This window comes from Telopea speciosissima, chromosome 4 (genome assembly GCF_018873765.1).
Source record: "Telopea speciosissima isolate NSW1024214 ecotype Mountain lineage chromosome 4, Tspe_v1, whole genome shotgun sequence".
Lineage (NCBI taxonomy): Eukaryota > Viridiplantae > Streptophyta > Magnoliopsida > Proteales > Proteaceae > Telopea > Telopea speciosissima.
In genome coordinates this window covers 56,720,319-56,850,563 of record NC_057919.1, presented here as the reverse complement: position 1 = coordinate 56,850,563, position 130,245 = coordinate 56,720,319, and the positions used below count along the sequence as shown (strand labels likewise).

Sequence of the window (130,245 nt, the reverse complement as noted above, 5' to 3'; positions counted from 1 at the left end):
ATTTCTGTAACCTGACATTTACCTGACCTCTAACCAGACCATGAGTATAGAGTCCATTGCTCTTCTTAAATGGAAACGAGCTATCTATAGGTCCTAGGTCTTTATTCTAGGTAACAAGTCCCATTTCCCATCCTCAATCGAGAAAGGCAAATTGTATAACCAACATACCACAGTCAGTTGGGACCTATGATCGCACGCTTGGTCAATGTGTGCTAGGTCATTACACTACATCGTGCCTTATATGACCTTAAAAAAGCTCCTCATGCTTGGTTTGTCAATTTAAGTTCTACTATCTCTGAGTTTGGCTTCTTGTCGAGTTCGCATGACAATGCCCTATTTACTTGATACACTACTTCCGGGACTGCATTTTTACTGTTTTATGCGAATGATATTACATGAATCCAATCATAAAAGCTCTTCCTTAGTTAGCGTTTTGAGATGAGGATCTTAGGCCATTATAATATTTCTCAGCCTTGTAATCTCCTCTGCCATTGTTGGATATTTTTGTCTCAAGCTAAGTATGTGTTTAATCTATGTCTTATGCAGGGATCACATATAAAAAAAAAAAAAATTTGAAACTCCTCTTAAATTCAATGCTAAGCTATAAACGACTAATAGAGAACCTCTAGTTGAAGCTACCCTCTACTGTTACACAATTGGTATTGTGTAGTTGACAGCCACTCATTTCAACCTCGATTATGTTGTTCAACTTGTCAGCCAGTTCATGACTACCTCCCCTCTCCAATCCACTCATTTTGCAGTTGTTCTTCAAATTCTTCAATAATTCAAGGGCATATCCTCCATGGCTTGCTATACTCCTACCATTCTTCTCTTTAGTTAAGGTCCTATTCTGATGTCAATTGGATAGGTGATGACACTAATCGACATGCCAACGAGCTACTGCTTCTTTCTTGGTGATTCTTTTCTCTCTTAGCACAATAAGAAATAAAGTGTAGTTGCTCGTTCTAGTACCGAAGCCAAATATCATGCTTTGCTGATACAACTTTTGAATTTATCTGGTTGTATTGGCTTCTTAAGGATATAAGCATCATCTTCTCAACACTGACCCCTATATAATTTGATAATAAGAGTACTGCTCAGATTGCTCACAGTGATGTGTTTCACAAATGCACCAAGCATATTGAGATAGCTTGTCATTTTGTTCGTCATCATTTGCTTCGTGGTATCCTCACTCTTCCTTTTGTTCCATTAGTACATCAATCTGTAGATTTGTTTATCGAAACACATCCTCTTGGTCATTTTTCGTTCGTTGATGTCCAAACTCAAGTTGATTTACTCCTATCTACCAATAATTCGAGGAGGTTTTAGCTGTAATATTGTATAAATATTCCATGTATCTTTCTTTCCTTGTGTTATGTTTTTTTGTTTGGATATTTCCATATTAGATGGAATTCCTGTATATTTAATCTCATCTCTGTAATGAAATACATATATATTTTTTATCAATACTATCAAGTCTGTTGTTTAGCCATATCTTTGATATTCTAACTTTTTTTTTTTTAACTTTTTTTTTTGTTCATTCTTAAAACTCTAATTATTTAAGAATGTTGACTGTTGGAACCGGAAGGTTTCATTTATTTAATAAGTGTTTTGGATATGAAAACCATTGTGTGATGTGTGTTTTGAGTATAATAATATATGTGTTAAATGTGCTAGGAGATAGATGATACTCAAGCTACTAAAGAGGTATAATTGAAGAACAAAGTATGTTGATTGGAATAAGAACTATTGAAGATGGTCATCCATGGAGTAAGGACAGTCTTCCATGTGCTTGAAGAATCAAAGAGCTAAATGCTAGTTCAAGTGGAAGATTCCTTCAAGTCAAGCATTAGGATTTAATTTAAATTGGAATATCTTTGTAATCCTAATGTAGATGACCAACAAGATCTAAAAAAAACCCACATAATGACATCAAAAAGGACTTAAATGAAAAAACCAAGAAACTAGGTGGTTTGACTTAGAAAAGTGTCCAAGTCTATTGTCCACGGTCTTCCATGAACATGGACGGACGATTGCGTCTTTGAAAAGTCTAAGTCTAAATTCATAGACAACCAATGTTTTATTTATTAAGCATCTGCAGATGACCACTGCAGTTTTCTGAGCAATCTTCTATGAATGTCCTAGAGTTTAAGACATTAAATAATCTCAGACTAACAATGCCGTGGTCTTCCATGAACATCTTCCATGCATGTCGAGAGTGACCATCTCAAGTCCCTACAATCGCGGCCTTCCTTGCGATAGTAAATTAATATTGTGTGATCAAGAAATTAGAAAGAAATTGAATATATATTAATAACCACTTAAGTGGAACTCTTAAATATCTTCATTGATGTTGAGAAGCTCCAACAACTAGTTTTTCTTGGAAATCATTAGTTGAATATTGGAGACCAAAAGGGACTTAATGTTTCTAACCAGTTTTATGTTTTAATAGTTCTCCAACAGTTAGTTTCTCTTTGGAATGAAAGATGAATTCACATGTTCAAGGGAGAAGCTAAGTTTCACTCTAACGTGTAGCTTAACAACTAGTCTGTGTTGCCTATAAAAGGATGAAGTCACTTGATGCCATGTATCAATCAAGAATACAATCTCTAGCAAGATATAAGTGCTCAAATCGTTCAATCATCTTGAGAAGAGTTGTGTGCTTTAGTGTCTACATCATCTTGAGGAAAAAACTGTTGTGTCTGAGCTAAAGAGAAAGATCATCTTAAGAAGGGCTGAATATGTGCTACAACATGTACAGTTCAAAGAAGAGTAGCATCTTGTATTGATCAAAAGTTTGCTTAAAAGGTATAGTGATCAGGCTTGAAAGAAGAAGTCATATTGTACTGTAAAAAGAGAAGCCTGTGTGGCTAGTGAAATCCTTGGTCTATGTGACTTAGGTAGAAAATCTTTTGAGTCTGTGTGGCTTGGATACTCAACCCGTGGTTGAGTGTGTAAGATCTTTATTCTTGCTTGGGAAAAGAATCGGATAGTGGAGAGATTTTTGGTTTGTGATCAAGGTAGTGGACATAGGACAAGTTGGTTTGATCTACTTTCTCTCTCTCTCTCTCTCTCTCTCTCTCTCTCTCTCTCTCTCGCAAACTTGTTGAGTTTGGGTTTAAAGTGAAAGAAAAGGTCTTTACCCAATTCACCCCCTCTTGGGTAGTCATTCGATCTTACAATAACTAAGGTTGATTACAACAAGATTGTAACCTTACTTATTTTGCCCATTGTCTTATTCTCAAAAGTTATATAGTCATGGATAAGAAAGGGTTTTTAAAATAAGTTGAAAATGTTTTATCACTATGTCATTTTCAAATGTTGTCATCGTTCATGTGAAGTGATAAGATAAATTATTACCTAGGGGTGTCAAACGGTCGTTTCGGTCAGGTTTTGATTGGGTTGAATCGATTTCGGTTTGGAAATTAGTAAGACCGAAATCAAACCGTTAAGGAGATTCGGTTTCGGTTTATTTCGATTGTTTAGTATCGGGTTAATAACGGTTTAGATTGGGTTTGTTTTTCGAGCTTAAACCATAATGAAATTTTACATTCATAACTTATAGTGAGGAAAGATTCGATAAAAACACTTTAAATCATCTTCCCTAGTCAAACAAATAAACAATCAAGAATAGAGAAATCAATTTAATGTGTTCGTGTTGTAATCGGAACAAGAGGAATGAATTGCAAGGGGAAGATAACTAATATTTAAGTCAATGAATAAATATAGCTTGCAGTGAAATCATTGTTTATCATCATAAGGGGAAGATAACTAATATTGAAATCAATGAATGAGAAGATAACTAATATTGAAATCACAAAATGAGCCATGCTATCAAATCATTCTTTTAAATGTCCAATTAATTTTGTATAGTGAACAAGGAGATCAATGGAAGCATTGTTACATATCAATTTTCCGATTCATAACTTAATGCTCATTGATTTAGATCAACTCCCCTTACAACCAGAAATTTTCTCACTAATATTAATAATTCATCTATTCATAACCTCATATTCAATTTTTTATCAGTTTCATTCGATTCGATTTTCGGTTTGGATAACAGTCAGTTCGGTGTCGTTTGGTTTCCAGCCGGTCCCATCATAGTCCCATCCAAAACCAATCTGATAAGGATCGATTCAATTCAATTCGAACTGGATTTTTTCAGTCGATTTTATGGGTTGCTACTAGATTTTGACACCTCTAAATTATCCATGCACTAAATAACTTTTATAAATAAAACAAAGAAAAAATTAAAGTTACAACTTCTTAGTTCACCTACTTGTCACAACAAGCCTCATATACTTTACTTGTCCTAAAGAAAGATCCTTATCCAACTCAAAAAATGACGCAAGCTATTACAATTTTGTTGATGCTAATGTAGGTCAGCACCCCCACAAAAGGTTTGAAAAGGAAAAAAGCACACCTAGAGAAAGAAAATGAAAGGTTCCTAATGGGTAGGAAAACAGATGCGGTTCCATACTCAAGAGCGGAAGACCATTGCTGAAATCTGTTTTTTCTTTACGATCCTAATAGACTAATATGCTGTGGTCCTGTGACCACATTATTCTCATTCCCATTGAAAGGTAAGGCAATTAGATCTTTAATATTCTTAACAGATGTTTCACACCCAGGATTTTCAGTATAATTCATTGTAGCTGAAACCTTCTCCAATGGATATCTAGAATCCCAATCTCAAAACATAGTATGGATCAAAAAAGCACACTAGATTATTTTCTAGTAAAGGGAAGAGAATTTTTCTAGTAAAGGTAAGAGAATTGAATTCAAATCAAAGCCAAAATGGGAATTTTTGTAGTCACTAAATAATATGATTTTGTAACTGACTCCAAAACATTCCAAATCGATTTATTAAATTTTGGGCTGATGTTCTCTGTGTTGCAGCGCAGCTTACGCCCAGACACATGGGCCTGCCATTCAGGGGGATAAGGTGGTCATTTCACCAACCCCATGTGTCTGGGCGTAGTCTGCACCCCCGGCACAGAGAACATTTGGCCTTAAATATTATTACGTTTGTCAACCAAATTGCTTAGTTTTAAGAAAGAAAATAAAGATTTCGTTCGAAAAGTATAATTACCATATTTAATATGAGTTTAAGATAATTGCACAATCATAATTATAAACAAAAGTTTCTATTTGTATTTCAAAATTGATTTCACTTCTCTCCCTTCTCTTTATTTGCAACCAGATGAAGTCATAGTTAAGAATTTTTTTTTTTTTTTTTAATAAGAAGTCATAGTTAAGAATTGTGATGTGTAGATTGGAGTTGCTTTTCTCTTCCTCTATGTGGGAAGAAAGTGAGCATTGCCTCAAGAGTTAGACATTAAATTTGACATCAAATATGGGCATTATTAATGGGTCCGGACAATTGAGTTATGGGTTTAGTTATATTTTACTAACCCAAACTTAAAGCAATAGGTCAAACTTGACATGTCTAAAGCCTATGATAAGCTTGAGTGGGGTTTCATCCGAATTTTTTTTTTAATTTCTTAAATTTAGTAATCTCTTATGCAAATATTATTTGCAAACTCTTTGTCTACTCCTCCATTAAAGTCGATGAAAGCAGCTTCAACTCTATGAGCATTTTAGAGGCATCTGTCAAGGTTGTCCTTTCAGCCCGTACATTTTCATTGCGATAATGGTTCTAAGTTTATAGTTATCTGAATCTTTTTAACGCCAAAAATGCACCAGAAATCAATCATTTTGTTCTTCATCGATGACACCCTCCTCTTCTGTCTTGCTACTATTGAGGATGTCACTACTCTCAAATCTATTTTATCATTATTTAAGGACCTCCGAGGACAGTAAATTAACCTGGGAAAGAGTGGTATCTTCTTTAGTAGTAATACATTTTAGAGTACAAAAAATTCTATCAGGTGTGTTCTTGGGATTAACGGTATGGGTTCCAAGTTCCAACTCCAAATACCTTGGTACCCACTTTAATAAAATATGTTCTAAGCTGGGAGAACCATTTTAACAAAATGTGTCTTAAGCTGAATCCCTTCCTATCTCATGTCCTACTTTCTCTTCCCAAAATCAGTGTGTAAACAATTGGATTCAATTAACTGTAAAACAAAACCTACCACGATGTTGAGAAGAATGGAAATCGCAAACACAATCACACAATACGTGCAAGAATTTACGTGGTTCAGCAAGGTTCCCTACGTCCACGGTGAGATGAGATCTGTTTCACTATCAATGGATAATAGGGTTACATTCGCTCGTTCCTCACACCTCTCTCAGATTTTTCAATACAGAGAAAGAACTCTCGCTATAGATTTATAGCAAAAACCCCCATACAAAAAATTTACTGAAATACCCATATAATCCTTAAAAAATCAAGACACCAAAACCTCATCATTAACATCAACTTTCAGAAAAGGGAACCAAAAGTCCGGAAGAGGCCTTCACCTAATCTTATCGTCTCTTATTTGTAACCCGAAATCCATAACAAGGCCCTTATTCTTAAGCTTGGGTGGTGTTTAACCTAATAGCTTTGTGGGAAAGGATTCTTAAATCAAAATATTTCCGTTCCTCATTCAATCCTTAACAGGAATTTTGTTTGGCCCAAAGGTTCTTGGATTTGGAGTGGTTTGCGGACTGTTTTACCTGATCTTCATAACATTATCTATTAGAGAGTAAGAGATAACGGAAAAATATCATCTCAATTTGCCTACCAGTCAATTTCCTCAATTCCCTCTAGTAGAGGGAGGTGGACCCCACCCCGGGCATTGTGTTTGGGTAGAGGGTTGGGTGGTCATTTTTGTCACCCTATTAGATGGAATTGAGGAAATGGAGGGGCAGACAAATTGAGGGGATAAAGACGACCGCTCCATTGATATTTGGAATTCTGCTTAGCTGCCAAAACTTGAGGGATTTAGGATACCTACTTCAGTGGCTACTCATCCCAACTTGTCAAAATTGAAGAACTTCTTGAGCATTAATGATAGATAAAGGCTTTTTAATTCTGTTGCAGAATGGGATTGGCACTTATTCCTTTTATGTAGCTTTTTCAAAAGAATTTAGGCTCCTGTACTCTTGGTCTCCGTACTGAAAACTTGTTAGGTACTGATGTAATAAGTTTACTTATAAAATCTAATCACCAACCAAAGTATCACTGAAAATGAGAAATCTAATATTCTTTTTTTTTTTGGTAGAAAGAAATCTTATATTCTTCAGCCTATATAAACTCTGGAATTGAAGGACAGCTCAAGAATCGAAGGCAAGAGGGATCCCACAAGGAATCTTCGGAGCATTATCATTGGGATGCAAAAGCTAAGAGATTTGGACAGATTCAATGGAGATGTTGAATTGGCTTTCATAACCGGACATACACCCACAGCCATGAGAGATCTTTACTTTCCTTTTTTATATCAAATCTGCACTGAATATGGTTTCTTCAGTTTGTATTAAAAAAAAATTTTGAAGAGACATGTAATTCTTTTTTTTTTTTGGGGGGCCGGGGGGGGGGGGGGGTTGTGTGCAAAAACAGACATGTAATTCATGTAGCTCATATCTTAGCAGTTATGGCTAGGTGTAGGCATATGCAGGGTTTAAGGATAATATTGTAGACTTTATTTTTTCGTAGTTTTAATGTATTACTCTTTTCACCCAAAAAAAATCCAATCTGGATATCGATTCCATTCTTTGAAGGACAGTTTTCCTTGAGCCACGGTGAATGAAAATCCATTAAAAGGAAGGGGTGGGGGGTTCAAATGTGCGTGGGAGGGTATTTTGGGAAACATACTATAATCCTATAGGTGTTTGTGAACCCTGGGATGGTGCGGTGAACTGTGAAGGAAACCTTTCTCCTCCTTTTAAACCCTGATTCCAGGCCATGATCAAATTTGGGCACTCCCCACATGCTGTCTCAGAACCTCAATGTTCGTTTGAATCTAGAGGAATCCAAAGCACATTTAGCCTAAATCTAACAGATGAACTCCAATATATTAATCTATTTTAGCTTATCTGTGCTTAGTAGCAGTGTCTCAATGAATCTGTTTTACTTCCAAATGTATCATCTTGGGGACTATTTTAACCACCTGACCCAAATACACAGGTCCTCCCTGGCACCTAACTGGCCAGCACTGCCTGTATTTGTAGCTAGCACAAACAACAAAAGCAGTTGTATCACAGGCTTTTTCATCAATGAGCAATATAAGATCGAATACTAATGCTACAAGAAGGTTCTGATCTACTTAAAAGGCTAGAATTACCTGGAGAAGGGGAATTCATTTCCTACAATAATAGTTCATCACTTTAAGAGAAAACTGAGCTGTAAACAATCCCCTTCACATCAGCTTGATGACCTATCTTCACCCTTGTCCCTGCCATCCATTCACTGACATGCAAGATCTACCTGGTTACTTACTTGGGCTGTCGCACAAGCATTGCCACAGAGAGACTTCAAGTTGGCTCCCCAGGCCATCAAGATAGAGTATACAAAAAGAGAAGAAAATGAGAAAGTACAGATAAGAAAAAGGAGAGGACACTGACATTTTCTTTCATATCTAATACAAGTTAATCATAAAATCAACGGAGTCATCCTTTGTACCGCTGTCATTGGGTCAAACAATGTTTCTGGCAGGAAGAAAACGGACTTGCTACATCTTAACCCCAAAACTTTTCCAAAGAAAAAGGACATACTAAATATTAAACCCAAAATTTTTCTGAACATTTTTATAATACATAAAATTCTATATCTCAATAGACCTAGAAAGAAACTTAAGAAGTTGTTGTGACCCACTTGGAGAGTATTAAGAAAAAACAGTAGACAAACCACTGAACCTCAAAAAATGACACTTGAGAACTCTCACTGGGAATCCTTGATGCAGAACTGTCGCTAGAAACCTTTATGCAGCTGCATTATTCTTGAAACCCAACACCTTATTAAGTGCACTGACATAGGCTCGAACACTGGACACAACAATGTCCATTTCTGCCCCAGTTCCACTGGCAGAAGACAAAAAAGCATGTTGGTACAGATACGAAGGCAATGGTCATCAAAGGGAAATCATAAGCATGCCCTACCTGAAAGTACGTTGAACAGTGTCTCCACTAAGAGCATGAGTAGATGCATGGCCATTCTCTGGTTGTATCAGAACTCTTGTGGAAGCTATTGCATCAATGCCTTCTGTGACTGCGTTAATGTAGTATTCACGAAGTACTACTGGTATCTGTAAACCAGTTGGAGAAAAAAATTCAGACCCACCCAAGGAATAAAATAAAAAATGTACAAGTTCTCCAACTCAAACTACCCAAGTATGGTATCAGAAGTTGTTTAATAGAAGGATTCAACATGCACAAAACAAATTCCAAAAAAAGGCAAAAGAAAATTGAAAAATGAATACCAAGGTTTTAAGTTTCTTAACGTATATCCGCCGATACTAACCGATACATATTTTATTTTTAGGGTACCAATACGATACGGCACCGATACGATACCTAAAAAAAGTATCAAGTGTATAGGGTCAATACGTGACCCGATATGGTTGATACTTCTCAATACCCTTGATACATCTCTTATAAACTATATAAATCGATCAATGACTCAAAACACTTACCAAGACCTCATGTAAGGCATTGTAATGATGTAATCAATTTGTTTTGGAAAAATCAACTTGATTCCTTGTTTCTACTGGCAAAAGCGACTCTAGTAGTATTGATTTCATCATCATTTGATAATTAAACAGATTGCAATCAAGGATCGAAACCAGATTTGTGCAAGAACAGTTTTCTATCAAAACTTTGAATTTTTTGCTCAAATATTTATTTTTAGTGTTGTTTTTTGCAATGGATCACTAGGTTAATAAAAAAACAACCAGAATGATTACATCAAACTAGGTTTTTTTTTTTTTTTTTTTTTCTTTGTTTGGGTGGGTGGGTGGGTGGGGAATACGGTGCGTATCGAACCCTAAATCTTCCCAAACTGAAAATGAAATTTTTTTTTGGTATTGGTACAAATAAGAAACTTAATCCTTTATACATAATCAATTGAATGCACTTGTCTCGTCGTACTTTGTTCTCCTCTCTATACATAATAGAATTTACATATTACTTACATATAATGTTTCATTCTTCAAAACTGTATCCTAAACATTTCCATGTGTATCTTTAGAGTATCTTGTGTCTCTCGGATACAATACCCGATACCGATACTTTAAACCTTGTGAATACCTAGATAAGATTAGCCACTGAACACTCATAAGGCATGGCTGGAGAGAAATACCACAGGAAGAAAATAAGTTAGAGCCTAGAAATTCAACAGTAACCCTAAACAAAAGAACCAACTACTTGCAGTCAGCCATATGATCCTGGTCTCCATCCCATCTTATCCAACCAGCAAGGTTTAAGAACACAGAATCAGACCCGGGATAAGCCTCCATCAATATCAATCTGAATCAGTCAGGATTGGCCATAACCCTAGAAATTGGAATCAGAAAACGCAAAGATTTTCCCAAATCTTCATGTTTTGGAGTTTTTTATTCAGAAAACATGTAGATCTTGCTACAAGATGCAAGTTTCATTGATTTTCTGCTATTTTACCGATAAAGGAAGGGGCAAAGGGCCAAAATTGAGGATCCAAATGCATTGGGCAATTCAAAAGAGGCTGCGAAAATCGGCCAGATTTGAGATCAGGACCAGCCGATGTACCCAATTCGATTCTGAGTTTTGGAACCATGTATCCAAGGGCATATCTGATGTCCACTCAATAATATACTTCAACCCTGGTCAATTTTTTGACTTCCCCTTGTTTTTCCTAGTTCTCAAATTTAAACCATACCACTCACTAGTACATTTATTGGTCATCATTACTCATGGCCACACCATCTCTGTCAACTTTTTCATCTAGTCAACCTTTAGCATATGGTTTTAAGAGTTGGTATCAGATCAGTCAGGAATGACCTAAACTCCAACCGATAATTAATTCCTAAACTATTCATGCTACACCTAAGTGCCACAGTATATCCATTTCCAATTCCACCCTCCTAACCTTGTTACTTCATCTCAAAATTCGCATCCCAGCTACAGAACTTGTCTACGTACTTTTATTGCCTAGGGCACTAAGCGGATCCCTGTTTACCCACCTTACCCAACCACAGGTTTTATTCCGTTTAGCTAAACAGGTAGAGTAAGGTCGTACTAGTTTACCAGCCTGTATAAGGAAGCCTGACCCATTAGTTAACCAGGCCCAAATGATCCATTCCCTAATATCTAACCCCCCCCCCCTCAAGAGGCCCAAATCCAAAAGGAATAAAACCTAACCCCGATCAAAGTCCCAAATCCAAAATCCCCTAATTGTGTTGTGTGAGGAGTGAATGATTGGAGAAGTAAGGGAAGTGTTAAGAAGAGTAAGGGAAGTGTGAAGAAGAATAATAGAAACGTTCAATTTTCCATGCTCTTGCTATAGTTAAAAGATCCTCTTTGGATAATTCGTCCAACACGTGCTGCTAGGCGAAGCGGTGAAGTACTACACCCTAGATGGCGAGAGTCCATTAGCTGAAAGCATCACTTGCTTATGCTCTATCTAACCCGAGTAGCATGGGGCATGTGGAATCCCTTGCAGATCTAATGCCTAAGACTTTTTTAGCAGAACCAAAGGGGATCCGTTGATATTTGCTCATTGTCTTTACTCTCTTCCATTTCTCTTACCTTTCTAGTGATCCAGATAAGTCACCTAAAGGGCTTATTTTATTAGAAATAAGCCTTGGGTTGGGTTATGTAGGTGTTGGGCATTTGATGCCAAGGTTTACTATGTAATGGGCCACTTTAATGTGCCTAAAATATGAGTAGAAACTAGGAAAACGGGATTTACTCCATAAGTTTAATTAGAGTCCTGTTTTGAGTCAATTTCTTTCATTATTTTATTTTCCTAATCAGTTTATGTTACCATATTAGTTAAGGATTGAATTAGGCTTTCCCTTTTAATGTTTGAGTCTGTTTTTGAGTCTTCTATATAAGTTTGTAAGGGGCAACAGCCTTGTACACGAATTTGATTAATGGGATTTAAGGGGGGAAAAACATAACTTTGTGTTTTGCTCTGTGAGAGAGTATGGTGAGATGGTGAGACACCATTGGTGAAAAACCAAAATACAGTGAGAGGCCGAGGGTGAGAGACCTGAGTCTGAGAGAGACTACCCTAACTTCTTCTTCCCTTCTTTGGTTTCTTGTTATTTTTTTATTCTGAAATTTTCTGCAAATCTGAGAACCGATCAAAGTATTTACTGTTGCTGGACCTGAAGTTTGCAATCCTATTGTGGACTGGTTATCACTTGTGACATGTCTACATTATCTAGTCCCCTGAGTTTTTCTCCCTCTTTTCCCCTCCTTTATTTTCTTCTCTCTTCTTTTCCATGACTTTCAAACTCTTGCATCAGATCTGGCTTTCCCTACTCCTGCTCCTATTCCTGTCCCTGGTCCCTCCATGCATCTATTCAGTAATTCAAAGAGACAATTTGAAAAATGTTCTTAAATCATTATGGGCTCATGGCTAAGATGATAAGCTTGAGCAGCTGCTGGTATCCAACGAGAAGGGTGGAGAAACACATTTGAAGTCCTTCCCTCCTCTTCATAGAAAAACCTAGTCATTTGATTTTGTCTTCGCCTTACCTATTTACTTGCCAGGTAATGGGATTCATTACCCGTACCCCCGTTAAGAAAGAGTAAAAGTAAATCCTTAACTGACCCCCCCCCCCAAGTTAATGATAATGAGTCCTTACTAGATGGATAAGGCCGTCACCCAATCCTACCCAACCCTACCCGTTGGCAACCCTATCATTGCTCAACATTCAGCCAATGTTTGAGATTTCATCTGTTGAGGTGATTTCAATCCCTATGGAAATAGAAATATTTTGTCAAAACCAAGGTTTGAGAAATTGGAATGGTGAATCTCCTGATTCAAATCAGAATCAGCAGCACATGATCCGGATTCCAGCCAATTTTTAACCCCTTTTTTTAATCGGTGTGAACCATGTTTAATCTTCATTTTTTGGCCATTGTTTCCCTCCTTTAGTAAGCAAAATAGCTGAAAATCAATGAAACCTGCCTCTTGTAGCAAGATCCCTTTATTGAATTAAAAACTCCAAAAAAACTCGCAGATTTTAAGAAATTTTTGCTTTTTCCCAATTCCATTTCTAGGGTTTCAACCAATTCTGGCCGACTCCAATCCAGCTGGAAACAGAATAGAGAGGAACCGATCTCGTCCCCATCCCGTACTCATGAACGTTGGTCAATAAAATTTCAATCAAAAGTTTGGCAATTTTGTTAATATAACAAGATTTCAACCCCCTGGGAACATAAATATCTTCACCAATTTCGATAGATTTTGCTAGAAATTTCAAACATTGCATTCTGTTCTACAGTTTTATAAAAATTATACTGCAAAAAGTAACTGAATGGAACTGCACCAACCTTGCTGACAACATTCATTGGCATGGTATTTCATCAAAACAATCAAGACATAATGGAGATGGTTGAAAATAAGAGCTTAATCTCAAACCTTGACAATGAGATCAATTGCCTTATAAGCTGCATCGACTGGACCAGTCCCAATAGAACATTCAACATATTCTGCTCCATCAGCATCAATGAGTTTAACAGTTGCTGTCGAAAGACCAAGAGTCCCACAAGTAACCTGTGTCATTACGATCCATTAGGATCGAATCAACTATGTTTGACAAAGCTGATAACTAAATTTGAGAAGTGATGGCATGAAAAGCCATTAAAGATTATATTTACCTGCACCTCACCAACTGACCAAATGACTTTTGGCTGGAAAACTTCATCTGATATCAAAGCTTCTATGTCACCGTCAGAAAGATGCTGCAATACCAGCAACTGTCATAAGCAGGATGTGGGAAAGACAAATACAATATCCACATCAATATACTAGAAGTCTCTCCTGTGTGGATTTGTTCGAGTTATGCATGTGTTCATGCATAGGGGTGGGTGGGTGTGTCTCTCTGTTCATATAGCAAATGAAATATTGTTTGCCAACCATAGAAAACAAAGTGATTAGACCTCTTATTATCTCCATGCTTATCAATTTGCTATTGTCTAGGAGCCTCTACATGTTATATTTTGATTAGGACCTTTAAAAGGTATACGCATTTCTTATGTTTGTGTGAGTTGTAACACCATTTCCTGGTGACCATGCATCATGTTATGTGTTATATTTTAAGTGTTGTGATTGTTTGTTTAATGCATTAGGATGCTCCTATCGTTATGAACAAAGAGATGCACGGGTGCAACGGTAAGGTTGCTCCATTGTGACCAAGTGGTCACAGGTTTGAGTTTGGAAACAGCCTCTCTGTGAAAGCACTGGTAATAAGACTTTAAATTATGACCCTCCCCAGACCCAGCAATGGCGGAAGCCTCGTGCACTGGGTACACAGGTGATATATATATATATATATATAAGGTTGGCAGCCGGCACCTTAATATATACAGCCAATCACCTCTTGCATGGATCCTATTTTATGAGTACTTTTATTATTCTAGTATCAAGTCTTATCGATCTTCTGCTAGGGCATCCCCTGTAAGCGACGCACCGCGTCGATGCCCAGATGCAATGTCAAGTAGGCAAGGATTCTGTAGAAAACCTAGGACCTGTAACCAGTAACTTTAGAGAGAAGAGAAGAGAGAAAAGAGAGAATAATAACTTGTTGTATTCATTGATAGGTAAGCCCCTCTATTTATAATAGAGGGGAAATTACAAATAGACTAAACTAGGCGATGTGGGACTAAAACCCACATAGCCGACATAAACTTAATAATATAAGAAGAATAAAACTACCCCCAAAAAGACCAGAATACCCCCATGGTATTCTAGATCACATATTCCAACACTCCCCCTCAAGCTGGATTATACAAATAAGTAAAGAAAGAAGATCCAGCTTGAACTAAAGAAAAAAAAGAACTCCTAATAACGCTAACACTCCCCCTCAAGTTGGCGCATACAAGGTACTAATGCCCAACTTGAACAAAATGGAAAAAAACTAAGTTGCAGTAGAATCCAGCTTGACATATGAATGCAGCTCCCAAATAAACCTTCAAGAACTTGAAAAAATAGATTTTCAAAACTTGGACAAACATGATCAGCAAACCGGGACTGGAATGTCTTCCAAAAAAGGCAGCTTTCAACGATCTTCAATAGCTATCCAGTGATGAATCTCAGATTGTCATAGTGACATAGAATCTTGAAATGAAATAACTAGAGCAGCAAGCAACGAAAACAAACTAAATCAAGTAGCGGAAAAAATACTGTATCAGCCCAACTGAAAGTCCTCAAATAGGCAACAACCAAATATCTTCAATACTCTTCAATACTCTTCAATCTCCCCCTTACGGCAAACTCAACCCAATAATGAAGGATACCCAATGGCAATGGTGGAGAAAACTGATCTTCTATGTTTTGCACCAATGTTCCTGCAATTTCTACGTTCTGCAATGTCTGCAGGTGTATTGTACATAATCCCCCCCTCATGTGTAGTACACGTGGACATAATAGAGATGATGTAAGAGATAGGACAAAAACATAATATTCCAGAATTTTCCAAAGGTGCTATGGGTAAGTAAAAAGGAAGGAATGGCAAAATTGTAATTTACCAGAAGTTTCCAAAGGTGTTATGGGTAAATACCAAAGGTATGGGATATGAAGGGAATTGGAATTATTGAAAGAGAACGGTGTTGGAAAAAAGGATGGCATGGCTGTAATTTGGTGGAAATCCAATTTTAAATACAATCAAAGCCAAAGGGCAAAATGGTAATAAATCAGAATTTTTAAGGGTCAATTGAGTAGTCAAATAGGGGAATGTATAAAAAAGTAATGGCAGTTCTGTAAATAACCAGAATTGTGTAAGGGGAATGGCAGAATTGTAAATAACACAATTAAAAAAGGGATGGCATAGTTGTAATTTAGATGAAATCTAATTACAAATATCACCTAAGGCAAAAGGGTAATCTTGGAATGAGAAGTAAAATAAGGACATGAGTGACTTGGTGCTAATGAGAGGGTCATAAATGGAAAACTCAAATAAGGAAATAAAGGATAGGAATATGGAAAGCACTCATTGTATTCCAGCAATTCCAGCAATTTGTAGAGGAAGTCTTCTTCCTCACGACACCACATGAAGCAAAAACCAGGGAGTTTGAGGCCTTCACGCAACGAGGAGAAAAACACGGCTATTGCAACGGTGCAACCGAGAACCAGAGAGAGGAGGCGCTAACCAAGGACCCATTGATGAAGGATGCTATCTTCTTCCTTATAACTCAACAGAACCAGCAAATCCAGCGGAAAAGGAAACCTGAGATTCGAAAAACAAAGCATCAACTTCATGGCCATTCAAAAGAACCAAGTTGTGATTTCCAAAAGAAGAAGAGACTTGATCGATCTTCAAAAAAGGAAGAACCAGTAGAAACTCCAATCTACAATCTCCCAGTTGCTGGACAGAACTGATTCAAAAATCTGGGCAGAATCGATGCAGCCATCGACCAATCCTTCGATCCAGTTAATACCAGAACCATAGCAGCGGCAACCAGAGGCGGAATGAAGAATCGACAGCGGCAAAAGCATCGACTTGAAGTAGCAATCAGCAAATCGATTCAACCAACGAAGAGAACCTGTTGACAGTCACGCTACCAGCAGGAAACCCCTATACCCCCCCCCCATTGACTTAAGAGAAAAGGGGAAACAGAGAGGCGGAAACCAAAGGACCCCATTGATGAAGGTTGTCTTCAAACTTCGAACCAGCAGCCAACGGATTTGGTTCAGATATGGTAGATCGAGATGGATCGAGATGCAGCAGGTCTTCAAGTAACCTGAAATTTCAGCAAAGAAGGCTGTAGGTAGAACAAATCTTCAAAAAACAAGAGAAAGCCGTGTCGAGTCAAATAAATCTTCGGCAGTAGAACAGACACTGCTGCCAGAAAACCTCCGAACCTTAGGGCAGCAGCAGAAAATCGTTACAGCCAAGGATCCTCTTCAACCTTGCAATTCCAGCATACAATGACTGCAGAAAATTTTAAAAAAAATCGATAAAGATTAAATGAGCAGGAAACCCTAGTTCTTCTTTTTTTTCTATGAACTAGGGTTTCTCCATAAATTGGAGAACTTTGAAACGACTCTCAAAGCTGCAAACCAGAAGAGAATCAATCACTGGTTACAACAGCTTTGATACCATGTAGAAAACCTAGGACCTGTAACCAGTAACTTTAGAGTGAAGAGGAGAGAAAAGAGAGAATAATAACTGGTTGTATTCATTGATAGGTAAGCCCCTCTATTTATAATAGAGGAGAAATTACAAATAGACTAAACTAGGCGATGTGGGACTAAAACCCACATAGCCGACATAAACTTAATAATATAAGAAGAATAAAACTACCCCCAAAAAGACTAGAATACCCCCATGGTATTCTGGATCACATATTCCAACATTCATACAGGGAGTTAAGAAACCAGTCCAAAAGCATAGGATTAGATTAGCATCTTGGAACATTAGATCCTTAACGGGTAAGAGTCTAGAGTTGATAGTTGTTATGAGGAGAAGAAGGATTAATATTACCTGTATTCAGAAGACTATATGGAAGGGCAAAAAAATCAAGGTGTTGGACGACTGTAAACTTCGGTATATAGGAGACCAAAGTAATAGACATGGAGTGCATAGTAGTGTACGAAGATCTAAAAATGAAGTGGTGGATATTAGAAGATTTGGAGATAGGATTTTATTCATCAAGTTGGTGTTGGAGCAAGATGATGTCAATATAATTAATACTAAGTTACATGGATGAATTAGTGCAAGGTTTTAGTCAAGTAGAAAAGACTATTATAGGAGGTGATCTAAATGGACATGTTGGGAGAGAACATAGAGTCTATGAAGGCATACATAGAGGCTATGGGAATCGAAGAGGAATGAAGAAAGGATCTCAGTTTTAGACTTTGTGGGAGAGTATAATTTTTCCATTGTGAATACCTTCTTTGAGAAGAGAGGAACTTTTAGTACCTACAAAAGTTGGGATCATACCAACCAAATAGATTTTTTCCTAACAAGACGGTCGGACAGATTGTTTTGTAAGGATTGTAAGGTTATACTTGGGGAGAGCCTAACCACTCAACATAGATAGGTGATCCTAGACATGTGCCTCATTATGCAAAATCTTAAGATAGGCAAGCCTATTTGCCCAAAAATAAGGTGTTGGAATTTAAAAGGAGATTCTTTGAATTCATTTATGGATAAAGTGATCAAACAAGGAAAGTGAGACTTTGAGGGACACACTAATACAATGTCAAACAAGATGACAGCTTGTATTAAGAAGGTTGCTAAAGAGGTTCTTGGGGAATCAAAAAGGATACGTCATGCCCCTATGGAGACTTGGTGGTGGGATGATGAATTCCAAGCAGGCATTAAGGATAAGAAAGCTAGTTTTATGACATGAAAAAGGACTAAAGAGGTATAAAATCTAAAAAGGTAAAAGTTTTCCAAAAACGAAACTAAGAAGATTATGGGGTAATCAAGGGCGAAGAAATATGAAGATCTTTATAATAATCTGAACACAAAGGAAGGAGAAAAAGCTATCCATAAGATAGCTAAAATGAGAGAAAGGAAGGGTAGAAAATTTCAACCATGTTAGATGTATTAAAAGTGATGATGGTATAGTACTTGTAATGTATGAGGACATTAAGGAGAGATGAAAAGCGTATTTCTATAGCCTACTTAATGAACACTTTTCAGGTAATAGGGCTCCAAAAGGTTGCATTACTCATCTTGACACCACATAGCGTAAATATATACGCAAAATTAGGATGACTTGGGTAAAAGAAGCTATAAGAAAGATGAAAGTAGGCAAGGCTCTACGTCCAGACAGGGTCCCAATAGAAGCTTAGGAATCTATGGTTTATCTTGGCTAACCAAGCTATTTAACAAGATTATGAGCACAAAGACAATGCCAGATAAATGGAGGGGAAGCATTGTGGTCCTGATTTATAAAAATAAAGGTGATATTCAGAGCTGCAATAACTATAGAGGCATAAAGCTAATAAATCATACGATGAAGTTATGGGAGAGGGCCATTGAAGCCTACCAAAGAAAAAAAACTACTATTTCGGAGAACCAATTTGGTTTTATGCCAGGAAGATCCACGTTGGAAGCTATTTTCCTACTTAGGAGACTCGTGGAAAGATATAGAGAGGGCAGGAAGGATCACTATTTGGTCTTTATTGACCAAGAAAACGCCTACGGTAGAGTCCATTGAGAGCTAATCTGGCAAATACTAGAGAAGAGAACGGCATCATGTACATATTTGAGCGTAATTAAAGACATGTAAGATGGTGTAGTTAACATGGAAAGAGATCTCAGTCGAAACCAATTAAAACCACCAAGATATCTCGGTTTCGACGAGTTAAGGTGGGAGTTTAGAAAGTACAGGGTTTCGGTTGGTTTCAACCAGTTTCGACATGTTTCAACCATATTTCGCTAGTTTCGACCTGAATACCTATATAAGTGTCACTTATCCCCATCAAAACTTGAGGAAACCTGGCTGGAAACTAGGACAGGCACTTATTTATGCCAGAAACCAAGCCAGACACTTATTTATGCCTAATATCATTAAGTAATTGTTTTACTTAAGATATTATTCATAAATAAGCAAATACCTCCCTGTTTGGATCCAATAAAAATAGTTAAAACATCAAATTCCAAAAGGATAAAAAGTCAACTCCCCAGTTCAAGAACAGAATCTGAATTTTCGACAGTAGGTGAAATTTTAAACTTTCTAATGTTGGGGTTTTTCTCAAATCTAAAAATTTCATAAATCTTAGTATGGTAAAACATTGCTAAAAACCAAAAGTGTGGTAAAATATTCATTTATTCTGATATGAACTATGACGTGGTGGATTGAGTCCACTTATGGTCCGATGGAGACGACGTGCATTGTCCTCTGTCTGCATGACATATGAATGCCATATCATAGTGTTCGAGAAGAAACGACAGTAGTCCTCCACAACTGCACTATAAATGGTCTCATCTACATACTGCATATAACCTATCCTAGGGTATAGGTCACCATAATGTGAAGAACCCGTCATTGAGCCACTCTCATAAGATCCATATGAATGCATGTACGGCTGGTGGGTTGGGTAGGCGAAGAAACTATCGACAAAGACTGATCCAGTATGTCCCTGCGACTGTGAGGAGGCGTCATAATCATAACTCGGAACAGATGAAGAAGATCCATGATCCCCAACACCAATGGAATGCCCATATGAACTGTACTTTGAGATGGGGCTCTCTCCGGTAAAAGATGGGGCACACCAATGCCTACTTCCTCTGTTTTCCTCTATACTCATCCCGCCCATAGTGCTAGACAAACTATCAATGTCCATACAATCAGCCTGCCTCGGCCTATTTGCTCCAAACTTGTTACAATTTCCTCTCTTGTAGATCGGTCATGAGGTCGTAGATCGGCCTCCGGTGTTTAACATATATATAATTGAGCTCCATCCAATATACATTAACCTTTATTTTTTCTGATTTTTGTTGTAGGAAAATCAATTTTTTACCAGAAAAATTTTTTAAAAAATTATAAACAGAAAAAATATTTCGACACTATGAGGTCGTAGATCGGCCTCCGGTGTGTAACATATATATAATCCACAGCCATACAACAAGTATTACCAAGGTTTAAAGTATCGGTATCGGGTTGGAAGGGTGATTTTAAGAGACATATGGTATCGTATCGGAGAGACACAAGATACACTTTTGATTATATATAAAAGATGTGGTTTCTTACATGTACTAATACCAATTTTTAGCGGTATCGTATCGTATCGTATCGGTACCTTAAAAATAAGATACATACCGTTTAGTATCGACGGATACGGAAGGATACTTTAAACCATGAGTATTACTCATTTTTTTTCCAAAAAAAAACACTTTTGTGAATAGTAAATTTACCTAAAATGAAGGAATAGGCACCTCCCAAGTCTCTTTGTAGTGAATCTCAGTAGCAAATGGTGAAGATTTGGATGGCCAAAAAAATGAAGTAAGTTTTTCTCGGTTTTTCTCCTCCAACAATGCAAAAGACCTCTATTTCGACCGAGAGTTCGAAATTTCGAACCACATGTCAAGTTATGGCTTTTTTATAAAGTGGATTTCACTTAAATGCCGATATCTCGCGAGATTTTTGAAACTCACGAGTTATCGGTCGAAATCTCGACCGAGATTTTCGAGACATTACATTTTTGTATTTTGTATTACATCTCGTCTCGACCAGCTCGAGTTTTACAAGATTTTCGAGATCTCGGCAAGATTTTGAACTATGGGTGGTGGGGACATGGTGGTGGTGAGACCATCAGTAAAAGAAGGGTAGTGTTTTATTTTTAACATAAAATTACTACTTTGCCCATCAAATTAACCTTTTGCTCATTAAAGAGCAACTATGAAATCGTTTTTAATTTCAAAATTGAAACAACTCCTCAGCTATTTCAATATTTCTATTCCATTTAATTTCTTTTTCACTGAAATAAGGTGCAAAAAATAAACCAAACAATTTTCGAAATAGAAATTACCACATGAAATTGAAATAGAAATTATACCAAATCAGGCCGAAGTGGAGAGGTGTGTCCGAAGTGTTGTGTGAAAGGAGTATTCCTTTAAGGCTTAAAGGAAAATTTTATTAAACTGTCATACGACCGGCTATGATGTATGGTGCAGAATGTTGCGCAGTTACGAAGAGTCATATAGATAAACTAAGTGTAGCGGAGATGAGGATGTTGAGTTGGATGTGTGGCAAAACTATGAAGGATAAAGTAAGGAATGACCATATTAGAGCTGAGTTGGAAGTAGCCCCGATTCATGATAAGCTACAAGAGTGTTGCTTGAGGTGGCATGGTCGTGTCCAACGGAGGCCTTGGGACGCTCTAGTACGGAAGAGTGATTTAATTCAAATTGAAGGGACTAAAAGAGCCAGGGGCAGGCCTAGATTAATCGTAGAAGTGGTGAGGAAAGACATGCATAGCTTAGGCCTCATATCATGTATGACTGCAAATAGAGCTGATTGGAGAACAAGGATCCATGTAGCCAACCCCATTTAGTTGGGTTAAGGCTATCTTCTTCTTCTTGTTGTTGACTACAAACTTTGAAGGCTTAAGCTATGAATGTCTTAGGCCTCGTATCATGTATGACTTCGAATAGAGCTGATTGGAGAACAAGGATCCATGTGGCCGCCCCAATTTAGTTGGGATAAGGCTATGTTGTTGTTGCTGTTGTTCTTGTGGTTGTTGTAGAAAACGAAGACTACAAACCTTATTGCAATTTCAAAATTGCCCACAAGCTTTGTTCCATTTTCAGAGGGCCAAAGTTTGTTCTAAACAAGGTTCTAAAACTCGGATCTCGGAACCAACTCGGTTCTAGGAAAAACCGAGTCAAGTCGAGGTCTCTGTGAGATCTCGGCGAGTTGGTGCATTTTTTTTTTCCGACTCGAAGCCTCATCTCGGTGGGTTTTAGACCTAGTTTGGGTTTGAAACTTGGTATTCAGCCTATTTTAGGCCATTTAAACACAATGGCACTATCAGATTTTGCAAAAACAAAGTCCAAATATGAGTTTCACTTCGGACCATAGGTTGGTAGGCGATGATATACTAAAATACCCTACACACATAATTTAGTAATAGAAAGCAAGCAAAACATTTAATTAATAGCTAAACAACTTAAATAAGAATCAGAAATGTTAAAGTGATATATCAAACTGTTTAACAGTGCTACAACTATCATCACATAAAATGACTTTGAATCAAGTATTCAGTCCCCACTAGTGTCACATAGTTTTCCCATGACATAGTGTTGCTGTAATGTTGCATTTAGTGCTCCACAGCAAGCATATAAGAGTTCTGTCGAATTAGGTAAGTAAATACATACTAGATGATGGGTCATTTCCATGGGTCAACCCGAGATCTCGCCGATATGGACAAGATGCCTCATAAAAATGGTTCAAAACGAGATCTCGAACCGAGATCCGACGGCGAGATCTCAACGAGTTCTCACTCTTTTGGGACTCGCCTAAGGTCTCGTCTCGTTTTTTCTAAAAACCGAGAAACTTGGTGAGATCTTGCGAGTTCTCGAACTATGGTTCTAAATTTGATAGTAAAAAATTTTTGCCTAGATGTCTATTTACACTCAAGGTTGAAGGATACTTTTTCCAAATCACAAAAAAGAACAGAATTTATTTAAATAATGAGAGTATTACAACGAAAGCTGTTTTCAGTGTAGTCTCACCTTCTTTTTCTCAGCCACTGATTTGAAGCGCCAAAACACGTCATCAAGTTGCTTATCATCTAATGAATAACCAAGCTGAAAAGCAGAAAAGAGAAAGTTATATGCGACATCTAAAACAAACAAACTGAATTTATCAGCATTCAAGATGGATACCTCCCGAAGTCGAGATTTGAATGCATGGCGTCCGCTGTATTGGAGGAAAAATAAGTAGTGTTACTTTACATATTTATGGGGGGAAATAGAAAAGAAAATTCAGAAAGCAGGTGATTGTGTGTGACTCTAGAGACCACCTATCCTCTAACCAGAGATCAAAGGTTCTACCTAGGATATGGTTACAATTTATCACTTATGCCAGTGGACAATGGACCAATGGCAGATGTTCCCTGTCCATCACACCGTCATGGCTTCCTTGCCAATATATCCTGCTTGAAAGAATTGTGATTCTTGCAACTGTGGTGTCCTCCAAAAAGATAATGACCATAGTCAGCACATGTTTTCCACCAAACAAACCTAGCTGTATGAGAGTGATGACAAGACCACATCCTTGAAACCCTAACCTTGAAGGCACAAGACATAAATAAAGGAAGCAAGGGAATTTCAGCCCAACCATTCCAAAAACCACTGTTCAAAAACGGGATTGCACTATACAGTCAGACTGCTAGAACTGTGAATCCTTCAGGGTTCCTTCATATTGATACTCTGGCCCGCCCTTTGGTCCAAACCAGTTAAATCAAGACGATTCATAGTGGATGTTTAAACCATCAATCATCTGGAGTCCTAAAACATTAAGCAGAATCAAAACACCAGACAAGCTCTCGCATTTGTATATATACTAAGAAAACAAAAAGGATATATAGCGAATAAAAACACAAAACATGCTGATAACTGAACCTAACTTTGAACCTTACACAACTAATAATTTAGTAGTCACTTGATGTAGGACACAAAGTAAAGAGGTTGATGGGGTCTCTAACAACTTTAAGGTCTGAGGAAGAGTCGTGATAGAAGAACAAATTTAGGAAGATGGAGGTCCAACTAATGGAGTTACCATTGCTTGTGGCTTCTGCAACTTTGATGGAAGATTGAAGCCCAGAATTGATATGACAGATCTGATATTAAGGGAAAGAAATACATGCTTCAAGATTTCACAAAATTCCGCCAGCGAAATATTTTGGATTCGAAATCTGTCAAAACGAAATGATGTCCTACACTGAATGAATACCAGATTTTGGTCAAAATTTCAACCAAAACACTACAATGGTCAAGTAATAAAACATAAATTTCAACCCACTTCACTGGTTTCATAGGTTACGATAGGGCACCATGGAAAAACTCAGGTTTTGTGATTTTTGGCCAAATCATTGTGGAAAAACTTTGTGGGCAGTAGAGGAACACATTGGAAGCAACGATTTACTATGTATGCTTTTGGAAAATTTCTGCGAGATTCAAAGTTGGAAGTACATCACTATTCCCAAAAGTATATTTTTGCTAAAAATAGGGTAAATACTAAGTGATAGATCTCCACTTTTTATATGTTACACACTGTATCCTGCTCTATGACTTCATAGAGCCAAAATTATCTTCTATTTTAAAATATTTTTTTAAATTTTCTGAGAAAAATAATTGACTCATATACAACAAAAAATTTTTGAAAAAAAAAAATAGGTTAATACTTAGCGTTTGGAGCTCAATTGTATATATGTTAGACACTGTTGGCAATCTATAGGCTTACGGAATTTTTTTTTTTTTTTTTGGTCCAGAAATTAATATTTAATTTCTGTATTTTAAACAATATTTTAAAAATTGCAGAAAATAGAGAAAATTTTTGTTTTGGTTTGAAAATTCTTTAAATTGATGACAGTATTGTTGTTGCATTTACAACTGAAGATGATGATTAATGTCTCACTCCATGATTAATTTTCATAAATTATGGTATTATTATTTTAAAAAATTATAAATTTTTAATTAAGAACAACATATAAGAGTTACAGGAAAATTAGGAAATAGCTATATTCTTGTTTTATGAGTCTTAAATGACGTAACATATCGAATAATGTATGTAATTTTATGCAACAGTGTAAGAACTAAGAAAATTGCACAATGGCTGATAGTGGAAGTGGAGAGCGGAGAGTAGAGACATAGCATGGAGGCATGGAGTACCTATATGAAATGACAAGAAAAGGTCACAATGTAATTATTATGGCAAGATGATAAATTCATGGGGCACTACCATACTAAACTGGAGTGGCCTCTGTTTGGTGGGCTACAAGGATGTGGCAAAATGCCCTAGGGTCCCTAGTGAGGTACAGAAGGCCATGGCTGTCCTTATGCAGGGAGGAAGACAATGGATGCTGGAAAAGTAAAGGGCAAGAGAGGAGTTTGATGAGGTAGTGCTAGAGAGACCCACCAGCAGGGGCTGACTATGATGATTCTGATAGTAATATGCCGGCTGATGTGGAAACAGAAGCAGAAAGGAGACAGATACGACAGGCTAAGGCAGTGAGACAAGTGACAAATCGGATGGAGCGGAATAAGCCTGTATAGATGGGAAAGGAGCAGGTTCCTCTGGTTCTAGAGCAACTTGTCACGAGCCCCCCCCCCCCCCTCCCCCTTTTTTTTTTTGCTCTTTGCCCGTGAAGCGCCTCCACTACACTCAGTCAAAGCCAGCTTAACCCATCCGGAGCACATAAATTTTTCTCACCCAACATGCTCTTCGTAAATAAAGAAGACGGAGTATATGGTGTAACAAGAGACAGGCCATAAGAAGATGGACCATGGATGTTTTAACCCAAGACATTCAAGATGAGGTTCCTATGTGTATGCCTTTTGCTGATGATACTGTTTTGGTGGATGAAACAAAAGCAGGGATTAATGCCAAGTTGGAGTTATGGAGATCAACCTTAGATCAAAAGGTTTTAAGACAAGTAGAATGAAGATGGAGTATATGGTGTGTAACTTTAGTTACACTAAGACGGATACTGAGATGGTGAAAATTGATGAGAGGGAGATTCCACAAAGTGATTATTTTAGGTATCTAGGCTCAATCATAAATAAACAAGGTGATATAGAGGAGGATGTTTCATAGTATTAAAATAGGATGGATGACGTGGAGAGGTGCATCCGGAGTGTTGTATGATCGACATATTCCCTTAAAGATAAGTTTTATAGGATAGTCATACGACCAGCTATGATGTATGGTACCGATTGTTGGGCAGTTAAGAAACATCATATAGATAAACTCAGTGTAGCATAGATGTGATTGAGCTGGATGAGTACAAAACTAGGAAGGATAAAGAAAGGAATGATCATATTAGAGCTGATTTGGTAGTAGCCCCGATTCATGATAAGCTACAAGAAAGTCAATGAGGTGGCACAACCATGTTCAACGAAGGCATTTGGATCATAGTTCGAGAACTCACGAGATCTCGCCGAGTTTCTCGGCTTTTGGAAAAGCCGAGACGAGACTGCCTGCGAGTCTCAATAGTGCAATATCTCGGTGAGATCTCGGCGAGATCTCGGATCTCGGTTTGGATCTCGGTTTCGACCCATTATTGTAACCCACCCACAACTTAAATACCTTACCTAACTGGACAAAACTCGACATACCTCGGCGAGATCTCGGATCTCGGGTCCAGATCTCGGGTTGACCCAAAGTTGAGGCTTCGAGTTGGGAAAAAAAAAATGCACCAACTCGGCGAGATCTCGACTCGTCTCGATTTTCCAAGAGCCGAGTTGGTACCGAGACCCGAGTTTTAGTACCTTGCTTTGGATGCTTTAGTACAAAGGAGTGATTTGATTCAGATTGAAGGAGCGAAAGGAGCCAGAGGCAGACCTAAAATGACCTTAGGAGAATTGATGAGTAAAGACATGCATAGCTTAGGCATTGTATCAAGTATGACCTCGAATAGAGCTAATTGGAGGTCAAGGATCCATGTAGCCGACCCCATTTAGCTGGGATAAGGCTAAGTTGTTGTTGTTGTTGTTGAGCATGCTCTCTTCATAGTTCATACACACGCAGTGCTCATTGCGCTGAGGCTTACTTGATTCAACCCATGATTGTCTTTCAAAGCATCACACCGACCTCAGTCGCCAACCCCTAGTGCCATATGGGGTCATGTGCTAAGCACCCTAGAAAGCCAACCAGCTCTTTGCATCAAGCACAAATGTTCATCCAACAACATGAATCCCCTAGTCTAAGTCGACCACAAGCGCTATTGATCCTGGCACAAGCCATGTCGCCCCCTTGCATGCACCTTCAATTCCCTTCATCGCATACTCAAATAGGCTATGGAGCTCCCCCAGCTCCATACAACACATACTAAAGGTTGGCTAGACCAACGACACCTTTGCCCATGCAATGCCAACATTGTCGTCCTATGCCACGTCAACCAATAACAAGCACCACACAGGCAGGCCCAAGGCAAGCTGAACCCAAGCCATGCCAAGGACATGCCACACCCGCGTGCAAAATACGTGAGTGCCCACTAGCTCGTGGTCATGTGCCACTGTCGCACAGTTGCATAGTTGGTGCTAGTAGCATCCATAATCAAGAGCCTCACCTAGGGAGGTGACGCATCATGGCAGCACCTTCCGCTGGCCATGGTCCTCGTCAGTAACAAAACCTAAAGGAAAACCCACAGCCTGCTTCAGCTGATGAGTGCCAGGCCATGGTGTGTACCCATGGAATACCCATGTTGATGTGCATGCGGTCATGCACGGCCAGGCCAACCCCGCACACAATGCCTTGCCTCTGGCAGCCACCTTGCCCACCAAGCCTTGCTTGTGGCTTGCCACAAGGCCATGCCAGCGAGACATGTCACCAAGGAGGGTGAGGCACACCACCCTTCTTCAAAGCAGCTCACGTGTTTTACACTTTTCCAAAAGTAGACATGGACCCCCTCATTTTTTTCAAAGTTTATGTTCGTAACGTCACTAGGAGAATGGCTTCCCATCAATGCACCAATGTGCCATGCCTTGTGCACACACCAGCCTTGAGCATGCCTGCCACCATTGCCCACGAGCACCATGTTGTAGGCACACCAGCCACACACACGCCCATGGTCTACAAGCCATGCACATGCTGCCAGTGTGCACACTCCCCGTAGGCCATCCACTACATAGGGTTGATGAGTTCTATACCATCTCTACAGGGTTCTTTACTATCGAGTGGCATTGGTTACCCATGTTTCTCACACCCAAGACCATTTTAGGGTAACATCTTTCCCTAAAATCCCGATGCCTCTTGCGATTGGTATGGGATCTCGTCTGCACCTCAATCTTCCTCTTCCTCTTATGACTGAAATCTCTATCTCCCTCTTGCGACTAAAGGAGTTGTGGGACGCCACTCTTCCTCACCGAACTTCTCAAGCTCAAGCAGGTATATCTTCTCATTTTTTAACCCTTGACTCTCTACTTTGTCTTTTATCTTATTTTGAAGAGAAAAAAAAACCCTGAATAGCAACCAGCGGCTGCTCTGTTTTATGGGTCTTTTGAACTGAATCAAGATTCCCCATTAAAGGGGATCTAGACATCAGATCGTAGAGAGATTTCAGGCTTGCCCTAGAGTGTCCTTCGACAGGGTGTTTGAGGAGATCAGATCATCTGATCTGCCTCCATATTTGTGTTTTTCTCTAATTATCCTTTTCTTCTTTAGTCATTGCTGGTTTCATTTATTGTTTGATTTGGTTCATTTGATAGTTTTATTTCTCCCTTCTTTTGATTAACTTGCTTTTGGGTATGGAAGTAAATACCCTGAAGATGGAGTTCGGCATTTGATGGAAGTACCTTCTAATCGTTTAAAGTGCTATATACTATAGATCAGAATGCTTCTAGGTTCTTTGTACTAACTAGTGTTGCATGTGCCAGATTACTTTCTTATTAATGTAGTTAATGTGTTATTATGCTCATTTGTAGTTTTATTTTTCACTATTTTCTTTGGTTGAGCATTAGGGCAATGTGATGGCAACGGAATCAATGTCGCATTTGAATTTGGAAATTGATTAATCTACCCCACTTTTATATGCAAATTGGCTGATAATATGAACTTGATTCCTGGAATTGGTTTGAGCAAGGAATTTTAGGACCAATTGTGAGACATTTCAATTCCTAAAGGCATCAGAAGTTTTTTTTGATTTTATGTAAATTTGTACTTACTACGAATCAATTTTCATTCTGAGAAAAGACCGCCTTAAGATAACACAAAATCGACCTTTGGAGCATCCCATGTCGACCTTCCTGGGGTGGCGCCGTTGCCACCCGAGGACCCTCCCCCTCTTTCTCTCCCATCTTGTCCTACCTCCCGCCATCCCTCTGTTGGTCCCCCTACCCCCCAGCCTGTCTTGGTCCTCCCTTTTCGGCAAATCCAAGTCTTCTTCGGGAGACGGCCATCGATTACATTTTGTTCCCCCCACCTTTATCGGTTCCACCAAGATTGCCCAGTACGATTCTCTCCTCTTGGACAATGAAGCTCGCAAATGGGAAACATGCCTTGTTGGGCATTTTATTGGCAGCCGTCCTCCCTTCCCCATAGTCAGAACCTCCCTCTCCAAGCAATGGAAACTTATGGGTACTTGCATGATAACGGCTTCTTTATCTTCAAATTTTCTGAGGAGCTCGACAAATCTCGTGTTATTGAAGGTGGCCCTTGGAATGTTGGTAGGAAACCTATCTTCCTCAGGAAATGGGATCGATACCTGCAACTCAACAAACTCGACCTCAGCTCTATCCCTCTCTAGGTTTCTCTACCAGGGCTTCCGCTTTACTTCTGGTGTGGCGGGCCCTGTACTTGGGAAGCCTCTCTTCTCAGATGGAAGAACAAAGAAACAAGATAGGCTCGCTTTCGCTAGAATCTGCGTCGAAGTTGCCGTTGATGTCCCCTTACTGTCCTCTATCACCGTCACCGATAGCGAAGGATTTTCCTTCCAGCAATCTGTGATTTTCGATTGGGCTCCTCCCCATTGCGCTACCTGCAAAGTCTTTGGTCACTTGCTTGGAAAATGGCCGTCCTCCTTCCATTTCTTTAGGTTCTGAAATCAACCCCCATCCCTCTCTCGATCACTGTGACCCCATCGCTCCTCCAAATCCTCTTACCCCTGCCATCAGCCCTTCCGCCTCCCCTGGTATCCCTAGCTTGGCTTCTCATAAGGCCCTTCCATCCCTCTACCCCCCTCCCTTCGTTTCCTCCCCTCGTGGAGAAGGTGCCCCTTTTCTTCTCCTTCTCGAGGTCGTCACCGACGATGGACTCGAAACCCTACTCGTCGTCGTGGCTCAGCTTCCTTGTCTCCGCCTCCTCGTCCCCCTTCATCTCCCTCTTGTTCGTTGGTCCCTGCTGGCCCAAGGACCACTGGTCACAACCGTTTCCTTCCTCTGGTCTCTTCGCCTGATCCCTCTGTTGCTTCTGCCATCTCTGCTCTCCCTTCTGAGACGCTGGCTCTGACTCCTTCCATCACCGTCATGTCCCCTCCTAGTCCCAGCCCATTTGAACCTGGGGATCTCAAATCTCCTCAAAGCTCTTAAGAAGCCCTTTCTGACCCCTCATACCTCTTTCCCTTCTTCCCCTTGTGTGGACCCCCTATGGCCCCCACTCCTCTTCCCTTACCCTCTTTGCCTAAGCCCATCTCCGCTTTGGCTATTCCCGCTGGGCTTAATGGGCCTGTTTTTACTCCCCTTCAGGCCCACCTTAGTTTGGACCTTACCTCCAATAAGGGTTCGTTTCCCTTTGTGCCCCAGCCTATTGCCCCCTTCCAATTCGTGTCTTTCATCGGCGCAGCCCAAGCTCCCCTCCTTTCCCTAAGCTTCGCCCCTACCTTGCCTACTCCCTTTCCTGTCCGGAGAAGGTTTTGCTTTTGAGTTTGGACACCAAAGATCATGCTCTTTGCCGCGAGTCTTTGGACCGGGGTTAGTCTGAGTTTGTCGAGGCTGGTCTGGATGCCTTTTGCAGTCCGGAGTCTGCCCATCCTTTAGCTTGTTGCTTTTTGCTGGGTTTTTGCCCTCTTTTTTGCAAGTTCTTCCATTTTTTGGTAGAGCTTTGTAATTTGGTTCGTACTTGTTTGTATTCTCTCTCCCCCCCCCCCCCCTTTTTTCCTTTGGTAATGAAATTTTTATTCACCCAAAAAAATTTTCATTCTTTATAACATGGTGGAAATTGTGCTAAGATGCAGATACACAGTGCATAACTGATTGTGGATCTTGAACTCTTCATATGCTAGTTCAGCTAATGTTTTCAGTGATTCATCCCCTAGCCAACTTATTCTTTTGGCACCTTTTTTATTTTTTTTGTTTTCAATATAAGTTAACTGCTCAATCGAACTTCTTGGAAGGTGTGGAACCTTGTAAATTTGATTTTATCATGATATGTGAAAGGTAGACGTTAAACATATTCATTTGTTAATGGTTCTCATGCTTGCACCTTGTCGTAGCTACTACAATTACCACCGTATAGAAGTGGAATCATGACAGTAGTCTTCAATAATATGGTCTGTGAAATGCATAGCATGGATTGAAATCTTCTTGCATGCAACCTGGGCAATTCCATAGAACAATACATTTTCCATTGAAGATCATCATTCTTTTGTTGAAGTAGAGCCAAGTGTACAACCACTATGCATCGCAGTTTCTGTACCATTTTCAGATCCTAAAGCATTCTATGTTAAGAATAGTAGGTTCAGGGGTATATTTGTATATAACCACATCTTTTATATGTTCTTTATGTTATTTGTATAAGGCCAGGGGTCTCTGTGTAATTATCTATTCTTTCAATATAAACTAGTTTGTCGCTAGTTTGAGACACAACTCAACAACCCAAAATCGTGTTTGCTTTCTTGGAGCTTTTCTCTCTTCTTCTTCTACTCTAAAACATAACATGGTATCAGAGCATATTGTTCCTGGAGTTTGAAGGTGATAGAAGGTTGTTTGGAAGACTAAGAGTTAGTTTCTTCTCTTGGTTCTTGTTGCTGTTTGAAGAAAACCCTAGGGTATCTTCACAGATCTGTTTCTCCCTTGTTTGGAATCCAAATGGAGAGCAACCAAGTCCTCTAGTTTCGCTTGGAAGACCTCTTTCTTCCCATTGTATCATCTCAAGTCTCTTGGAAGCATCAAAGGATCAGAACTACATTTCAGCCAGGCCTGTTCTGTCTGTTTTTTACGCCAGCCAAGGTACTTGATTGAAAAAAGCTCTTCAATAGAACTTTGTTTGGGGGATTTTTTGGGCTACTCAGTGGCGTTTTTGGGTAAGGAAGGCTTCTCCTTTTTACTCTGCTTCCATTTGAAGATCGTGTGAGGGTCTACAAGCTTTTCAAGTTTTTTGTCACTGTTTGTTCCTATTTTTGGCTGCTGTTTTTTGAGAAGAAGTTGTTTTGCTTGAGGTGCAGTTGTTTGGGTCTTCCAAGTGTTTGATTTAAGGTCAAAATGGGTGAAAAAAATGTTGAAACAGCCTTGCCTCAACAAGCCTTGCCTCCATCTCTGTCATATGACACCCCAAATGTTCAACTTCCCATTGTCAAGCTTGACAATCAAATTATTTGGATTGGTCACGATCTATGAAGCTGATTCTTCGGAGACGAGGGAAGTTGGGGTACATATCTGGGAGCATTAAGACTCTCCCCTCTACTGATCCAGAGTACTCCAAATGGGAAACCGAAAACTCTCTTGTGATGACTTAGCTTATTTTTTCGATGAAGCCGGAGATTGGAAGAAGGTTTATGAGCAAGGAGACTGCCAAAGACATCTGGGATAGTGTTGCTCGTATTTTTTATAGGGTGGGAGACATTACAAAGGTTTATCAACTCCTCCAACAGATTGTTAGCTTGCAACAGGGTGATAAAAGTATCTCTGAATACTATAGTCTTGTTGTGGGAGTTTGGGAGGAGTATGATCACTACAGAGATCTCCAGTTGTGTCCTGATGATGAGCCCAAAGTGCATCATCTGTTTGAGAAGGAGAGGGTCTTGTTCCTTCTTGGAGGTCTTAACCCTGAATTTGAACCTTTAAGGGTGCAGATCCTTGGCCAACCTAGTCTTCCCTCACTGGAGGAGGTGTGTGGTTATCTACAAAGTGAGGAGACCCATAGGGGTGCTATGGAGACCACTCCCACTGTTGAGCACTCTGCTCTTGTTTCTTCCATTCCTCAGGACCGTACTCCCTCCACTAAGGGAGCTGGTAAGGGCAGATTCTCCTGTGACTATTGTGGCAAGCCTGGGCACAAAAAGGATTTTTGTTGGGATCTTCACGGGAAGCCATCCTCTGTTTCATCTGGGGGACAGAAAGGACAAAAGAAGAATGGGCCGAGGGCCCCATGTTGGAGTTCATGAATCTGATCCATTCTCTCTCTCCAAGGAGGACATAGCTGCATTTTGCCGTATTATAGCCCACATGGATGGTTCCTCCTCTGCTACTACCACTACTTCTGCTGCTCTACAGGTCTCTACCTCCTCTGGCACCACTCCCTGGGTCATTGTCTAGTAGGTCTCAGCTTTATGATTCCTATTCTGTCTGTTCTGGGAAAGATAAGGTTAAAATTGTTGATGGTTCCCTTTCTTCAATTTCTGGTAAGGGAGATGTCCAGGTTACTCCATTTATACCTTTGAAGTCTGTCATTCATATTCCAAACTTTGCTACTAATCTCCTTTCAGTTAGCCAATTGACTAAATCTTTGAACTGCTGTCACTTTCTTTCCTACCCATTGTCTCTTTCAGGATTTGGTGACGAAGAGGGTGATTGGCAGTGGACGTGAAGCAGATGGCTTATATGTTTTGGACACCTGTGCCTCCCCTGTTGCGAAAGCTCAATCTTATGTGTGTAGGCAGGATGGCGGACATACACAGGAGGATATTTTTCTTTGGCATCATCGTTTGGGACATCCTTCCTTTTTTGTTATGAGGAAACTGTTGCCACATTTATATACCCCTTTTCCTGTCAATCATATTTTTCATTGTGAACCTTGTCTTTTTACAAAAAGTTGAAAGACAGTTTATCCATCTACTGGTAATGGATCTATTTCACCTTTTTCACATTGTTCACACTGATGTTTGGGGACCTTCCCCCGTTACTTCTTTGAGTGGCTTCCGCTACTTTGTCACTTTCATTGATGACTTCTCTCGAGTTACTTAGGTTTACCTATTGAAACAAAAGAGTGATGTCTATGCTGTGTTTAAAAATTTTTATGAGTTGGTGTACACCCAGTTTCAAACTCGTATTCAAATTGTCCGTTCTGATAAAGGTGGGGAGTATATGTATGGTGATTTGGAAACCATTTTTTCTGACCATGGCATTATCCATCAGGTGGCATGTGTTGATACCCCACAACAAAACAGGGTTGCTGAAAGTAAAAACCGCCATCTTCTGGAAGTGGCTCGGTCTCTTTGGTTTACAATGCATGTTCCAAAAACTTTTTGGTCCGATGCCTTACTGCTGTATTTCTTATTAATCATATACCCTCCAGTGTCTTGAACTTCAAGGTTCCTCTTGATGTCTTACCCTCACTTTCTTCTTCTTTCTCTCTTCCACCAAGGGTTTTTGTTGCATTTGCTATGTACATATTAGCAAATCTGCCCACACTAAATTGGATCCTAAGGCCCTGAAGTGCTGCTTTCTTGGGTATTCCTCTACCTCTTAAGGATACACATGTTATCATCCTCCTACCCGTCGATGGCTTCTCTCAAAAGATGTCCATTTTTTTAAAACCATACCGTATTTTCAGTCACCTCTTCAGGGGGAGCGTTCATCCTTGGTGGTGAGATTGAAGAGGTTCCTGAGTTTGTTCCCTTTCCTTCCTCCTCTCTTGTTCCTATTCCTCCTTTCAGACTGACAAGGGAAAGAAAAGTTTTGTGGATACTGTTGTTGAGGGGGAGCCTCCTAGGTGAACGGAGAACAAGGAGCTGTTGGTGTATACAAAGAAGACCAGCCAAAATCCTTCTTCATGGCTTTCCATAAAGAAGACCTGCCAAAATCCTCCTTTGTCTCCTCATCCTGAGTCTCCATCCATTGAGACAGGTATACCTTCCTGGGCCTCCTCTACTTTCCCACCCTCAGACTTAGATCTCCCCATTGCTCTTCGCAAGGGAACACGGGCATGCACTAATCCTATTGCCAAGTTTGTGTCCTATAATTCTATCTCACCTACATGTGTTGCCTTCACTGTGGCTATCTCCTTCATATCTATTCCTAAGCATGTAGCAGAGGCTTTGGCTGATCCAAAATGGAGAGAAGCATTGAATACAGAGATGGTGGCTCTTAAGAAGAATCACACTTGGGATCTTGTTGAACTCCCAAAGGGGAGAATTCCTGTTGGATGCAGATGGGTATTCACAGTCAAGTTCAAATCTGATGGTACTGTGGAGAAGTATAAGGCAAGACTTGTTGTCAAGGGTTATACACAGGTGTATGGCATTGATTATCAGGAGACCTTTGCTCCAGCGGCCAAGCATAATTCCATTCGTGTACTTCTCTCAGTAGCTGCAAATCTTGATTAGCTATTGTACCAGCTTAATGTAAAGAATGCATTCTTACATGGGGACTTAGAAGAAGAGGTCTATATGCACTCTCCTCCTGGGTTCAAGCATCATGGTGGCAATGGAAAAGTGTGTTGTCTTAGGAAGGCTCTTTATAGACTCAAACAGTCTCCTAAGGCTTGGTTTGAGAGGTTTAGACAAGCTATCTTACAGAATGGATACACTCAAAGTCAAGCCGATCACACCTTGTTTATACAAAGGAGGGACAGCACTATTACAGCTCTCATTGTATATGTTGATGACATTATGGTCACGGGAAACAATGAGGCTGAAATCTCAAAGCTTAAACTTTACTTGGCTCGACAGTTTGAGATCAAAGATCTCGGTCCATTGAAGTATTTTCTGGGGATTGAAGTTTCAAGATCCAAGCAAGAGATCAATGTTTGCCAAAGGAAGTTTGTCCCTGATCTGCTTACAAAGATAGGCTAGTTAGGGTGCAAACTAGTCTCCTCCCCTATTGATCAGAATCACAAACTAGGGGAAGATTGTGGTGAACCTCTTGTGGATGCTGAAAAATATCAGAGATTAGTAGGCAAGCTAATCTATCTTTCCCTTACCCAACCTGACACAGCCTATATTGCTGGAGTGGTAAGTCAGTTTATACATGCACCCAAGGTGGGACATCTTGATGCAGTTTACAAGATCCTCAGATATTTGAAGTCATGCCCTGGAAAAGGTCTTCTTTTCTCTAGAAATGGTCACTTGAGGATTGAAGCATACACTGATGCTAACTGGGCTGAGATCTATTTCTGATAGAAGATCCACCTCTGGATACTGTACTTTTGTTGGTGGAAATTTGGTCACCTGGAGAAGTAAGAAGCAACCTGTGGTGGCTAGGTCGAGTGCAGAGGCAGAGTTTAGAGTCATGGCTCACGGAGTGTGTGAAATCTTGTGGTTGAAGAAACTTGTTCAATAATTGGGATTTGAGACTGTTAAACCTATGAGCTTATATTGTGATAACAAGGCAGCCATAAGTATAGCCCACAACTCAGTTCAACATGACAGGACAAAGCATGTTGAAGTTGACAAACATTTTATCAAGGAGAAGATAGAATCAAAGACCATTTGCACTCCTTTTGTGAAAACAAATGAACAAGTGGCCGACATCTTCACCAAAGGACTTAGCTCTTATCACTTTAGTTGCTTGTTGGACAAGCTGGGCATGTATGACATATACCACCTAGCTTGAGGGGGAGTAATAAGAACAGTAGGTTCAGGGGTATATTTGTATATAACCACATCTTTTATATGTTCTTTATGTTATTTGTATAAGGCCAGGGGCCCCTGTGTAATTATCTATTTTTTTCAATATAAACTAGTTTGTCTCTAGTTTGAGACACAACTCAACAACCCAAAATCGTGTTTGCTCTCTTGGAGCTTTTCTCTTCTTCTTCTACTCTAAAACATAACATTCTGAACCATTAAAAATTTCTTGCACCATACTTATATAGCCGTAGGTCTTGAAAGTCACATTGGCAATGGGTTTTCTCAGATAAAGATAGCCAATAATTAGCTCTGTGATCACATTCAGACCAGGTTGTTGTTCACATTTTTTCTATAAATATATATATAAAACCTTCACATGTGAAAAGATTGCAAAAAACCACCAATGTGGGACTGAATCATACTTCTTCGTTATCCTGTTGTAGACATCTCCAGTCCTATCTTGTATGCTTGACTTCATTTGTTACCAAATTTAATTATCTTATTCTGGATTTGACAGGTTGAATATCTTTGCATTGGATTTTAACAATCATATTTAACTGGGATGCAGGCTGAGAATATTAGTTGTGGTTTCTGTGAATAACAGCAGAAAAATAAGAGGGAGAAGAAGAAGAAGAAGAAGAGAAAATGAGAGAGAGAGAGAGAGAGAAAACCACGATCGTATTGCTTTGGGAGAGAAGAGTTAAAGCTCTCTTCCCTCAGAACTTCATTAAATAAACATAAACAAAGGGTATAACAGTAAAACACCCAAAGAAATAAATAAATAAAATAAGACTAAACTACCCCTTTCCTTTCTCCTCTCAGTATTAGTGCCTGGTGCTAACACCGAGAGTCCCAAACTCTCGATAACACTCCCCTCAAACTGGAGCATAGATGTTAATCATGTCCAGCTTGTTACAAATATAATCCACTCATGCACTCCCCATAGACTTAGTAAACACATCTGCAAGTTGCTCTCTTGTACGAACATGACAAGGAGAAATCAGCCCTTGTTGAAGCTTCTCTCGAACAAAATGACAGTCAACCTCAATGTGTTTCGTTCTTTCGTGAAACACTAGATTTGAAGCAATATGGACAGCAGCTTGATTGTCACACACCAGTCACATTGGAGAATCATCAATGAACCCAAGCTCAGCCAGTAACTGTTTCACCCACATCAGCTCACAAGTAACATGCATAGTTATCAAGGCATCGCCTTGGCGTCCAAGCGCCTTGCCCTCACCTTGAATTCTGGTGCCACCTTAGTCGCCTAGGCGACTCCTTGTCGCCTTGTTTTTCAACCCCTTTGACCACCTTGATTCGCCTAGGCACCTTAATAACTATGGTAACATGTGCCATGGCCCTATACTCTGACTTTGCACTAGAACGAGCAACTACTGTCTGTTACTCGCTATTCTAGGACACCAAGTTCCCTCCAACAAACACACAATAACCTGTAGTAGACCTTCTGTCAACTGGAGATCCTACCCAATCAGCATCCGAAAAACCATCGCCCATGTCCATGATCATGATAAAGAAGACCACGTCCAGGAGCCTTTTTTAGGTAACGCAAGATATGCACAACAGCCTCCCAATGAGATGTCCGAGGAGCAGATAAAAACTGACTCACTATACTCACAGAAAAGGCAATATTAGACCGAATCACTGTCAGATAATTTAATTTCCCAACTAGCCTCTGATACTTCTCAGGTTTAGGCAAGACTTCACCATCATGAGCAGTTAGTTTCAAATTGGGATCCATAAGAGTATCTAGATGTTTAGAACCCAACATCCTTGTCTCTGTAAGAAGATCAAAAACATATTTCGCTATGAAAGTGAAATCCCTTTCTTCGACTAAGCTACTTCCATACCAAAGAAATACTTCAATTTGCCCAGATCCTTGGTCTGAAACTTTTGCAGCAAATATATCTTCAAACTTTCAATACCAGAAATATCATCTCCTGTAATAACTATATCATCTACATAAACCCCAAGGAATATTTTCCCTGTACCAGAGCGGCGGAAAAACACAGAATGATCACTATCACACCGTGTCAGCCCTAACTCTAACACAACCTCAGTGAACCTGCTGGACCAAGCCCGAGGGGACTATCTCAAACCATATAATGACTTCTTCAGCTTGCACACCAGACCAGACTCCCCCTGAGCAACAAACCCAGGAGGTTGCTCCATATAAACCTCTTCATTAAGCTCTCCATGTAAGAAAGCATTCTTAACATCTAACTGGTACAATGGCCAGTAAGAAGTAGCAGCAAGGGAAATCAAAATACGGACAGAAGTAAGCTTCTCCACAAGAGAAAAAGTATCCAGGTAATCAACACCATATACTTGGGCATAGCCCTTTGCCACAAGACGAGCCTTTAAACGAGCCAAGGACCCATCAGGGTTCACTTTCACCACATACACCCAACAACCAATGGCAGATTTACCTGAAGGCAAGGGAACAAGATCCCAAGTCTGGTTTTCTTCCAATGCCAACAATTCCTCATTCATAACAGCCCCCCAACCAGGACAGGACAATGCCTCTACGACAGACTTAGGAACAGGATGATTTTCAACGGTATGTAAATAAGAATGAAAGGTGGAAGACAAACCAGCATAGGAAACAAAGTTAGAAATGGGGTGTTGGGTACAAGTCCGAACACCCTTACGATGAGCAATAGGAATATCAAGATCAAAAGAAGGTTCCAAAGAAGGAGTAATACATATTGCAGGGTCTGCCGGCGAAGAAGTAGATGGTGCAGAAGTCGCGGGAACGGGGGGGCATAGTTGTCAAGGCGCCACTTAGGCATCCAAGCGGTTTTGTTGGGGCCCAAGCGACCTCTGCCTTATTGCAAGGCACCTTGCACTGGTTTTTATTGGTATCGAACCGGTATTGACCCTTATTTATGCCAAATATCATTTAAGTACATGTTTTATATTTTGTATAAAACTTTACTTAAGATATTATTCATAAATAAGCAAATACCCCCATATTTGAATCCAATAAAAATAATTAAAAAACCAAATTCCAAAAAGATAAAAAGTCAACCCCCCAGCTCAAGAACAAAAACTAGATTTTCGCTGGTAGGTAAAATTTTCAACTTTCTAATGTTGGGGTTTTTCTCAAATCTAAAAATTCTATAAATCTTATATGGTAAAACATTGCTAAAAACCAAAAATGCGGTAAAATATTTATTTGTTTTGATATCTAAAAAAATATTATCATTCAGAGCGATTTTGACAGCATTCGCACATACCAAATAAGGTTTGACCGGAACATAACTTCTTCAATATAAATCAGATTTAAGCAATTTTGGATTTGTTGGAAAGCTGGTTTTATGCTCTACCCATAAATCAGATTTAAGGAATTTTGGATTTGTTGGATAGCTGGTTTTGTGCTCTACCTAATACTAAAAGTCTCATGTAAAAATAAAATCATCTGACTAGTCAAACTTCTTAGAGAACAAGAACATTTATCTAAATCGAGAACAATTTAATTACTTATAAATAAGATCATATTTTCTAAGAATAGTATAAACCAAATGTATGTTTGATTGTTTCAAACTTCCAATAGCTTGCTTCTTCAGTTCTATTGTCTTCTAGTGACTAGGTGTAGCTTAATGTTGATTTTTTATGACTTGATGCAACTTAATGTGGCTTAATGTTGACTTTTGATGACTTGAGAAGGCTTAATGTTGATTTTTTATGATATAAGGTATATATTGTAGCATACTAAATAATGTTAGAAAAGGAGGAAATAAAAAATAACACTTGGGGGCGCCTTGGTTGCCTAGGCAGGCGCCTTGTCGCCTAAGCGCTTAGACATCCCTCCAACGACTTAGGTTGCTTTACTACCATGACAACTATGATGGGGGGAGCCCATACTTTCCATTAGTGACGTTGAAACACAATAGGTGGAGGTGCCGGTAATGAGGCAGCATGTGGAACATGGTTAACAATAGATTGAACAACAGAAACAGGAAGACCATCATCCAACTCAGACACAGTAAAAGAAGAACTATCATATGGGGTGGATTCGAAGAAGGAAACATCAGCAATAACAAAGTATTTTTGCAACTCAAAAGAATAACAGTGATAACCCTTCTGAGTATGGGAATAGCCAACAAACATACACTTAAGAGCTTTGGGATCCAACTTTGAAACACCAGGACGATGATCACGAATAAAGCAAACACTGCCAAACACCCGTGGTGGTAAAACAAACACAGGCATAGAAGGAAATAATAAAGAAAAGGGAACACCACCACACAAAACACAAGATGGCATGCGGTTAATGAGGTAACACTAGGGGTGTCAATGGGCCGGTTCGGGCCGGTTTCGGTTCGGGCTTTTCGGTTTCGGTGTGACTTTTATAGAAACCGAAACCAAACCATTAAGAAATGTTCGGTTTCGGTGCGGTTTGGTTTCGTGTCATTTCGGTTTATGATAACGGGTTGATATCGGTTTGGATTCGGTTTGGTACCGGTTTTATATAACTAGTAAGGTCCGGTTAGTGCTAATTTTTCTTCTCTTTCTCTTTTAAGTACATAAAATATTTCAAATACAATGCATCTTTGTATCCTATGTCCTATGGCCTATGGACACAATTGGTTGGGTAATCACTAACAAAGGATATGAGATAAAGTGAGAAACTATCACAACACATTTAGGGGGCAATGGGGCATTAGGCATTTATTGATTTACTTATTTATCGGGTTAGGTCGGTTCGGTTTGGGTTCGGGCCTAACGGTTCGGGCTACCGGTGCACCGTCGGGCTAGCCCAAACCAAATCAAACCAAACCGTTTGCCTCTCTGGATCCACAAACCGAACCCGAATCATTAAGAGTTCGGTCCGGTGTGGTCCGGGCTCGTTCAGGCTGGTTCGGGTTGGGTATTGACACCCCTAGGTAACACGCAGTCAAAACAACATCTGCCCAAAAAAGGTTTAGCCACTTTCATATCAAATAAAAGAGATCGAGTGGCCCTAGTACCAATAATTACATATTGCCCTGGCCTCCTTCCCCCTCACCGCCACCTCTCCATGCAATTCCCTTCACCATCGTTAATCCCGCCACCCCTCCCACTGCTTCTACCTCTGGCCCCAAAAACTGGTCATCCCTGTTACAGCATTCACCTTCCTCTGAAAACCATGCCATGAACCCTCTTCCCCCACCCACCCCTGCTCCGCCTCCTTCCCCCTCACCGCCACCTCTCCCTGGAACTCCCGACGCCATTTCCGGCACTATCTCCCCTCTCCCCCCTGCTTCTCTTCCACCTCCCACCTTGTCGCCTTCCCCTCCCCCCACTGCTCCTCCATCCATCGCTAATCCCGCAACCCCTCCTACTGCTTCTACCTCTGGCCCCAAAAACTGGTCATCCCTGTTACAGCATTCACCTTCCTCTCCTTTCGATACCTCCCTCCACTACGCTAAACCCTCCTCTGATAATGGAGTGCCTTTTGCCCTCTGCCCAAACTCCATCCTCTCCCCTGAATTCTCTAAATGGTCCTCATGTCTGGTTGGACACTTCTTGGGTGGCCGACCCTCCTTCAACATCGTCCAAGCCTCTCTTACCAAGTAATGGAAAGCAGCAGGATTGCTTGAAGTCCACTTACTTGACTCAGGTGTGTTCTTCTTCAAGTTCTTCTCCGATGAAGCTGAGTCTCGTGCCCTGGACGGAGCCCCTTGGATGGTAGGCACCAAACCTATCTTCCTTCGTCAATGGCAGCCCCATCTCCACCTCCATAAGGTCAACCTCAACACCATTCCCTTGTGAATCAATCTTCCAGGACTTCCTCTACAATACTAGACCCAAGAGAGCCTCAGCCGTATAGGCTCTGTTATTGGTATTCCACTTCGCAAAGACCTGAACACCCTCAAGCTGAACCGTCTCTCATTCGCCAGGCTCTGCGTGGACATCTCTACCGATTCTCCTCGTCCATCGTCCATCTCCATCAAGGAAGAGGACGGATTCTGGTTCGAGCAGCCTGTGAGATATGAATGGATCCACCCCCCACCCACTACCAGCACTGCAAAATTTTGTCACTCAACCACTACATGCCCAGCCTCGATGTCCCTTGCCACGGCAGCTCTAGATACAGCAGCCACGCAGTCTTCTCCCCTTGCAGTTCATCTCCCTACTTCGACTTCATCGAAGATACCTCCATCAGTTCTTCACTCTGAAGACCCCGCCATCTCTGCCTTGACTACTGGTCCTTCATCTTCTGAGGATTGTGGTCGAAAACCAAACAGACTTCACCGCCGACGTCGCTGTCTCAACCATCAACACCAAGGCACCACCGTAGTCGTCGCCAACGGCGCCATTGCTTGCTCTACGGTGCCTGTCACTGATACCGAGGTCTCTCAGGCCCTTGCTACGAATCCTCTGCAGATATCAGACTCCTCGATACCTGAGCAGGTCGCATTATCCGAAGAATTGGCGAAAGAGAACTTCGTTTTTGGAGCTTCCTCTGACGTTGCTCCGTTGACATCCCTGCAACTGTCCATGGATTTCACCCCCGAGCTTGGAAGAGAAACTGGCTTCTCACCTACCCCCTCTGGGTCGCTTTGCAGTTCCCCTGACGAGCTTGATCCTTCTGCAGGTGTTCCTGTCGAGACCCTAACGAATGCCTACACTTGCCATTCTCTCACTTCCCCTTTTTCCTCTGCGACCTCATCGTCTGCAACCACCCCCTTTTTGGACCTCCCCCCCCCCCCTTTTGCCCCTTCTTTGCATACTAAACAATCTGACTTCCCCTTTTACCCCCTCTTTACCCACCTCTTCACCTACTTTACCCCTTGCTCCCTACCCCTCCCTGGCCTTTCTTGTCACCCTCCTCTAATGACCTAAGCCTTTTTCTCAAACCCATTTCCAGTCCTATCGGGCCCTCCCCCCAAGCCCATGACCCCTCTTTTATTCCTAGGCCCAGCCTGGTGGACCTTTCCTTTCCCCCCCTCCTAGCCCAGGTCCTAGCCCAATCCTCTCTCCACCTCTGGCCCAGCAGCCTGGCCCAAACCTCTGCCCCCCTCTTAACCCAGCCCACCTCTTTCCAGCCCCTCTTAACCACTACCCCCCTCTTAACCCAGCCCACCTCTACCCAGCCCCTCTTAACCCTCTCCCCCCCCCCCCAACCCAAGCCCAGTCTTTCTACACCTATAACCTGCCCATCATTCAACCCCCAGCCCATCTCTACCATAAACTATTCCCCAATCCCCCTTCCCAATCCCTTACCAGGTCCATCTCCTCCCCTTCCCTCTTGGACTTCCCCCCCTTGACCCCCCCTCTTTCTAAACTGCCCCCCCCGGTTTCACTTGCTCTCTCCTCCCCCCTTGATCCCCCCTCCCCCACCCGCAGGCCTCTTGTCCGCAACCCGGCTTTAGTCTTCTTTCGTCATCGCTACCGTAGCACCCCTCCGGTGCGCACCCTGCTATTCCCCCTCTAGTGGTCATGTCTACAGGCTTCATTTGGAATGTCAGGGGTCTCAACTCCCTGGCCCAACATCAGGACATTAGATCCCTCATCAAATCCACCCATTCTTCTTTTTGTGCCCTTCTTGAGACCCGTGTTCTGCAAGATAATGCCTCCCACATTGCTGCCTCAATTGCCCCCTCCTGGTCCCTTCTCTCTAATTACAATCACTCCCCTCTCTGTCGGATCTGGTTCCTCTGGGACATTTCAAAAATCAACATCTCTCTTTCCCATTCCTCTTCCCAATTCCTCCATCTCAGCCTTTCCATTCCCAACTCCCATTCCACTTTCTTTATGACGGTTGTCTATGCCTGCAACCATGCTGTTGACCGTTCTTCTCTTTGGCTTGATCTCACCCTCCTCAAAACCTCCATGGACTCCATTCCTTGGGGTTTAGGCGGGGACTTCAATGTGGTGCGATCCCAAGTTGAGAAACTGGGTGGCAGACCTATTGACTCATCCTCCGTCCTTGCTTTTAACGAGTGCTTAGAAGATCTAGGCATGAAGGACCTTCGCTGGACTGGTTCCCCCCTTACTTGGAACAACCGGCGCTTTGGCCCTGATCGCATCGCTTACAAGCTTGATCGTTTCCTCTCTAACGAGGTTTGGCTCTCCTCCTTCCCCCACTCTCTCGCCAACTTCCTCCTTCAGGGTCTCTCAAATCATTGCCCCTGCCACATCCTTATCCAACCCTATTCCTCCTTTGGCCCTAAGCCATTCAAATTCTTTGACATGTTGACCTCCCACCATCTTTTCCTCCCCACCGTCCTTAAGGCCTGGCGCACCCCAGTCTCCTCCCCCTCCCTCCCCCTCATTGCCCTAACCAGGAAGCTCCGCAACACCAAAGCTGCCCTAAAAAGCTGGAATCTCTCCACCTTTGGTAACATCAATTCCAGGCTCTCCTCCTGCAAATCCAACCTCTCCTCCGTTCAATCCAGACTGCAATCTGACCCTCTCAATCCTCTTCTTGCTTCGGAGGAAAAACTCCTCTCTGAGGAATTGTTTTCTCTCTCCTCCCTGGAGGAAAGCTTCCTACGCCAAAAATCCCGCATCAAGTGGTTAGAGCTGGGAGACTCAAACTCAACTTACTTTTACAGGTCTCTGAAAGCTAGACTCAACTCTAATTCCATCACCCTCCTGCACTCCTCTGATGGCTCCCCCCTTACCTCGATCCATGACATCAAATCTGTTTCCATCTCTTTCTTCTCCAACTTATTTAATCCCCCCCCCCCTTCCGCCCCCTATCCCCCCTGATCTCATCAACAAGTTCCTCTCTCCCCTTGTTGCAGAATCCCTCATTAGTATTCCCTCTGATGATGAGATCTCCAAGGCTATCCACTCCCATAAATCCAACAAAGCTCCTAGTCCTGATGGGTTCAGTATGGGATTCTTCCTAAGCTGCTGGGACTCCATCAAAGGAGACCTCTTCAAAGCCATTCGCAGCTTCTTTTACAAGCCTAGTCAGCTGGCTCAGGTAAACCAGACCTTCATCTACCTCATTCCTAAAAAAGAGGGAGCCACTTCTCTCTCGGACTTCAGGCCTATCTCCCTCTACAACCTCATCTACAAATTCATTGCCAAAATCCTTGCCAACAAAATCAAGGCTGTTATCCCCTCTCTGGTCAGTCCCAACCAATCCGCCTTCATTTCAGGGCGAAGCATTGCGGGTAACATTATCCTTTATTCTGAGATTATGCGGGGTTTTGACCGCAAATCTCACTCTCCGGCTGCCCTTATGAAAATTGACCTCCACAAAGCTTTTGACTCCCTTCGTTAGGACTTCATCTACGGAGTGCTCTCTCAAATGGGCTTCCCCCCTGCCTTTGTTCGCTAGATTCATGCTTGCGTCTCCTCCCCCTCCTTCTCTGTTCTTGTCAATGGTTCTCCGGCTGGATTCTTCCATTCTAATGTGGGCATCCGCCAAGGCTTCCCCCTCTCCCCCTTCCTTTTCTCCATCGCTTTGGAAGTTCTCTCCCGTAGCATCCCATCCAAGACTGATCTCCATCTCATCTCTCCTATTACTAAATGCAAGCATATCAACCTTACCCATCTCACTTTTGCAGACGATCTGATGATATTCTCTAAGGCCTCTCACTCCTCCATCTCTGCTATTATGGATTCCCTCCACCTCTTTGAGACCCTCTCGGGCCTTCGCATTAATCTCCTTAAATCCAAAATCTTCCTCTCTGGTATTTCAGATCTGGAGAGAGATTCCCTTCTGAACCTGACTGGTTTCTCCATTGGCTCCCTCCTAGTTAAATACCTTGGCCTCCCTCTCATTCCGGCCAGACTCTCCAATCACCATTGCGCTCCTATGTTGGATAATATCCACAAGCACCTCCAGCTCTAGAAAAGCAAACTCCTTTCCTATGTTGGCCGCCTTGTTTGCATCCGCTCTGTCCTCCAAGCTTCTTACATCTATTGGAGTGGGATCTTCGGATTACCCAAAGCCACCACCCAAGCGACGGAGCGCCGCTTCTGTGCTTTCCTCTAGAAAGGGACTGACGCTTCTAGATTCCTCCATCCTGTTAGCTGGAAGTCTATTTGCCTCCCAAAATCCGAGGGTGACCTTGGGATCCGGCGTATTAAAGACTCTAATACTGCTGGTATTCTTAAGCTAATCTAGAAAATCTCCTCCCGTCATGATTCCATCTGGGTTAACTGGGTCTATTCTCACCTTCTCAAGTCCGACTCCATCTGGACAGTCTCCACCCCCTCTGATGCCTCCTGGATTTGGAGAAAGATCCTTGAACTCCGCCCCCTTGTCCTCCGTGGTATCTCTTCCTCCATTGCTCGTGGACCCTCCACCTCCCTCTGGCTCGACCCTTGGCACCCCCTTGGTATCCTTTTCTGTGTTCTTAGCCCCAGGTCGATCTACTCTTCTGGTCTTCCAAAAAATGCTCCCTATCCTGTCTCATTTCTTCTGGATCCAGGTCCCCCCCTTATCTCAATCCCTCCATTGTCTCTCGGATTTGGCCTGCTCTCCCCTCTCCCCCCTTCCCCCCTATGACGACAGAATCCTTTGGTTGCCCTCCCCTAATGGCCTCTTCAGCACCAGCTCAGCCTGGAACTTTGTCAAATCCACCGCCTCCACTGTACCCTGGCACAACCTAGTCTGGTTTAAACGCCACATACCCCGCCATAGTATCACTACCTGGAGATCCCTTCGCCTTTGCCTTCCCACCCAAGCCTTCCTCATTCACCGTCACATCCCTGTTTCCTCTGCCTGCTCCCTTTGCTGGAATGGTCTTGAGGACATCCCTCACCTCTTCTTTGACTGCCCCTTTACCTCTACCATTTGGAAAAAAAGCCCTTTCCTCCATCTGGCACCGCAACAGGAGACTCCTTCACTTCGACAGAGAATGGCTTTGGGTGGCTAAATCCTTCTCTAGGTCCTCGATTTGTGACACCATTGGAAAGCTGGTTTTTGGAGCTGTTATTCATCACATTTGGATGGAGCGTAATCTTAAGAGATGGACTTCCAACTCTCAATCCTTCGATCTGATTTGGAAAGCCATCTCCTTTGAAGCCTCTTCCAAGCTCAGCCGTGCCCATCTTCGTGCTATCAGGGACACCCCTACGAATAGGCATATTGCTGTCTTTTGGGGCCTTGACCTGCCCTCTCTTTTTTCTTCCACCTCTGCGTAGGTTGGTTTGTTGTTTCTTCCCCCCCCCTCCCTCTCCCTTGTATATTCTTTCTTCTTTCCTGTCCCCTCCTGGGGTATGGTAATACATATTTATTCACCCAAAAAAAAAAAAAAAAGACATCGAGCGATTTTCAGTAAATGTCAATTCTTCCTCTCAGCTACACCATTTTGTTGTGGGGTGTCCACACAAAAGGACTGATGGATACTACCACGTTGCACCATAAAATCAGCAAAGGGGGCAGAAAAATACTCCTTAGCATTATCACTACGAAGCATACGCAAAGGAGTCTGAAATTGATTATTTACTTCATTCACAAAGGCACAAAGGATGGAAAATAATTCCGAACGATTTTTCATTAAATAAAGCTAGGTGACCCTGGAATAATCAACAAAAGTAACGAAATAACGATAACCCAACTTGGACACGACAGAACAAGGATCCCATACATCTGAATGAACTAAAGAAAGAGGTTTGTCAAACTGTTTATTGACTCTAGGTGGGTAACTCACACGGTGAAGTTTCCCAAACTGACAGGACTCACAATGCAAAATAGAAAGTGACCGAAAACGCGGATCGAGCAGCTTCAAACTCTCCAAAGAAGGATGACCCAAACGACAATGAATCTGGTGGGGTGACACCACACTGGAACACGCCATAGAAGAAGTATCCTCAAGTATATAAAGCCCCCCTGACTCACGATCTCTACCAATCATCTTCTTCGTGGTAAGATCCTAAAACACACAAGAGTCAGAGAAAAAGGTCACAGAACAGTTATAGGTTTTGGTAAACCGATTAACAGATAAGAGATTAAAAGGAAAGTCAGGTAAATACAAAACTAAAGATAAAAACAGAGAAAGTAGAACATGAATAGTGCCAGAACCAGTTACTTTAGCTAAGGAACCATCAGCTAAAGTAACACTAGAAGAGGACGTTTGGAAGGAGGAAATTATACCTGAAACTCCAGTCATATGATCTGAAGCCCATGAATCAATGATCCAAGGACGAGATGTAGCAGTCGAAAGACATGCAGTGGCATTACCTGCCTGAACAAAGGTGGCAGTTGGAGGTTGGGTTAACTAAGAAATATGGAATTGGGTAAATCAAGCATACTCCTCATCAGACATCTTCACGGTCTTACCCTCAGGCTGTGGAGGTGTAGAAACAACAGACTCGGTAGTAGTGGCAAAAATGGCAAATTGTCGCTGAGATGGTTTGCCATGAAGTTTCCAACAAAGCGTTGGATATGTCTTGGGCGACCACAATGGTGACAGTCTTCACCGAACTCGAACTATCAGAAGCACCCTGAGTACCCAAAGTAGGTGGTTTACTAGAACCAGCCCCACATCCACAACCACCACCACTATTGCCGCCACCACGATTACCAGCCCCACTGGGCCCACGGTTGGGTGGAAAAGAGGCCAAAGCCGCCATATCAGCAACAGTAGTATTCTCATGAGAAACACGTAGAACCCTGGAAAATGTTTCAGACAGTGTGGCTACCTTGTCGCCACCAAGAATATGGGAACGGACCAAATCAAACTCCTTCCAAGTCCTCCCAAAAATCCCATAACAGCAAGTTGCTCCCGCTGACTTTGCATTTGTTCCACATTAGAAGTAATAGGAAGTAGGGAATTAAGCTCCTCATACATCCTCTTAAAATCAGCGAAGTATTGGGTCAAAGGATGACCCCTCCAATTTCTTTTCAGTAATACAATTGGGGGAGGAAGAAAAAACCTCAGTCATCACATTCTTCGAAGTATCACCCATAATTCACAGCCAAAAGATGGAGTGAGATTGAACAAAAAGAGGCGAAAAATTCTACCAGAGAACCCTGACAAGAAAATCGAGTCCAACCAGATCTGAATTAAACTCAACAGAAAATCAAATTCTGTCCTTCAATAACTCCCGAAAAATTCCACCTAGCTTCAAAAATTGCAATAATCTCAAAAAGTGGTTCCAAAAAACCAGACCAAAAATCGATGAATCTACAAGGAGAAGAAACAATCGATCTCAAAAGAGAGAGCAAAACAGAAAAATAACTTTTGTAGTACCTTTCAAAAATCGGGGGGGAAAAATCGATCTCAAAACCCCGACAGGATGCTGCCGATTGATGCTTCTCCAATTCCAGCGCAACCTTCACTCCATAAACCACCAAAAAACATAAAGAGAGACCTAGTTCTTACTTTAGATTAAGAACTAGTCTCTACACAGTCCAGAAACACAGCATAGGGTGCTGCACCCCTTCAAACAAAAGAAATAAGAAGCCGTAAAACCTCTAATCTGAAATCACCACCTCAATGTCGATCGATTCCTTGATAGAAGAGAAGACAATAGTCGTAGAGCTGTAGCAGTGCCTATAGCTCTGATACCATGTGAAAAACAGCAGAAAAATAAGAGGGAGAAGAAGATAAAACGAGAGAGAGAGAGAGAACCACGATCGCATTGCTTTGGGAGAGGAGTTAAAGCTCTCTTCCCTCAGAACTTCATTAAATAAACATAAACAAAGGGTATAACAATAAAATACCCAAAGAAATAAATAAATAAAATAAGACTAAACTACCCCTTTCCTCTCTCCTCTCAGGCGCTAATACCGAGAGGCCCAAACTCTCGATAACAGAAAATGGGTAGATGATGCGATTTACATAGTTCTTCTACCCATCAAGGCTCAACTTCATCTAATCAGCCCCGACCCTCTACATCTACATCTCCTAATCCTTCATTAGATTTTGTAAAAGGGTTTTTGGAGGGAGCAATTATAGAGTCAGAGAAACATACAAGGAGTCTGAGAGACGTCCTAGCTGCCATTACCAAACTTAACCTGATCAAAGGTGGAGATTAATACCACCTCCTAAAGTATTGACATCTCCTTTTAATTTATGATGTAATATTTAAACTTTTAGGACACTGATGATGTAATATTATTTTTTTAACTTTTTGTTATGGGATCATGTATGTTGATGTCAATTACTCAAACCTCAATGCCACTAGTCTACATAATGGCTTTTATGTAAATATTGACAATAGTATTAAATTTCTGTTTCAGAACATGTTTTACCAAACATCATTTATTTCAGAAACGATCCCGAGAACAGTTCCAGAACAGGTTTAAAAGTGCCCAACAGTAGGTAAGGAATGATCTTTCATTGAAGAAACAGTAAAAGATCATTTTGTCCAAGAACAGCGTTCTCTAATTAATCTCCTAAACTCGTCTTTACGGGGAAGTCAATTGTAAATAGGAGGCCTTATTTCATAACCTTCACAAGCAAAGAATCGAACCAGAAACGAAGGCTCTATAGGGAATAAAGATCTTCAAAGTCCCTTTCTAACACTTTCTTTTTTTTGTTGGTAATGGTTTCAGGTTCAGAATGGATGTCCCAATTGGTCGAATTCTTAAACCGGGATGAATTATTGACCGACCAAATAAGATAAAGTATTGGAAATGGTTGATACATTCAAGATAATTACATATTCAAAAATACTGTCTCAATTCATCCTATTCATCAGATCCGGAATGTGATATGCTTCTGAAGGATGAACCAGATATGATGTTGATTACATCAAGAGATGATGGAACAGAACTTAAGAAAGAAACACTTAAAACAATGAGAACTGAGGGATCACATTTCAAACCCGACTGACGGCCAATTTCGCTGCCGAATGGGCTAAACAGTATGTTAAAACACATTCTCCAAAACAGGTATTCCTCCTAAGCACCTAAGGCCTTACCATTCAAGCAGTCAATCAATGACTAGGAATCAGAGAATACAAGACATCCACAAGGTCCATGCTCGTTGCCATAGGCAAAATGTTATTCACTGCTTCTGTTTCAGTCAAAAATACAGGGAAAACCCAAATTGTGGCTCTTGCAGTAGTGAAACACACATCAGATTATTTTAATTATAAAAAAACAAGTGAAAAGGGAGTTAATAAGTCCAAAGAAATGGGTTCTGAGAGCTTCAGGACAGGTTAGGGCAGAGGGAACAAGCTCTGTAACATCTTAGAAGTTGCAGGTTGAAGAAGGCGAGTTGGGGAAGAAGATAGTTGAGGAACAAGTTTCCAGTTGTGGGGAATGGGCCCCACCCCTCTTCCATTTTCAGATGTGTTTTTTTCTACGAGAAGTAATAATAAATTAAAAACAACGATAAAATAATTTGTCACTCTTCATTCAAGAGAAATGTGTTGACAAGAAGAATAAATGTCACTAAATGTGAAAGGACTCAGAGGTAGCGGATCCAGATCAGGGCAGATGAAACCTAATTATTCCTCCAAAGAACCAACGTATTTGATCTGATAACAACTTCCACTAGTTAATGAGAGGTACCAAGGGAATGGTGTCTTAATAGAAACAAAGATGATTGAAAAGGTGACAATAACATTTTAAGCAGATCAAAGCATGCAGGTACCCAAATCCTGAGAATAAGTCACAAGCTCCATTCAAAACCATGTCGCGGTAGAGGAAATCCAATGAAAAGTATAAATTTGTTTACTGTGATCTCTTGGATATTAATCAAACCATCTATAAAAAATAAGAGAGAAATGAAAAATACCCATGCACATATCAGATAAATATGGCCCATTACCTCGGCCCACCCCCCTTTAAACCCATCTACCCAGACCAAATCCTCTTGGCCCTTCTCAATCTCACAGCCCGTTTCCTTGGCCCACCTGAACCCTTCTACCCAGCCCAAATCCTTTTTTACCTATAACCTACCCATCTTTCAACCCCCAGCCCATCTCTACCAAAAATCCTACCCCAACCCTCTTCCCTTTCCCTTCTCTTCCCACCACACCCTCACCCGTTCCACCTCGGAACCCCTCCTTCCTCCCATTGAGCCCTCTCTCCTCCAACCCCTAGCTTCGCCACTTTTGACACCTTTGTCCCCCCCCACCCAGTTGGCCTTATCCGCTAGATTCCACCCCTTCCTTCCTGGGGTGGCGTTGCCTCTCCCCTCCCGTTGGCCTCTAGTTCGCAGCCCGGCGGTTGCCTATGCCCGTAGGCAACACAAGAGCTCCCCTCCTAGGTTTGAGCTGTCCCCTCTTACTTAGTTTCCCATGCTGTCTGGCTTTATCTGGAATGTCCATGGCCTCAATTCCTTGGCCAAACACCTCGAGCTCCGTTCTTTCATCAAATCCTCCAACTCCTCCTTCTGTGCTCACCTTGAGACTCAAGTTCTCCAGGAAAATGCATCCCGCATCGCTGCTTCTATTACTCCCTCCTGGTCCTTCCTTTCCAATTATACCCACTGGCCTTCTGGCCGGATCTGGGTTCTTTGGGATCCCTCCAAACTCCATATCTCTTCTTCTCTTTCCTCGTCCCAATTTATCCATCTGAGCATCTCTTTTCACAGCTCCCCCTCTCCCTTCTTTCTTACTGTGGTCTATGCTCTCAATCAAGCCGTCGATCGTATTCCTCTTTGGGCCAACCTCTCCCTCCTCAAACCTGGCTGGGATTCTCTTCCTTGGGGAATCAGAGGGGACTTTAATGTTGTCCGCTCTCACCTTGAGAAGTTGGGTGGCAGGCCCATCGACCTTACGGCAGTCAACTCTTTCAATGACTACATCGCTGATCTCGGCCTCGATGATCTCCGGTGATCAGGTTCCCCCTTTACCTGGCACAACTGTCGAGTGGGCTCGGATCGCATCGCCTGCAAGCTCGACCGTTTTCTTGCTAATGAAGTTTGGCTTTCCTCTCTCCCCCATTCCCATGCCTCCTTTCTTGTCCAAGGCCTTTCTGATCATTGCCCTTGTCTCATTTCCCTCCAGCCTTACTCCTCTTTTGGCCCCAAACCCTTCAAGTTCTTTGATTTGTGGACTTCCCATCCCCTCTATCAGTCCACCATCAAGAAAGCTTGGCGCATCCCGGTTTCCTCCCCCTCCCTCCCACTTGTAGCCCTAGCTCGCAAACTCCGCAATACCAAGTCTGTTCTACGAAGGTGGAACCTCTCCACCTTTGGTAATATCCCCTCCAGGCTATCTTCCTGCCGTTCTGATCTCTCTCTTGTCCAACTCAAGCTCCAGTCCGACCCTTTTAACCCAGCGTTTGCTACTGATGAGAAGCGCCTCGCTGAAGAGCTTTCCTCCCTCTCCCTCTCCGAGGAAAGCTTCCTCCGTCAAAAATCCCGATCCAAATGGTTGGAGCTGAGTGACTCAAACTCTGCCTATTTTCACCGTTCCCTTAAAGCTAGGCACAACTCGAATTCCATCACCCTCCTTCTTGTTGCTGATGGGTCCTCTCTCTCCTCTCCCTCTGAGATCAAAGAGGCTGCCTCCTCTTTCTTCTCCACCCTCTTCAATCCCTTTCTCCCCCCCCCCGTCCCCCATCCCCCCTGCTCTCATCGATAAGTTCATCCCCCCCTCCCTCTTCCAATCCCTCATCGCCATCCCCTCTGATGATGAAATTTCCCAGGCTATCTTCTCCCATAAATCTAACAAGGCACCGGGCCCTGATGGCTTCAGTATGGGCTTCTTCCTAAGTTGTTGGGACTCTGTTAGAGGAGAGACCATCAAAGCCATCCGCAGTTTCTTTTTCAAGCCTGGTCAGTTAGCTCAGATCAATCAAACCTTCATCTGCCTTATCCCTAAAAAGGATGGGGCCACTTCGTTGACTGACTTTCGGCCCATCTCCCTTTGCAATCTCATCTATAAGTTCATTGCCAAAATTCTTGCCAACCGGATCAAGGCGGTCATTCCCTTCCTTGTCAGTCCCAACCAATCGGCCTTCATCTCCGGCCGGAGCATTCCGAACAATATCATCCTCTGCTCTGAGATCGTCAGAGGCTTTGACAGCAAGTCGCATTCCCCGGCTGCCCTCTTAAAAATCGATCTCTATAAAGCTTTTGATTCCATCCGTTGGGACTTCACCTGTGATGTGCTCTCCCTCATGGGCTTCCCTCCAGTTTTCGTCCGCAGGATTTTTGCCTGTATCTCCACCCCTTCCTTCTCAGTCTTGGTCAATGGTTCCACCGCTGGCTTTTTCCGCTCCAAAGCTGGAATTCGCCAAGGCTGCCCCCTCTCCCCCTCTCTCTTCTCCCTTGCCCTGGAAGTCCTATCCAGGAGCCTCCAAACCAAAACCGACCTCCACCTCATCTCCCCTCTTCCCAAATGCAAGCAGATCAATCTATCTCATCTGGCCTTTGCTGATGACCTGATGATCTTCTCTAAGGCATCCCACTCCATCTCTACCATTATGGACTCCCTTCATCTCTTTGAGTCTCTCTCCGGCCTCCGTGTCAACCTCCTCAAATCCAAAATTTTTCTATCTGGCATTTTGGACTCCTCAAAAGAATCCCTCCGTCTCCTGACAGGTTTCTCCATTGGGTCTCTTCCTGTTACTTATCTCGGCCTCCCCCTGATCCCTGGCAGGCTCTCCAGCCACCATTGCACTCCTATGCTCGACAACATTCGGAAGCATCTCCAGCTTTGGAAAGACAAGCTCCTTTCTTATGCTGTCAGACTCGAATGTATCCGTTCGGTTCTCCAAGCAACCTACATCTATTGGACTGGTATCTTCTTCATCCCCAACTCCACCATCAAGGCCATTGAGCGCACCTGCTGCTCCTTCCTCTAGAAAGGCAGTGACACCCCCAGATTCCTCCACCTTGTTAGTTGGAAATCCATCTGTCTCCCTAAATTTGAGGGTGGCCTGGGGATCCGTCGTATCCATGACTCCAACACGGTGGGCATTCTTAAACTCATCTGGAGAATCTCTTCTCGCCAGGATTCTATCTGGGTTTCTTGGGTCCACTCTTATCTTCTTAAGTCTGACTCCTTCTGGACTGTCCCCATCCAAGCCAACTCCTCTTGGATTTGGCGCAAGATCTTCACCCTCTGCCCTTTAGCCCTTCGTGGTATCTCCTCTTCCATTTCCGACGGCTCCTCCACCTCTCTCTGGCTGGATCCTTGGCACCCCTTGGGTATCCTCTATAATTTGCTGGGCCCAAGGGCCATCTTTTATTCTGGCCTCCCAAAGGCCGCCACTGTCTCCTCCATCATCTCCTCAGGCTCCTGGATCCCCCACCCTTCCCTCAACCCTGACATCATCTCTTTGATCTGGGCTACCCTCCCCCCGTTACCTCGGAACCCCCTCCCCCATGCGGATAAGGTCACCTGGCTCCCCTCCCCCACAGGCTCCTTCTCTTCCTCCTCTGCCTGGAACCTCTCCAGAGACCCCTGTCCCCCTATCCCCTGGCACAAGTTAGTCTGGTTTAAAGGCCATATTCCTCACCATAGCCTAACTGTTTGGAGAGCCCTAAGACTTTGCCTGCCCACCCAAGCCTTCCTGATACATCGCACTATCCCAGCTCCTCCCTCTTGCAACCTTTGTTGGATTGGCCGTGAAGATATCCCCCATCTCTTTTTTTACTGCACCTTTACCTCTACCATTTGGAATAAGGCATTATCCTCCATCTGGCCGCGTAACAAAAGGATCAGAGGCTTTGATCGCGAATGGCATTGGTTGCTCAACTCCTTTTCTAGGAACTCCATCTATGACACCATTGGGAAGCTAGTCTTTAGCGCCGCTATCCACCATATTTGGATGGAGAGGAACCTCAGGAGATGGACTTCCAACTCTAGATCGTTTGATGTGATTTGGAAAGCCATCTCCTCTGAGGTGTCCACCAAGCTCAATACTATCAGATAGAGGCCCTGCCTGGACAGCCATAGAAATAGCCACATTTTGACTTTTTGGGGCCTTGATTCGGCCCTTTTGCGGTCCTCCTCCTCTGCGTAGGCTGGTCGATCCCCCCCCCCCATTCTTTTGTTTTTCTCTCCTCTCCCCCCCCCCTCTCTTCTCTCCCTCCTTCTCCTTCTTGTATATTGTTTCTTTGGTTCGCTCTCCCCTGCCCCCTCTTGGGGCTCGGTAATATATTCATTTACCAAAAAAAACATGGATATATTAATTATAAAATATTAAAACTTAAATTACCTGCCTGATCAAACATAAAATGAAACAATTTTATCATAGTTTTAGCTAAAATTTCACAAGAAGATAAGAAGTCAATTTTCAGCAACAAACAAAAGGTTGTACCGTTTTTTGTTTGTAACTTTAGACCACACTGCAATATATACAAATGCATATCACAAGGTTTGACAGGGAATTTAAGAGAATCAATATCCACTGCCTTAAGAAACTCGTCAATTGTTGGGCCTAAACCCAGGCCATAAGGTTATGAGAAACATATTTGTCACAACCGTTTTATCACGAAAGCTCGAACTGATGAGTAAGGGCTAAAACAATGTATATCAACACACAACAACAATTTTGATTTACTAGAAGGGGGTTTAATGATGTAATTTGATCTTAAATAAGGACACTCCAGCACATATTTCGAAAACTCGCCAAAATCTAGGCAAAATTTCACTAATTTTGCTAATTTTGACATGGGCAATATGAAACAGGAAGTGAAACCCAAAATCGACACTATTTCGGTCGAAATTTTGGTCATTTCGGCTGAAAATTTGGGTCATTTTGGCCGTTTGCCCTCCGAAATGGCTAACAAAAACTCTCAAGGCAAAAAATGAACTGTCTCAGCGAAATTTTGGTTATTTCGGTCAGGCCGAAACGAGACCAAAACTCGAGTTTTCAAACTATGCTCCAGCATTGAATACCTGATATAGATGATGTATCTTTACCTGATTACCAACGGCACAACAAAAGAAGGGTTTTTAATAGAAATAAATCTGAAAAAAAACCACTTCAACACAACTTAAAAGATAGCTACATAGTACATACAAATACGACAACTTTTTCTTCAACAGGAGCACCCAAGAATTAGAAAAAGATAAAACAAACAGAATTTTATCATCAACATAAGACAATTCTCATGAGTAAAAAAGTCAATACTAGAGAAAAAAGGAAATCCAAAGACACAAACCAAAGCCAACCAAAATCCATCATGGAAGCATAAAAGGGAGGTTCTTTAAAATATATACTAGTTAATGAAGTATTGCTTACCTAAGTTTTCCAAGGACAATGCCAGATTCATTAGATCGATATAACCCAATATCTTCAGGAGAAATGATCTCGTAGGTACTTCTATGTTTAAGCATTCCATCCTACAAAATGAAAAATACGATAAAATAAATTTTGCCAATAATCTTTTCTTTCTTCTAAAAAAAAAGATATACCAAATGCATGAATATGGTCTACCAGAAAACTGCAGTTTCTAACGGGACAGATGATAAAGCAACTTTGCAGCCCACTGCTACAAAATCACCGTCCCCCCCCCCCCCGGTCAAGGTGGTGCTTTTTGTTGTACCAGATGCTTAAAAATGGGTAATTTGTACATACTGAGCAAAGACAAATCAAGAAAAATGAAAACAAGACTACATTTAATAGCAGATTCGATTGATAAGAAAACCGCATAGTACGAAGAAAGGCTGCAAGAATAAAACTAATTCAAAACAACAAAACATAATTAATTACTGTCAATTTTTATTTATCTACTGCAGGGGCTTAGTTGTAATTGTGTTTATATATTATGAGCATATAGGTTATTATTATAATAAGTTGTTGGGGTTTTTTTGCAACTACACTAGAGTTTGCTTTATAAATAATCCTTGCTATCAATAGGAATAGTATTCCCTATTCGATTAACTCTTTTCTCTCCCTGACGGTTTCTCCTTTCTCCTTTCTTCTTCTTCATTCTTCTTCTTTCTTCTTGGATTTATTGATCTCTATTGATTTGATATTGTAACATCGTATCAGAGCATTACTGATCAATAAACTATGATATAAAATATATATATATATATATTTTATTTTAGGGTGTACCCAGTGCACGAGGCTCCCACCGCCGCTATATATATATATAGCAGCTGCTGCTGCATCTTTGCATGATGGGTTCCCTTGGTTAATCTTATATAAAACAACAGGGTTTTTTTATCTGACGAAGGCTTCATTGCTGTGACGCTGCTATTATTTATTGTTCCTGCAATGCCAATACCCACAGTATCTTGTTCTTCAAGTTTTCTGATCTGAAAAAAGGGTTCCCCGGGATTTGATCACCCCACTGATAGATTCGAGCAATATTTTGGGATTTTGTTCTGCTTTTTCCCAAGTACATTCGATTAAATTTTGGGTCTGATCTGCTGAATTGATTAGAAGTTCTAGACTTTCCTTTTTCTTTTTTTTTTTTTGGATCTTGAGTTTCTATTTTTCAGTCTTGGCCCATATCTCTGAACCTGGCCGTTGGAATTCTATCAAACTTGGAAGTATTGTTCTGCTATATAAACAGTACACTAAATCAGCCTTTCATGGTGATCTGAAGTCCTGATCTGGAGATATGAATTTCTTCCATCTCCACTTATCATATTCCCTACAATATCTGATGGTCTTTGCTGGTTTTGGTTATTTGTTGATGTATTCACTGTTTTAGCTGGCTCTTCTTATCAGGTGTGTTTTAGCTGCTCTTCTTATCAGGTGTGTGTGTGCCTGTTTGTGTTCTCTATATCATTCGGTGTATCACCTTTCTATTCTCTGTGTGGTTTGAAGATAACTACTTCTCTGCAATATTGGTGGTTCTTCATCCTGCAGTGATTATTTGTTGATGCATTCTCTCTGTGGTTTGAAGAAAACTACTTTTCTGCACTATATAATTCAGCATATCAGCTTTCTATTCTTTCTGTGGTTTGAACAAAACTACTTTTCTGCAATATTGGTGGTTCTTCATCCTGCGGTGGTGATTTCTTCTTGATTCTATTAATTGCTTCTGTACTATGGCTGATTGTGTTGCAGATATAGTATCTTCTCTGGTTCAATTCTACTAATTGCTTCTGTACTATGGCTGATTGTGTTGCAGATACAGTATCTTCTCTGGTTCAATCATCAATGGGTGACTCTAAACGTAATGTAGACTATTAAGCTGAGTGGAGCTTCTAATTACCTATTCTGGGCACAAGCAATAAAGGTTTACATTAATGCAAAGGATAAACTAAATCATCTGATTTCTTCCCCATCATCTACAGACAATATAGGATATAAAGAATGGATGCATGTGACTGATACTTGTATGGTTATGGAACAATATGGAACCACCTATGGCTGCTAATGTTATGTTTCACACTACCGCTAAGGGTATTTGGGATGATTTGAAGGAGAGTTCTCTCAAGACAAGAGCATGTCCCGTGCAAATGATCTAATGAAAATTTTATAGGACAGTCATATGAACCGATTATGATGTATGGTGCGGAATGTTAGGTAGTTACGATACATTATCTACATAAATTTAGTGTAGCTGAGATGAGGATATTGAGTGTGGTAAAACTAGGAAAGATAAAATAAGGAATGAACAAATTAGAGCTGATTTAGAATTAGTTCCGATACATGATAAACTTCAAGGTAGTCGTTTGAGGTGGCATGGCCATGTACAAAAGAGACCTTTAGATGCTCCAGTATAGGAGTTATTTGATTTTGTTGTAATGTGGGTATAACGTTAGATTTGTCCTTAGGGGCAGTACTGTAGTTGTAACCCATTCTATTCTATTATAAGTAAAGCATGTGATGTAGATTCTGGCCGGAGGAAGAGACAAAAGACCAAGCCCCACTTTGGGCCAGAGATGGACCAGTTCGAGCCAGCCAGGCAGCGGTCTATTTTACCCCACGATTGTGTTAAGGGTCCTTCTTGACCAATCAAAGTTGCTCCACAATTTTGAGAGAGAGATGCTCCACGATTTTGCTAGGATCCTCCTTTGACCAGTCAGCTAGATTTGGTGCACTCAAGTAGTTTCTATATTTATTAGTTTCTAATTTGTTTTTGCTTGTGGCTGAATTATAAAGCCAAGTAGTTTTAATTTAGTTAAATTCTATTTAGCTAGGATTTAGTAGTTTCTATTCTATGTAAGCTTGCCTAAGCTATTAAAAGGCATCACATCTTAATGAAAAGACAGAATTTAGAGAAAGAATCTTCAGGCTAATTTTAGCCATCGAGTATGGGAGTTTCCCCGGTGCTGCAACAGCTGAGATAGCTGTGGGTGAGAGACCCAGACTGAGAGAGCCATTCCCCCTACCCCCTACCTTCTATTTTCTATCTCCTCCACCTCCTCTGTCTCTCCATCGATCTCTGAGTGCTGCTCTGCTATTGTGACTGCTTGAACCATTGAAGAGGTTACTCGAGTGCTACTGCTGCTGTTCTTCAGAAAGGAAGATCGAACCACCATATCTTGAAGAACTGCACTCTGTTTCAGCAGGGTTTTAAGGGTTGAATCACACCTACAGGAAGCCTACTCGATCCCAGTTTGAGCCCATTCTGTGGGCTGGTCTGCTCTACAGCCTAAACCTTCTAATTTCATCACCAACTCAGATCTCTTCAACCATTCACCAGAACTGACTCCAAATTGCAGCAGAGTTTCATCTCCAAGGGACCTCCACTCGATTTACACTTCCACTCCATTCCACAGTCCAAAACTTCTATATTCCACTTACTTTCTATTTCATTCTCACCTTCCTATTTTCAATTCTAACCATCAGAATTGACCCAAAGTTGCAGACCAGGCTTCATTCACCAAGCCTGACACTTGGCTACTGCTGGAAGCCCAGAACAGCATTGTTTTGGAAGGTTTCTTGAACCTTTTATTTTGGTAATCCTTAATATCTCTACATCAGACACATCGGAATTGAACCAGCTTTGGAGACAAGCTTCCCCCTACTGTTCTCTACACTTGATCCAAGTGTGGTGACCATCACTTGGCTGGATTGATCATAAACCCTAAATTTCTAATTCTGGTTCTGTTCTTTATTTGAATTTTTGTGGGTTTTTGGGACTGGTATTCCAGTCTTACATTAGCATGGCTGCTGTCACTCTAGACACAAGCCAATATTCCCCAAAAATCATCATGGTATCAGAGCGAGGATCCACCTTGGGATCCAAACCCTAATACCACAGTGGAGCTGCCACATCCCTAGCGCCGTCATCCGCCTCCCTCACCCTCACTCTCATTTCTCTCTCTCTCGCCTCTCTCGCTCACCTTTCTCTTGGCCCCCCTTCTCATCGGGCTGCACCGTGTCTCTTGTCCTTAGTAGTGATTCTCTTCCACCGAGGATGCTCTTTGGCCTGGATCCATATGGCCTGAAAGCCCTTATTTGTGAAGATTTGATCGTTATGAAGATTGGTTACTGCCGGTATTGAAGTATGTACTAGAGATATTTTTCTCTCTTACTATAACTCATCTAGGATCAGCAGTCATGTCAGACGTTAATACTGCATCAACTGGAACCAAGGGAGTGAGCATAGTTATCAAGGCGTCGTGGCGTCCAGACTCCTTGGTCGCCTTGGATGCCTTGGGCGCCATGGCGGGCACCTTGCCGACATGTTGGTGTCGCCTTGTTTTTTTACCCTCTAAAACACCATGGTCGCCTTTCTGCCTTGATAACTATGGGAGTGAGTCATGGGACCCATAGTGATTTTCCTCCGTTCCTTGTTAGCTCGATCAAGTTGGATGGTACCAACTACTTGATGTGGTCTCATTCCTATTTCATGTCTATCGATTCCCGAGGATTTATCGGGTATGTTATAGGTGAAACTAAGAAACCTACTACTATTGGTACATCTAAAAAGAAATGGAGTTCAGATAACTCCTTGGTGATGTCAATTCTTATTAACTCCATGCATCCCAATATTGCACGGGATTACCGTTTGTTGGATACTGCTACCAAGATTTGGAAAGCTGTCAAGGATACCCATTCTTAGGTTGGGAATGATGCTCAAGTCTATGAGTTGCGGAAGAAGATCCATGAAACCAAGCAGAAGGAGATGTCGTTATCTCAATATCACTCCAAGTTATGTGAGTTGTGCTAGGAGTTAAACTTTTATGAGGATTTCCAAGCTACCTGTTCCATAGATGCCACGAACTTCAAGAAATGGAGTACGACTTCTTGGCTGGTTAGAATGTGGAGCATAGTTTAAAAGCTCGCGATATCTCGGTATCTCGGGCTAGTCGAGATGGCCAAAATATCCGAAATATACCGAAATATCGCCGAAATATAGTATTTTTTCTGCCATATTTCGGCACTCCATCTCGATGGGTTTTTGGCCATATCAAGGCCTAATACTTCATGTACACCCTTATTTAAGCTAAATAAACACATTTAAACCTTCATATTGCAAAAAAAATGAACTCAAACTGGTGTTTTGGGTTTGCACCCTTGATTGGCAGTATACAGTCGCCGACCCTGATGTATAAATAGTTAAATACACATTGATTAGGTACTAAAAGACATATAAGAAATTTAAACAAAGTAATAAAACAAAAATAACTCATAAGTCATAACTCATAACTCATAAACTCCATAATAGTCAATAGTTCAATACTCAATAGTCAATACACAAAGTCACATGTTCACAACTCACAAGAGTGCAAGACTCACAAGAAATATCACGAAATATCGCCGAAATATCATGAAATATCACCGAAATATGAACTTTTTCCATTTCGCCTTACCATTACGTCTCGGTACTGTCGAGATTTCCGAAATATCTCGATATATCGGCGATATTTTGCGAAATCTTGAACCATGATGTGGAGTTTGATCAGATTTGTACTCATTTCCTTAGCCGAGATCCCTTTCTAACCCTGGAGCAATCATATTCCATGGTTCAGATGGAGGATAGTCATCGTACTACGATGCCACAGCCCGTCACAAAGGAGAGATCAGCTCTTTACACTGGTTCTGGTTCTCAATCTCGAGGAGGTTTTACCCGCTCAGGTGATCATCCCACTACTGACAGGGAACCAATTAAGTATGACTACTGTGGGAAGGAACGCCACACTAAGGAGGACTGTTGGAAACTCCATGGCCATCCCACTACTACTTGTAGACGTGATCGTGGTCGCTCTACACCTGCCCATGCTCATCATACTGAGGCATCCGATACTGCACCCATGGGTACTTCTTTATCTCAGGATGAGTTCCTGATTCTTAGACATCTAATGACCAAGTTGGAGCCTTCGTCATCCTCCCCACCGTCCGTTGCCTCTGTTGCCACTGTTCCTTTCACCTCTAATTCAAACTTTGCTAATTCAAGTATTTCCTTTGGTGGTCATTGTGCCTCAGTTGTATCCCTCCCTTAGATAATCGACACAGGTGCCAATGACCACAAGACCGGGTCTTCTAGTCATTTTTTTCAATACTCTCCATGTTTAGGTAAAGACAGAGTTAGAGTTGCTGATGGTTCCCTCTCTACCTGGGTGTATTTGTTGCGCCATAAGAACGAAGTATTTGGCTGTTTTCAGAAGTTTCACAGCATGGTACAAACTCAATTTGATGCTAAAGTTAAAGTTCTTCGCACTAACAATGGTACTGAATACCTGGACAGCCCCTTCCAATTCTATGTTGTTGCTCAGGGTATCATACACCAAACCAGTTGTGTTGATACCCCCGCCCAGAATGGAGTTGCGGAACACAAGAATCGTCACTTGTTGAGAGTGGCTCGTTCTCTCATGTTTGAGATGCATGTTCCTGCTCATTTTGGAGTAAGCCTGTTCTCACTGTTGCCTACCTTATTAACAAGATGCCTAGTCAGGTTTTGGACTTCCGTTGTCCTCTTGTTGTGCTCCTAGGCTCCTCTTTGTTCGTGGTTCCTCCCAAGTTTTTTTGTTGCGTTTGTTTTGCTCGTAACCATCACCTCCAAAGAAAACTTGATCCCAGGAATCTCAAATGCATCTTTATTGGCTACTCTGCTACATGAAAGGGCTATAAGTGTTACCATCCACCTTCCCGTCATGTTTTGGTAACCGTGGATGTGATCGTCCATGAGTCAGAAGCCTACTACCCTTTATCGCCACCTCTTCAAGGCGAGAACACTATCCTAGGGAAGATGTGTCGATGGTTGCTCTCTTGATGGTCCCGTGTTTCAAGAGAATTAGCATCTACAAAGGGAGACAGAAGATCCTTTAATTCAAGGGGAACCTAGGCAGGCTAAGCTACTACAAGTTTATGAGCGTTTCCAGGGCAAGCAAGGTGAGCAAGTTGATACCACTACTGCTACTGTGCCTACTCTACCCAGTCAACTGCCTTCCTCTAATCCAAGATCCACAGTGTCATCCATTCCATCAGGTGATTCTTTTCCTTTTAATGATCGTGATGATTAGAGGTACAATTTTGGCCCTGTCAGCCCGAACCCGCCCTGGCCCACCCTGAGTCCGAATAGGATTGCTGAGATACCTGGCCCTGAGGACGAGCTAGGGCCGAAAATTTCTGGCCCTGAATCAAGGTCGGGTCGGGCCAAGGTTGAGGCCTCGGGCTGAGCCCAGTCCGGCCCAGCCCAACTCTGTTTTAAGTTATACAATAAAATAATATTGATATAGTATATATATTATAAACTTTAAATGTCACACATGTTTTGTTATATAATATGTTATATATGAAGATAATAAATGACAATATTTTATGTAAAATTGATAATTTTCTCCCCGACCCAACCCTACCCAGTCCAATCCATGCATCTATCCCTTCCCTCACTCTATGATCAAGGCCAATCAGGGTCAGCCTGGCCCAACCCTGAGGGCGGGTTAGGGTTGGATTTTCCAGGCCCTAAGTCAGGGTCGGGTCGGGTCGGGCCGGGCCTGGGCCCAACTAAGGGGGCTCGGGGTTGGGCTGCAGTTTTAAAAAGCCCGGCCCAACCCGACCCTGTTGCAGCCCTAATGATGATCCTTCTCTAAATTTACCCATTGCTGTTTACAAGGGAAAAAGGACTTGTACTCGCATCCTATTTCTCATGTTGTGTCATATGATTCTCTCTCTCCATTCTATCGTATTTTTGTGTCTTCTGTGTCCTTTGTTTCTATTCCTCAGAATTGGCAGGAGGCTCTAGCAGATTCACCATGCAAAGATGCCATGATTAAAGAAATGAAAGCACTTAGGAACAATGACACATGGGAATTAGTATCTCTTCCTCTAGATAAGAAAATTGTGGGCAGCAAATGGGTTTTCACAGTCAAATAGAAATGGGTGGTACAGTAGATCGTTATAAAGCCAAACTGTTTGCCAAGGGCCTCACCTAGACTTATAATGTAACACCCTGCATGCATGTCATGATTATTTTATTGATATTTAGAGGGAATTGAATATTTTTATACTTTTGGAATATTTTATTAATATTTATATTATGGTGGGAATGCCCTACTATTCTTTGGTATTATTTATATGATGTTATTATATTATTTTAAGAGTCTTAGTGTTGCTGGAGCAGTGAATTGAAAGGAAATTAAGAAGAAACAGAGAAATTGAGTCAAAGGTGAGGGATCCATGACTATGTACTATAATAAAGTGTATGTATGTTGTGTGAGGAAAGCATGGATATGAATTGTATGATGTATGTGATGTGTTTATTGAATGATGCTTGATTTATATATTGCTATATGAATGAATGCCATGGGAATGCTTAAAGTGTTTGTTTGATACTATTTGGATGTTGTATGAAGTATGAAATGATGATATGCATTTGGTTTATGAATGTGATATGAAATCTGATATATTCCATGCAATGAAATATGTATGAGAACGATTTCACATGTTATGTGAAGAGAAAGTAATGAATGATTAATGAATGATTATGAAATGAAAAGGGTAATGAAGAGATGAAGTAAATGAATGAAAGAAAAGTATGTATCTATGTATGTATGGTTAATGGTAACTTTGTAAAACATCCGTGTGGCTACTGTCCCTTTTCCAGTAGGGGGTTATGTACTGGATGAAGGCCTGATGATGAGTAGGACCACATCTGCCCCAGGGCTCCGGTAGCCTGGAACAAGGTGTAGATGTGACCTACAATGAACTAAAGCTTGTCTTTCCCTAGGGCTACGATGCTTAGACACATGGGAGTAGACATGTCTAGTATGATGCTTATAGATGAGGGTTCCTTCCCTAGGGCTCCGGTGCCTAGATACATGGGAATAGAGCCCTTCTATATTAGTATGATGCTTATTAGATGAGAATTTCTTCCCCAAGACTCCGGTGCCTAGATACATGGGAGTAGAGCTCGTCTAAATAGTATAATGTTTATGAGATGAGGGTTCCTTCCCCAGGGGCTCCGTGCATGGACACACAAATAGAGCTCGTCTATAATGCTCATCGTATCATCCTCCTCAGGGTGGCAATGCCTGGGAATACGAGTAGAATAATGATACGAAGTTGACTACTACCCCCAACAGATTGTGCACTACTGCAATTCACTAAATGGCCAAGATCTGACCTAACTAATTAAGGAATGAATTTCTATGGTTAGTAATTTATGTCTTTGTATCCATTATTGTATTTTTTAATGCTTGTGTATAGAATCTTGTGCACCTAACTAGGCGTAAGCTCACCCCATATATCTTGATATTTTTCAGATGAGGAGACTACTAAGGAGGCTTGTACAACTCTAGTGTATGTGAGTTGGGAACCCAAGGTTAGGGCCTAAGGGCCCAAAAGACATTATGTGATGTTAAAAACAGTTCACTTTTTGAATTGTAAATAACACTTTGGTATGTTTGATTCAAACTTTTGTATATGCATAAATGTAGCTATTTGCCCCTAGTGCATAAATTAACTCTTAAAATGTAACTTAACCTTTATGCTTCCGCTGTGTTGTATGCGATACTTGGACTTTTGCTACTACTTTTACATGTTTATTTGTGACCTTCTGGGTCGGCGCTTGCGAGAGCGGTGCCTAGAATCCTGTCTAGGTTCGGGATGTTACATATAGGATTGATTACCAGGAGATCTTTGCTCCAGTTGCAAAGATGAACGCTATTCAAGTCATATGTCATGTACTGTTAACTTGGGGTGGCAATTGCAACAACTTGATGTCAAGAATGCCTTTTTACATGGTGAACTTGAGGAAGTGTACATGGAAATTCCTCCTGGCTTCTCTAGCAAGGAAACTCAAGGGAAAGTGTGCAAACTGAAACGGGCAGTGTACGTCTTGAAGCAATCGCCTAGAGCTTGGTTTGGATGTTTCCATAAGGCTATGGTATCAATTGGGCATAAACAAAATAACGTTGATCACACATCATTTATGAAAAAATCAGGTGATCACATTATTGTTCTTATTGTATACATTGATGACATCGTTGTCACTGGGAGTGACCCTACAGAGATATCCCAACTAAAGGCCTATTTGGGAAAGGAATTTGAGATTAAAGACCTGGGAAATCAACGCTACTTTCTTGGTATTGAGGATGCTCACTCTACAAAAAGTATCTCTCTCTCTCAAAGAAAGTATACCCTTGACCTCTTATCTGAGACTGGGATGTTACGGTGCAAACCTACAGATACACCTCTTGAAGCTAATGCCCATCTCAAGAGTAAAGACGGTAAACCAGTTGACAAAGGCAGATATCAAAGATTGGTCGGGAGGTTGATTTATCTCTCTCATTCTTGTCCAAACATAGCCTATGTTATGAGTTTGGTCAGTCAGTACATGTACGATCCCTATTCCGCACACATGGACGTTGTATTTCGCATCCTGTGATACCTGAGTCAGCTCCAAGAAAAGGTGTGCTCTTCTCTCCTCATGATCACATGCGAGTGTTGAAGCCTTTACAGATGCAGATTGGGCTGGTTCTCCTAATGACAGGAGATCTACATCAGGATATTGTAGAGTTTCCAAATCAAGAGCTAAAGCAGAGTTTCATGCTATGGCCAATGGCATTTGTGAGTTGTTATGACTTCAGAGTCTTCTCCAAGATCTTAGTGATGTAAATTGGCCATCTAAAACCAGCCACAGGTGTAGGGATTCTTCCCTACGCCACCAATAGAGTAGCTATCGGGGCTGAAGTTAGGGTTCTAATTAGATTTTTAATTTGTTATTTTAATTAGTCTTTTATTGAGTTGTAATTCTAATTAGAATTCCTAGTGCAAGTTTTAATCCTAGTTATAAGTTCTAGTTCTGTTTTGAGTCATAATTTGAGTCTGCTTTCTTATTGCCAGGAAATTGTTCAAGGCTTCCACCGTAAATCCATCTCTCCTTCAGCCCTTTTGAAGACAGACATCCACAAAGCCTTCGACTCCATCCGTTGGGACTTCATCTCCCAAGTCCTTCTTAAGATGTCATTCCCTCCCACCTTTGTCAACTAGATTTACTTCTACATCTCCACCCCTCGCTTCTCCGTCCTCAATGGCAGCCCTGCTGGTTATTTTCCCTCCTCTGTTGGTATTCGTCAGGGTTGCCCCCTTTCCCCCTTCCTTTTTTGCCTTTCCCTTGAGGTCCTCTCTCGTAGTATCCAGTCCAAAACTGACCTCCACCTCATCTCCCCCATCCCTAAATGTAAGCCCACAAATCTGACCCACCTTGCTTTCGCTGATGACCTTATGATATTCTCCAAGGCTGATCCTCCCTCCCTTGAGTCCATCATGTCTTCCCTCTACCTTTTTCAGGGGCTTTCCGCTCTTCGCACTAACCACCTTAAATCCCAAATCTTCCTAGCTAGGGTTCCCGACACCACCAAAGCTTCCCTCTCCGCCATCACAAGCTTTTCCCTTGGCTCCTTACCCGTCCGCTACCTTGGTCTCCCCCTCATCCTTGCCAGACTTTCAGCCCACTACTGTAACCCCATCCTTGACCTCCTCCGCAAGAGGCTGCAGCTTTGGAAAGCCAAAATTTTATCCTTTGCAGGTCGTCTCAAGCTCATCAGATCGGTTCTCCAATCTTGCTACATCTATTGGAGCGGTGTTTTTAGCCTTCCCAAGGCTACCATCAAGGCTGCCGAATCTATTATGCGTGCCTTCCTATGGAAAGGTGTGGATTTAGCTAGGTTCCTCCACCCCAAGAGCTGGTCTTCCATTTGCTCCCCCAAATCTGAAGGAGGTCTTGGTCTCAGAAGGATTAAAGATGTCAACTTAGCTGGTTCTATCAAGCCGTTATGGAAGCTCCTCACCAACAAATCCAGCATTTGGACTTCCTGGATGAATGCAGGGCCTCTCCGTAGAGACTCTATCTGGACTGTCAGCTCTACTCCAGACTCCTCCTGGATTTGGCGTAGAATCCTCCAAGTGAGGCATATAGCCAGGGGCGCTATATCCTGCACGATCGATGGCGGGTTGCAGACCTTCCTTTGGCTGGACAAATGGCATCCTTCAGGTGTCCTTGCTTCCATTGTCAGCCCCCGTGCCATTTATGCATCTAGCTTGGACAAATCTACCCTTGTGGCTTCCATCATCACCAGAGGCTCTTGGTCCCCCCCCCTTCCCTCCTCCCCTCGCAGATCTTTGGAGCTCCCTTCCCCCCTATCCCCCCTGGTCACCGAGGCAGAGGTGACACCATCTTGTGGCTTCCCTCCCCCTCTGGCAGCTTCAGTTCCCACTCTGCTTGGGACATGGTTAGACATAGAGGGACCCCCTTTCCTTAGCATAAAGTTGTTTGGTTTAAAGGGCACATCCCTCGTCAGAGCTTCACCACTTGGCGCGCCCTAGCAAACTGCCTCCCCACCCAAGCTTTCCTCATACATCGCCACATGCAAGTCTCCCCCAGCTGTTGCCTTTGTTGGAATGGGCACGAAGATGCATAGCACCTGTTCTTCGCTTGCCCCTTTGTTGCCTCCATCTGGAACCGGGTCCTTCGCCACTACTGGCCTGCTCGAAGATCGCCACTGCCCCTCTCCAGAGAATGGATTTGGATTGATATGACTTTCGGAGGCAAATCGATTTGTGATTTGGTTGGCAAGCTTGCCTTTTGTGCCACTATCTCTCACATTTGGATGAAGCGTAACCTTAGAAGATGGACGTCCAACTCCCGCTCTTTCGACAAGATTTGGAAGGCCATCTTCTTTGATGTTTTTTCTAAAGCTCGTTCCCTCCCCCTGGCTGGTGTTAAGGATACTCCAAGGAACAGGCTCATTGTTGTCTCCTGGGGTCTCCCTACCTCCATTTTGCACCCTAGCTAGTCTTTAGCTTCTGCTATTATTGGCCCTCGGGCTTGTATATTCCCCCTCCTTTCTTCGTAATTAATTTTTTATCCATCCAAAAAAACAAAAAACAACACTGTCCTGAGATAGGCTGAGGTTGAGATAGCCTTCCCTACCCTTCTCCATCGATTTGCATTCGTGTCATTCCAGCTTCAGTTCTGCCCTGGCCGATCTCTTGAAGGCTCATAATCAGTTGCTGGAATTCTGCTGCAAGGCTCAAGAATAATTCAGTCAACAAGTGCAACATCCCAACCCCAAACCCTTCTTCTTCTAATCCTCTAAACCAAACCCTAGCATTCCCATAGCCTAAATCCTGCCCAGATCAAACCAACCATCAAAAACAGCCCAAACTTGGACCGAATCCCCCTTTCACACTTAGGGAACTCGATCAAAGTCCCTGCCCTAAACTCCCATCCTAAACCCTAGATTACCTCCCCTTCCACTTTCCCAAAACCCAAAAACCATAAACCTAATGCTTTGTTCATTCAAGTTTACACACCCAACCTCAACAAAACATCTCAGGACCTTCACTGGAAGATTCCCCTACATCAACTTACTCTAACTCTACCATTAAACCCTAGGTCCCATCAAACCCTAACCCTAATTTCACAATTTCACATATTTTGACCTAGCCAATTTCCCTAATCCATAGCAGATCCTGGTTATTGGTTCTAGTTGGTCTCCTACCAATCTAGAATTACATTGCTTGGTGTTACTATTCAACTTCCTATGATGGTGTATTGTGATAGTAAATCAGCCATTAGCGTTGCACATAATCCAGTTCAGCATGACAGGACAAACACATGGAGATTGACTGTCATTTTATCAAGGAGAAACTCGAGCAAGGTGTTATTTGTGTCCCATTTGTCAAGTCTGGTGATCAGTTAGCTAATGTTTTGATTAAAGGTTTTAACAGTAAAGTATTTCATCCTATTGTATGCAAGTTGGGCATGTGTGATATCTATGCACCAACTTGAGGGGGAGTGTTGTAATATGGGTATAAGGGTACTTGTAACCATGGTATAAAATCTCGCGAAATATCGGCGATATATCGCGATATTTCGTGAATCTCGACATGACCGAGATACGAAACAAGGTCGAAATAAAAGTACAATAACTCGTCGATATATCGAGATATTTCGACGATATATCGTGGAACTCACGATATATCGCGAGATATCACGATATATCGCGAGATATTGAAAGTGACAATAGTGTCACATTCAAAATCCTTATAAATTGCATATTTCGCAGCTCTTGGTCGATATTTCGACCGAGAGCGCTGAAAATGAAATTTTCTCTCTTCTTCCTCCCTTCCAAGCCTCATTAAGCTCCTTGTCGCGGGAAGACGTCGGAGGGTCATCTAAGCTCATCATCCAAGCCTAATTTCATTATTTAAGGTAAATTATATTTCTCTAAAACAATTTTTTTAAAAAACTTTGTACAAATGTTGTTGGATGTTGATGATATTAATATATGTTAGACACGAGGCCGATCTACAGCCTCACGGTGTCGAAATTTTTTCCCATATGTATTTTTTTTATTTTTTTCTGGTTTTAAAAATTCATTTTCCTACAACTAAAATAGGAAATAATTAGGGGTAATATGACTTAGATGGTAATGAATTAAATATATGTTAGACACCAATGGCCGATCTACGGCTTCACAAGTCGGATTTATTTTTCTGCTCTTAAATAATTCTTTTAATTTTCGAAAATTAAGAAAAATATATAAAAAATTAAAAAACAGAAATAAATAAGGAAAAATATGAGTTTTAAGTTTAAAAATAATGAAAAATATGAAAGTTATTTCTATATGTTTTGAGATGCATTACATGTATATTATGTTTACTAATTCATAGTTTTGTTGTGTTAGGTCAATACTTATATTAACATTATATATAAAAAATTGGTTTTAATTTTGTGAAAAATATAAGGGTTAGGGGAAAAATATTAAATAACTATACAAGTGTATTAGTAATCTAAAAGTGTCAATTGAAGTGCATCTACATTAAGTTTTTTAATTATTTGTGTTACTTACATTGCAAGAAACAAGTATCATTATGGCGGATCGTGATAGACAACGTGCGAGGGCAAGCAAAAGGTGGGGGAAAGTAGTCAACAAAGGGGCGGACGGAACAAAGAGAACAGAGGGAACAAGAGAGACCAACCAGCCAAGATAGGGGTGACATTGCATGGTTACATGGTACTCCCATTGATGGGGATAAGAGAAAATCTATATGTAATTATTGTCACATGCAATTTATGGGAGGTGGGTCCAAGAGACTTAAACAACATCCGATCGGAGGATCTAAAGATGTTGTAGGTTGTCATATGGTCCCTACCAAGTAGCGGAGATTGGTGATAGTTTGAGGGGAAGAAAGAAGAGGAAGGCCGACAAGCAAAGGATAAGAGAACAACTTGAGGATACAGTGAGGAGTTCGATGGGAGGAGGAAGACGATACAATGATGATGATGACTCCTCCTCCTCCTCTCGATGATGACATCATAGCAGACTGATGACATACAAACAGCAGAGGAGGCTAGGGATTTTAGGCGGACTGTTTCAAGGAGTAGAGGAAGTTTTCAAGATGATCACAGAGACAAAGAGTAGGGGGTAGTGGAGGAGCTGGCGTTCTGGAGGTCCTAAAACTTTGAATCCTTTTAAAAGATCACAAAGTGTGAGGGCAACCCCAACACCTCTACCAAGACAAGTACTCACCATCAACATCTCGATCCTAAATTGCATAAGAAGAAAGGAAGCAAACCCGAATCAAAGGAGCATGGAAGGGGATGAAGGGATTGGTTAAAGAATCAATAGCTAAGTGGATGCTATACCATACCATCCCGAAGAACACCGCACAAGGCCCCATTATGATACCATGATAGATACCATTACGAGGGCTGGCCCAAGATTCAAGGGCCCCACCCCATACGAGGTAATGAATGTTTATCTACCTCAACAAAAGAGTGAGATTGATGAGTACATTAGTGAGATGAAGAATATGTGGGAGACATATGGGGTACTATAATGGCGATGGATGGATCCGGCCTACAGAAAGTCCATCATCAATTTCATGATTTATCGTGATGGGAGGACAAGTGTTCCTCAACTGGGGATGCATCCAAAGAGATAAAGGATGCAAAATATATTTACATTGTTAAAGGAAGTAGTGGAAAAGATGTGGGTATTGAGAATGTTGTCCAGATTGTAACGGACAATGGAAGTAACTTCAAGTGGCCGGTGAGAAGATGATGAACAATAATAAGTACCGGCTCTTCCGGACTCCTTGTGCAGCCCATTGCATTGACTTAATGCTAAAAGATATGGGAAAGTTAAAGTTGGTGAAGACGTGGTTGAAAGTGCAAGACAAGTCACCAACTTTGTATACAACCACTCCTATGCACTCAATCTATTGAGGGAAAAATGTGGGGTGACTTGGTTAGGCCTCGGCATCACAAGATTTGCCACCAACTACATTGCCCTCAAAAGCATTGAGACAAAGAAGGCGGGCCGAGAAGCATGTTTGCTTCGAGGAGTGGTTTCAATGGAAGGGTTCCAAGACGCAAATGGGAGGGAAGCACAAACAACGATGTCATCTCGAGGACTTCGACCAAACTAAGCAAAGTGGTGAAAGTTTTAGAGCCGATAATTCAAGTTCTACATGTTGCCGACTCCGCTCAAGGGCCCAACCATGCCGGTCCTATATGCTTAATAGACTCGATGAAAGATAGTGTCTATAGTGTGGGTCCTCGCAGAGCAAACACTTCTTAGATATCATAAATGCTCATTGGGAGAATCAACTTATGCATCCACCGCATAAGGCGGTGAGTAAATTTGTTTTATGTTTACTAATTCATAGTATTATTATTTACTAATTACCTATGCATTCGACAATACCTCTATTCTATATGTCATATTTCAAGCATACTACTTCAACCCTAAGTATCAATATAACAATAGGCTCGGGTTGGAAACTCAACTTATTGATGTCGTAAACAAGTAGTGAAGAAGTTGGAGCCGGATGGTGCACTACAAGCAATTTGCAACAATGAAGTGAGTTCATTTGGAAACTCAACTTATCGATGCTTTCAAATAAGTAGTGAAGAAGTACTTACTAATTTTCCACATGGGTATAGATCAAGGTATTTAGGGATGCATTGGGAAGTTTTGGAACCGAGGTGCGATACAAGGCAGAGCACGTGGTGATCTGGTAATTCTTTTAAGTTTTAAATTACATATGTATTGAAATTTGAAAGTTGAAAGTTGAAACAACATTCGACACATGTCTTTTTGTTGTAAACTTGTAATGCAATGAATGGTGGGTGTTGTATGGGAATCGGCTGAAAACTTAAGAAGAATAGCAATTAAAGTCCTCGCTCAAACATGTTCTCGCATCCGGTTGTGAGAGGAACCTGAGTACCTCGCACTCATCCACTCCAAGAGGCAATGATTGGGGTCTCAACGCTTATCCGACATGGTGTATGTGCACTACAACTCGAGGCTGAAACGCAACACATACGCACGGGACATGAGGGACGTAGGGGCACCATCGATCTAGCCGACATCTTTCAAGTCGACTCGGCATACGAGGACCCTATCAGGATCAAGTGAGGATAGAGGTGAGCCAAAGGTGTTGGATGAGGAGGGAGGTAGGCCCGACCCCATGATAGCCTTCCGAGATTGGTCCGATGTGGACGAGTATATGGCCGACGAGGGTCGATACATGCAAGGGAAGCCTCACCCATACCATTCCTGCCCCACCGTGGCAATGTTGCGATGATGAAGACTGGTCTAAGTCCTCAAATGATGATGATGGTGATGATGGTGATGTCGGGTGGTGGTGATGGTGATGTCGGTGGTGGTGATGTTGGTGGTGGTGATGCCGCGTGAAGAATATGACGCGCATGCGAGAGCGTTATGTGGTAGCCAGAGGCCCAGGATTCGGCACTGTAGACCCACTCCGATTCACCGGAGAGACACAGTTGATCACGCCACACAAGATACGGACCACGGAGCACGTGCCCCGCACCCCCCCCCTCGAGAGGCCCCCTACATACATACAACAGAAGCGTAGGGGCGACAAACATTGCAACTCGATCAAATGGACATTGATAACCTATCTAGCTCTTGGTGGTTTGAGTATGGGTGATAGGGAGGAGGACCGATCGACATTGGCGTGCCCCATCTTTTGACGCACATGCCACTCCATCGCATCGGATTATGGTGCATCACAACCTTACGGTGGATATGGAGATGGATCATCATCATATGGGCGCTTTAGTGGGGTAGGGACTATGACTACACCCAGTCCCGGGACATATCTGGATCATCTTTTGTAGATAACATCTTTGCATACCCTAGCGGACCTAGATACCAACCTCACCACCATACATGCAGCCAATGCCATCGCCTCTTGCCGGCGCCAACATCATATCACAAATGGATCATCTTCTTCACGATGGATCGATTGGTAACCCTAGTTTATATCCTAGGATAGGTTACCTCAGATCGTTGATGATTCCATTTACGTGACACTTGTGGATGACTACACTCTTTCTTCTCCGATTCTATACCGTGGTCCACATATGTCATTCAAACAGAGCAATGGACGCCGACTCAATGAGGCATGAGTGGGATTGATCCAGGGAGGCACAAAGAACTACTATTAGCGATTTAGCACTTGTAATTTGTAACTTAAGTTGTGATTTCATTAATCTATGTGTATTTAACTATTTATACATTAAGGTCGGCGACCGTATGTCAATCAAGGTGCAAGCCCAAAACACCAATTTGAATTCACATTTTTACAATTTTATGGTTTAAATGTGTTTATTAAGCTTAAATAAGGCTGTCCATGAAGTTTCGTGCCTAAATATGGCCAAATACCCCGAGATGGACCCCGAAATATTGCAGAAAAAATGCAATATTTCGAATATTCACGATATCTCGGATATTTCGGATATCTCGGTAGGCCCGAGATACCGATATATCGCGAGATATAGTACTATGCTTGTAACCCATTCTATTCTATTATAATAGCATGGTTGCTATCACTCTAGACACAAGCCATTATCCCCCAAAAATCATCAGATTCAGATAGGAGCAAAAAGAGCCAGGGGTAGACCTAAAATTACTCTAGGAGAAGTGGTGAGGAAAGACATGTGAACTCCCCCCCCCCTCTTTTTCTGGGGGAGGGGAGAGGGACAACATACACTACTCAGCCAAACATATGCTGCACATGTACTTTTTAGGCCTCTTTTGTCTCAAGTGAGTCCCATAACCTTGGGACATCACATGTGGGGCCCATCCAAATCATTACAATGCAATATCAGAATCTGGGCTTCAAAAGTCTGGAGTTGTGTCTTCTCTTGTAGAATTCGAGCGGTGCTTGATCCTCGTCATAGATCCCACAACAATTTGGAAACAGAGACGCTCTCTCTCTCTGTAGCTGTCCTCTCTTTTCATTAAGCAGCTGCAGCATGCAAGGCCATGATTGGAGATTTCAATCGAAACTGACCGAAATCTCCGAGTTATCTTGGTTTCGGGCCTGGCCAAAACAAAACCCACGAAACTTGGGTTTCGACCCTGAGTTTCAACTCAAGGAGGCCCAGGGTCAAAATCCAATGTTGAAACCTCGAAACAAGATCTGCCTCATCTCAGTTTCGGGCTGGTCCGAAACGGAGATCTCGATCCCTGTGCAAGAGTATCTCTATGTCTTCGAGGGAAACTATTTCAAAATTTATTATAATTATTTCCTTCTTGTATTGTTTTGGCAGCCACAATGTAAAGACCTAATATGTAATGGGCGAGCCTTGGCGCAACGGTTAAGTTGTGCTATTGCAACCTGTTGGCTGCGGGTTCAAGACTTGGAAACAGCCTCTCCTGCGAAGCAAGGGGTAAGGCTGCATACATTTGCCCCTCCGAGATCCTGCAGTAGCGGGAGCCTCGTGCATTGGGACGCTCTTTTTAGTGTAAAGACCTAATATGTATGTCTAATATGGTGAAATTCACAATTTTAACCCCTTCACCCTCCTCAAGACTAACAAAGAAGACTTTCGTTAAGCTCAACATAATTAGGAGGGGGGAGAAGATAAGATGGAGAAGGTGGAAAAAAGGAATAAAGCCATTCTTACCCCTTACCATGTGATCAACTCACACAACAAGTCAACAACCATAATACCCTGTTTTCAAAATAAGATGAAAATAAGATACATTTAAATTATTTAAAAATATTTTAACATCAGGATATACATTCTGATGACATATAAACCATTCGAGCAAAAAGGTGCAGATAATTAGGCAATAAGGCACAAGAAATACTTGTCAGTAAACAAAATCATCAAAACCAGAGAATGAACATTATGGTATAAACAAATACAGTGATACAATATACTACAGCAGGCCAACCTGATGGATACCACTTTCATGGGCAAAAGCATTAGCTCCAACAATGGCCTTGTGTGGCTGAACAGGAAGTCCAGTATAGTCTGCAACCTGCATGAAAGAATTACAGACTAAGAAACTTGCAAAGAGAATACATTCAACAAGGAGGCAAAACAAACCAATATAAGTTACAAAAGAGATCCACGAGAAAATACCATTTTACTTGCCATAAAAATGTGTTTGGTGTTAATCCCAGTGTAAAGCCCTCCCATTAGCTCCTTTCCACGGCATGCAATGGTCATTACAACCTAGGAATGAAAAAGAAGAAAATGAGAAGAAAGTCAGAAACCTCCAACCAACATAAGCAAGAAGGATTTGTAGAATGGCATCCTCCAAAATGAAGACTGGTAAGATCAAGAAGGTTCAGCTTTGTCTTGCCCCATTACCAGACAGTCAAAAAGATTGGCATATGCGATTTATGTACATTAGTAGTTATCTTTTTCTAAAACCATTATTGAAACCATAAATATGATAACTGAACTGTTAAAGGGGGTAAATATAAGAATAGCAATCCAATCTCAGAGTGGATAACAGTGGGAGGCCAAAAGTAGAATCACTTTTGAAAATACGAAGTTACTAGAATGGGAGGCAAATGTGTGGCACAGGTTCACAAATTTCAGTAAGTAAGCAGGTATCAAGAGAAACCAAAAGAGATCAACAGAAAAACTTAAGAGAACAGGCACAGGTACATCAAGGAGTTGGATCCACCTGGCCACTGAAAGTTAAGATATGAAACATGTCCAAAAAATGAGTATGAGAACAGTAAGCTGTGTTAGATAAAGGGATTAATAAATCAAGGGGTGGGTAATGACACATATTGCATACCCATACAGCCATACATGTCCTCCATATCAACATGGGTACCCCGTTGTACCAAAAAAAACATGGGTACCCCAGGGATACATGAAGTGTCCAGGTAACACAGGCAAGAATCACACAAAAAAGTGATCAACTTCAAGGTGGACCTCGTATTGGCTCCAGTAGGGCTTCATCAAGCTAGCCACTTGAGGACCATATGTGCTGGGTGCCTGCTGAAGTACACACATATCTCTCATGGCCTGAGAGAGCTTCAAAATATCCTATCATATGTGCAGCAGGGATACTTTCGGAATTCTGAGTCCAGTTTTCAGTCATGATCATTTCAATATTGAGTAATGTTCGGACTTTTGGTGGTTCCAATACTAAAATTCACAGTTTTGATAGAGGTTTGCACATCTTATTTGCTCCATTATTTAGACCGGATTACACATTTCAACAGTGTCCAAGGATTGTCTATGAGTTGGCCAAGCAGGCATCATGTAGGGTTGGTTGTCTAATGTGGGTCCATTCCTTTGTGAGGAAAAGTATAATGCTTGTGTTAATGTATACATTTATGCTGTCTTTCCCTAACAGTTCGAGCTTTTAGGAGAAACAGTAGTGAACATGGTATCAGAGCAGGGAGGTCAAGTGTTCAACTCCTGCAATGTGCATCGGAAGAGTTTTCCCGACATTTATTCTCCCTCAGTGGGGCACAAAGGAAATGCCGCGTGAACTCCACATGCTAGGAACATGGGATCTTGGCCTGCACATGCGGGGGAGTGTTGATGTATACATAATACATTTATGCTGCCCTTCCCTAACAGTTCAAGCTTTTAGGAGAAACGGTAGCAAACAGCTTTTTTTTTTTTTTTTTCCTTTTTTTTTTTTCGATTTAAGTACTAGTTATGGCTTTGCCTCTTTTGGAGGCTTGTCAAACTTCCTTCTTTTGATTTATCAATAAATTTTTACCAGCCAAAAGAAAAATTCGTAGTTTTTTCCCAATTACACATGGGGTGTTGTGCCTTGGAATGTTATACATAGTTCAAGGGGTAACGGATAAGACAAAAAAGATGTTTTGTCTCGATTTCTTTTCCAGTTGGTGGCAAAAGAAAATCAGACCAACAGTTATATGAAAAAATCATTATTTGATTTGTACAACAAAAAATGCATAAATTTGGAACAGATGAAATGGGAGAAGGCCAGTAACTGTGGGACAGAGGCAGTGAATCAGACAAACAGTTGTATGAAAAGATACACTGGTACCTCCTCCAACGATGCATTTCCAGCTCTTTCTCCAATGCCATTGACAGTTACTTCCAATTGCCTCGCACCTGCATATGCTCCCTGGATTTAGATTTGCTGATAAATTAGTACACTTTTGTATCAGCAAGGCATGCAATAACTACAGCAAAAGTGACATCATACCGCTACAGTGTTGGAACTAGCTTGGCCAAGATCGTTTTGGCAGTGAGTAGAAATGATCACATTTTCTATTCCAGGGGTGTTTGATTTGATATCAGCAATCAACTGCCCAAATTCAACTGGCAAAAGGATGCCTACTGTATCAGGGATGTTGAGGGTTGTTGCCCCAGCCTTAATGACTTCCCCAAGAATCTGATAAAGAAACTCCTTTTGAGACCTGCCAAACATCCAACAAAATAACATGGAGCAGTAACCCTCTCCCATAATTTCATAGTATGACTCATTAGTTTTATGCCTCCATAGTTATTGCAACTCTGACTATCACCTTTATTTTTGTAAATTGGAACCATGATGCTTCTCCTCCATTCATCTCTCTCCAAATAGAGTCCATAGACTCAAAAAATAAAAACCCAACTCAAACTAGGACTCTAAAATAAGAGATTACTAGAACCAGAACTCCTAACAATCCAAATAAAAACTTTTAAAGGCATAAATTAACTAACTAACCGATGACAAATATTCTTTGACTCCACAACTTTGCTATTGGACCACTAATTTAAAATAACCGAATATTTACCACCACTAAAATAAATTAAAGACACATACAAACATGGGTCCTTGTTTGGGCCAAGACTTGAAGCCACAACCTTAGGCCTTGGGCTGAAACTCCTAGGTTTTGGCCTCCAAAGCCAGTAATGCTTGTCAAGCCAATTAAGAGACGTTTTAGCCAGTACATCACCCCTGGGTAAATATAGAAAAATTGCGGAGGTCGTTTTGACAAAAACCAAAAAAAGTTTAGTGCTACTCCTTTTGAGTAAAAAAGCTATCGCTTTCGGGCTTGGGTGCTGCGACTGGACAATCTACAAAGGCCTACTAAGTTGGAAGAACCACGGACTAAAGTTGAAAAAATAGCGTAGGCCTTTTTTGGGGTATCTTTCCTTACTAGTGGCGCCTTATTCTTTTTAAGATTTTGGGTCATTTGCAGCTGGAAGATCCCTATAAACAGGAATAACTGCGTCTAGAACATCCGGAGCATCTAGAACACCTATAAGATCACGATCATCAGTAACTGCATCATGATCACAAAGGTTGGAATCTTCAGCTCAATAATCTTCATCTTCATCTCTCTAATCCAAATCATAATCTCTCTCTTGATCATAAGAATCCTAATGTCAATTCTGGCACCCTTCCAACACAGAATAGAATTGCCGCGAGCTCTCCTTCATAACATCATCTTAGGGTGGTCTCGCTCCCATTTCCTTCCTTCCGTAGTTGCGGTCTCGTTGTACCTAGGAGGCTAGGAGCGAATTGATCAACTAATCCGTTCAAGCCATCAATCCATACCCGCTACACGATATCGGTATTATAACCTCTTTCCTTCAGTCCCCGGCCTGAAGCTGGACAAACGAGCCAAGCCTACGGGGGTTTGGGGGGTCTGAAGTGAAGCAGCGAGCCTACTTAAATAGCTTACGCTTACCAAGCCTAGTCTACTAAAATAGGGCAACAGCAAGCAAGCTTTCCCCCTTCATTTGTTGTGGGTCGCGCCTCACCGAAGGCACTGAATGAATGAGTGGAGATCTTCCTTCCCCCTTGCTAATTACCAAGAACTTCGTTGCCACTAGTGGCGAAGAAAAACTAAGGCTACCCTTCCTCCCATAGGAGTCTTTGGTTGGCAACCACTGCAGCATCGGAAGCCATCCCCAGCGGTTGATGACCGCCTTCTTGTGCTACAGATGCGTAAGTTTGAAAAGTTGTTCCATGTCCAGTTCATCTCGCCACTGGCACAAGTAGCCGGATTTGTATGAAAGATCTAAAGCTAGCATGAGTAGATCCAGGTCCAGATTCCGTTGGATCGAGGAGTAATGCAAGTCGGTTAACGTGATTCCATGCGATCACCTCCAATGCTGTTTTCATTAGCCCCCGGGCGATCACCCTATTAGCAGGGGTAGTGGCCTAACTCGGCAGCCAAAGCCTCGTTTGTTGGTGAAGCACTAACTAGCCCTTATATCCCATCTAACCTATGAACCGCGAGATTCCCCCGGACATCGAGGCCACATCCGCATCAAACTCGATCAGGGTGAAACACACCAATTCTCCAATTTTGAGCAAAAACTGTTGAAATTGACAAAGCATTCTGGTTCACAGGGGTCAAAACCAAGGCCCAAAGCAAATCTCAAAATAGTCACAACAATGCAAGCTATACCATTTCCTAACCTCCAAAGATTGACGACCAAGTGGCCTTCTTATCCAGACTCCACAGTATTTAAAGATTATGATTCTTTACTTCGAAATCAAATATATCAGGAAATTATAAACATAAACTAATGAAAACAAACTTGTTGTGTCTGATGGGGCTTAATCTAATGTATGGTATTAGATTTGGCAATGCTAGTATGAGATTGATTAAATTGTAACATGTTCCATCAGCTCTGGATCAAGTACCAAACAAAAAGGACTACCTAGTAGAGGGCTACCTGGAGTAGAGTGAGAGCCATCAAAAAAGGTTACCTAGAGCAAAGTGGAGCGCTACCTATCGTGAGAATGAGATATATTTATAGTGAAGTTTCCAACAGCTGTGGAAATGTGGTTGTCTGTTATGTGCTTGATCGGGTTCAATCTAGTGTATGGGCACAAGATGGGTCAAGTTTGATTTAACTATTTCCATGCTCTGGAGCTTTTGGCATATCAGTCAAGACCTAACAGAATTAACTAGAGCAACATAGTGACACATCAGAAAATAAAAAATTAGCTAAAACAGTAACAATTTACCAAGAAAAAAAAAAGCTACCTTCCAGCATCTTCTGGACTGAACTCAACATCCTCACACCCCAAACTCCTGGCAAAACTAACCATCTCCCTAGCTATCTGAATCACCTCCTCCATCGATTTTCTCAACTTATGCTTCAAGTGAATATCACTAGTAGCAATAAACGTATGAATCCTGGGCCGCTTCGCATACTTAACAGCATCCCAAGCCGCATTAATGTCGGCACGATTACACCTAGCAAGGCCACAGATAACAGGAACATGACCACCCTCATCAACGGTGTTCCCAACTTCTTTAGCGATCATCTTAACAGCTTCAAGGTCATCTTTGGAGGAAGCAGGGAATCCTGCTTCAATTATGTCGACACCGAGCTTGGCGAGCTGGCGAGCGATGTCGAGCTTCTCTTTGCTGGTCAGAGTGGCGCCTGGGGATTGTTCTCCGTCGCGAAGAGTAGTGTCGAAGATGCGAACGTAATGAGGGTCTGAGATTCGATTGGGAATGTATTCGGGACGCCGTGAGAGAGAACATTTGATGGTGGTGGGGATAGATGTGGATTGCAGAAGAGGATGGGCTGAGATTTTGGAGAAGAAGAGAGAACGAGTAGGGTTTATAGGGTTGAAGCGCTTGGTAGTGGCATAAGGTTTTACACACAGAGACGCCATCACCGAGAACCAAAGAAGCGTAGAACGAAGGGAGACTGGGAGAGTGGAGGCTATAATTTGGCTCTCTTCCAGCCGTGGCGGGAGCTAGAGGGTACAGCCCAACAATTGGGTCCGACTTGTGAAATGACCATAAAACCTCTTGTTTTGCTGGCTGGACCCTCCAGCTCCCGCCGCGGCTGGAGGAGAGCCAGATCCGGCTATATATGAGGCTAGTTTCAAAGACCGAAGGAGAGGGAAATCAGTTTTGAAAAGAGAAAGTAAAGAGTGGATCTTCGTTTAACCGAAAGGACAGTTTTAAAATGTTTGTTCCCAAAATGTTTGGGAGAGGGATTATAGAATTTTTTATCGTCGGATATGCGTCTCTGAATCTTAATCGTTCAACTATCAATTGTTACAATCCCACACTCTCCACCGCCACTACACACTTCCTCTATCCTGCTAGCCAATGCCGTTGCATCTCCCCTCTCTTGTTTCCCCAGGATCGTTATCCTCTGTTGTCTGCTGTCCGAACAGCACCTACTGTCCCCTCACATGGGGGTGAAATGACGACTTAATCTCCCTGCCCGAACACACTGCCCGAGGGAGGTTAAGTCGTCATTTCGTGTCTTACGTGAGGGGACAGCATTGTGTTGTTCGGGCAGCGAACAGCAGAGGATAAAAATTCGTTTCCCCCCCCCCCTCTCTCTCCCATGCTTCCTACTAAGAGTGGATTGCAGCATAGAGGATCCCTCGTCTTCTCGACAACCCTCCCTGAGCTCATCTTCAAGTAGCCACCACCCCGTACCTTTGCCTTTTGTCAATGCCATGTCTTCTCTGTCCTCCCTCACAAACTCGACAACCACCTCCTGCTCCACCTCTCACTGCTACTTGCACCTTGCGTCCCCTCATCCTTGCTGCCCCTGCCATACGAACCCCCTCACTCATGCCCCCAAGATCAAGTTCTAAGCATGTTATTTTTCAGCTAGAGTGTAAACGAAGTAATTTCTACCATTTCTGAATTGCTCGGTTTTTAATTACATTAACAATCTTCGAGTTGTTAATAGATTTCATTTCCTCCTTTATATCTCTTTTTTAGATGTAGATTAGATAGACATCTCTTGAAGAAGGCTATCAGCTCCATTTCATGTATGGTGTTGCGAATCTCTCTCTTTCTTGGGAAAAATGGCATCATTGTTGATCTTGGAAGCTTTGATGATGAAATGATAGTAGTTGTAAGGGTATTTATGTACTATCTCTTCATATGTTCTAATATAATCCTACTTGTATTAATACCCAGGCTATGAGGGGCAATCTAGCAATTAGTCCATCTGACCTAAACCCTAGTTTTTCTATATATATTAGCTGGAGGCAGCAGTCTGGGTATTCCAAACTAGATACTCAGAGTGGATAAAGGATCTGATCATGGATATTCCAAACTAGATACTCAGAGTGGATAAAGGATCTGATCATGGATATTCCATTGAGGAGTTTTAAGTTAAACTCTATATCTATATTCTGTGATAATCAAGCAACAAAGACGATAGTGAATAACTCACTCTTTAATGGTAAGAGGAGACACATCAAGCTGAAACAAGCCATGCTACATTATAGAACAGAACATGGGATTATCACTTTGATTGATGTGAGATCGATGGACAATACGGCAGATGCCCTTACAAAGGGATTGAACAAAGATCAAACATTCAAAACTATGGAGGAGATGGGGTTAAAGACCATTTAGTAAGGTCTTAACCTAACCCAATATTATTTTGAATTATTCGAATCTCATCTAGCCTTGGAAAACATTCGGGACAGTTTACATGTTTCAGATAACTTAGTTAGGTTACTAAGTATGGGGGCTTGTGAAACCATTCCAAATTTGATGGTGTAGCAATTTTTTCATGTAAAGTTTTCTTATTTTGTTATTCCACAAAGGAATATGAAAAATGTCTGATATGTTTCAATGATATTGTGCTAGTCTTTATGTCATTCCAAATTTGATGACATGTCTTTTCATAGTATGGTGTATCATTCCAAATTTGATGATACAACATAAATTTATGACTGATATGACGAACACAGTATTCCAAATGGAAACATGGTATGGTCCTTATGATAGAGACTATATAGGATGAAGTTATTGTAAAGAAACTTGATGATGATGCTTATTGTTTTTTATTTACCTTCAGTCATTTATGGAATGTACTAAGTTCTTATTGTTGAACTAAATACTATTGTGCAAATGGTTGAATTTATATTATCTTATGAAATTCATATTTGACAAATTACAGAGAATGACGAAGATGGAGGAGAACGGTTGAACCTGGATCTCGATAAAGATGACTTACTTGATGAGTAAAGTCACATGGATTGCAAGGACTTTTCCTTTTGATTATTTCTTTTGGTTTAGCCACTTGCATGTGGAATTTCTGATTTATTGTTGGGTTTAGTTTTGATCTAAAACCTTAGTTTTATTTCTTGAAGTTTACTTATTACTTATTTGATTTATTGGATTATTGATATTCAATTTATTCAATTTATATTGATTCAATTATTGATTGAACAATGGTTCCATACATGTGTGGTGGATATATGTAGAACATAGGAGGAGATTGTAAGGGTATTTATGTAATATCCATTCATATGTTCTAATATAATCCTACTTGTATTAATGCCCAGACTGTGAGGGACAATCTAGTAATTAATCCATCTGACCTAAACCCTAGTTTCCCTATATATACTAGCTGGAGGCAGTAGTCTGGGTATTCCAAACTAGATACTCAGGGTGTAATGCTTTAAGCAACTTTGTGCTTAAACCCTAAACCCTAACAGTAGTCTCATTATCTCATTTCAATGATGAAAGAGGGAAGCATGGAAATGGAGGTCCAGTTGGGTAAGGCCGATGAGAGAATTGCATAACTCATCTAATTCTATTTCTAATATGGTCGTCATCACAACAATAAGAACATCAATAGCAACAACAGTGCAAGGCAATGGACGATCGAAAGCAGGGAGAATGGGGAGATGTGGAGTGCACGAGCAAGAGAAGGATTGAGAGGCAGGGCAGCAGGTGATTGTGGTGGGGGATTGCAATTGGCGGTGATGGGATAGAAATGCAAAAGATGAGAGATATGGGGCAGAGCTCATAGCAAGTTGGCGAAGTTGGATCAGGAGTGATGTAGGATAATGGTATTTAATGGTTAAGATGCCTCCTACTTCATCTAATGATTCCATTACATCCCGCTAGTACCAACAACTGCTTAGCTCAGTTGGTGAGTCATGGTGCGTTTCATGCCCATGCTCACCAAGAGGGGTTTCGAGTTCGAGTCTCTTGGCTGGTATCTTATCCCCTCCCCAGTTCGATCCCCCCCCCCTCTATCAACTATATATGTAAAGCACCCAATTCCCCAAAAAAAAAAAAAAAACATTACATCCCGCTAGTGTGTATATCATTTTTCCCAAAAAAGTTGTTAAAACAATGGATGGTGATGTTTCTAAAAAAACACAAGATAAATTTGAGTCGATCAATTTTTTAAGTATAAATCATTTGTCACCACTTAAAGAGTTGGGAAAATGTACAATAATACCATTACCTATAGTACCGATACACATGCATGAACATAAACAGAATATGTGTGAATACAAAATGACAAATTTAATTTTTAGGTTTTGAAATTTGATATGTGCCAAATCTAGACCATGTCCTCCCTATCCGATGGTCGGAATAAACTATCAGCTGTCTACATAGCAGAAAATCTATGCCTTGTGATATTTGAAAAAGTATTATAATAATTCACCTAATTATTATATCATTCTCAAAATATATCATTGTTTTGCCCCACTTCATTAATCTATTGATAGTTTGGCTAAAATTCTCTCTAGTTATTTAGCTCGTTCCCATTGTTCAAACCTGATGAAACGATTTTAATAATTATTATTGGGTTGATTTTGTTTCACATATTACTACTTGCTTTAACTTATAAAAGAAATTAGTATTGAAGTAAAACAAGCAAAGATAGGTAAAGCTGTAAGCAAAATATATATGTATAATTGTAATTGAGAGAACAAACTTATCTTTTTAGCGAATACTTGTTACGATCGAACTTGTTTGAAACACCACAACAATTACATACATTATAGAGACGTAGAAGGGATGAGTCGTGCCACTTGACACATTCCTTAAGACCTTAGGTGTCACCTATGATGAATCGTTATCGTCTACGATTTTTTGATCGGTGTGGTTCCCTAGTGCCTCTCACAAGTGGGGGGTGGGACCCACCCGGTGCATCTGACCGAACACTCTGCCCAGATGAGGTCCACCCTCCTCTTGTGAGAGGCACTAGGGAACTGCATCGATCAAGAAACCGCATACGATAAAAATTCAAAAATAGCAACTTGGAATTTGTGAATCGATCTCTAAATAAAATAAAAACAACCCTTTTCCTTGACATCCGCTAATAGTCGTGGCACTCAGTTTTTTGCTCAGGCCAATAGAAAATTAAAATTTGATAAAATAACATGGGTAAAACAAAGATTTGAAAGAGGAGGAAGCAGGCTATCATGTTTGGCAGAAGACTTGCATCACAACATTCAAGAGTACTGTACTGAAACCATTAACGAAAATAATATTTATACTTTCATGTGATTAGCTAATCAGATACCAAACCAAATCCATTAACCCGGCCAGATCCTCGATTGATTCAGATCAAAACCACAAATCACTTAGATAATAGGATCAAATCCGGATTTAGCTAGCCTCCCTAATCTGAGTTTTTAAATGTTGACTTCAAAAGACAAATGGGACAGGGAGTAAAGTTTGGGAAAAAGATTACTATAGATGGGTTTCTGACCTTGTTCTGGTTGATTGTTCCACTCAAATTGTTGTTGGTCTTAATTTGACTACAAAACACTACAAGTTGGACTTCAGTTGTATTTCAATCACGTTTTTGTTTGGCTCCTATTAGCCATGGTTTCCAAAGGCATCTTGTAGGGTCTACAACAAACAGACAATGGCAAAAGGCTTCCAAAGAGTAGAGATGAGGAGACAGTTGTGATCTCATTCAATGGCTTATACAAGGGAACCACTATGGTTGACCATGGGAGAATTTTAAGACTTCTATTAACAGTTTCTCATTTGTTTATAAGCAAGTTTTGAAGTAATGCCACAAAAACAAGATTAAAATTAAGCAATGCTAATCTACAATCAATTATTTGAATCCATAAGAAAAATCACATATTTATACTATTTACAAATTATAGAGAGACCGAGGCATAGGCATTGATTCCAACCATTACCAAGCTTGAAAATAAAAATTGTAGCAGTTTCTTGCTTTTCACCTTCCATACCCCAATCCACCCCCTTGGGGTTCTCCTTGAATGGGAGGGTGAGATTGCAATTGAGGCCAAACAGAGATACCAGCTCAACATAAATCTTATGCCAAAATATGTTGGATGGTAAAAGCATCTTAAACCTCATCTTGTGTCACCATCACCGCCATACTGTGTAGAGTTACCATTCCAGAAGGCATTTTTGCCATTAAATGGGGTGTCATCTTCAGTATCTTTAAGTGTATGGATATTGCTTCCAAAACCGGACATTGGTTTCTTGCTCTTGCTGGAACCTTCTCCGGTGGAAGGGGTCCCCCGACTTGGTGGATACAAAGGCTGGGTCCTTTCCCTCAAATTATTCTGGAGGTTAGGATTTGGACCTACAAAAGATTTTAAAGTAGTGAGAATGCGAACAGTTACCGACCATGTATGAGAAAAAAAGAAAAGGAATTCACAAGGGGCAGACATGCAGCCAACATAATCATCAATCCAGATTATTCATTTCATGACCCACCCCACTGATCGACCATATAACAGAATAATGGAGTCGATAATGTCACCCATTTAACTGTAAAAGCATACAGCTACTGGCACATTATAACACTTGCAGAGAAGGTCCACGCAATGGAAGGTAGGAGCAATCAGCCAAATTTAACAACCTAGAGAGTAACTTGGCCAAGATTTGGCATGTTTCAAAATAATTACTGGTACAAGGGAGGAAAAAACTCACGGTACTGCCACATGCCGTCATTTGATTCCTGTGAAGAACTCGGTGAGCTGGCATTACCACCAAGATAGGAAAAGGGATTCACGTAAGATAGTATCCTCCTCACATATCCAAAATATCCCCCATTGGTGGCATTGGAAGGATCAATCTGACGAGAGGAGGAATTGCTGTGTTCAAAGGATGATGTCTGTCCCCCGTGGGTCTTAGCAGCTGGATGATGAGGAACAACCATCAATGCTTGTCTATTAAAGAGTCCCAGTTCTGACAATGTTTTGCTGAAATCTGCAAAATGTAAGTACCATAAAGATATCAAAAGTTGCTGGTAATTCATAGGGATCATTCCAAATTAGTATATGAACCCATGAGACAGACTAAATGGAAGAAAATTGTATCAGCATTTATATAAAAAATGATGCCTTGATGTACAATTACAACCTCCAGCATGATATTTCTTTAGTCACTTCACTTCCCAATAGATTGGCCTCGCTCTCTCCCACCCACCCCCACCCCCAGCCCCTTTTATGAGGCTCCATTATCAGTCCTCAATGTTTGTGAACTGGCAGGAGAATTCATAAAAAGGTTGTGTAAGGTTGTTCTTTGATTATTATTGTTGTCATGAACTCAAACTCTTCCCACCCCAATCCCACATTGACCAGCTTTGAGAAGGGTATTGGGCTTATTAGAGGGAAGGTTTCCTCCCCCTAATAGGTGCATCTTTTGGAGTGATTGCACTGGACCATGACACATGGTATCAGATCCGATCCCAGAGACATTGAGGATATCCGTTGGGGGAACTGCAGTGTGGATCCCACGTAGGGGCGTAGGTTCCTTCGGTGAGGGCCTTGGGGATTGAGCAGGGCACTGCAGTGCCGGTCTCATGCAGAGGTATGGGTCCCCCTGGCAAGAACACCCAGGGATTGAGTGGGAGAGATTGTCACAGATTCAAACTCCTCTCTCCACAATCTCACAACCATTGGGAAGGGTCTTGGGCTTATAAGCAGGAAGGTTTCCTACCCCTAACAGGTGCATCATTTGGGCTGGTTGGACCAGGCCATGACATGGTGCTAGCATCTTTGTCAGCCATAAAAAAAATGATGGTACAACTATGACGCCATTCACAAAGCAACCTTAATGCCTACAAAGTACTAACAAGATAATAGAGATAATATAAGAACTCATAGCAGAAAGCAAGAATCTTTCAAAAGAACTATGATTTTAGATACCAGAGATAACATCGCTAATAAGTTGAGCTGTCAACTATTGGGAATTGGTACCACTTCAAAAGTGGTGGCGGTGGAACACAAAAAAAAAGGTCAGCATGCGTTGCTACTCCCAAGCCAGATAAAGAAGGGTTGATGCATAAGGTTGGGCATTGACGTTAAGAAAACAAACAGCCAAACCACCTATCATGGATCCTACAATTCAGATAAAAGTTGTGACGAAAGACTCAACAAAATAGGTAAAATGGCATCCGATTCTGCTAAATTAAAAGGAGAGTTTTCTGATCCCAGTCTACAACCTAGTTGTTTCCATATAGCTTCCAAAACAATCTTTAGGGGAAGCTTTACAAGTTTCCAACCTTTGAAATTGAAAGGAGAAGCATACAAATTTTGACTGACCTTATCTTGCATCCTAAATCACATCATATGAGGTTCACAACACAAAGGACAACTATCTTCTGATTTAAGCCCAGTAAGCTTCCAGAAGCTAAGCGGCAGCATATTAGAATAGCATGAACACTGAAACTTATGAAAGGTACTCTAGACAGTAACAATAAAGATAAAATTAGTGAACAATGAACATCATATAAGGGATAGGCAAAAGTAAGCTTCTGATATTCGTACCATGCACATCAAACACCTTCCGTGGATAAGGAATGGCTAGATCATATGACCCTATTCCCGTCGTCTGGTTTTCGTCCACATAATCCTTGACCATATTTAATGTGTCAGCCACAGAAAATTTCTTCTGAAGGCTTGCACCATCAGGCAATCGGATGTTTAAATGAACATCATTTGATTTACTAATAGCCCCACAGTTATCCAACATATCAGTCATCACATTTGTCAAGGTGTTATCCGCATCATTACCAATCATCTCTGAACTTGTTTGAGGAACTTCTGCCTTCGTGTTATGTAAGCTGTTACTCACGTCATTACTAATTTTCTCTGAACTGCCTTGTGAAACTTCTGAGCTATGTTCATTCATAGTGGTGTTCCATTGAGGTGCGGAACATTCAACCCCAAGACTGAAAGACCTACACTCAACTTCACAGTTGTCCGGAACAACTGTTTCAGGATACTCAAATTTTTGAGATACTTCATTCGGTGAAGGCGACATTTCATCCTTACCACTCACCAACTCACGGGCATGAATTAGTTGTGAAGAGGTCTCTGCATCGGGCTCTGTATTTAACTGTTGTTCAATATGTACAATAAATAGAAGAGGCCAATTAATTTAGCAAATAATGTCCACAAACACACACATGCACACACAAATATGAAAATGAAAATTCACCATGGAAAGTAAATGTGCTTATCCTTCATTGGACATTGTTGCTCAACTAATTCAATCAAATACAACTGTTGGACGGTATCCCCCGTTATCAGGGGCATTTTGACGAAATGAGTTATAGGTAGTTATACTAGGATATTAGTTTAAAACAAAAAGCAATCAAATGAACGACAAATCTATATAGTAAGCAGTTAGGTAACTGCCCTATGATATGCTATAAGCCTAAAATTGAATTACCACCAATGTATACAGGGTTGAAGGATAATTAATTAGATTGACGATTGTGCCAAAAAGTAAACACAAGTCAATAAATTATCTGATTTACCGACATGATGAAGTTATAACAATTGATTTACCTCAAGTGCAGGCTCACAACCACTGTTCACTAGCTCAGAGGTAACCAATTGTTTGTTCTCTGCATCTTGGAGAGGTTCATCTATTGGAGATGATGGCACGTCAGTGCTTGAAGAACTTCCTTGTGCAGACAAGGCAACATTAGAAGCCTGAGAACTCATCACTTCAGATTTCTTAACTGCCAGTGCTGCAGTTAGGAAGGTGGCAGTTGTTTCCTGCAAGCCACCACACAATATACTTAGTCATTTTCTCATTACACATTATATTTCATCAAAATATACATGATTTTTTGTCAATAGGCACTGAACAATATCAAGATTCACCGGACTACTAAACCTGGTTATGGAGATTCAGCCATGCCTTCTCTATACAAGAAACCAGATCTTCAGCACTTATATAACCTTCTGGAAAAATAAATTATGAAACAAATAGAGAAATGATGTCAGAAAATGTGCCCACAAACTCTTGAAAATAAACACACACACACAGGAATATCTTACCATTCTGCCACATCTGTACTCCATTGTATCCGATAGCAGTTATACAAGGGACTGATTTCTGTGGGTCTGTCCAGTTCATGTAAGAATAACATTCTTGATTGCACTAAAGATAAGAAACACCAGCAACACAGATATACTAAGCCAGACAACTTATGGAACACATTGGCTCCAGAAGTAAACCATGATTAGTAAAAAGATGCTTGTCATTTCAAACTGGGTTTCATAGTCACCAAGATAATAATGTAAAATCTAACTAATTAAATATTTACACATATTCTGAAGCTCTGGGGAAGTGATGGTTGGACCCATTATTCAACATATGAAATTTAGATCTGCTGAATTATAAGGAGATCAATTTTCCCACAAATGAGGAAATTGAACTTATCTATTTAAAACCAAACAATAAGTGAGCACAGGGAGAGAGTGTTAATTACTTAAGACCACGCTTTAACATACCAAGTAGTGCAGATCCAAAGTAAGTCTTAAGAAGACATGCCTAAATAAAATTGGAGCCACCATGAGTATCTTTCATGGAGTATAGTTTTGCTTGATTACATAAGCATAGGGTAAATGTAATTTGACAGACCTGCATGTCTAGTTACTGATCTTAGCATAAGCAAATCTATCATGAACTGTTAATGGATTCATGAGTTCAAATGCAGACAAAGTTGGAACAAGTTTGTTCATGCCCACTTACAGAGTCATCCCCAATTGAAATTATTCAATATTTTAGGTCTTGGAACAATTCCAATTATTAATTGCCTATTGATTCTGATCAAAATAATCAAATGTAAATTAATCTTATTTATATAATTCCCGGGTTCTGCTGGTTTGATCTTCCAAATATTCCAAACTGTAATGTGTTTTAGTCATGGGGAGCATTATGTTACTATAAACCAGCATTACAAGATCAATTTTGATAAAAATTTTGGAATCCCCTTCTGAAATCAATCCTGAAAAACCCCGAAAAACAGAGCCATCCTATCTCCTTATTATACCACCAACACCTAATGGTCCTGGATTCCCTCATGAGCATCCATCCCCATTCTTGACCAATCCCTCTACCGGAGACTGCTATCAAATACTGTTTTCCCCTCTACTGTTTTTGTTATTGTCCTAAGCTAATTATGGTGTGGTCTTTCTTCTTTGAAGGCTGCTGTGTCATTCACGTCTTTTTCAACAAATAGTTACTTGTCCCAAAATAATAACAGAACTTCATAATCCTGCAGAAGGGAACTCAAACAAATATCTTTATTTTCATGCCTCATACAGGATTTGGATTGATACAAGAAGTTTGAGATCTGATTCCTTATTTATACTAGTTGATTTTGGTGTAGGTAAATTATAAAGACTTATTTTCTAACCCCGGAACTCAAGGACCCTTGGCAGATCTTAGAATTTTATTAAATCTCTAAAAAAATTAGAAACGAGACCCTGGGGAGATGTGCAGCCTTATTCCTAACCCAAAAGCACTTTATCTCACTCAACCAAAATCATAAACAAATGTATCTAGGAATACACAATGCCTTAAAACAAAAGGCAGATTCTGACAAGACTTCAAACTATTTATACATATGTGTTTCTAGTTCTTAACTTGTCCTTGTGACTCTTCACATTTCTAGAAGATCCACAAACTCTTTCAATGTTTTGTTCCAAGTTCCAAAACAAAGTGTTTGTAATATTTAATATTCTTGGTGACCTTTCCCATTTTAGAATTGGTGAGATGCCTTTGGAACAAAAAAAAAATGTGTCCCGGTGCACGAGGCTTCCACTACTACAGGGTCCGGGAGGGGCAAATGTATGCAGCCTTACCCCTGCTATGCAAGAGAGGCTGTTTCCAAGTGAGATGCCTTGGAACCAAAAAAAAAAAAAAAAAGCCCGTACCCAGTGCACAAGGCTCCCACGTTTAGCAGGGTCTGGGGAGGGTCAAATGTAAACCAATTTTGATTCCATATGATTTGGCAGGGTGGGCAGGGTTATCCCTAAACCCTGAAGTTTGCCAGAGGGCTTAGTTAGGGCCAATTATCTCATGAACTACATTGGACTGAGCATGTGTCATGGTGTTCAAGCTTTTCTGAGTTACGTTCAATCTGACAATCTGCAACCCTGTTTAAGGGTTGAATATGGTTAGGGATGAAATGCTAGGTACCTAAATCATGTGAAAAAAAATTAATATGAAAATGACATGTATTCTATAAGAGATCTTTTTCAGACGTGTAATTTGTAAAATGATCCATAGAAAGTTATAAAATTTATGGCATAAATTTGATGTGAATTACAACTTGGATGCCTAGCAATTCTCTTTAGAGGAGTAAAATCTTATCTAACAAGTCTGATTTCAACTGTAAATATCCATAGCCAACTTTCATGACATCTAACATAAAAGGAACTGGTGTAACCAAAAAATTGTACAATATTTAATAATATGAAAGAGGATAGTTGATGATCTCAGTCTGGCATTAAAAGCATACTGTCATTCAAGGATACAAATAGCAGAAAATTGTGATGCATCAGTACTTCCTTGTGGGAGATGCAAGAAAATGCCATACTTTGACATTGATTCTGCCACCTGAATGCAACACAAGACACTCCACATACGATATCATCACTTAAGAAATATAAGAAGAAAATGATTTCCATAGGAATCTTGATCAAATATTGGAAGGGAAAAAAAGAGTAAACTCACATTTAAATCCATCCATGTTGATTGCTCCAAAAGCATTGAGTCTTTGTCTTCCCCTGAAATGAGAATAGAAACATAAGTAGCCTAGAAAATGAAAATAGAAAGCATGAAAGAAACTTAATGTTTGTAAAACAAGTCTTCAGTTTCACCATAAACATTTATTGAACCGAAAGGAAATATAAAATGTCAACAAACACATTGGAAATCCCAAGCATGCTAAACAAGGAAATAACAATGAACCCAGACATTGACACTTAACACAAGACTGTTGCATCCAATGGACCTTTTCCGGTCAACCACTTTTGCGACTCTGAATTTCCATATTTACTCTCTCACCAGTCTATGCTCGAGTCAAATCCACCACCTTCTACAGTTGTGTTAGGAGCCTCTGACTTCAATAACAGTTTGAAAGGGGTTTTATTACCCTGTTTCCGTCCATCCTTCAGAATTTCAATTTTAGAAGGAAAATCAGCCCCCACCCAGCTTAAATTTCAATTTTAGAGTGAGTTTTAGCCCCACTCAGCTTGAGTTTTAAAACTGGCCCATCTTTCCAAAAGAAGCTGATAAAACTAAATACAGTCACAAAGTTCCAAATCTAAAAGGACTCTTTTGTTTCAAAAGGGATCTAATGGAGTAAACTGCCTTGTGATCTGAAATAGCTTTCTGTAGGAAATTCCTGGATATAATCGTGCTAGACTGAATCTGCAACACCATCTCTACTGACATCAAAAAACTAACACATCTCAGGGGAAGACGATATTGGACAAAGTAAATAAGAATCTTTGACCAGAGGATCCAGTAACCATTCATGACAATACAACAACAACAACACAGCCTTATCCCAACTTAGGGTCGGCGACATGGATCCAAACAAAACAACATTAAGGTAAACTGAGATCTAAACAAAACAGAGATGGGGAAAAGAGATGAGATATTATAAAGGAAAATGATAAATGAAAGATGAAAGTAAGAGGAAAGAGGCACAGCACAGCAAGTCAGGAGAATCTCTGCTACATGGATCCTTACCAGTAACCATTCATGACAATAAGCTCAACAAATCCTCCATCCCTATGTTCTATGAGACTTAGCCCCCCTACCCCACTCTTTGTTCCTTCACACATTTAACCAAGTAAATATCACCCTCAATTACCAGAACAACTCTTTCTAGCATTTATTCAAGTTCTTAACAATTCCTGCCGTCTCCTTACTAGGTCAAAACACAAACTTTACCACTCATAACCCAACTTGTTCCAAGCAACAGAAACAGTGAAGGCTCTCAGAATACTGTCTGTTTTCTGGGACAAGCCACTCTCTGCATTCCTCAACAATGACACTGTAATATCCCTGATTTTTTTTAGGGGCAAATTGGTAAATTTAGGGACTTGGATTTATTAATTTAGATAAATCTTAATTAAGGGAACTTCAAAATTCGTTGGACAAAAGGAATCTAGCCTTAAAAAAAAGATAAGAGATAAACATAAAATAAGGATTAATTGCTAATTATATAATATTATATTTATATTTATAGCATAAATCAGGGGATCTTTGAAACGTGGGAATTTCCCACTTCCTTTAATTGGGCAAACATATGGATTGGCTTTGAATTAAAAGAAAGAACCTACTAATTCTAAATTAGAGACAAAATAGGAAAGGGGAACTCTACCTTATTGACACCTAGAAACCCAATAGGACGGAAACCTCCCTCTCACCCTTATCTTCCTATATTACTACCCAAAACAAAAACGTGGGGTGCCTTGCTGCCGCATTAGATTCACACAAAAAAAAATAGAAGAGAAAACATGGGAGAGGGAGAGTGAATCGGAGGAGAAGAAGAAAGAGAAGGAGAGAGAGAGAGAGATCGTGGGAGAGGAGGAGGAAAAGGAGAAGAGCAAAGAGGAAATCATACCTTCTTCTCCAACGATTTTTATCTTGCTCTCGGGAAGACTACTTCAAGCTTGGATTCATGATCTAGAAAAACTTTAATTGGGGGAGACAAGACCTTGTATCTAAAGGATTGAATTGATTATTTGATTCAAGAGCGGGTGATGCAGATTCATCACCCAAATGGGCTTATTTTATTAGGAATAAGTCTAGGGTTGGGATATATATATGTTGGGCCTTTGATCCCAAGGGTTTTCTATGTAATAGGCCACTTTAATGAGCCTAAGCTAGGGGTATATAGGTTGCATACGGGATTAGCCCAATACTTAGTTTATTTTTATGTTTTTTAATTGAACCAGTTCAAATTGGTTGATCCAATTGGTTTAATTTAAGTGATCATGTGACTTGGTTAAGTGGTCATGTGACAACTTAAGTAGTCATGTGATGTAAGTTGGGCTGGATTAGGACTCTATAAGTTCAGCCATGTTTTGAGTCTATTTCCTTTAGTATTCTAGTTTCCTAGTTAGTTTAAGTTACCTAATAGGTTAGGGATAGGGTTAGGCCATTCCTTTTTAGTGTCTAAGTCTATTTTTGAGTCTTCTATATAAGTTTGTAAGGGAGGCCAGCATTGTACACGAATTTAATTAATGAAAAAACTTTTGTTTGCTGCCATAGCTGCTGCTCTGCTCTGTTGAGTGAACCTTGTGAGTAATATCAAGGCTACCTTGTGGGTAATATCAAGGTGAAGGGATAGGTGGACTCCGATCGACTCCTTGCATCTTGTAGATCGGGAGGTCCTTCTTCTTATTCAATCGAGCTTCTTCAAGCTGTTGCTACTGCCTTTGAAGGAGATCAAACCAGTAAGTAATTTTAGTTTCCTGCATATATCCTTCCCCTCCATCCATCAAACCCTAACCTCCATTAAACCTGCAACTCCTACCTCAGCTAGGACTCCCTCATAACTCCAGATTTAGCCATCAATTTCGAACCCTACTTCCAGCCTATATCCCCCACACCTCTCGCTACACTCGACCTTAAACCCAGCCCTCAATCTCCACTACAACCTCTCCATTCCTTCACTCCATTAAAGCCCAAAACCTGCAACACAATTCTGTCCAGCATTGCAGAATTTTAAAACCTTCACAAATCCAATTATTTTTATCCCATAATAACCCCCTAGACCTGCATATTAAAGTCATATAAGACCCATTTCCAAATTCCCATCCTAAACCCTAGAATTAACCTAAAACCTAGTGCTGTCCATTCGAACCAGCAACCCCTTTTGCTATTGATCCTGTTATCTGGCTCCTAGTAGGTCTCCTACCTATCTAGGACTACATTAGCGGGTAAGTAAACATCATACTTCAATTCATGTGTTTTTCCACTTCTCCAATTAGGATTTCAAACTTGACTTTAATCCTATCAATGTTGATTTTTAGTTAACCTATGATCTATTTCTTAATCCTGCCTGTAAATATCAAAGAAGGAGAAGAGAAAGAGAGAGGAGAAGAGAAAAGAGGAGAAGAATGTGAGGGAAAAGCTAGCTCTCTAATCTGAGATAGAGACTAGCAATATCAATAAATAGAAGTTACTTTTACAGGGATAAGATGGGAACCAAAAGAGAGGAAGGGAGACCCTCTCAGTTTTAGCGCCAAACTGGCTGACGCTAATCCCGAGAGGGATTCTTTCCCAAAATGCCCTTCACTTATATACTTCTAACACTCCCCCTCAAGCTGGAGCACATATATCAATCATGCCCAGCTTGTTACAAATATAGTCAACCCTCCCACTAGCTAGAGACTTAGTAAACATATCAGCAAGTTGTTCTCCACTCTTGACATACTTTGTAGAAATTACACCCTGTTGGAGTTTTTCTCTTACAAAGTGATAATCCACCTCAATGTGTTTAGTTCTCTCATGGAACACGGGGTTCGAGGAAATATGAATCGTTGTCTTGTTGTCACACCATAGTTGCATTGATGTAGAGCTCTCAAACCCTAGTTTAGTCAACAACATCTTCAACCAAACCAACTCCCAAGTAGCATGTGCCATGGCTCGGTACTCTGATTTTGCACTTGATCTAGCCACTACACTCCGTTTCTTGCTCTTCCATGAGACAAGATTCCCTCCAACAAATATACAGCAACCGGTAGTTGATCTCCGATCAATTGGTGATTCGGCCCAATCTGCATCAGAAAATCCCTCAACTCAAGTATGACCATGATTAGTGTACACTAACTCTCGTCTAGGAGCCTTCTTGAGATACCTCAAAATCCGAAGGGTAGCATCCCAATGAGATGTCCTAGGAGATGACATGAATTGACTCACAACACTCATAGGAAATGAGATATCAGGTCGAGTGAATGTCAAGTAATTCAGCTTCCCAACCAACCTTCTGTATCATTCCGGATCATCAAGGACATCTCCCTCATCTGCAACAAGTTTAATATTTGGATCCATTGGGTGATTAAGTGGTTTGCACCCTAGCATCCTAGCCTCCGTAAGCAAGTCAAGGGTATATTTTCGTTGTGAGAGAGATATTCCCTTCCAAGATTTAGCCACTTCAACTCCTAATAAATAATTCAACTTTCCCAAATCTTTAGTTTGGAATCTCTGTTGTAGATGAGATTTCAAACTATCAATGCCTGTAGAGTCCAGTGCAGTAGTTTGATTGCTGCGCGTGCTAACGCGTCAAAGCATGCTAACGCACAACGGTGCCTATCTCTCCTGAGGCCCTATGGATTAAGTGGGGGTCTTCTCGAGTTCTCGCATTAAAAATCCTATTGAAGGAGAGGTTTGGAACCCTCTAAAATCCCAAAGATCATGCCTTTCTTACCAGTGTTCACCAATAATCACAATGTCATCCACATATACAATCAGAAAGATTCTTCTAGCACTTGTTTGATGATAGAAAAGAGAATGGTCACTATTGCATCGTGACAGGCCAAACTCAAGAACCACCTCTGTAAATCGGCCAAACCAAGCCCTCGAAGACTGTTTTAAACCATACAAAGACTTCTTCAATCTACAAACCAGCCCAGACTCCCCCTGAGCAACAAACCCTGGAGGTTGCTCCATATACACCTCCTCATGAATATCCCCATGGAGGAAAGCATTCTTGACATTGAGCTGGTGCAAAGGCCAGTGATGCGAGGCAACAAGGGAGATTAAGACACAAACAGAGGAGAGTTTAGCAACCGGAGAAAAGGTATCCAAGTAATCGACACCATACACCTGTGCATAGCCCTTGGCCACCAATCGAGCTTTCAGGCGAGCAAGAGAGCCATCAGCATTAAATTTGACCACATAAACCCAACGACAACCAATAGTAGACTTTTCAGGGGGCAAAAAAACAAGATCCCAAGTGCGGTTATGCTCCAAAACCTGTAATTCTTCTTCCATAGATGTCCTCCAACCAGAAATAGATAATGCCTCTACAGTGGTCTTAAGAATAGGATGAAATGCAGCAGTGGAAAGGTAAGTGCGAAAAGTAGAGGATAAACCAGAATAAGAAACATGAGAAGAGAGTGAGTGTTTAACACACTGACGAGTACCTTTCCGATGAGTAATGGGTATATCCAAGTCAGAAACTATAGGATCAGGAATAGGATCCATAGACGGTACAGGCGTGGCAGCAGGCGGAGCAGCACTGGGGATAACAGCTTCTCTCCATGGTTCATGGTGATAAACATGAATAATCGGAGGCTTCGCCGGAGGTAGCGCAACAGGCATCTATAAAGAAGGCTAAATAACACAAAGAGGAAGGTCCTCATCCAAGGAAGGATCCATAACAAACTCATGCACATAAGATTGAGACTCAAAGAAACAAACATCAGCAATAATAAAATACTTGCGAAGAACAGGAGAATAACATCGATACCCCTTCTGAACACGAGAGTAACCCACAAAAATGCATTTGATGGCTCTGGGGTCTAATTTCGATAACCCTGGAGTATGGTCTCGAATGAAACAGACACACCCAAAAACACAGGGTGACAAAGGGAATAAGGGCTCAGAAAGAAAGAGTAAAGCATGAGGAATGCCACCACCAAGGAGAGGGCATTCGATTGATAAGGTAACAGGCAGTCAACACTATATCAGCCCAAAAAGGCTTGTCCACCTTCATTTCAAAGAGAAGGGACCGAGTCACTTCCATCAAGTGACGATTCTTCCGTTTTGCCACACCATTTTGTTGGGGTGTGTCAGAACAAGAAGACTGATGAATGATACCACAAGTGGTCATAAAATCAGAAAAAGGTGCAGAAAAGTACTCCCGTGCATTATCACTGCGCAAAACTTTAATGTAAGATCCAAATTGATTCTTAATTTCAGCAACAAATGAAGAAAAGATAGAGATCAATTCAGATCGACATTTCATTAAGTACAACCAAATAAAACGAGAGCAGTGATCAACAAAAGTAATAAATAAGTAAAACCCAACTTTGAAGACACATGACAAGGACCCTATACATCAGAGTGAACCAAAGAAAAGGGATGTAAGGCTCGTTTGTTGACACGAGGGGGATAACTTAACTCACACGGTGGAGTTTCCCAAACTGACACGACTTGCAATTTAAAACTGAAAGAGAACACAAACTAGGAAACAGTTTCTGCAAACTCTGTAAGGACGGATGAGCAAGCCGACAGTGAAGCTGGTGAGGGGAAGCTGTACTTAAACAAGCAACGGAAGATGAGTCCTCAAGAAGATACAGTCCTCCAGATACCCTGCCTCTACCAATCATCCTCTTAGTCTGCAAATCTTGAAAGACACAAGAATCAGGGTAAAAGGTTATTGAGCAGTTATAGGCATTGGTAAGTTGGCTAACAGACAAAAGGTTAAAAGGGAACTTGGGCAAAAACAATACAGATGATAAGGACAAGGAAGAAGTGGGCTAAGCAGTACCAGTGCCTCTGACTGTAGCACAAGAACCATCAGCTAATGTAACACTGGAATGACAAGGTTGTAAAGAGGAAAAGATACCTGAGGTTCCAGACATATGGTCTGAGGCCCCTGAATCAATAATCCAAAGCCTAGAAGTAGAGAGATACATAGTGACATTACCTGTTCGAACAAAAGTAGCAGTGGATTTGTCTGGCTATAGTGAGCATATTCCTCCTCTGTCATAGTCAAAGTCACACAGCGGTCTTCCATGGGTGCACATGGGACTGCAGGATCAGAATTGGCAGTGTTGGCAACCTTGGACTGTGAAGGTTTGCCATGCAACTTCCAACAGTAATGCTGAATGTGGCCCGATTTGCCGAAATGATGACAAATCCTCAAAGGACCAGATCTCTCAGACTTCTCAGATGAGTCATGAGTACCAACAGAGGGTGGAGTTGGGGGGGTTTTGGTACGCTGACGGACCCCATTGCTGCCACTACTCACAAGAGCAGAACTATCACAAGAAGAGACTGGAGTAGTATCACGAGATACACAAAGAACTCGAAAGAAAGTGTCGGCAAGAGATGGAACTATAACTCCTCCAAGAATCTGAGACCGGACTAAGTCAAAGTCAGGGCCCAAACTACCCAAGAAACTCATAACTACTAGTTGCTCACGCTACTGCTGCATTTGGGTAACATCAGAAGTAATGGGCAACAAAGCATTCAACTCTTCATACATCCTTTTGAAATTAGCAAAGTGTTGGGTCAATGGTCGACCCTTCCCATCAACTAGATAAAACTCTTGAGAGAGTTCATTAATCCTGGAGAGGTTGTTGTGCCCAGCGTACAGTACAGCTAGATAATCCCATAGATCCTTGACAATGTCAATATGTGTCATAAGGTCTACAAGGTTACTATCCATTGAGTTTAACATCTGACCCAATAAACGAGCATCAGTGACCTCCCAAGTATCAGCATCCATACTAGCAGGTTTCTTTCCAGTCAAGTGACATTTCTCACCCCTTCCTGTGAGAACCAAGGTCACAATCTTATGCCATTGCTGGAAATTCTGACTACCCTCTAACCTTTTAGAGGTTAACAACTGTGGTGATGAGGACACCACTTCAGTGGCAGCTTTGGCTTCCGTCAATGTTTCTCCCATAAAGAGCACAAAGAAAGGACCAAACACAGTACCAAACACAATAACAATCCACAAACAGCCACTGAAAACCAAGGCAACAAATCAACTGAAAACAAATAGGTACTAAAAGGCCACCAGAAAAAGCATAGCAGTGCAGCCAAACAGAATACAACTCGAAAACATGAAGAGCAGCGACTCAGGCATTTAATCAAACAGTACACAGCCCATAGCAGTCCTTAACAGTGTATAACAGTCCATAACAACTCAAAACAATACCATAAATTAGGGGTGTCAATGGGCCGGTTCAGACCGGTTTCGGTTCGGGCTTTTCGGTTTCGGTGTGACTTTTATAGAAACCGAAACAAAACCATTAAGAAATGTTCGGTTTCGGTGCGGTTTGGTTTCATGTCAGTTTCGGTTTATGATAACGGGTTGATATCGGTTTGGATTCGGTTTGGTACCGGTTTTATATAACTAGTAAGGTCCGGTTAGTGCTAATTTTTCTTCTCTTTTTCTTTTAAGTACATAAAATATTTCAAATACAATGCATCTTTGTATCCTATGTCCTATGGCCTATGGATACAATTGGTTGGGTAATCACTAACAAAGGATACGAGATCAAGTGAGAAACTATCACAACACATTTAGGGGGCAATGGGGCATTAGGCATTTACTGATTTACTCATTTATCAGGTTAGGTCGGTTCGGTTTGGGCTCGGGCTACCGGTGCACCGTCGGGCTAGCCCAAACCAAACCAAACTGTTTGCCTCTCTGGATCCACAAACCGAGCCCGAACCACTAAGAGTTCGGTCTGGTGTGGTCCGGGCTCGTTCGGGCCGGTTTCATTGGTTCGAGTTGGGTATTGACACCCCTACCATAAATTCGATTCAGAGATCTAGTAAGATCGAACCAGCAGCATAATATTCCCAAAACTCAATACACAAGTGCCAAAGACAGTACAGAAATCAACTCAAACAACCAGAAACTGAGACTAAAGACATCAAACCTGAAAGTAGGTATAAATAGATGTCTCTAAACCATCATATCGAGCTGCAAACTCCTTCAAAATTCCAGAAATGGGGTAAAAAACCCCTACGGTAGAGAAGAGCTCCTAAAGAGACCTCAAAATCTGATAAAGTCGATCTCCCCTTTCTTAGTTTGATTGAAGAAATAAGAGAGGGACTGAGATAAAGAAGTAGAAATGTGTCCTTCTCGATCAGATGTGCTCTGATACCATGTAAATAGCAAAGAAGGAGAAGAGAAAGCGAAAAGAGGAGAAGAATGCGAGGGAAAAGCTAGCTCTCTAATTTGAGATAGAGACTAGTAATATCAATATTTAGAAATTACTTTTACAGGGGTAAAATAGGAACCAAAAGAGAGGATGGGGGACCCTCTCAGTTTTAGCACCAAACTGGCTGACGCTAATCCCGAGAGGGATTCTTTCCCAAAATGCCCTCCACTTACATACTTCTAACACTGTCAATGCTGATTTTTATTTGATCTATGATCCTACTCTCTTATTGATCCTTGTTATAAGATGATTTACCTAGATCCTATAAATTTAAGCATGATGGTTATTTCAATATCATGATTCTTCCTAGCATGAGTTTCAGTTGATGTTTGGTAATATTCATGATATTTTAAGCGAAGGAAATAATGTTTTCCTATGGATTCTTATATTTATACAAAGTGATTCCTATGACTATGTGAATTTAAAGAATTATGTGGTATCTACCAGAATGGGTGATGTCATATTGTTTAAGGTTGTATCACGTTACAGGCCGTATTACGTTATGGGACAATATGTCACTCTCTTGTAGGTTGTACCAAGAATATTTAAAAGAAAGACTTAGAGTGGAATCCGAATGTGGTTAAAGGTTGTATTACGTTACAAGCCGTATCACGTTACGGGGCCATAATTCAAATTGTTTTTTTTTAAAGTCGAATTGATACGGTTAAAGGTTGGAATTGAAATGAAGATATTTTTATATAGCATATGCATGGCATGGCATGAAACTGTTCTTTGTCTCTATTCGATTTGTTGTCTTAAATCCTAATTTACTCTTGGCTATTGATTTTCGTTTCAAGACCTTTGATTGAATATTTGAAAAGTTGTATGATGTGTACTTGCTAAACTTTTTCCCAAAAGCTTACCCCTTTATATGATTTCAGATGATGTGCCCATAAAAACCAAACCTGAAACCCTACTTGGTGGATGGGCGAGCGGAGAAGAGGAGCCTCGTGATGATAATGATGGACCTTACTATCTTTGCTGTTAGAAGACATTATAGCTTAGATTTACATTTTTGGAGTTTACAAACAATGATTTTATTTTGAGACTTTATGGAAGGTTGTAATAGACATCATGTTTAAGATTTTGAGGATGACTGTAACAAGGTAGATGTTGTTGGATTATTTTAAACTTTCGCTGACATTCTTTATGGATGGTAAATTGGAAATTTTAGATGAATTAATTTATTTATTGCTCATAGACATGTTACCGGGTTCTTGTTCCCTGAAATGTATTAATCCTTGAACCGTTAACCGCCTAATTCCTAAACCGGAGAGCAGGGCGTTACAGACACACCACCCAAAAGAACCCAAAGCTGACAGATCAATCTCAAATTCTACATGGTAACTCCCTCATCAAATATTTATTACCAACATTATTGATCTAGAAGCTAAGCACAAGAAAAAGAAGAGGCTGAAACAGCCTGCAATTGAGGATTCTACTTTAGTAGGAGTCTCTAGTTCTGTTCTGTTGTCTGTTATTTCCTAGTAGAGTTATTTTGGTTTTTTGTTTGTAATTAGTTAAGAATATTCAAGGCTGGGTTAAGAGTTATAGCTTTCCACTCCTTATTTTGCTTTTTCTGTTGCAGTCCTAGGTGGAGTAGGTGTTAACAAAACAGAAAATAGGAGGATGCTTGAATGATCTATGTGATCACACAAGCCTATGTACTTATAATAAAAAGAGTTACAACATAAAGTCTAAAATACCCCTAGCATAGCCGACTTAACTAAGGGGTATAGAAAAACAAACAAATAACTGTAAAAAGATCAGAATACCCCCACGGTATTCTGGTGTACATTATTCAACACTCCCCCTCAAGTTGGAGCAAATATGTCAATCATGCCCAACTTGACTAAATTAGGATGAAATAGCTTTCCAGATAATGCCTTGGTGAAAATATCAGCAAGCTGATCAGCAGACTTCACAAAGGGAACACAAATCAGCCCTTCTTCCAATTTCTCCTTGATGAAATGCCTATCCACTTCAACATGCTTAGTGCGATCATGCTGTACCGGGTTATGTGCAATGCTGATTGCAGCCTTGTTGTCATAGTACAACATCATAGGAAGATGAATAGGAACACCAAGATCTTGTAGCAAGCCTTTGAGCCAAAGCAACTCACAAATGCCGCATGCTATAGCACGAAATTCTGCTTCAGCACTAGAACGAGCCACTATGTTTTGCTTCTTGCTACGCCAAGTGACAAGATTGCCACCAACAAAAGAACAATACCCAGAGATAGACTTGCGATCTAGAGAACCAACCCAATCAGCATCAGTATATGCCTCTATCCGTACGTGACCATAAGAAGACAGGAGAATGCCCTTTCCAGGAGCTGACTTCAAGTAGTGAAGGATACAAAGAACAGTCTCCATATGAGAAGAGTAGGGATCATGCATAAACTGACTCACAGCACTCACAGCAACAGCAATGTCAAGACGTGTGTGAGAGATAAATCAACTTCCCAACTAATCTTTGATACTGGCCTTTATCAACAAGTTCAACCTCTTTTTCCTTGAGACGAACATTAGCATCCATAGGAGTATCTGAAGGATGACACCCTAACAAACTAGTTTCAGCCAACAAATCTAAGACACACTTCGTTTGGGAGAGAAAGATGCCTTTAGAAGATCTGACAACCTCAATCCCAAGAAAGTATCGTAGTTTTCCTAGATCTTTAATCTCAAAATCCTGCCCAAGAAAAGTCTTCAACCGGCTGATCTCATCACCATCATTGCAAGTAACCACTATTTTTGCAATTTGAACATTTCAATGTGTTTATATAGCCTAAAATAGGGTTTCCATGAAGTTTCAGGTCTTAACTTGGCCTAAAACCCACCGAAATGACCTACCGAAACATACCAGAAAAAATACAAAATTTCGACCGAAATATCCGAAATTTTGGATATTTCGGTCAGCGCGAAACACCGAAACGAAACAAGTTTTCGAACCATGCCTATAGGAGAGATAGAGTCATAGGAAACAAACTGGGCTATGGGGTTAGTACAGGCTCTCTTCCCCTTTCTCATAGCAATGGGAAGATCTAATTCAGAAGGAGAAGAATTACCTGACTGAGGAGGATGAGACTGAGGATGTGGATCCAAAGAGGAGTTTTGGCAGGGTTGCTTATACCATGGTTGCTTTCCTTTTCCCTTCAACAAGCATTCACCTCTTGTGAATACACCATCTTCTTTGAATCTTATTCCCTTGTATTCTTTTTTCCTACTAGCATCACCACCACTACTAGCATCAATATCAATAAAGCCATCAGCCTCAGCATCATCACCAACATCCACTTCTTTATACTTTCCAATATCAAATAGGAATGGGGAAGTGGGGGTAGGCAAGGGAGATAGAAAAGGAATGACATCAACATCTTGTTCACTGCTAGTACTCTCCACCTGAACAGGATGGTGAGGGGAAGAAAAATAAGGAATAGACTCAAAGAAGGTGACATCTTTGGAGAGAAGTCGCCTTCGGAAAGGAGGATGGTAGCACTTATACCCTTTGGTTGAATCAAAGTAGCCCAAGAAGATACACTTGAGAGCTTTGGGATAAAGCTTAGTGCGGGCTGATTTGTTAACATGAACATAACAAACACAAACAAAGACTTTGGAGGCAAGGAGAAAACTGAGGATTGAGAAGAAAGAAGAACCAAGGGGATTTGGAGCCAAGAAGTGGAGTTGGCATCCGGTTAATAAGAAAGGTAGCGGTAAGAAGTGCATCAGACCAGAAAGTCTTAGGCACATGCATGCCAAAGAGAAGACCCCTGGTGATTTCCAGCAAATGGTGGTTTTTTCGCTCAGCCACCCCATTTTGCTGGGAAGTGTCAACACAAGCCAGTTGATGGATGATGCCATTATCAGTAAAGAACTATTGGAGCCCCCCATACATGTACTCACCCTCCTTATCAGACCTAACACTTTGGATTCGAGTACCAAACTGAGTATGGATAAGTTGATAGAAATCCTTAAAAGCAGCACAAACATCACTCTTTTGTTTCAACAAAACAGTCCAAGTAGACCTAGAATAGTCATCTACAAATGAAACAAAATAACGAAATCCATATAAAGAAGTAGTAGGAGAAGGTCCACAAACATCAGTATGAACAAGAGAAAAATGTACAGTAGATCTATTACCACGATAAGGATAAGATGTACGACAATGTTTAGCAAAAACACAAGATTCACACTGAAAAACATAAGAGGAAGGAAAAGAAGTAAACAAGTGGGGTAACTGTCTCCTCATAACAACAAAAGAGGGAAGACCCAAACGTTCATGCCAAAGCATTACAGACTCCAAAGTACTATGGTCACTCCGACCACAAACATAAGCTGCAGCAGTAAATTGAGCAAGTAACCGTGGTTCAAGAAGGTAAAGTCCTCCTTTTTCAGTCCCACTGCCAATAACCCTCGTTGTCTCCAAATCCTGAAAAACACAACAGGAAGGAAAGAAAGTGACACAACAATTTAAGGATTTGGTTAGGTGACTCACCGATAATAGGCTAGAGCAAAATCAGGAACATGAAGGACAGACTCTAGAGAAATAGAGGGAGTAACTCACATATTACCCTTACCAGAGACAGAAGAAAGGGAACCATCAGCAACCCTCACCTTGTCCCGACCAGATAAAATGGAGTAGGAATCATTACCAGTCATGTGATAAGAGGCTCCAGAGTCAATAATCCAGGTGGGTGCAGTAGAAGGAGCATATGAGACCTGCAAAGCTAAGGCAAAAGTAGCTGACCCTCCAAAGGTATAACCAGCAGCTGATCTTCCAAGGTGAGACATCAGCCAACAAAGGGTGGCAATGTCATCCTGCAAAAGGGAATCAGGAGCAGACTGGGGTCCAAATGTCTCAGACTCAGATGTCACAGAGTGAGCCCTAGCTCCCCCTCGCTTGCCTCCATGGGCACTAGAGGAACCACCACACATACCAAGGGGCTGCCCATGAAGATCCCAACACCTGTCTTTGGTGTGTCCAAGCTTGCCACAGTGATCACATTTGAACCTCTCACGGTGATCTCTACGAGTTGGCCCTTGGCCTCTTCCCCCATTTTTCCAGTCTCTGTGGGAACTAGAAACAAGAGCAGATCTCTCTGTTGATGGTGTAATATCCATAGTTGTTCTCCTGGTTTCCTTACTTTGCAAGTAGCTGCACACGTCATCCAGAGATGAAAAGGGAGATCTCCCTAGGATTTGCAAGCGAAGAGGCTCATATTCTGGGTTAAAACCACCCAGCAACATAAGGAACCTTTCCTTTTCACAGTTCTTGTAGACCATTGCCTCATCCTCAGAATTGGACAAGTGGATATTGTTATAGTGATCATACTCCTCCCACAAGCTGATAACAATGTTGTAGTAATCAGATATGCTCCTATCACCCTGTTTCATATGGATGGTTTTTTGAAGGATTTGATACACTTTAGTTGCATCACCAACTCTATCATAAAGCTTGGAGGCAGTGTCCCAGATATCTTTCAGAGTCTCCTTACTCATAAACCTCCTACCTATCTCAGGTTTCATGGAGAATATTAGCCAAGTCATAACAGTGGAGTTCTCAGTCTCCCACTTGACATAGCCTGCATCAGTTGTAGCAGGAGCCTTGATAGACCCAGTAATGTATCCCAACTTCCCCCTACTGCGTAGAGACAACTTCACAGAACGGGACCAATCCAAGTAGTTGGTAGTGTCCAATTTCACAACATATATTTGGGTGTTGATATTGTCAAAAGAAGCCATAGTGGGGAGATTACTAGCCGAAATTGGTCCACTGACCTCAGAATCAGTCCCAGACATAGTAGACGTGTACCAAAAAATACTCAACAAAACAGATTGGTGTCTTGCCCAACTGGGGAGTAACCTCTACCCACACACAAGCAAGAAAAACCAACAAACAAAGAGGATGATACACTGTCCAAGCAGTTCCAGCAGCAAAAGAAAGGTAAATCCTTAAGGAGGACTTAAATCAAACACCTTGGGTGCATCTCAACATCATTCCAGCAGTCATCCATCACATAATCATAAAAAAACTTCCAAAAGAGGCTTCAACTAACAACCTTCAAATGCAACAAGATGTAAACAATGCAAACCTTCCATTATAGCACTTCATAATCACCCAAAGTGTTGGCTGCCAACAACAAGGAGAGCAAACAAGCAGCAGAAACAGAGCAGCAGAGCAGACGGTACTGTTGGAGCAGCAGAAAATCGAGCTATGTTCCTCAAAGCTGTGACCTGCTTCAACTGAGTGCTAGGGGGTATGAAAGGATACCCCTAGGCGATCCAAATGCAGCAAACCTCATCCCAAATGGTTGAGGGAGGAGGAAGAAACCAAGGAAAAAGAATGGAGGTGCTGGCGGTAACTTGAGGAGCAAAGTTTAGGGCTTCAAACTTCTGCAGCAGCATCTCCAGCTTCAAACTTCATGTGTTGGTCCAAGAATGGAACTCTTAGAGATGTATTACTTCATATTGGACAGCCTCTAATGGAACCCTCTATCCTTTTAGGGTTCCAAAAAGAGGTGAAAGAAAAAAACTGAGTAGCTGACTCTCAAATCAGAGAAGCTGGCTCTGATACCAAGTTCAAACTTAAAAGGGATCGATTCTAGCAAGAGAGAAGTAATTTACAGCAACAAAGAAGGAGAAGAAGAGAAGAGAGATTGGGAGAATAATCGATGTGTGTTGAGTGATGCTCAACACACATAATAACTTCATTAATAGAACCTCTGGAAATTACATAAGCCTCCCTGGGGAGGAAAGAAGAAATAAAAGAAAGAGTAATTAACAACTAAGTCATGTCTTATAATATGACAATGACAGAACTACCCTTACATACATAACTCTAACACGATCCATGGTTGGGTGAGAGAGTTCTCTCAAAGTAAACCTGTCTTCCGCCCCTGTTCGAAGTCTCAAGGAAGAAGATGACTTGGATTCCTTCTTCCCCTCTTTCCCATTAGTTCTTTTATCTTTTGAGTTAAAATCTTATTTCATTAACGTCCAAAATACCCTTCCCTTCTCCTTTAATTCCCTTCCATCCCTTACCTTATCATTGCTTCCAAATCTGTCCCCATACAAAAATTATAAAGACCTCTGTGTCCTAACCCACATCCACCTTCCTAAGTAACCCTTGAAAATTCGGGTTATTTACAATTGTGCTACTCCATTGTGGATTTGAGCAATATGATGATTGGGTGGACCCGTAAACAATCCGAGTCGGGTTTCAGAACCACGGATCTACATCATCCACCCAAAGCTCCACTAAAACATTATTTTCTGGTTTAGATTCACCAGGACTGAGCGACCTTCCATGTGAAAATTCCAATTGATATGAGTCAGTTTGACACAGTTACAGATTCCTTTTAGCCTTACTTCCGTTACCGTACAGTTCTTTCATGTTTTTGAATTTTCTAGATTATTTACTCTTAAATACACAGCCAGGTATTGTTTTTGGTAAAGTCCAGATTAATCTTTTTTCGTGAAAAATCATTAAAATTCTGAATTTTCACTGGAATTCTTCAATTTCCCTCTTCTTTCAGTTCTGATCCTAGTTTCTAAGTGTGGTTCCAGCATCTTGTAGCTTCTAGAATTCGTTTCTAGTTATGTTCAAGGCAATGGTTGATGCAGATCAGAGGAAGTAAATAAATACCAGTGTAGGAATCAGCCCAAGGCCAAACAAGGGCCTGTGGTTCTTTTTGAACCAATTCTGATTCAGACCAAGCTTTATAGCTTGGGTGTTTTTCAGGCTCACCCAAACCAGAATCATGGGGAAGTCCTTTCCTTTTAAAATTCCTTGTCTTATCTTTAAGTTCCTTGTCTTAAATGTTTTCTATTTCCAGATCAAAACTCCAAGAAACCCAAGGTTAGGAGAAGTTATGATTTTCCAGATTTGTTAAGTTCTTTGGCATATCTATCATGCACTTCTCGGACCTGAGACTCTGGGAGAATCTTTTCTATTCTTTATGCATTGAAAGATAGAAATAAAATGGCCACAATTTTGGGTCTGTACAAGCCTATATCCACGTGGGCCTGGCAATGGAGTTTCCCAGGTAAACAAGGAAACCCATTTCGCCCCTATTTGAACAAGGCCAACCATGAGAAGCTTTTGTTGATACCGTAGATTACGGCTTTGAACCAATCCCTCTTTACATAATAGGGCAGCACCAGGCTAGGCTTGACTTGGACCACTGAGCTTACCCATTCATTTTTTTTAGGAGATCATACCTCCATAGTTTCAGTATTTAAACCTTCCATTTATCTGCAACTTCTGGAACAGAAGGGACTTTTCCCTCTTAAACTAGAATGGGGAGCAGCTGCTAAAGAAGAGGAAGAGTGAGTTTACATTACTACAATTCACGTGTCCGAAAGCTGCAAAGATACGACTCAAAACAAAGCTGTATCGCGTGAGTCACCTGGCACTCAACAATCAAACTACTGCGCCCCTAAAAGAGTAGAGGCAACAGTGCTCGTAGATCAGCTCAAACCACCAAGAGAGAATTCTCATAGATCAGCTTGACCACCGGAGAGATTGTTCTATGATCAGCTCGACCACCGGAGGAGAGTGCTCTACGATTTGATGTTGAATAAAGCTTGGCTTTTGCTCCAATGTTCCGTGAGATGCAGAATTCTGTTGTGTGATGCAACAACCCTTTGTCAGATTCTTAGGTAAGATTGGTGGGATTCCAATCAAGTTCAAGGAGAGGAACTTGGTCCATATCATTCTACTTCTCTTTCATTCTTCTTCATCTTGTTCATCATCAAATTAGGTGAGTATTTTCTGGTTTCTGTTCTGTTTTTGTGCATACCCTACATACTGGAATTTCAATTGCTACATTGTTTACATCTGAGATTTCAAATCAGACTTCCGATTTGGCAATCAGATTATATTCTAAACAAACCCGCAGTTTCAAAATTTGACTTTTTTGCTATTTCTTAGAGATAGGACTCTTAATTTTACTCTATATTAATATCAGATTTGTTTTTCTGTTTCAGATTAGTATCCTCATTTTATTGCTGAAATCTGTTGGTGTTTTGATGCAATTTCAATTACTTGTTTGAGCCCATTAAGATCTGCTATCGGTAGTCAACTCTTGAATTCTGTTTTAAAGAATCCTATTCCTAATAGGACATACTTATGACTTCAGATCAGACCCTTGGATCTGGACCAGACTTTAAGCCTTTATTCCTCTTCTTAATTCTGACCTTCAATCAGAATGTAAGGCCCATCAGAGCCTTTGATTGCAGTCTATGAAATTATTTCAAATCTGGTCATTACTTATTCACTGCGGTTCTGGTTTTAAACCAAGTTTCTGAACCTAATCCTTTAAGCTCCTAAAAAACCATCAATGGCTCTCTTTGAAATGGTTCGATGGTCAAACTTTACATTTGTACATGATGAACAAGCCTCTGGCCTCCAATGTCTTTCTCGTTCTTCTTCTATGTGCCACAATTCTTTTCATAGCTCTATTTTGGACACACAACCCACAAGGTTTGTAAATTTATCTGCATCAGATATAAGGTCAGATCTCCTCTGGGATGCCAGCCTGATAGGTAGCTTAGATCTCCATGATGGTCCCTCATCAATTCAACCATGGTCAAAGAACACAAACCCATTTGTGACAGCAAACCATTCACCAAGGCCAAGGCATTTCAGCCTCTTACACGAGTCATCAACAAAGTGATAACTAAGGGTTGCATAGGAGACCAAAATTAAATGTTCTGTGCTAAAATATATTTGCATACAAAGATGAAATGCTAAAATAAGAAATAGGGCAAAGATTCATACGATAGTTTGTTCCTAGTCTTCTAAGTTCTAATGGAACAAATTAATACAAAATCTGAAGACCACACTTACCTGAAATATAGACTACAAAAAGTTTTCTCTGCCTTTTTGCTTCAACAATTGCTTCAGAAATAGAACCTTTGAATGTTAATAAAGAGATTGATCGTTCCATCTGTATTCAGAATTGAGAAACATGAATCAGCAACATTAGATTAAAAATTCCATATACTGATACACACTCTATGACTGGTCATCTAAAGAAGATGCATGACAGAGGACAAGTATACTGGTCTCTATGATGAAAAATTATTGAATAAAAAGAAAAAAGATTGGCAACAAAAAGGTTGTCAATTTGAAAATATATGAGAGATATAGATCAAACTGGACAAAGCAATGCACCAAAGAAAGAATTCAAAAGCCAAGAAAGGGGGGCTATAGCATCACTCAACCCAACAAACCACTACCTAAGACGAAAGATCCCAAACCATACCAGCTCACTCCTACCACCCCCATGCCCAAGGCAAAGGAACAGGGAGCTCCTCACCCTCTAACCCAAACACCAAATCTCTCCAACTCCAAGAGCACCACAGGGGGAATGGACTGACACACAAATCCTCCAACCCACAACCCGAGCAGGGGCATTCATGAAAGTACAAGATTATTTTGCTTATTCATTTTTGTCTTTAAATTTATATCATGGTAAGTTAAAGTTCTTCAACCAAGCCCCCCCCCCCCCCCCCCAAAATCCTTCCTCCAAAAACGTTTTATCCTATTGTTATAGGTACACCCAAAACCCCAGTCAATACCATTTCACTATTGGTGTCAGTTTCACTTATATTAGATATTGCTGTCCCTACTACCTTTATATGTCCAAGGTGACATAGCTTTTACCCTCCCTTTTCATACGGGAGAAGGTGCTTAGTGAATTACTAACAAACTAGAGAATTTGGGCTTTCATTGAAGGTATTTTGGTGGACGATGGTAAGGGTCTCTCTTAACAATATGTTACTTACAGTACACTGTTCATATGAAATATGGGTCTAGCTATTTATCAAGTTCAACATTCGGCTGGCAATCTTAAGTTTCCATTTGAAGAATGCAGATGGAACTAGATGCTTCAGGAATAACATGGGGACCAAGCTGCTTATTCTGAAAGCATCTTGAGAAATTCTACAGTTGTGCCCAGCTTGCAAGTCAACCTTGAAGACAGTTGGTGAATTGGCACTGGCACTTTTAAAAAGACACTGTAGAAGAAGGGGCTAGAAGGCTTGGTTGCTTGGTTAGTCAGATTCCCTTTCATTCTTTGCACATTAATAGTGATGCTAATCCTGTATCTGCAGTGTCTAGAACCCGATGTCTGAAGGATGGAGACCTAATGAGAAGGCTATCTAGATGGAAGTGATGATACTTGTTGTTTGAAGGTTGAATGACCAATGATTAGAAGTAGAAAAACAGCCAACTTGAAGCTATGCCTATCCATTTCGCACTGGTGCAGCAGTAAGAGAATTAAAAAAACTCTCATCCATTTCAAGCTTTACCTCCAGGACCACAGGAATCCATTAGGTGGAGGTTTCTGTTAGGGGTATGATATATTGTATTCCATTGCTTGCATCAGTGGGCTGATTCCGAAGGGCCGTCAAGAGGCCGTAGGGGCCGAAGGGCTATATGGGTATTTCGGTAAATTACCTGTATAGGGTTTCATTATATATTTGTAGCGAGGGTTCTTTTTCTGTAATCGATCTGAGAAAGGTGTGAGGACAAGCAGTTGTAACGCTATTCTCCACGAATAGTGTAGCAGATCTCATCTCACCATGGACATAGGTAATCTTGCCAAACCACGTAAATCCTTGTGTGCATTGTGTTTTTTGTTTGCGATTTCAATTCTTTTCTGCATCATTTAGGTTCACGTTTTTCTACAGTTTCAACACCCATGAAACTAAGGAATGACCTAATATGGTTGGAACCTAAAATCCAATTGAAGTGATAAATCTAATTTCAATTTATTAAGCATCTATCTTAAAATTACAGAGTTTTGAAAACCTGACCATCCAAACTGAGCCTCTTGCAAAGAGATTTTACTTTGCTGCACGCTGGCTTGATATCATAAGCGGATGATATTTATGCTTACCATGCTTATAATTTTTGTAGTTCACCCAAGCCCCTCCAATGAAATGATACCCTTTTTTCTCGTTTCACAACAAATTGGATACCCTTTTCAGCGTTACACACTAAATTGAAGGAGGGCAAAACATGCAAACACTAGACACACACTAACTTATCAAATTTAAACTTTCATCTCTCAAATTCTTATTCTTGTATGCAACTAGTACAATCTAGGTGAATTAAGTTGACTGTCCCCCCTCCCCTTCCCTTCTCTTTAGACGAGTAAGCTCATCTCAATCAAGAAAACTCAGTGCAGTGACACAGTGATTCCACAAACTTGAATTTACAACTTTCGGATAAGCGATCCCTATCTAATTTCGATAGGTCAAATTCAATTTTCGGAATGAAACTGTAGAATCCGCAGCTAGTGAACATAAGACAACAAGAAAATACCAAGAGAGGAACTTAAATTCTTCAAAGGCGATATGGCTTTTTGTTTGATTAAAAAAAGTAATTGAACAAAATTTCTAGGAAAACCAAACCTCTACGGTAATGAGGTGCACAATTTCAGCAAAAAACTGGAATCCTATGTTCAACAATTTTTGAGAATTCAGAATAAGTTTAGTATTGACCACGAGTAACAACGATTAGACAAGATGGAACGATTTAACGCTTTTAAAGAATTAGGGTTTGCGTCAAGAAGCTTTTACCTTTAGATACAGTGGAAGGTACAGAAGATCTCTTCAGTTGTTTCTGATGCGGAGAAGCTTCTGCAGTGATCGGAATTTGGCTTTTTTTATGTTAGTAACGTGTACCTATTGCATCTTCGGAGGACAGCGGTGATACAGAAGAATTCCGAGCGTGTTTGGATACAGGATTCTGGTTGCACATGTAATTTTATGTTGACACGTGTAAAAGGATTTTTATCGTCTGCTATTCTGACAGCGTGCTGTTTGTACTGTCCATTGCACGGATGAAAGACAGATGTAATATACGAATCCCACGGTATAACTTGAATTGCATTTTTTTTTTCTTTAATTAAATGTTGATTCTGTCTCTTCTCTCTCCCTTTATTCACCTTTTCGAAAAATTCAAAATTCATTTACATGATAAATCTCTCTCTTCTCTCCTCGGATTTCGCACTCAGTTGTCTCTATCTTTTCTCTCTTCGTTTCTCACATTTCACCATCATTCACTCTGTTAAAGACGAAAAAGAAAAATGGTTCACAGTTGCAGATCGTTTTTTACTATTCACTCTGTCGAAGGCGAACCATTGTCGTTGCGATTTATCTAAGCCAAGTCGAACCTCTGTCCGGCATCATCTCCGCTCTCTATTTTTTGCAACATCATCCGAAAGGTTGCAAGGGAACCTCGTCTGAACTACGGCGAAGGCAAAAACCCCCTGCTATCTCCCTCTCTCTTTTACCTGGTCCTCTCACGGTGAACGCGAGGATTAGATCTGCAACTTCGGTGTTGTTTAACTTATAGTTTTTACTTCCAGTATGGTCTCTGCAACTCCACATTCCTCTCTGCCCCCCCCCCCAATTGCTTGTGTAGATTTAAATGTCTGCAAATTTTTCTCATGAAAGAAGTTTCAATTTTAAGTTCTTGATATTCGATATTTTGCTAAGAATTTTTAACATGAAAGAAGTTTCAATTTTTAACATGTACATTTATCTTTTTTAATATTTTGCTAAAAAAAAATTTACATTTTCTTAAGATCCAATTCTTGCCATCATTGGGGATCATAAACAACTCTAACGTACGATATCCTTCTTGACACAGTCAGAGAAACATATTGAACCTGGGTCAATAGAATAGAACATAAAAAAGTTCAGAAGGAATCAAGGAAATTCATGGAAACATGCATGCATTAGTAATAATTAAATAAAGTTGAGAACAGAATGTATCTTTCTGAATCAAAGATACCACATTTGGAAAGGACCTGAACTTTATTGTCTCCATTAGTAACATTTGTTACATATTGGGTTTTCTCCAGTGAGACTGAGAATAACCAATATTCATAGCAGTAGTTGTGGGGTTTAAGCTGACGATTGGTAATTTTGGTCTACCAGTGTTGCTGCCATGGAAGGTAATGGGGGAAGTAGAAGAAGAAGAAAACTCCATTATTATTCCTCGATGGGTCGCTTTGTTGCAACCCACAACAAAAACAGAACATAAAAAAATCCAGAAGAAGAAAACTCCATTACTAGTCAGCATGTTTGATCCATTTTTATCTTTTAGAGAATGGATCTTTTTGTTGGTGTTGTGTGTGTAAATGCATGTATTCCATCTTAATAAAGTTATTTAATATTAGAAATGTTGGCTTAGTTTTTATCAAAAAAAAAAAAGATCCATGTTGCCTTAGTGTACTCCTGTTACCGATTCATCAACATTAGAAAGCTATTTCGGATCATGTAATTCCTGCTCTGCCTAGTGCGTACCTATATTGAATTACCCACTTTACGAATCTGATTTCTTTCTGTATGTCTATCCAATAATATTGAGAATCAACATTACTGTTTTTGTATACTTTGCTACTCTTCAGGTGGGTTATGGCTAATCCAATAGATACATCGGATAAGCTTTTCACCGGCATGTAGTTTGGTAGTGACAAAGAGGCATTTGAGTTTTATAACAGTTACGGAGGAAGTGTGGGTTTTAGTGTCAGAAGAGACTATGCAAATAAGTGCAAGAAAGATAAAACAAAGATAACTTCGATGAGATTATGTTATAGTAAACAAGGTATTCGAAAAAAAGACAATCGTGTTGATGATGCAACTAACTCTCGAGCGGAGACGAGAACTGATTGTCAAGCTCGCTTTGGAATTTATCTTTTGAAAAATGGGAAATTTGAATGCCATGATTTTATTGAGGAGCATAATCATGAGCTTCATGTTGCAACTACCGCCCACTTGATGCGGTCACAACAGATCATTTCAGACATACAAGCCATTGAAATTGTTATGGCAAATGATTCTGGAATTAAACCTAAGGACACATTTGAGTTCATGGGTAAACATGCTGGTGGGAGACAGAGCCTTGGTTATAACCGAGTCGATCATTATAATTATCTCCATGCTAAACGTCAATGTGACTTAGATTATGGTGAACCAGGGTGTTTGTTACGGTATTTTGGGAAACAAACCAGGCTCAATCCCTCTTTTACCTACAACTTGCAGTTGGATTCAGATGAGCAGATAACTAATATTTATTGAGCCGATGCGAGAATGATAATAGATTATGGACTTTTTGGTGATGTTGTGACGTTTGATACAACATTTTGTACATACAGGGAGAATAAGCCTGTTGACATTTTTTTTGGGATTTAACCATCATAGAGGAGTCGTTATATTTGGGACAACACTTTTATATGATAAGACGGCTGAATCATTCAAATGGTTATTTGACTTTTTCTTGGAAAGTCATGGACAAAAGAAGCCAACAACATTTTTTACAGATTAAGATGCTGCAATGGCAAAGGCAATTTCAGAGGTGTTTCTTGAAACATGTCATGGTTTATGTACTTGGCATTTGATGCAGAATGGAATTAAGCATCTAGGTAACTTAATGAAGGATGGGTCAAATTTCCTATCAGATCTGAAAAAATGCATATTTTAGTATGAGGAGGAAGAACAATTTGAGACTGCGTGGGAACAACTATGGTTTGACTATCATGTTGAAAATGGTTCATCGTTGGATCGTATTTATGAATTTGGGTCAAATGTTATATGAAGAATACATTTATAGGAGGTATGCGGAGTACACAACTAAGTGAAAGCATAAATGCAGATTTGAATGATTATACAAAGTGTACTTTAGCTATTGTACAATTTTTGAAACATTTTGAGTGGGTAGTGAATGATAAGTGTGCTAATGAATTGAAGGCTGAGTTTGATTCAAAAAATAAGCTCCCCAGGAATAAGTTTAAATACACACCCATTATGGTACAGGCAACAAAAGTGCATACTCCTTTAATATTTGGCTTATTTCATGATGAATATGAAAAGTTTGGTTTGTGCCACATAAAAGAGAAGGATGAAAGTACAGGGGTCCATAAGTATGTTGTTGGTATTCTAAATTTAGCTGAGGTGGAATATATAGTTGAGTGTAATCCATCTGAATCTATAGTTAAATGTAGCTGCAGGAAATTTGAGTCATTTGGTATCCTATGTCATCATATTTTGAAGATTGTGGAAAGGTTAGTTATCAAGTTTATTCCTGAAACATACATTTTGAATAGATGGACACGTGGGGCAAGAAGAATGGTAGTGGAAGATATCAATGGAAAGGAAGTTGAGGAAGATGTTAACTTGGATTCTACATAGCGTTATAGGATTCTTTGTCCTAAACTAGTAAAGACTGTTTCACAAGCATTCAATTCAGCTGAGTGTAGACATCTGATTTTTGTCACCCCTCCCTGGCGATGATGATACATGGAGTATCGGCAACCTTTGTCTCAGATACCAAGAAATAAAAAAATAGACTGCCTAAACCCCGATCCATTGAGGTTGTGGCCTGGCAGGGACAAAATAGGAAATCACAAAAAAGGGAGGAGAGAAGAAGAAGAAATAAACTTTAAGAGGAGGAGGGTAAAAAGGTAAAAATAGAAAGAAAAGAAAAGAAAAGAAGGAGAATGTGTGGACTTGGCCTATGGAAAAGTCGATTGGTGCCAAGTCCATAGAGAGATACCACATGGCATCTAAAGGGAATTAAAAAAAAAGAAGTGAGTAAAATGGGGAAAGCTTTTAAAAGAAGATATCTAAAACCTAAAAAGGAGGGGAAAAAAGAAAAAGTAAAGGAAGAAAGAAAATCTAAGACCTAGGTTGGGAAAGGGGTAATACAGTAAAGCTAAAACCCTAAACCCTAGATAGGGGTTTTAAAAAGAAAAGAAGGGAATGTTTGAAAGGGGGGAGCAGCCGTCATTTCTCAAAAGGGAAGAGACAAAAATGGAGAGAGGATGGCCAAAAAAAAAGAAACGGAAAAAGAGAGAAGGCACAGTGAGAGAAAAGGAGAGACAGAGGGAAGAGAAGAAAAAAAGAAAAGTGAGAGAGGGTCTTCGTCATGCTGAGGAGTGAAACCAGAGAGAGTGAGAAATAAAAAAGGAGAGCGTTAAAAGGGGGAGGAGAGAAAACACAAAAAAGAAGAAAGAAGGAGAGTGAAAACAGAGAGAAAAGGAGCGTGGCAGAAAGGAAAAAGAAGGAGCGTTGCAGAGAGAAAGAAAGAGAAGACAGAATGAGAGACTAGAGAGGAGATTGAAGAAAACGAAAATGGAGTCTGGAACTGAGATAGCTAGCCGAGAACTCCTCTGAGTCAGGGAAGAAAGACCCACCGGTGGCGGCAGCACCGTGGATTCTCTCTTCTTCTTGTCCTATTTCTTGATTTCTCTTGATTAATTTTATCTCTTCTTTTATTTCTGGAATCCACCGAGCCATTTTTCTTTTATTTTGATTTGTTGTTTTTAAAATCCAAAATACCCCCACCATCCCATCTCCATCTCCCATTCTTCATTTTGATTTCAAAACGTTCATCCGGATCTTCCTCCCTTATTTTTATTTTCTTCCAAAATTACCTCTACTCTCCATCTCAACCGACCTACTACCTTCTTCTATTTTTCTTATCACCCTGTTTAGTTTCTTTTAAATCAGACAATCCATATCTGATTTACCCATCACCACCGATTCCATTTTAGTCCTCTTACGGTCTCTGTTTTCTGCACTTTGCACCAATTCTATCTTCCCATTTTCTGAAACCCATATTCGAGAGTGGCAGTGATGCTGATGCGATGACAATGAACTACAGCACCAATTAAGCTCGGTGAGCCTGGTCTGCAACGTCCATGGAGTGAAAGGAGATACTGTTGCTGTGGTGATTCATGCTGCTTTCTTCTTTTCACTTCATTTCGTTCATTTTGTTTGTCATGTTTGTTTCTCTTTGAGAGATTTGTAAATAACTCCCTTCCCCCATTTTATTTCCCCAACTTGTAATAATCACTACCCTCTCTGGTTCGTGACCATCACAAGCTGCTGATTGCATTGGGAGCTCCAAGAAGACCCCTCAGGTGAAATTCTGCCCTTATTCATTTTGCTTTATTTCATTTTAATTCATGTATGCTGTTTTGCTCCAATCTCTGCTATTTTGTCTATTCATGTCAAGTGCATATTGTGATTATTGTTTGATTGAATGTAAGATGTCGCCATGTCCCGATCCCTCTACCATTCTGCCCATTCTGTATGCTATGGTTCCATATCATTTCTTTGCAATGTTTGATGTCGGATCCCCTACTCTTTGTTTTTTATTATTTTTGTGTTTTCGGTACAAGCGAAATAGCATGAACCTTGGGTGTGAAAGTCTTGGAAATTCTGCCATTAGTTTTTGATAATTGAATCAGGGTTGGGTATTGCTTGATATGGGCCTGTGGGCTAAACCAATCCGGTTTTAAATTCGGTTAGAAAATGTGAGTTTCAGATTCCAAAATTGGCATGTCTTGATTTTGGCTAAATTTGGGTCCATTTTGATGCCCATCTATTAAAGATTAATTTCAGATTTGAACCGGCCCGTTAGAAATGGACATGGATTTTTGGACAATGGCCCGTGTGTTATAAATTGGGCTTGGGCTTGAAATTATGAGACTTGGATTTGATTTAGTTGGGATTTTGGGTATGGGCTGTATGCCTGTATTTCCAATTTGGGCCCATTTTGTTTGGGGCCATTTGGCTTTGGCTTTGGCCTTGGCTTTGGTTTGGGCGCTGACCCATTAACCTGATTTAGTTGAGTGGGGAGTTTGGGCCCATTCCTTTGGGCCCATGAGTGCATTTTTAGCATGGACTTAGGATTAAATAATTACACTCCCTCTAATTCGTTTAATTTCGAATCGGGGTTATGGGACTCCAAATGATTTTTCTCGAAATGTCTTGGGTAAAATGTAGGGTTCCATGTGATCTCGACATCATGCCGTGAAAACCAATGAGGCTATGACTTGTATCGGGATTTCAAATCCCGGTCTATCGACATAGTCCTCATGTTGGTCCCCTACCCCGCTTCAGATCACTTGAGACCTTGCTTAAGGACCGTTTGGGTCATGGGTGTCTAAACACTGGCTCAATGACCCATTGTGGATTTGGAGCATGTGCGAAGGAGTGCGAACGCCCATCTAGTGGCCTGAGTTGGAACGTTACACGATGGGATCCCGAGGGACGTAGATGTATGATCTTTGAGACGGGACTTTGGCTAGCCCGTCATCTGGCTCGTGGATGTTTCTAAACCTTCATTGATATGTTTGATTAATTTGTCTTTCTTCATGCTCTCTATTTCTTGATCATTATGCTGTACTCATATTCCATGTCTTGTATATCTTTGCCTTGGTAGTTTAATCATTTTGTTAACTTTTTTTGTCTACACCCTAAGGTAGAATAACAAAGAAATTTGGTATAGGATTGCAAGTGTCGTGCCTAGATACCTAGCCTTAGGTGCCTAGTTTAGGATGACCTAGATTTAGAATGCCTAGCTTTAGAGTTTGCAAGCCGGTTTGTGCATGACAATGGTCCAGAGAAGGATGACAGGTTTCGACCGGGCGGGCTGGGTGCCTAACACCTTCCCAATCCGTAACTTGACACTTGCCCGATGATTTGGTTAGACCACGATCCTTACCCATGGAGTCATTAGTCGTTCCCCCAGCGGGAACATTTATGGGTCCTAGACCCCTTCTAGGTGGCGGCTTCCTATCGACCCGCTTACCCTCTTAGGAGGATTTAGTGTCACGCCCCCATCCCAACAAGGGATAAAATACATTATAAGGGGTGACTAGGACGACGCTTGTCATCCTACTAAGCTGTCAGGATCACTGACACAGTGTCCCAACGCACAGTCATAACTAATATTAAAACAATATAATATCAGAGTGCGGAAAGGGAAATATTACATTCCAAATGATCACTAGTTTTGCGGAAGCGTATAAAATTAATAGTTACAAGATGATCAAAGCCTAGATGATAAATACTGTAGTTAATCCATTTTTCATTACCATCTAATAATGATCAACAAGGGTATAACAGTAAATGTTTATACATGGGCCTACGCCCTAAAATAAACAAAAGGGGAACAAGTCCCTAGAATTCTCATGGCCCGTAGGCACAATTGTCACAAGGACACCGTTGCCATGTTCCTCTAACACGACTTCCAGGCTCCTCCACTGCATCATAATCTAAAAATTGTGTACACGAGGGGGTTAGCTCTCCACTGAGCCAGTGAGGGGATGGGGATGCACAAACACACAATTCACATAGTCCAATGATGCATGCATATGTTAAGTAAATTTTCCACCGGGAGACACTGTGGGTCACTTAACTCATCGCCACAATGAAACCTCAATTGTCACCTGGGACCTACGCCGATCGAAGCCTCCAAGACCACTCGATGGACCACGATAACCAATACTACCATGATCGCCTCTCCCACCTCCACGTAATCCGGTGTCGATTACCCAACACCTAAACCCCTGTTGGTAAGGGTCGTAGCATAAGGGTGTAAAATCCTAGCCACACCTACATGCAAGTCCTATCGTCCCGAGAGGTAATCCGGCGCATCAACTTTTCATCCGGTTTAGTGCCCTGCACAGACGCACGGCGCATCGATTCAACATGACATTCAACAAATTTCTTCATAAATGTATATAGTGTTCGGGGTTCCGACACTACTACCCCAAACCGAGACCCATCAAGGTACAACATTACCAATCAACATTATAACACATAGATATAAAATTATGCAATATGCGCAAACATGTCTTGTTACTTATAATGAGTACATAATAAATAATGCAATAATAATAACAAGCCCAAACAACCAAACCCACTCACAATATGTGTTATGCCCCGATGTTATGAGTTGTCGCGAAATCAAGTAACACGTCACAAGATGAAAACTTTAAACCTAAATAAAGAGTGAAAATAGGGTTAATTAAGTAAAGGGACGGATCCCCAAAAGGTCTCCCATTAATCATTTAAGTATAAGGTTTCGTAGTGAAGTGGTTGCGGTGTGGTTTCATGCCCAAATTCTGCAACCACATGTAAATCCTAGGAAACCCGGGACCCGGACGCTTTTAGTCAAGGTCGGATGCGAGATGTGGTTTGAAAACAATCCGAGTGTAAATCCTAGGAAACCAGGGGCCTAGGACGGTTTTAGTCAAGGTCGGATGCGGATGTGGTTTGAAAACCGAATCCGAGTGTAAATCCGAGCTTCACAGGGGCCTTTTCGGGAGGTAATTTCGGTGGTTTCTTGCAGTGCCGAAACCACATGTAAATCCTAGCTAACCAGGGGCTTAGGATAGTTTTAGTCAAGGTCGGTTGCGGTGTGGTTTTAAAATCGAATCCAGTGTAAAACCACATACCTGCAGAAGAAAATTGAAGGGTTTCTCACTAGGGATTCATTTTCCAAGGGGTTTAAAGGTAGGGAGGCTTCAAGAAAGCTTCCTCCTAGGTCCATTAGGGTTCTAAGACCTCATTAGGTCCATGTAATCCCATGGATTTAAGAGAAAACAAAGAGAACCTAAATTAGGACATAATATGGTAGAAACCTTAAATTTCTTAAATGGAAAGAGATTACTTAGGCTTAGGGCTTGTAATGGAGTGAAATAACTCCACCATAGTCTAGGTTTAGAGGTTCCATCGATTCCTTAGGTTCCAAGAGAACCCTAGGTCGAATTTCTCCCATTTCCCAAACCCCAAAACCCAAAATAGAAGAAAAGAGATGGGATTGAATGGCTTACCCACCCCAAGGTAGAAGGCTCCATGTTGAGGCTCCAAGAAGTGATCTTCAAACCTCCAACCAAGATTCTCCACCCTTCTTCCTCCTTTTCTCCTTCTTTCTTTCTTCTTTCCTTCTTTCTTCTTTCTTCTTTCTCCTTTCTCTCCTCTTTCTCTCTTCCACGATTTAGGCTAGATGGGAGAAGAAATGAAAATGAATCCTTCTCCCCCCCCTTTGTCTTATTTATAGAAAATGGGCTTGGGTCCTTTAAGTTAAATGGGTCAAGAGGGCTTAATGGGTTGACCCATGGTCTTATTTAGGGTACAGGAATCTTTGGGTCAAATAGAGTTAAATGGGCCTGCCCACAACCTTAATTAGGGAAAAGCCCATTCTTAGATGGGTTCATAAGAGATGGGTATAAGTCCCCAATGTACTTCCTAAAGGTACGTGGGACCCGAACTTAAATTATTCCCTTCTCTCATGAAATAGCTCGAGCGGTTCAAGCCCGGACCCGCACTTCGAGGTTACCAAGGGAAGAATAATTAATAAGACTTGGGGCTAGAACTTACTTTTCCATTGCCATGGTGAGTCAATGGTAAGCCCGTATCATGATCAATAATTTGTAACTGGGTTTGACCACCAATGAGAACAGCTCACCAGCACGTGGCAGTGATAACCACACGTCACGGGGAAGAAATAATAATTAATTATGATCCGGGGTGCGGGTATAACATCCTCCCCACCTTACAAGAAATTTCGTCCCCGAAATTTGAGGCGACTAGGGTCTCAAGTGAGAAGGGTCATGTTGGATAACAACATCCCAAGTCACCCACATCTTGAACTAAGTCAAAGGTCGGGTCAAGATGAGGCGGTGCCTACGTGGCACGCAAGTCGGGTTCCACAATTCTCTTTTCCTTACAGGTCGCATTACCATAGGGGTGTGGTTCACAATAACCCTAAAAAAACAGGGTTCCAACTACTAAGTTAAGTCTCAAGGAACAGGGTTCCCTAAATCTTCCAGATCGGGTGATACCATTCTAGCCTTCACTACTCCAGTCGGTCTTGGGTTACAGGATTTAACCGTCCATGTCCCAACATAGGGTTCATATTCTGAAGGCTTTCACATCTGGTTGTCTCATTACCTAACCCAACTTTAGAATGATTTGGAATATTGATGGAATCTCCTATTGTTCACTCCCAGTACGGAGGGAACGCATTTGGTGATCCATTACCCCATTCATATCTGTCGTTGGAGAAGGTTTTGTTACATCCTTCAGTTTTAGCTTTCACAACCTTTAAACCTATAACACAATTATCCCACAGGAAAGAGTCCACATCAGTCCTCTTTCGAGAACCAACAACCTTTACTAGCTTTTGTCCAAGTCAACTCTTTAAGCGATCTCCATAATTTAACCTATCCGGTCATTAAATTCATTCTTCATTACCCTAAGGTTTGGTCAACCAAGGTCGGGGCACCAACTAGTTACACAAAGAAGGTCGATGTAAGGTCATACTTGTAGTACCAGAGAATCACTCTAGTCACACAAGTCCAAGGTTCTAAGGGATATCTATATATATTTATCACACCAATATGTAGGCATAGATTCAATAATTACATTCAATCCCTATGGACATATTTGTCATCTAGGTCAATCCACCAGAATAAGAAGTTCTCAGGTACGGTTCACTAAGTCTTTTTTTTTTTTTTTTGGAAAGTCAAATCACGGTGTAGGACTTTCTCTATGAGTCTAAACAAGGTTTGGATGGACCAAGTAAAGTTCAAATAGAGTCGTCACTAGCTTGAGGTGTTATGAATGACTTCCAAATACACGTGACCTTCATGGCTTACTCAAATAAACCAGTCTATTACTTTCCTTTCCTAGTACCTATCCATAGGTTTAGATTCTACGCACCGCATTAAGGGTCTCTACCCGTATAGGTTTAGGTTTCTCTATCCATAAGGTTCGGGTCTTTAAATTCATAGGATCGAAGGTCTTCATCCTCAAAGGTAACTCTTCTCCTCTTATGTAAGAGAGGAGTCACAACGGTTATCGATGCCTGCTAGTTCTTATTAGCTGGCCCAGTCGGGTACAAGTCCTAACCTCTTTCAATTCAAGGTATTGACTAGACTTAGGTGGTTCCCACAAATGGGTCACATAACGGGGTGTCCGATCTAGGGTATAGGCACATAATCATCACATATAAGTGTAGTCAAAGGTCTCCAAAACAAGCTAAAAATCCTAAAAGAAATCGGGTGGACTCACGAGCGGTGTCGATTGCGGGTCGCTTCGTGGCTCCTCCGCGAAAATAGGGAGAGCAAACTAACGGGCGGATGTGGAATGCGAATCCGTTCGTTTGTCCGATCTCAAAAGTCTCAATGGTCGAGAGGGTTTAAGTCAAACGGATTTACGGAAGGATGCATGAGTGTGGATCCGTTCGTTGATCTGCACAGATTTATAATGATAATTTCAAGTTTTACGCGGAGCGGATTCACGATAAGTGGATTCGCTCGTTCGTTCATTTGCAGAAATTTAACATAACAGAGCCGCGAGTTTTAAAACTCACTTTTGGCTCCAAAGAAAGGAACATAACCGCAGGGAAAAAAGCTCTACAGGGACTTCCGTTCAAGCTTCCCTCGGGTGGTTTTCTTGTAATCTTAAGCCTCAAGGTTTAACTCTCACTTGTTCAAGATATGGCTTTCTTCCCATTTCTACTTCCTCTTTTCTTAGATTTGGGATGAATCATCTCAAGTTGTGATCATGTCTTGATTTTGCTTGTAATCCCATAGCCATGTACACCAAATCCATACCAAATCGATTGAGACTAGGGTTTTTGGGTGTAAATCAAGTCCTATTTGATCGATGACACTAAGTTGTTGGATCCTTGTTTAATTATTGCATCTTTTATAAACTTTCAAGTCTTTGCAAGCATTTTAGAGATTATCACTATGCTGTCATGTCTAGTTGAATTTTACTTGGATTATGTTCAAGTTTTGGTTGTAGTAAAGTCCTCAATTTACAGTATTTTGGGAAAACTCTCCAAGTTAAAATCTAATTCTTTTACATGCCATAAATTCTCATAGAAAATTATCACATTGTCTTATCTTCAAGCATATTCTCTTGTATACATGATCGTTGATAAAAATCCTTAGAATCTTTCCTCTCTTCCTCAAATAAATAATTCTTGTCTCTTGTTGGGGTATTTTCATCCAATAACTTGCTTGTTTGATATTGGTTGGGATGTAAAGTAGT

General features: G+C 41.0%; 3 protein-coding genes across 6 annotated transcripts; 1 reads left to right on the top strand and 2 right to left on the bottom strand.

Moving 5' to 3' along the window:
• Window positions 1-8,691: 8,691 nt before the first annotated feature.
• LOC122660345 (2-isopropylmalate synthase 1, chloroplastic-like) lies at window positions 8,692-84,110 on the bottom strand. 2 transcript variants are annotated; one of them, XM_043855605.1, is made up of 12 exons: window positions 83,448-84,110; window positions 80,663-80,876; window positions 80,501-80,581; window positions 78,595-78,687; window positions 78,404-78,490; window positions 58,065-58,165; window positions 23,436-23,469; window positions 23,283-23,357; window positions 13,753-13,836; window positions 13,514-13,648; window positions 9,046-9,191; window positions 8,692-8,967 (listed from the first exon to the last, which is right to left on the bottom strand). In XM_043855605.1, the coding sequence occupies exons 1-12, from the start codon at window positions 84,086-84,088 to the stop codon at window positions 8,868-8,870; spliced, it is 1,791 nt and encodes a 596-aa protein (XP_043711540.1). In that variant the 5' UTR covers window positions 84,089-84,110; the 3' UTR covers window positions 8,692-8,867. The 2 variants fall into 2 exon arrangements, with proteins under 2 accessions (XP_043711540.1, XP_043711541.1); XM_043855606.1 differs by lacking the exon at window positions 13,753-13,836.
• A 5,139-nt stretch (window positions 84,111-89,249) lies between these two features.
• Window positions 89,250-118,026, bottom strand: LOC122658921 (plant UBX domain-containing protein 11). 3 transcript variants are annotated; one of them, XM_043854080.1, is made up of 11 exons: window positions 117,963-118,018; window positions 115,220-115,320; window positions 96,177-96,229; window positions 95,978-96,059; window positions 93,491-93,556; window positions 93,327-93,394; window positions 92,993-93,205; window positions 91,967-92,537; window positions 90,126-90,404; window positions 89,539-89,775; window positions 89,250-89,369 (listed from the first exon to the last, which is right to left on the bottom strand). In XM_043854080.1, exons 2-10 carry the CDS (start codon window positions 115,317-115,319, stop codon window positions 89,540-89,542), a joined length of 1,668 nt encoding a protein of 555 aa, XP_043710015.1. In that variant the 5' UTR covers window position 115,320; window positions 117,963-118,018; the 3' UTR covers window positions 89,250-89,369; window position 89,539. The 3 variants fall into 3 exon arrangements, with proteins under 3 accessions (XP_043710015.1, XP_043710014.1, XP_043710016.1); XM_043854079.1 differs by lacking the exon at window positions 89,250-89,369 and having other exon boundaries at window positions 89,446-89,775; window positions 115,220-115,321; window positions 117,964-118,026; XM_043854081.1 differs by lacking the exon at window positions 89,250-89,369 and having other exon boundaries at window positions 89,626-89,775; window positions 90,101-90,404; window positions 115,220-115,321; window positions 117,964-118,026.
• A 1,944-nt stretch (window positions 118,027-119,970) lies between these two features.
• LOC122659442 (protein FAR-RED IMPAIRED RESPONSE 1-like) lies at window positions 119,971-120,468 on the top strand. Its single transcript, XM_043854553.1, has one exon. The coding sequence runs from the start codon at window positions 119,971-119,973 to the stop codon at window positions 120,466-120,468; it is 498 nt and encodes a 165-aa protein (XP_043710488.1).
• Window positions 120,469-130,245: the final 9,777 nt, after the last annotated feature.

What these genes read in the sequence shown, in the direction of transcription:
- LOC122660345 (XM_043855605.1), bottom strand. Translation starts at nt 84,088, where the DNA reads ATGGCGTCTCTGTGTGTAAAACCTTATGCCACTACCAAGCGCTTCAAC. An exon ending in TTTTTATGGCAAGTAAAATG is followed by an intron (nt 78,491 to 78,594) that starts GTATTTTCTCGT and finishes TCTTTCATGCAG; the next exon opens with GTTGCAGACTATACTGGACT. An exon ending in TCAAATCTCGACTTCGGGAG is followed by an intron (nt 23,358 to 23,435) that starts GTATCCATCTTG and finishes TCTGCTTTTCAG; the next exon opens with CTTGGTTATTCATTAGATGA.
- LOC122658921 (XM_043854079.1), bottom strand. Translation starts at nt 115,319, where the DNA reads ATGGAACGATCAATCTCTTTATTAACATTCAAAGGTTCTATTTCTGAA. An exon ending in ATCACAATTTTCTGCTATTT is followed by an intron (nt 93,557 to 95,977) that starts GTATCCTTGAAT and finishes TGAACTGGACAG; the next exon opens with ACCCACAGAAATCAGTCCCT. An exon ending in AGTACAGATGTGGCAGAATG is followed by an intron (nt 93,395 to 93,490) that starts GTAAGATATTCC and finishes TTATTTTTCCAG; the next exon opens with AAGGTTATATAAGTGCTGAA.
- LOC122659442 (XM_043854553.1), top strand. Translation starts at nt 119,971, where the DNA reads ATGAGATTATGTTATAGTAAACAAGGTATTCGAAAAAAAGACAATCGT.